This window comes from Ctenocephalides felis, unplaced genomic scaffold, assembly GCF_003426905.1.
Source record: "Ctenocephalides felis isolate EL2017-DRISC unplaced genomic scaffold, ASM342690v1 CF-g0.4_SCAFFOLD_01492, whole genome shotgun sequence".
Classification (NCBI taxonomy): Eukaryota; Metazoa; Arthropoda; class Insecta; order Siphonaptera; family Pulicidae; genus Ctenocephalides; species Ctenocephalides felis.
Window position 1 is genome coordinate 34435393 of NW_020537646.1, and position 131994 is coordinate 34567386.

Below are 131994 nucleotides of genomic sequence, written 5' to 3' on the forward strand. Positions count from 1 at the left end.
CAATTTAATATTATATATACAAATTTTGATAGAATATATTAAAAAGTACAGTATAATATGCTAAACTATGAAATATTCTTATTTTGTATAATAATTTAAGCAGAATATTTATAAATGCAATAAAAAGCAATGAAACTTGAATTATCAATTATAATTTTCAAATATAAATTTAACTGAAATCCCAATGACTGTAAATTAGTTTTGTACTATAAAGATCTTTTTTTCAATTTTCATTCAGCAAGTACATACATACATACATCGTTCATACACTCTTATAAATTTACATATTTCAAATTGAATTATAAAAACAAGTAATGTAATTTCAAGAATAAAATTTAAGAGATAAAATCAAATTTTATATTTATAAAAAAAAAAACTTTTAATTTTTTGATGTATATGAATTTAGTTTTCAAAATCTTGATTTTATATATAATATAAAAAATAGAATATTTAGTAATTAATGTAAAATAATGTCTTTTCATTACTTCTGATGTGGATGACCCGCTCATCATATTATCCCTTCCTGAAAAATAACACCACACTTCTGGAAACATATTTATATAAACACATAGGACTATAAAAACAACATAAGTTAACGTAAATATAAACTTAAATATGTCTTATTTCTATAAGTCAATTATTAAACAAAATTCTAAAATATATAATATTAAAATTCTAATTCTTCAAGAGTTTTTGATAACCTATTATCTATTTTTCTCCTTTGACTTCTTCTAACAGCATCGGCACGTCGATAAGGCTCACTTTTTAAACCTAATAAAATATCTTCTAAGGCACCATTGTACACCTCATCCTGCTGCAAAAGTTTCTTTTCTCTCACTTGATTCGTCTTATGTTTTAGTTCATTGATCACAGCATCCTGGAAAGCATCAATCTTGATTTCTTAATACAGAAAATAAAATATAGAAAATATATAAAAACTCAATTATGTTCAAAATGAAAAATCAACTGCTAAATTTGAGGTAAACCTTTAAATGTTTATAAATACTATAAATGTTCATTTAAAAATTGTACAGTCATATTTTAATAGCATTCAATAATTGTAAATTTTATTGAAAAATCATCTGGTAGAAATCATTTCTATTTATCACTCGAAGGAGAAAAAAATATTTTTCAATTGTTTACTTTTAATTTAAAAAAAAAAATTAAAACCTGTTGCTTTTTCTGATTAATTTTGTTTTTCTTGATTACTTCTTCATTTGGTTTATTTAAAGCTTCTAAAGCCGCTAATTCTAGTCTTCTTCGCTGCTCATTATCTTGATCAGCAGTCTGTAATATAATGTAAATATTACCTATATATATAATTAATTTTTAAATTTGTAAGATTTTGTCAAAGGTTCTAATTATATTTATATTATAGTTCTGAATTTATATAAATATTTAAGATTTTACTGCTATATTTTTTACGTTTCGTAAGCATCATCACTTTAATTACAATATTTCCAAAATATCATTTATAATTAAAAATGTGAGCTATACAGCAAAGCTTTTATTTCCCAAAATAATTGTAATACAAGAATACTGACTGAAAAGTTACCTTGAAAGCTTTGATAAATCTTACTATTAAATTAAAGAATGTGTTTGCATCTACAGTTCTATGACTTTCACCAAAATATTCAACACATTCTTTGAAACTCTCTTGTGCAGTTTTTGCTTCAGCTTTAAGTTTTCTTAATTTATCCTCAGAATTTTGTAAGAAATCTTTGAGTATGATGTTCGGACCTGCCGAATTTTTAGATCTTTGTTCTGCTTCTTTACGAATAAGTTCCATACCCTTTTCTAAATTTTCCATATCTGCATTTATGTTCTCCAAAGATACTATAAACAAAAAGTATGAAAATCAAATATCAATAATATGATTGTCCTTATTTATTATTGCATAAAATTATATATTTATAATTTTTTTTTACAACTTTTTTATTACCTTGAGCAGCTTTATCTATATATAAAAGTTCAGTTTCAAAGTTCAATAATTCTGGAAACTTTTGTCTTATTGTTGAAGTTATATAATGTAGCAAACAAATTCGTTTGTCGGCACTTTTTGTATCAAGCAAAGTATCTAAGGATTGTAATTTAAATCCATATGCTGGTCCACGTTTGCTACTATTCAAATAATTTCCAAAAGCTAATATGATTTCAAGAATTTTTCGTAATTTTTGCGAACTCTTCACGGAGGCAGAACCAGATATCACAGCATGGATTTGCTGCAATTAGAATATAATGTCATGTACGCATTTTATTCATTCATTAAATTGAAGTTATAGCATTCAAAACTTACAGGAGTTACCAAATGTACGTTATCAAAGAAGTTTCCTATATAATTCATGATGTTCAATTTGGCAGTAATTCGTTCAACTTTAGTTAGATTCAATAAAAATTTATCTTCGTCTGTAAGTTGAGAAATATTTTTCTTTTCATTTTGATATTCACGATAAGCTTTTGCTTCTGTTTCTGTTGGGACCATCCTTTGCAGTAATTCTACATTATCCAAAGGCAATTGTTTAAGATCTAATGAATTTATTGCTGCTATTACTTTCTCCACTGGCATTTCTAATTTTCTTCTAGATATAGCTGCAGAATGAAATAAATATTATATTTAAATAAATAATATAAATGAAATATTTTTTAAATACAAAGCAATATCTTTTATTTTCAACTTACCTATATTTCTCAGCCTAGTATGCTCCAGTAAAGAAATGCTTTCAGGTTTCTTAAACCTTTTACTGGGGAATGTAGATAATCCATCTGTATCACTGTGGCCATTCAGCAATGTTCCATTCAAGCTAGGGCCAAGTTTAAACCGTTCTTCAAAGTCAGTAAAGTCTATGTAACTGATTATTTTATCATCATCCAGCTCATTGAATATTGTTCCTCGAACCTTTACAAAAATTGTGTGTTTGGTTATGATTCAAGATCTTACTAATTGTAAAGTTGTATAGATGTAAAATTATGGTATCTGTAGTCAATGAATACATGGTCATTTTGTTAAATATTTCATATAAAATTCATTTATAAAAAATTATTTTTTTGTAATACAAAAGACTGATAAAATTCCAAAATGGCTCTTCAATTTTAAATTAATTTAATATGCATTTAATTTTCATAAAGTTAACCACGTTTACCAATATTATTTCTAATAAGGTACTGAAACATCCAGAAATTTCAAACATTCATATTTTGGACCGATATTATTATTACCTGGTTTGGTTTCAAAGCAATCCAATTGAGCGTCGGAAGCTTGTATTTTGTTTGCACCTTCCTTTTAATTGTCATGGCTCCGTCTGGCGCTGGCATCATCCCTGGTGGTGCTGGTGGCGGAGGGCAGGACGATGACAATAGACTCGGTGGTGCAGGCGGAGGAGGGCAAAACGGTGGGGGAGGAGGAGCAGCGCATACAGGTGGTGGTGGCGGCGGTGGCGCTGGAGGTGCTGGAGGAGGAATGGGTATTGTGCTACCACCGGATGTCGAATCTGGTGCTGTGGAGGATGTATCGCCACTTCCTGAAAATAGATTGAAATTGATATAATTTTAATATAAGAATGAACACAAAAATACATAAAAAATGTGATAACCGTTGATATAAAAATGTCAGATAAACTTTGAAGCAGTCATCAAAGATAAGTTAGATTTATAGTCACAGTAATGTATTGATTTGAAATCATAATATTTATAAAACAGCATAGAATAAATTGCTGTAATTTCAAAGATAACTTAAGATACTTATCCATAAAGTAATTCATTGGTTTGAAATCATGATATTTATAATAGTGGCCGTAATATACAAAGGAAAATGTAACGAATTAAAATTACCGAAGCATTACAAAAAATTATTTCAAGCATTTCTAATGACTTCAATGATAATTACATAAAGAATAAAAAATGAAAATATAAATTTAGGAGTGCCAATAATAACATATAAAAGTTATATTATTATATAAATAATATTTACCAATATTAAAAATAACAATATATAACAGAATATAAATAAAATAATGTGTCTGCTCATATGGTTTAACATGTAATAGTGACGACTATTTCTCTAGCGACGACTATACAGTTCAAATTTGAGAATATAATATATTTGAGAATATATGTATCTTTCTCACCACGATCCCTCAATTTTCTTTCATTTTCCCTCATTTGTTTAGCATCCCTCCTTAGAGTGGCCACTTCTTCACCATGTTGCCGCGCTTGCTGTATGGCCTGGTCGCGTTCTTGGCGCAGGGTCTGAATGGCGCGTTCCAGCTCTGCTATTTTACATAGAGATTCATGTTCCAGATCTGACATACGATCGTGACACTGTGGGATTAAAATATTAATCAATAGTTAATTTATTTCATGTTCCGTTGTGGTTAAATTTACAGCAATGGAAGTTCTAATTAAAAATATCATTAATATAATGAAATATTTTACAATTTGAAATGAATTTGAAATGAATTTTAATTCAATTTCTCCAACTATCTTTCTCTTACATGAGCCAATTCGTCCTCAAGTTCTCCGACCCTTTCCAAAGCAGCAGTTTTAGTTACGCTGTCTTCGACAAGAGCCGCTACATCAAAAACGTTGTCCAAATAAGCAGAAATTTGAGTTTGTAATTCCTCACTCTCAATAACTCTTAAACGCTCCAAATGTTCATCTAATCCTAAGGCAGTAAATTCATATTGTAGATGAACTCGAAAGTTCATATCATCAACAGAGTGGACTACCACGTTCACAAATTGCATACAGGCCACCTGGGATGAAAAAAGGATTAGTAGTATGCTAGTGATTTAAGAAATCATACTCTTACAAGTTAGTTTAAGTTAATAAATAAAATTAATAAATTGAATAATGATTTGTGGTAATTATCCTACTACTTACCATAAATTCTATATGGAATGTCTCATAATTCACAAAATAGTCCATTAAAGTGACAAATCGAGCTGGTTCACGTCTAGCTTCTTTAAAAGCATCAAAAGCTCCTAGAATAATTCGATGACCTCCTTTTACCAGGCAAATCGCGGCCAAAAGCTCTAAAGCCAGCGCTTTCGTTCTCAATGATCGATGAGCCAAAGACTGCGCAATACTATTTATCGCTTCTTGATGTTGTATAACCATGTTAAAGCCATACTAATGAAATAATTATTTATTAATTACAAAATAAATTAATTGTGCAGTATATAGAGAGGAAAAAAGGGTATAACCTCTGATTTTTTTACTCCGAATCGCATGAAATTTTGAAATTAGGTTCATCTTAACCTCAAGTTCAAAAGTGAAAACAATCCGGGTGCCGCCACCACCCCCTTGGGGGGTTTCGACCCCTTAATAAATAAGTGGACATTGAGCCGTTTTATCGCTAGTAAACATTTTTAATATTATAGGATATAATTAAAAAATATTTTTAATACATTTACCTTGCAATAAAATCATTTTCAACCCTGTTAAAACCCTAAACCCTTCAAAAAACCTCTAAATTGAAAAAAAAACACTTAAAAATAAATTTCGGTATGATATAATAAGAATTACGTATAAAGTAAATGATATTTCATGTTTTCCATCTTGATTATCAAATTTTTAACCCTTTTAGACCCTTAAAAACAACCCCATTGAAAGAAAATTAATAAATTCAAGATGATATGAATATTTTTTCAATTTCTCGAAAATAATTACCATATCCATAATTTGTTCAACTCTTAAAACTACCCTTAAATAAAAACAGTTAATATAACACTAGTACCCAGTATAATTTTGTCTAAACTCGTATATTTGTTATTCTTTTTACTGCAATTATTAAACTTTCATTTGTCTATAGTGATATAAAACTATATCAATATATTTAACACAAGATACTTTACTATAAGAATAAATCGCCTGCCAAAATTCTGTACCATAAAGGTAGATACATTTCATGATCAACATAATAATACAAACTTTAGTGAAAAAAATTCAGACCCTAAACGCTCCGTTTACTGCACAATAATCAGTGGCAATTGAAATAATTGAATTGCGTATTTTACTTTCTATCACAATGTAGTAATAATTCATTTTTAAAATAAATCATTCGTTCTATTGATGTAATATTGCTCTCACTGTAAATTCACTAATAAACCGAGCTCAGGCGCAAATGCTTAGACAAAAATGTTATACGAATTATGAATATCCTATTGTGAAACAAGCTATTTATCAATCTATTTCAAAGTATTAAAAGTAATTAAAAATTTAAATAAAGCTTGCATTTTAATTAAAATCAAAATTATATCAGTATTTGAGATGTAGTTCAAAGATTATAGTTGCAACTATTTTTTACAATATCATAAAAATAGTCAACATCAGAACATAGAATCTTTTAGTTTTGTTTCCAATTATTATTTTTATGAATATATATTATTATAAAAAACAATTGTTATTGTCACTATAAATCTATGTTAAATTGAATACATATTATATATTATACAATTAATAATTTCAACATAAATCAACAATAAATTGTATCAAACTTGGGCCTTTTAGCATTATAGCAGATTCCTCAATCCTCATACTAATTTCATGCAAGTGCTGGGACTCCAACATAGCAATCATAATTAATTATTTTATTATTATTGTGGATGGTAAACACAGCCAAAAAAGGCAGACAACATATGTTTTTTATTAGCTCCTCAAAAATGTTTAAATAAAATTCTGTTTTTAAAAACTGGAACAATACGAGTTCAATAATACTTTTAAGGGGTATTCTAGTGTAGAAATTAAAAAAAATCGATTTTTTTATTTTATATTTTCAGAGTATAACTATCTAAAAATATGAGTACGAGAAGGTTTCTGAAAATTTGAATTATTTTCGGAGATATAGGCATTTTACTGACTCGGTCTCCATACTGGTTTGGCTTCAAGCAAAACTTTTTCAGTACTGTTGACACGATTTCTCAAGTTTTAATCGACCGACACTTGAAATGTTCAGAGAGTCTTGTTTATAGACCTATCTATAGCCCGAACTAGGATTATCCCCAAATTCCAATTTTTACTATTTAAAAAAATTCGAGAAATTCAAAAAAAAACAGTAAAATATACACTTTTTTCAAACAGTCGCCAATTTGTAAAAAAAATTTTTTTACTCATCGCTAGTTCGGGCGATTGCGACATTATTGTAGATTAATAATCTTTTTATTTTTTGCATTTCCGATGGCTAGGAGGGCTGAAATCATGTCAAGACTGAGGTGCCAATTTTTTGAGACCACCCACTTTATCAGCTGCCAGTTTTTACAATTTTCAACTTTCTCATTTTTTAATTTTTGTTTTGTATTTTAAAAATATTAATAAACAAGTGGTAAAAAATGGATAGTAAAAACATTCATTGCTTTCTTGTACGACACTTTAAAAATGACCTAAAATTTATCGCTCTACACTAGAATACCCCCTTAAGAGTGACTTTGAAATATAACCAATTATGTCATAAAATTCATTACTTTATTGTATACTTCATATTTTTAGAATTGTTAGCATATAATTTCGAATTTGTTATAAATTTACCTTGTTATTCATTATAGCTCTCAAGCACATTATACAAACATGTATATCATCCGTCGCAGCGCCCATGTTTAGGCGCTGAGCGTGTCTTGAGCGCCGTTTGACACCAGGGCTATCAGCGATGGTGGCTAACGATGGCCTATAGGTACCACGAGAAGACATCGTGCCTGAAGGACTCAATGAAGTTATCGTTCCATTTCCGTGATGTGACATTGTGCCGTCCATCGCAGATGATAAAGAGCAATTTCCTAAAAGATTGAAATCTTATCAACTCATATTTATATGTTATGTACAGCGATCAGTAGCTAATTCTTTTTCAGATGTAATTTTTTTTACTACGTGTTTTTTTCAGAAGACAACCCAACTATCTCTGGTTATTTTATACCAAAAGAATCTTCAGCTTTCCTCAAAAATATTGAATGAAACTGATATAACAGTAATAGTTGAAAAATAGAGTCTAGAACAAAACTATTTCATTAAAATAATAAAATCAAAATCTGACTTAATCGCTAGCCATAGTTTTTTTCATGGTTATTATGATAAAAATACTCGAAGACAATTAATATCTTTCGCATTTGCATATGAAAATTATGGCAATAAATAATATGCCACAAGTAAGTTTTATATCAAAATTCAGTAAATTCTCATTACCAATTCCCAGATACTTAAAATTAATCAAAAAAATTTTTACGCAAATCGTTATTAATAATGTAAAATAATCTTGATAAAAAATTCCGCAAAGATTTTTCATTATGTAAACAATATGAAAAAGCAGCTGCTGAGTAAAAAATTTTCTTCAACTTGTACTATGAGTGAAATATTAATTATGTATGAAACATTAATTACTCCATATTTTTGCACTTATTTCATAAAGTTGTAACTTACAGATATTTCGAGAATGATTTGTTTGAACGTCAGTGCATTTTAACATATTTTCTAAATGACGTACATAATAGTACGAGAGTATATAACAGTGTTTGTAAATATAATAGTACGTGAATGAGTAATAGTATTTGTGTACATAATAGTACGAGAGTATATAACAGTGTTTGTAAATATAATAGTACGTGAATGAGTAATAGTATTTGCGTACATAATAGTACGAGAGTATATAACAGTGTTTGTAAATATACTAGTACGTGAATGAGTAATAGTATTTGCGTACATAATAGTACGAGAGTATATAACAGTGTTTGTAAATATAATATAGTACGTGAATGAGTAATAGTATTTGCGTACATAATAGTACGAGAGTATATAACAGTATTTGTAAATATAATAGTACGTGAATGAGTAATAGTATTTGCGTACATAATAGTACGAGAGTATATAACAGTGTTTGTAAATATAATATAGTACGTGAATGAGTAATAGTATTTGCGTACATAATAGTACGAGAGTATATAACAGTGTTTGTAAATATAATATAGTACGTGAATGAGTAATAGTATTTGCGTACATAATAGTACGAGAGTATATAACAGTGTTTGTAAATATAATATAGTACGTGAATGAGTAATAGTATTTGCGTACATAATAGTACGAGAGTATATAATAGTACGTGAATGAGTAATAGTGTTTGTGTACATAATAGTACGAGAGTATATAACAGTGTTTGTAAATATAATAGTACGTGAATGAGCAATAGTATTTGCGTACATAATAGTACGAGAGTATATAACAGTGTTTGTAAATATAATAGTACGTGAATGAGTAATAGTGTTTGTGTACATAATAGTACGAGAGTATATAACAGTGTTTGTAAATATAATAGTACGTGAATGAGCAATAGTATTTGCGTACATAATAGTACGAGAGTATATAACAGTGTTTGTAAATATAATATAGTACGTGAATGAGTAATAGTATTTGCGTACATAATAGTACGAGTGTATATAACAGTCTTTGTAAATATAATAGTACGTGAATGAGTAATAGTATTTGTATACATAATAGTACGAGAGTATATAACAGTGTTTGTAAATATAATAGTACGTGAATGAGTAATAGTATTTGCGTACATAATAGTACGAGAGTATATAACAGTATTTGTAAATATAATAGTACGTGAATGAGTAATAGTATTTGTGTACATAATAGTACGAGAGTATATAACAGTGTTTGTAAATATACTAGTACGTGAATGAGTAATAGTATTTGCGTACATAATAGTACGAGAGTATATAACAGTATTTGTAAATATAATATAGTACGTGAATGAGTAATAGTATTTGCGTACATAATAGTACGAGAGTATATAACAGTATTTGTAAATATAATAGTACGTGAATGAGTAATAGTATTTGTGTGCATAATAGTACGAGAGTATATAACAATGTTTGTAAATATAATATAGTACGTGAATGAGTAATAGTATTTGCGTACATAATAGTACGAGAGTATATAACAGTATTTGTAAATATAATAGTACGTGAATGAGTAATAGTGTTTGTGTACATAATAGTACGAGAGTATATAACAGTGTTTGTAAATATAATAGTACCTGAATGAGTAATAGTATTTGCGTACATAATAGTACGAGAGTATATAACAGTGTTTGTAAATATAATATAGTACGTGAATGAGTAATAGTATTTGCGTACATAATAGTACGAGAGTATATAACAGTGTTTGTAAATATAATATAGTACGTGAATGAGTAATAGTATTTGCGTACATAATAGTACGAGAGTATATAACAGTGTTTGTAAATATAATAGTACGTGAATGAGTAATAGTATTTGTATACATAATAGTACGAGAGTATATAACAGTATTTGTAAATATAATAGTACGTGAATGAGTAATAATATTTGTGTACATGATAGTACGAGAGTATATAACAGTGTTTGTAAATATAATAGTACGTGAATGAGTTGAGTTTTATTATGAGTGGTCAGAAATTGAAATTGACATTTTTTACAAAGCTTGATATTATACTAAACTAGTGGTGCATAGCATCTGAAATGCAAATAAGCAAAACTTTATCAATCGAATTTAAAATGAAGGGCAATAATTTATAAGAATTATATAAACTGAATTGCAAAGTTGAAATTATTTTTTAGAAGTATATAAGTGAGCTTTAGAACTTTAGCTAAAAAAAGAAAATAAAATTTGAATTATTTTCAATATTAAAAAAAAATATTTTTTTTGGAAATTAAAAAAAAGTTTTTCCAAAAGCAATCGTTTCGTCAACACAAGCAGGAAGTTTTTTTGAATCATTCAAATCGGATGCTTAGTTCTCTCATCTTCGAAATTGCTGGACCTGCCTTTGCCAAAAACTAATCAGCACGTCTCCCTATCAATAGAAATCGAATGTTTTCTGAACTGACTTGAACTGAACTACAACTTGAAATAAATTGTATCCATACATACATACACACATCCATTTTTTCTGAAGTATGGCAAAATGTTCAGAAACCTTCAAAACGGGAAGAAATGTAAAAATATTCAATTTCGATTCTTGCACGATTACAATAACTTACTCTACGGGAAGTTACAATGTCATTAAAAAGTTATTAAAGTTAATTTCTTATCACTCATTTATAAAAAATATATTACGTTTCTGTTAATTTAAACTAATGATGACACAAAACTCTCGAAAAGTCTGTGACGTAGTAATTTAAGGTATGATCTTATTGCCATAAAAATATATAAATGTATCAAAATGAAAATATATTATAAACAATATGACTTATGATTTCAAAATGTACTTGTCAATTATATCATCAAGTTGTATGACGATTCATTAAGTTTATCAGCATATCATAAGTTTCTCAAAAATAATGGAAGGATTGCCAAAATTCATACGTAGATCCGTAGATTCTAATTGGTAAAATTATATTAGAGTTCTTTCTTTACTTATTGTTAGTGCATAAAAAATATGTTATAATCAAAGGTTTCTTAAATGCACTAATTGTACTATTTCTTTCTATATGTCATTTTATCACACCTGCTGCTAATCGTTCCTCAGAAGCAGTTCTGGAATCTCCCTGCTGCGGACGCCTTTCATGCCTCATCATTCCTAGGCGAAAACCTAGATAATCAACTAACGCATCTAGACCACGATTTCGATCATCTAGAAATTCCCGGACCCATCTAATAGAAAATAACACATAATATAATAAAATATTAATCATAGTTATTCATATTGAATAATAGGTATTATCTTAATACATAATCCAATCCTTAAATTGCTAATACTATTATGATATCAATACGTTATATTATTTGCTATCAACTATAGCACTATATAAAATAATGGGTGTACTGCCTTAGGGCAGGTCCGTGAGCTGAGTTAAAACTCCAACTCGATTCAGGAAAGAATGGTGTGAGAGATTTCCCATTGCCATTTCACACCGCAGTGCCCAAGATGGGCTTATTTTCAATTGGAAAGATATTTTGATCTATATTTTCAATTGAAAATGGACATCGCGCTGCCCGATGTCAGATTGCCAGAGCGGGCAATCGAACGCGCGACCCTGTCCATACAAAGTCAACGCGTTAACGACCTTCGCCACGACGAACCCAGAGCACTATATATCAATTATTTAATACTTTACTCACTCTATATGATTAGTCCTTAGGGATATTTCTAAATCCCTCAGGACTTGTGTAGATGTCGATTCCATGACCATTTTTCGTTTCTAAAATATTTAAGAACATATAATGCAATAAAATTCCATTATTTAATATTATTTTTTATTATCATTTAATGTCTCACTCTGTGACTCCTTGATGCTTTAGGATCCAGATAAGTCCGTAGCTTTCGCAAATAGTACGAAGGCGGATCCTTCGCGTGCACCATGTCCTGCAAGAGAATAAAAACAAACAATTAGTTAAGTGCACATTGTAAAAGCGGCAGCAATTTCATTAAGTGTGGTCACGAAACACTATAAATGAGTTATTTGCCCTCTGTTATTATATCTGCTGCGCCTCTTTCTAACGAGATAATTGAAAGAAAATAAAAAAATAAGAAAAATCGAGCCTGGTAATATATGTAAGCAAAAAAGTAGTGCTTTCTATGACAATACAAAGAAATATATTATTAATAATTAAATAAATAAGGCTGAATAGATCTGGGTGTAAATGACATTTTGCGCTGCTTTGCAAAAACTTCTCGATATATGTAAATAATCGATTTAATATTTATATTAGATGTATTAGATGTATTAGATATACAATTCACAATTTTACAATTAAATGACAAAACAACCAAATATAGAATACAAATAAAGGAATGCTAAACTAATTTAATTTTGTGTCTTGATTTTATGAAACTTGATATTACGTCTTCGTTTAGACTTAGAGCATCTTCAAAAGTTGAGGTCCTGTATATCTATTAATTCGCAGAAATTATTAAAAAGTTTAGAAGCTTTTCTGAAAAAATAGCAGTATCAGAGCCGAAGAAAAATATTTCACAGCTAAGTAATACTCAGTTATAGCCAAAAATTGCTGTATTTGTAAGATATCACATATAATTAGTAACAATAGATATTTATAATATGAAGGGGATGGTACCACTGTATTTCTTGAAGTCAAAATTAATATATTCAGAAATGTCGAAAAAACTGTTGGCTTTTAGTAAATTAATCAAAACGTTGTGAAATTAATGATTGCTTAGTTGACGTATTTGTAAAGGTAATAAATTGAACAGTTGAATACCAAAACCATCAATTGAATTAAGTAGTATTAATTAAGCTTAAAAGTCGATCCTTTGATAGTTCTATTCCTTGTGACATAGGAATTAGACATGGAAGATAAAGTACTGGGGATTATTTTTAATAAAGAGAAGTGTAATAAGTAGGAATATGTTAAGAACGGTAAGAATGTTATACTTCTGAAAAAATATTTCTACAACTTGCCATCGAGTTAAGAGAGAACATGATTCTTATTGCTCTTTTCTGAGACTGAAAACATGTTTTAAGGATGCTGAAAAACCCCAAAATTGAATGCCGTAGACCAAATGCGAGTAGAAGTTGGAGTAATAGATAGAAGAAGACAATTTAAACTAATTTTAGATTTAAGCACTCTTAACGTGAAACAAGTTCTGGAAAGTTTAGGTATTAATGACGAATAAATATGATTATCCCAATTTAATTTTTTTTGAATTTGAATTCATAGGAATTTAGAAACGGCAGAAAAATTGAAGAGGACATCATTAATAATTAGGGAATTGATTTCGTTATTAATCCTATTGATCTTAATTATCTTAATATAATTAAGATTATAGGATGATCTTTATCACCATACAAAGTTTCACAAAATCGCCAAAAATTCAACGATTAATTATGAAAAAATAGCACAGTTAATCATTACCAAAAAATTATTAATAAGATTACAAAGTGGTATCTTTCGAACAGTTTTTGAATTTGCAAAATCGTGTCGAGATTTTTTGCGAAAACTTAGTCAAAAGCTTTGCATTTTTGCTAACCTGCTCATTCTGAAGAAACGACTTGGCTGATGGTCTCACATAACAATGCGAGTTTCTATCGAGTTTCATATATGAATCTTACATTTTTGGTAAAATGTCAACGGAAGGACTAACTTTTGGTTGACATACAATTGTAGCGTCACGATTCAGAATGTCTTCAAACGTAGAAGAAATGCAAAAAAGCAAATCAGACTTCTCCTTCAGGTTGTTATATATATAGATAATAGTAAATGCTTGTAGGTAATAATATGATTAGTTCTAACTATCATCTGTGACAAAAAACAATGAAGTGTTATCCAACTTCTTTAATTTATAGTAAATGTTATTTTTGAATGTAAAGACAGCCTACAAATAGTTACATCGTAAAATCAAGAAATACTGAATTAAAAAAAAACTTCAATACTCCGTTATTAACTACGCTTTGTATTCAATTCCACATTGCTAGAAACTGGCAAAAAACTCAATTATATTAACAATGTGTTATCTTTCAAAGTTGTAGAACTAGATCTCTGTGCATATAATAAACATGATAAACCTTATAAGTAAAAGACCCAACGGTATCTATATCTGGATCGCATCTATATTACATGCATTCATCTTCTGATGTAAATTTGTTTCAGTCGTTCAACATATAAATATTGTAGAAGTGTGTAGGAGTATTATGTACTAAACTGTGTATATATATTATGACTTTCACAATAAAGAGCAGCCCATCATTTGTATATTATCAGTAGGGTCAATGCTCCTGTTGCCATACTGTTGTATATTATCGTATCACAGTTTGCTATTATCATTTTTGATTAGTGGTGCCAAAGAATAAACTGTATACGATCCACATGTAAATAGTTAACAAAACAGGAATTAGCGCTGATGCTGATATCAAATCGACACCACAATTGTAAATAATGGTCACAGTTTTAAGAACATTATATCAATAACATATCCACATTTAATGCAGTTAGAGCAATGTTTGTATCTCATTTGTTGCTTTTATTCCAAATATGAATTAGGGTTGTCGATTGCACCCAGCATCAACAATGTTCCGGACCCGGAGCCAATTCCGGATCAGGTTCTAAAGTTTTAAAGACAAGTAAAAGGTTTCACTATCTACGTTAATCAATATTTTAACTCATAAGCTTTCGAAATAAAGATTTTAAGAAAAGCATCACAGCAACTTTCATAGATGTCGAAGCATTCTACCAATATTTTTGATCTATATTTCCCATCCCATGCCTATCCTACTATAATATGAATCTATATGAAAGATACAAAAAACTAGTGGTGTGTGGTATCATGCCTTAAGGCAAATTGCTGAAACTTCCAGTACCGCAAGGAAATGTTCGAGGAATGTTAATTGTTTTCACAGAGATTATTAATAAATTATAAATACTATGACATTGTCTAATATTTATAAAAAATATATAAACTGAATTATAAATCTAAAATTATTTATTTTAAATATATGAGCTTTAAAACTTTAGCTAGAATAAAAATTAAAATCTGAATTATTTTCAGTATATAAAAAATATGGAAAAAAATTAAATTTTAAAATAAAAAAAATCCAAAAGCAATTGTTTCGTCAACATAAGCGGAAAGATTTTTGAATCATTCACATTGGATGCTTAGTCCATTCAAAAATTGCTATTTTTGCACATTTAGCTCCGTATCTTCGAAATGGCAGGACCTGTCTTTGCAAAAAACTTACAATTTTTGGCATTACTTTAACTTACTCTATAGAAAGTTAAAAATGGATTTTTATTTTATCTTCAAATCTTATTTCGTTTAAGTTAAGAAATCAACATAGAATTGTGGAATAATGTAATTTTTGTATTAAATCTCTAAATCTAAATAATTTTGCATAAACCAATCCATGAACAATTCAAGTAAATATTTTCTAAACATATAGCAAAAAATAGTTCATACGTCTGAACCTTCATTATCATGTCAATTAATTAAATGTGTAAGCCAAATATTGTTTGTTAAGATGAATAAGATTCAATTAATATTAATCCAAAATAAGCACGATTTTGGTGATTAAACCATTAAAGGGCTCGCTCGTAGGTAAGTGGCTAGAAAGACTGGACCTGAATCAGAGGTCTCGAGTTCGATTCCACTTCGAGCAGCCTGTTGTCAGGCAGTAGACAATGATTTTTACTTTGAAATATAGATGGCAATATGTTTCCAAGTGAAAATAGCCCTCACCCGGCATTGCTGCACAAATATTAAAACTGTTTGGGTTGCCATCTGTAGAACAGACTAGTATTAAGTCAAAATAGCACAACAGCGTGTAGGACTATTAAGTTCTGATTGCTGTTTCAAGAATTAAAAATAAATTTAAAAAAACATAAATTTTCCATCATCTATTGTCTTCATCTACAGCTATAAGTAAGCATGGTGAATGATATTCACTAAATATTATTAATAGTGATTTGCTTGAAAATATATAAATTTTGAAATTTGTACTAATAGAATGTATAATAATGTATTTATTTTGGACAACTCTGTTACATGAATGCAATTCAGTCATGAACGCTAGTATATATCTCAATGTACGCGCCATATTACGCTTTCGATACATTACATTATACTGAATGTGAATATCATTAATATATGAGTTTTCAAGTGCATCACAATGGACGCATATATTTCGCATTCGTCGTCACAATGCCTATAACACAAACGTTCATGATATATAAGAGAAAAACATATAACGCACCGTCAAAAGAAATTGCATTTGATTGACCGAAGTTATTGTTAAGTCAATGCTTGCTGAATGTGATAGATTGTTATCAATTTGCAGCATCCTATTCAGTTACATCGAAAGTTTTATGAAGGTGTTAATAAACGCTCATTTAAAGAAAATGTTTAAATAAGGAAATTATAGTAATAGAGAAGTTTATCTATATATAAGAAAAGTTTTCCAAAAATAATGCATGGAGATGACGTCCATATCACAAAGCAGTCTGGATTTCATGAAACTTACGGTTCCTAATTATATTACAACGAATGGTCCAAGTCGAAATATAAATAGATTGGTCATTTTCTAATTAGAATTTAGAAGTCCGCTGAAATTATAAAATATTCTTATTAAATATACACTCAAATACGAGAAAGTAAAATATGCATATATATTGTTGTTCAAAATTGAAGTAGTTGTTGTAAGCCAATATTGCAGATTTGTGGTCGGTTTGATTTAAGTTAATATTTTTTAACTTATTTGCCATGAAATTACCATGAAAAATAGTTTTATAGGCGATATCAAAATATAGATCTATTTATTTTATATAAAAAAGAGCGCCACACAGTTGTCAAACTAAATAAAAGATAAACATAGTAATACAATTTTACTATAGTGAGGCCACAATTTAAAATTGAATAATGCCGCACTTAAAATCAAAGCAATTATAATGAATTACCTCATGGGTAAATATATATATATATATATATATATATATATATATATAGTTTCAATTTTGCATAAAGAACCTATAAATTATGCATAAGCCTAAAAGCAATTTAACTAATGTGGTTCTATTGTTTCTCCATCACTTTTACTTCCTGGTGGAACGCTTCAATGAACAATATAATTTTTACAAAAAAATACAAAACTTTTTTTTATATTTATTTGTTAAATAATGAACTACTCAAAGACATATTTAAGTTTGGAATTATTTATTTAATTTAAATATATTGAAAATATCATCGAGATCTAAAAAGCTAGAAATGTTTCATCATTATTCTGTTCATTTTTGAGATATAAAGGTTATAAATTAAAAATTAGAAATCTTGCAGTTGCCATTGTTACTTTAGACGCCCAAGATTAAAATCAAAATTAATCGCTCCTATGATTTCGCACAATAGAGCATTTTAAAGTAAAAGTTATACTTGGAATTTTTTGCTGTGGTTTTACGTTAATTAAAAAATCTTTTTAATCATTCCATGCACTGAATATGTCACGATCAAGATATGAGCTCTGTAAAATTAGTTGTCATTATCATTTCATTAAAAAGATATTATCTTGTTCTTGTTTCCAAAAATGCTCTAGTTTATATAAAATTATCTTCTTTATTATTACAAGTAATTACAAATAATTACCTAATAATTAGTATTACAAATAAAACTTCTTCATTATAATATCAACTGAATAATACAATAAAAATGCTGTCTTAAAAATTACCAACAAGATATTCAGAATCATAATAGTCGCAAATTTTATAACAATTGCTCATCATTATCATTATTATTATTAAAAAAAACATACATTTTTAATTTGAGTTCAACGCACAAATTAACATAAAATATCATGTTTGTAAATAATAAAACGCAAGAGGATCTCGTTAATTATTGTTCTCACAATTATAACAAATAAGATTAAAAAAATACAATAACATGCTTCACGTTGTAATAAGGAATATATGAAGGTCTATGATCCAAAAAGTAACTAAGCAAAAAAACTTATATTTTTTTATATTATTAATATCACTAAGTAAATAATCATTGTGTTTCAATGCACACCAATCGATTAAATCAAATTAATGTGAGAGCCATATTTTGTTAACCCTTTCGCCATAGGAGTGTTTTCCGAAACATACACTGCTGTACGAGCCAGCGAGCCCCCGAAAGTCTACAAACCATAACATATTTCAAGATTTTTTAATCATGCGTATAAATGAAATTGGGGTGTCAGTTTGTAATATTGCTATTTTTAATACTATAAATTATTTTAATACTATATTTTTCAACTTTATGCCAAGTTATACATGTTTTAAAATTTTTGTCTGTCTGTTGGGCTAATCTTCGACACGGCTGGACGATTTTAGTAGGGGTGTTTTTTCGCAGGTAGTTAATATATATAACTATATATATATAAAAATAAGTCGGGTTTTCCTTCCTTACGAAATAACTACAGAACGCATGAGCCGGTTTCGACAATTTTGCATTCGTTGGAAAGGTCTCGGGCTCCGCAAGGTTTATAGCTAAGATAATTAGTGGTGCATGGCATCGTGCCCTAATGCAAATTGCCTAAGCTTCATGAACCGTAATTAAAAATTCGAGTAATAAAAATAATCAATAATTGTTTTAAATAATTGCAAATAGATTACCTTCTATATATATAAAAATAAGTCGGGTTTTCCTTCCTGACGAAATAACTCCAGAACGCACGAAACGATTTCGACAATTTTGCATTCGTTGGAAAGGTCTCGGGCTCCGCAAGGTTTATAGATAAGAAAATTAGTAATGAATAATTGCAAATAGATTATCTTCTATATATATAAAAATAAGTCGGGATTCCTTACTGATCAAATTTTTCCTTTTCAAATATAAAACAAACAAAAAATTTCTTCACGAAACTATCTGGTGGCAAAACGGAGTTCGTCGGGTTTGCTAGTTATCAATAAAAATGAATTTTAAAAATAAAAATTACATCATTAAAAAAATAAGAAAAATAATAACAAATAAGTATAACAAATAATTAACTCAGAGTATCAAATATTCAAAGAGTCGACATACTGGTTGTCTATAGGCGACACTCGAACACTCAAGTTTTCATGTGGATGTCGTCTCAAATAAAAAATAGTAAAAATAGAAAATTTGAAAATATCATGAATGTCTTTTTGTTATTATTATATGATAATCAAACATTTCTGAAGTAATATAGCTAGAATTATCCTCAACAAAAGTGATAAACTTATTGAGTGATTCTGATAAGTCACATTACAGTTGGTATTTAACAGTCAAATATGTTACGTTTGGCGGGTGGACTTTGGAATTGCCCCAAAGAAGGTTGGCATTAGTATCTTCTGATAGACTAAATAAATAGAAGGAATACTTGACCTCAGACATAAAGTAGTAAAAAACAGTCTATGCCAAGAAAAAGAACAATACCGAGCGCTTCCGAATAATTTTGAGTAAGCTAATCCCAAAAACTTCCGAGTGTTTTTAGGCAAATTTATTTGCTTTAAAAAACACTGTTAATAAAAAAATAAAATTTTTAGTAGCAATGCTGGGCAAATGGACTTCTACTATATTTGGAAAACATTCAAAATGCAGACACAAAAACATAGTAAAACTGTTAAACAATCGCATATAGGGCTCGCTCGTAGGTAAGCGGTTAAGGGGGACGGGACTCAATTCAGAGGTCCCGGGTTCGATACCCTTTTCAAGCAGCCTGGTTTCACGCAGTAGTGATAACGATTTTTACTTGGAAGTATAGATAGCAGTATGTTTCCAAGTGAAAATAGCCCTTAATCAGGATTGCTGCACCAATAGAGAGTCAGCCCTATTAGATAAATTGTAATAATAATAACATCAAATATCGGTGTATTAACCATTTGGTTAGCATCTAAAAATATGAAGTAAGGAGAAGTTTCAGCCCAACAGCTCATAAGACGTAAGGTTCTGATTGCTATTCAGATATAAGAAAAAAAAAATAGCATAATCTGAGTACTTTATGGATAACTAGATAATATTTGATTACATGTTAATTTCAAAAGCATCTTCGCATACTGACTTCATTGAAATTATGGAACATGTGTATAGTTCTTCAACCGTATATGCCCATCATGTTATGCAACGGATAACGCGACGATCAGTGCGGTTCCGCTTTCTTAGCATCGCTCTGCGTCGAACGAATCCGAAATGGAAAGTTGACGTGAGATTTTTTTTCAAATCATTTTTTTCCTCGTTAAATTGCATCGCGCACGCCGTTTTGTTATTAAACTTTGTTAGATATTGCGCACATGTTTTCTTTCACTTATTTTTATGCTATAATTATATCGTTGTCTTTATGAGAAATTCCGCTAATAGTATGAACATTAATTAAAATACATATATAATTGCTGTTTTAATTACAAAAATAATTATGAGAATGCTGTATGAAATATGCTCTTTCTACATGTATGAATTGAAATGCATGATAACACTAATTTTGTATTTATTATGAATAATATGAAAAAATAATCAATACACTATTCTGATACGTTTGGACGATTCCAATTTATGTGAACTAAAATAAAGCTAGTGGTGTATGCAGTGGCGTAACTATAGGGTGGCGTGGGTGGCAAAATGCGACGGGCCCCCGACCTAAGGGGACCCCGGCCCAGGAAACCGAGACTCGGAAATACCTTTTTACATTGTACCTAAATTTTATTTCATTTGAAACTTATATTTTATATTTTTTAAGTTCAAAGTCGGAGTTAATTATACAACCAAGCTTGCATCGAACTTACATTCGGCCGAATATTTAGTTAGTTAAAACCAGAGGAGTCGCCGCCGCATAGCGTGCGTAGTGTTGTGTTTTATCTTTTATGCGATAAAGAGCTGCGATGGATCTGCATCGGAAAATCTTTAGTTTATACAATATATCAAGAATGAATTAATGAATTTATTATTATATATATATATAATAATTTATACTTTATCGACTTTAAAGATAAAAAACGAACACGTGAAGAACTCTTTTCTCAACATCAGTGCCTTTGCGGGGCCTCGTATCAAAATTGGTTTGGGGGGCCCCCTTAAGAAGAAATTTTTTATCACAAAATATAAAAATACATAAAATTAGAAGAATAGTTATTTATCATTCTAATTATTTTTCTATAATTTTCCGAGATTTTCATAAATGATCCAGATAAAAATATTTTCCCCTTATTCGAAAAACTGAATTATTAAGAGATCTTTAGATTCTAAAGTTTCTGTCCCTAGAAACAATAGTGACAGGTCTGATAGACATTTCTGTCCTAAAGTTTTTACGTATTTTTTTTAGTTTTAATTTTGAATTTCGTCGTATTCGTGAAGCACATACAAAGTTTTAAAATCTTTTCAAAATATTTTGAAGCAGAAATAAATTCTTTTAAAGCATTAGCTTACAAGTTGAAGTTCAATACCACTCGATAACTACGTCTAAGTTATTTAATTTTTTATAAATCATTGGTTTGCTTTAGATATTTCTTACGCTCATCGTTGGGCCCCCCTGGCCCGGGGCCCCGTTTCAAGCCATTCTGAATCGAATGAGACCAAATTTGTAAAAAGTATGTATGTATATGTGTGGGCGTGTGTGAACAGATTTTTTTTCGCAAAAACATCGGGACCGATTTCAAAAATTTAAAAGCCATTCGATGTATCTCGATGCGGACTAGCGTTTCTGAGTTTTGAGCGACGATCGGCCGGGCCGTTTCTTTGTAAATCGCAGAAAAATTTAAAAAATTCCGTCCACGTTCTAGCCCGCAATTCTGAATCGATTTTGAAAATTCAAAAATCGTTCGAAAGATATTGGTTGGGAATCGTGCTGATTAGTTTTTGGTAAAGATCGGCCGGGCCGTTTACTTGTAAATAAAGTTTAAAAAGAAAAATAATTCAAAGTTCAAAGTCAAAATTAGACTTTTGATCAACGTTTTCTCAAAAACGCCTGAATCGTTTTCAGAAATTTATAAGCTTTTAGAGAATACTCCGAGTTAACGTGTTCGTTCGTTTTCAATTATGTATAATAAATCCACCCTAAATACTTTTAATTACTCATAAATTAATTTATATTTTATTGATTAAGTCGATTATTTGTACATATCGTGAAGTTCATGTAACTTGCCGCAAGGCAAAATAGCAATACCAACTAGTTAAAACTAGTAAAAATAAAATTAAAAGAAGAAATTGTTAATGGATGATTATGTAATAATTAAATTTAAGAAAGTGATATTTGTTTTAAATTTTCATTAAAAAAATTTGTTTTTTAATTTCCATTTATTCTAACGTTGAATAACGTTTGATTTTCAAGAAAAATTAGGTTTTATGTATTTTTTGTTATTTTTATATTATTACAACTAATAATATATTATACCTATAAATCAATACTTGACTTTTCTGCCTTTTGTATAATTTCATAATTTAAAGCCATAAAATATAAATTAGTCGGAGTTGGTTTGCTAATTGTGATAAAATTCATTAACTATTGTTTTAGCCAGTAGTAAAACAGCGTGTAAATGACTATTAACGTTTATTAAACAAAATTAGATAAATTAAAAATTGAGTATCACGATAGGGCCCCATCGGAAGACTTTGCCACGGGCCCCGGAGGGTCTAGTTACGCCACTGGGTGTATGACATCATAACTTAAGGAAAATTGCTGGTACTTCCCGTACCTTAATGAAATATTCGAGTAATATTAAATACTTTCAAATATATTTTTATAAATAATACAACATCCATTATTCTTATTTTATAAAAAGTAAATAATTAAACTTAACACACACACATATACAAATACATTTTTTCTGAGGTATGCCAAAATGTTCAGAATTCTCTAAAACGTGAGGATATGCAAAAATTTTCATTTTAGATTTTTGGCCTATTACTATAACTTACCCTACATGAAGTTAAAAATAGTCGCGTAAAATATAATAAAGTAACTGCATTGTACGAGTATAGTATAAATACCATATTACTGATATGGTAGCCTAATATATAAATACTTAATAATTGATATAAGTAGTATAAATTTATAGTTCGCTTTATTGAATTAATTTTAGAAGAAACAACTATTTTTTGAGTTCATTTTGAATGCAATAGTTATTTTTTAACTGTATAGGTATAAGCCCATATAAATTTCACTAATAATAGTTGATTAATACATAACTAAACATAAATAGTTATGTGTTCAATATATAGTGCTATAATTTCACATTTTTTTCATTATTAATATTAGTTTTTATATAACTAATAAATTTCTAAAATCATTAATTTCCAAAAGTCACAAACTACACTAAAAAGTTATTTTAATTTGATAATTAATTTACTTAAAAAGCATATCAGTAAATTTTATATACTTCAATTAATAATATTTTTTGAAATTTTAAAATAATATTTCCATAAGCCTGTAAAATTTGTTTACTTACAATAATTTTAATTGAGCATTTCAATATTGGTAGTAAAAATGCAGAACAGCAATTATAAATGTAATAAAAATCGATTTATACCTCATATATGCAATAACATGCATTTCTTTTTATTGCTTATCACAATGTAGATGTCGAGTAATCAAGTAAATTTGTTTCATTTTTATTGCCAAGACCGAATGCAACAATGTGCGGTTTCAATATGATTATTTTTTTTATAATTTTTGTTTTTGAATAGCAATTAGAGCTAAATAAGGCCCATCGGTAAAGTAGAGCTTTTATTATGTGATTTATTAACATAGTATTAAATACTACACCCAATGATTGACTGTTCTCTATCTGATGAGATCTGTTTTATTAGATCTTTATCTAATACTGATGATGTATATCTATATATAGAAACGCCCGTAAAAGATTATTTCCACGTGACATGATTTTTTAGAATTATAATCAAAAGTAAAAATCTGATAACTACAGCTTGATATCTATCTATATCCACCTAAGCAGCCTTAGGTCATGAGGTCAGAACCAGTTCTTTCTGGTCCAGGTTCTTAATCTTAACATAAAGCCATTACCGGCACATGATTGATAATTAATGACACAAAGTATAATTTTACTTATTTATCCGAGCCTAATGGACTAGAAATACGGCAATACCTTAATCCTACATTACTCTTACCTTAACTTGAAACCAATTAATAATGCAAAGTAATTAAAACAATTACTAAACACTATCTGCCTCTTGTAGATTTTAATAGTTACTTTGTGCATTACGCTATGAGTTTGCTGCCTTTTCTGTTATTACCATTCAATTTAGTTCATAAATCCATTTTATAGTTTAATATGCATATGATAATATTATATAAATAATCTTTGAAATGAACAAATGAATAAAAAATGAATAATGTTCTTCACAACTGCAGCCGCCATCAATCAGAACGCATAATAATTTGCAACATATGTTTTATACTTTAATATCTATATATCTATCATATTACTAGAATTAATACCTTCTATGTAACATATATTTCAACAAAACTGATTTTTTATTATAATGTATAAAATATATTTAAAGAGCATCTTCAATTTTTTTTAGAATTTTCAATCTTTGATTCTCAAAGTATCACCATTCATAAATAATAGTACATTAAGTTTATTTTAAAACAGTTTATTAAACAAAACAAACCTTCTGGCACATGTCTAATTAAAAATATAAGTTTTAATTATTGAATTAAAATTAAACAAAATCAAAATATTTTATTTGAAGGTGCGCAGAGTACAGGTGTGTGCAGTTGGAAATAAATCGATAGACAAACATTTCTAATTACTGATAACCAGAATGATGAGACTTTGAAACATAAAATGTTATCTGCCAGACACGTTTGGTAACTGACCTAGGTAATTATAAAATAAATGCTAGCGGGGTCAAAGACTCCGCGAACATAAATAAATCTATGAAGTCCTGAACGTAAGTAATATTAGTTAAATAACATACTCGTATCGATTAGTAGAAATATTAATTTTGTGCCATTATTTTTAATCTTGAATGATATATTTATACAAGCAATATACAAATTAAAGTTTCAATAATTTTGCTGATCGAATTCATATTCAAAGTTACTCATATTCAAAGTTACTTGCCTGCCAAGAATGAGAGGCTGTTTACAGAAAAGTAGCAATTTTTAATTCGTACTAAATATATAAACTATTATAATTTCAAGAAAATTAAAAATAAAATCAGTTTCAAAATTCTCAGGTATTTCTGAATCAACTTTATCTTAAATTCCAGTGCGATAATTCTAAAAAATTGACAATTTTAAATGATAAAAAAAATATTATTATACAAAATCGACGTTTTCTCCAAAACGGATGGGCCGATTTCAAAATTTGATAGCCGTTAGATGTATCTCGATGAGGACTAGTTTCTAAGTTTTGTGCGACGATCGACCGGGCCGTTTCTTTGTAAATTGCAGAAAAGTAAGAAAAATTTCGTCCAAGTTTTAGCCCGAAATTCTGAATCGATTTTCAAAATTGAAAAACCATTCGATAGATATTGGTTGGGAATCGTGCTGATTAGTTTTTGGTATAGATCGGCCGGACCGTTTTCTTGTAATAAAGTTTTTTTAAAAAAAAAATCGACAATTTTTATGATTTTTAGACGTTAGATACCATAGTTTTCTAAATCATACTAAAATATTACGGCCCTACGACAAGCCGTTTAATTTTGAAAATTCTTCAAAGTTTGCAAAAATTGGTATCGTTTTTTTGGCATTTGTCAAAATTAGACCTTTCATCGACGTTTTCTCAAAAACGTCTGAAACCGATTTCAGAAATTTAAAAGCCATTTGATGTATCTCAATGAGGACTATTATTTGTCAGTTTTGTGAGACGGTCTGCCGAGCCGTTTCTTTGTAATTTGAAAAAAAGTGTTAAACTTTTCGTCCACATTCAACCTCAAACTACCGAACCGGTTTTAAAAAATTAAAAACTGTTCGAAAGATATTAGTTGGGAATGATACTGATTAGTTTTAGGTAAAAATCTACCGAGCCGTTTTCTTGTAATTACCTGTTGAAAAAAAAATTGAAGCCGATTTTTATGGAACTTTTTTTGGTGAAATATATCATGGTATTACGACAAGAAAGGCCGTTTGTTAAAATTAAAATCAGTCAATTTACTTGGTATAACGATAGAGTACTTGGTCTTAATGAACATACTAAACCATTAAAGTCCTATGAAAACTGGTTCAATTATAAAAATTATTGATTTTTGAAAATTTGCTTTTAGAAAATATTCCAAGTTAACGAGTTTGTTTGTTTTCAATTAAGTGTTATAAATCCACTCGGAATACTTTTAATCACTCATAAATTAATTTTTTTAAGTCGATTATTCATACATATCGGGAAGTTCATGTAACTTGCCTCAAGGCTAAATACCAATACCAACATATTTTTCGGTCAATTTTAATGTTTTAAATATTTTATAATGCGTATATAAAATACACATATCCTTAAATTTCTAACCTCCTACCACAAACCCCTATTTTGTAAGAATTATTATTGTAATTATAACTTTTTTGTAATACAATTGGTCCAATGTAGTTATCAACTACAGTAAATGTGTCTTTTGTTTAATGTGCAGTTACTTTTCACTATTCATTTTAATTTAAATATTGATTAAATTAATGTTTGACTTTTTAATTTTAGTAATGACTTCCACAATATATTCAAAAGGCGATAAACTGGTACAACAAGATGTAACTCCTATCAATATAGTCATGCCATAAGTTTGTTCTAGCGAAAGTGTATCAAATTGACGTTGAAGATAAGTTAATAATAATGTAGGAAACAGTCACGTTTGATCAATTTCATACATAAATAAATCAATCTTATTTTATTTTTTATGCTTGGAAGAGCAAACGCTTTTGCAACAATTTGCTATATCAATTAATTCTTGCATTATGCTGGTAGAGCTTTCACACATATAATTCTATGAACTGTAAAAATTAAATACAGATCGAGAAACTTCTTATATGATGTAAACATACAACAAATACGCTAGTTGATTGTAAATATTTAATAAAAGTGTTTATAAAAATTATGGCACTACATTCTTACGGAATTACGAATTTCAGCAATACCACCAATGCCATGACTGCATTTATATTATCGAATAAAAATAAAGTAATTACAAAAACAATGGAACTGTTTCTTTATTTATGAAACAGCGTGAGTAATAGTTTTGAAAAACTGGTATACAAGTTATAAATAAACAACACGACATTGCGCCGCAATTTACAAGTAGAAGTTTATCATTCAAGATCATTTTGCCACAAAATATTATTTTTTGCGCATAAGACTGGCAGTTTGTGAACATAAACTTCTATAATAAATTCTACTGTTTTATATAAATATATGTTATTCCTGTTATATTTTAAAAACACGATAGCAAATAAATCACACAGAATTCTGAAAAATGGAATGTGTGCACACAAAAATGATAAAAGTCTGACCAAATATCAAATGTTTAAATTATTTAAAATAAATAATTACTTTGTATATACAAATCAAACATATTATCTAAACAAAGTGCTCAACTCAAGAAGTATGCTTCATAAAAATCATTTCTTTAGGAACTTTAAAAAATACAAAACCTTAGGAACTCCTTTATTTCAAGAGTTTGATTCAAAATTTATTGCAGATTTTACAAATATCTTTCTGAATTTATATTGACTTTATAACATGAATAATGTCAGTAAGATATTAATAAATATAGTTGAAAACTTTCATAAATTCCTGCATTTTTTTTCAGAAACAAATATCTCATGAATATTTTGGCAGAGAACACTCCTTAAGAATTCGCATATGATTATTCATTTGAAATTTTCAATGATTACATGATTCACGGATATGTATTATAAAACAATAATACAAGATAAAATACGATTCACAATTGAAACGTAATTCATTAAAAAAAACAACGAGCTAAATTTACAATTACAGCTTACAATATAACTCAGAGCTTATTGTACAACTCAGAGCTTATTGTACAACTCAGAGCTTATTGTACAACTCAGAGCTTATAGTACAACTCAGAGCTTATAGTACAACTCAGAGCTTATGGTACAACTCAGAGCTTATGGTACAACTCAGAGCTTATGGTACAACTCAGAGCTTATGGTACAACTCAGAGCTTATGGTACAACTCAGAGCTTATGGTACAACTCAGAGCTTATGATACAACTCAGAGCTTCTGGTACAACTCAGAGCTTCTAGTACAACTCAAAGCTTATAGTACAACTCAGAGCTTATAGTACAACTCAGAGCTTATAGTACAACTCAGAGCTCATAGTACAACTCAGAGCTCATAGTACAACTCAGAGCTCATAGTACAACTCAGAGCTCATAGTACAACTCAGGACTTATAGTACAACTCAGAGCTCATTGTACCAATCTGAGCTTATTGTAGGTGCCAATCAAAGCTTATTTTACAGTTCAGAGCTTATAGTATAACTCAGAGCTTATAGTACAACTCAGAGCTTATTGTACCAATCAAAGCTTATTTTACAGTTCAGAGCCTATTGCACAACTCAGTGCTTATAGTACAACTCAAAGTAATAATAATCTTTAAATAAAAATTTGTCATATTTTCGGAACAAAAAGATATTACCTTCATTATTTTTTATATTCATAAACTTCATGTAAAAAAATCTAGAAGGTCTCAATGAAACAAGTCTAGCCTCCAAATAGATAAACAAAAACCAGACTTATAATAAAACGAAAATAAAATCCTTTCTGTATGGCTGATTAAATAGATGATTAACCTATCAGTAAATTAAATACCAGCCATGATGCTCATGAAGCTAACAAAAAACATGTTATAGAATTTAAATCTTTGATGTGTATAATTTCCTCATGGATATACTCTTGTTTTTCTGATGGAGGTAATATCCATACCACAAGTAATAAGCTCTGTAATGTTTATATATTATTCGGATAACAATTTAACAATTTTGAAAAAAAATCGAAAGCAAATGTTCTTAATTAGCTAATTACTAAATTCATGGGCTTATTTCACTTTAGTTAATTATAGATAAATTATTAATTTTATAAATACGTCTATGAAATAATAATGTAATTATTATCTTAGCATATTTATATAAAAAAAATATCTGAAAACAACTTTTAGTTTTAGTGCGCAAAAGCCGCAGCACCACACGGTATAACTGTGAATGCATATTTCTGCGGGAATCCCAATGGAATTTGTTGGCAGAAGATCCGTCCTTTCTATGGGAAAATCATTTGGAAGTAGCGATGTGTAGTGAAGTGACTCATCGAAAACCATATCGTACGAATGCTGATTTGCTTTTGCTCTTTATTTTTCTGTGTGCACAAACACACTAAAAATATAAACGCTCATATGGTGGCAGACAGGAGATTGGTAAGCAGCATACTCAAAAAAATTCTTCAAATTCTTGTTATAAATTTTCCATCTGAATAAAATTTTTATTTTCCTTATTTTGAAATATCAATCAGATATTAACACTTCTTAGAGCTTTTACGGTAAAACTTCTCCTTTACAATGCCATATTTTAGAAGACAACCTATGGCCGAATGATGTAAATCAAAGGCAAATAAAATAAAAATAATCAAAAAATAGAAGGCAACCTAACGGATGCCACATCTATATTTGATATAATTTAATTATTAGTATTTATCAAATGCTGATATTTTTTAATTTGATTCACAAATTCTGCAAAAGTGGCATTTTCAATTGGAAACATATTTTAGATCAAATTTAGATTTAGATAGATGGTTATCAAGGCCAAAGACCTTGCGAGTGAGCCACAACAATTAACAAAGTAAAAATAAATTTGAACTCTAGAAATTGATTTAATAAAATGGAATACCAAAACATTTGACAGAAAATTTGAACATTTCGTAATTAAAATATTTATAAAAATAAAAAATTTAATAAGGGGGCGTCCATTTATCACTAACGATTTCTAAGTATTTTTGGACCCCCCTCCCCCTTGTTGATACGTGGTAATATTTGAAATTACCCTCCCTCTCCGTGCAATATCACGTGTATTTTTAGAACCTAGAAATTTTCTTAAATTGAGATAAAAAATTAATACACGTGATATTTTACTGGACCCTCTTCTCCCTTACGTGATATTTCGTGTGTTTTTTTTTTATCAAACCCACCCCAGCCCCTTTTTGGCTCACGTGATTAATGGACGCACATCACAACATTTTATTTGTGATTATTATAGCATACTAAGACAAAAATCAAATATATCTTCATAAATGTGGTCACTTTGCCTTAAAATTTTACTTTTACTTTATAACTTTTATAATTAGACTTTTTTAAAGAAAAAACTCGTAGTGGTAAAGTATTCTGCTAATTACGAATAAAATACTCAACATTTTAAATATTATTTTAATTAAACAAAAATAGAAATTAATTTGAAAATTTGTTCAATTTGTATAGTTGAAATAGCTGAAACACGGAAGGAAAAATGGTATTTTATCATTTCAAATTTAATCTTACGATTAGGAGCATGATTATTTTATTAAAATATCTGAATAAATAAACGTCAAGATTTTTTCATACAATTCTCTATACAGATATTATTCAATAAATATGTAATTTTAACTAGAAAATGTGAAGCACTTAAAAAGTATTTAACTTTTACCAGAAAAAATGTGCAAATATGCAATATACGCTCTCACTCTATAAAGAGTTCAAAGAAGATTATAAACAGGAAATTGCGATAATATGCTTGATAATAAAATACATTGAAACACATATGGAAAGCGTGCATGCATGCTTAATGCTTGCACAATAATTATACACAACTTTATGTAACAAAGTTAAACATTTGCATCTCTATGAAATGGAAGTGTTGAAGATGACGTATGCTCAATGAACGAACCTTAAGAGCTAATTTAATAATGAAAATTGTACCATCTTCGAATAAGTAATATATGAAATTACATAATTGTTATTACGTATAGAATTACATATATGTTAGAAGCATAGTATTTATTCTGAAAGATTGAATCAATCACTATTTGTAATATATATTTAGTTCTGTGTAATTATTATTATTAGGATAGACATTTAGTTTCCCAAAATAAAAATCTATAACCAGATTCTTCAAAATAAATACCAAGTTCCCTTAGCCTAAGCCGCCCGCCCTTATGTGGTAAAAAGTTATTCTAGGAACCACTGGTTCCGGATTCGATACCCATCTCGACCAACTGTATTGGTATAACATTTTGACTTAAGATTATTATAATAGTGATAGTATGTAAAAATAACCTTTACAAACATTCCTGCGTTACATATCACATATTCACATTAGATTAATCCAAAAATCTTATCAGAGAGACGATGGTGAACTTGTTTGCTCTCTCTAATAACTTTAAGGATTAAGAATTTTCTTTGAAACAGTTCATGGAACACAAAGTTCTGATTGCTGTTCGCCTATTAAATTATATCTAACATATTCATCAAGTTGTATAACGTTGTAATGTATGTTAAATAGTCCTTAAATCTTCAGTAATTTTATCAACATTAACTCAAAAATCCAGTAATAATCAAATATTAACTTCACGATGGAGAAGTGATTCGAATGAGGACAAATTTAGAAAAATAATGTATGTATGTGTTTAAGTGTATATATGTGAGCCGATTTTTGACTTTCGTCAATGTTTTCTCAAAAAAAAACAATTCCCAGGACTTGTTAAGTTCTGATCGCTGATAAAAATATAATTAACTCGCTGTAATTAGTATTTTGCCTAAAAGCAAGTTGCATGATTTCACGATACCTATACAAAATTGTCATTCAACTATTTAGGTAAAATGTTCAATTGTTTATTTCAAACATAAAATTTTCGCTATTACTAAAAAATAATCCATACAATTTTCAATTGATATCCTTCAAACACACTTGTTATATTCATAATTGTATAACTTAAATTTAATTTGTTAAACACATTTTCTTTCCTCTATCTCATTTTCTAAAAATGTATTTTTCAAGTGTGAACGTCAATTGTAATCAGTAGCTAGAACTAACTGCAAAACAAAGTAAAAATGAATGTTGGAATAAGTGTAATAAGTAGGGGGAAGTCCCGTAACGCCAGACAGCACCTAATACCGGACACTCTATTTAACACGTATTATTTAAGCGAGTATAAATCTTTTTATATCGAAATATAAGTGAAAAGGGCGCGGGGAGCACACAGGTGCAGGATCACCCGTCAAGACTTATCTGTGACGCACACGGCCACGGCGGGAGCAACCCTTTGCAGTTTTAGGCGCAAAATCACGGCGTCACCTAATTATTAATGAAAGTAATTGTAGTGTATTTATGCATTTATATTTGAGTGGCATTGAATGATAAAAGTAGTACTTGATTGTTATCCGTAAAATGGTAGAATATTATTAGATATTTTAAACAATTTTAGTAGGCACTACCAAATGAACGAACATGCTTGTCCCTTAGTACAGGACACCAAGTCGAGCCCTTAGCGCCGGACAGTAAACATATTGAAATTTCTTGTGAGAGTTGACGTAATTTATTTTAATTATTTAATTTTGTTCTGTATGAGTGCTAACGGTCACTACATACCCCCATTTTTCGTATTTCCTAGTCGAAGAATGAAAATCATGAATGCTCCAGTTGAGAGCATCAGTGTGGCCGAGCCAAAAGAGTGGATAAAAAGTGATTTTTTTTTGCAATATCTAAGAATATTCGTCAAACATACATGTGCAGACACTCCAGAGTATGGAGATGGCTACCTATGTGTTCAATACTAGTTATTTTGAAATGTCCGGTACTAGGTGCCATTTTGTAAAATCATATTTCTTGTTACCAAAGTTTGATTGATTGTATTAATTATTTTTTAGCAAATGTTGCGTTTCTGTTAATTTAATTTGATTTCTAACTTTGTTATCGAACATAAGTCATAATTTAATAAACATTTCGTAAAATATTTTTTGATTTATTTATAAATAACCTTAGATGTCCGTCACTCGGGAACTTCCCCCTAAGTGCATATAGCATTTGGCCATAAGTTATTAATGTAACTTAATAAAAAGAATAGTTTTTATATATCGAAAATAGTATCATATCTAACCGGAGTTATTTTTCCCAGGCTTTGATTTATTGCTAATGTACGTCGTGCATCTAGTTCACATGACATATATTGAACTTATATAAATTCTTATATAAATTCGTTACTAAAATATTCAAAGTTCACATGATCTACTTATTGCTTTGAATGCACTGCCTATATAGTTTTATAATATATCATATATAAAATAAAGTGAATATAAATATACGAATATATTAAGATTTATTAAAAATTACCTGATCACAGATAATATCCCACTTCTTCTCATCATCATAGTTTTTAAGCAATTTTGCTTTGTCTGGTGGTAAATCCATTGAGGCCTAAAAGTAAAAAAGATCATATAATAATTGAGAACATTTTTATCCTAAATCAACACTCAATTTAAATACAAAACATTTTGAAAAATATTAATTTAATAGAGTTAAATTTATAAGCATCGATATTATAATTTATTTAAGCCACTAAAAAAACTACAGAGTATATATTAGCGAAACTAATGATACATTTTATATCATTTGTAATTTATAATGATGTATTTTATATTTATTTAGTAATGATAATGTTGAAAGTCCACATCATATTCAAATATAATAAGTTTATGTGCTGTTTAATTTAGATTAATTCTATTGTCGGAAGTATTAATCAGTATCATGTTATTCTGTTTACTATCATTTCATCTTATCAAATAGTTCTTGTTTGCCGACATGAAGCTTGCGTTTGTATAACACTTTTCCCATTTGTTTTGACATCGATACTTTGAATGATGTTATCTTGTGTTAAGTAAATAATATACTAACATAGTTTCTACATTTTAATTAGATAATTGTTTCTTAAAAATAGGAAAAGAATTTAGTAAACGTGTTTACTTTAAATGCACCACATTAATCTCACAATCTGTAATAAATTGAATCAAAGAGTAGTAGATGTAGATCAATTACTGACCAATGAGTTGCAATATCATAAACCTTATAAAGAAGAGCATGTTCTTCTTTAATAGGTACGCATGCTCTTCTTTAAAACTACATAGTTATTATTATTATTATTATATTAAATTATTAAAAATATCTTAATCTCATTATGTGTTCAATAGGATATGGTACTTAATATCATATTCTCTTAAATACACCTGGGACATGGTATATTTAAAAGCTATACCAAAAAATCAAAGGACAGAAAGAAATTCCAAAAATTCATGAAGAAATATAGAGTATTCTTGCTTCAGATAACATTCATCTAACAATAAGTTTATTGGCTCCTAAAGAAATGATTAGAGCTGTGGACTTAGAATTAGAAGGTCCAGATTCGATATCGGCCTGAGGTAGATATTATGCAGCAGTGACATTGGTATGTACTTGAAAATATAGAGAGCAATATATTTCCAAGTGAAAATAGCACTTACCTGGTATTGCTGCATCAATAAAAATAATCATTACTATTACAAAAATTGTAAGAAAATACTTTGAGATAGGACAACCTACCCTATTTTATTGGGTTGCCAACAACAAATAACAAGAAGTAAGCACGACAACTTAGAGGGCGTCCATTAATCACGTGATCGATTTTTTAAGGATTTTTGGACACCCCTTGCCCCTTGGTGATACGTGGTGGTATTCAAAATTACTCCCCTTCCCCCACTAAACATCACGTGCTTTTTAGTTGCGAGAAAGATTGTTGAACTTTTTGAAAATGTTTGAATTTTTTTCAAACGTAAAAAATAAATGCACGTGATTATACCCCTCCTTCCCCCAAGTGCCATTTCGTAATTTTTTGTCAATCTCCCCCTCCCCTTCACGTGATTAATGAGCGCCCCCTTATAGAATTCGTTTACTTCTGATTACTTTTAAATAAATACAAAACAAATCTAAGTTTATTATATAAATCGCATAATCCAGAAGCCTATTTGTAATCTATCAATCACACAAATTGATAAAGGTCTTTACATGTAAGTCAATATATGCATTCCTGAGCGATAATGTCAATAATATTAATAGAAGGACTTGACCTCTGTCAATAAAACACTTCTATTCTTTATCGTGATATCGTATTAGTGGGTCAAGAGAAATTTAAATTAGTCAATGCGACAATGGGTCACGGGCTTTGTTTAATAAGTGTCAGACACTGTTCTTACAATTAGGTTTAGACATGGATCCAGTGTATGTATCTGCACATCCCATATAGAGATTTCGCAGAATTTACTCGGGTAACAGACCTATTTAATAATGTTCCAAGAAAATGAACGAGTCATATGATAAATGTAGAATATAGTTCGATAGATTGTAATAAAGGTGAATATGTATGTTTTAAATCCTATCATATGACTCGTACTTAAATATACCGTATTCTATATACCTACTCTATTACATTTTCTTTCATTTCCTTAAAATAGCAATTAAGAATCATTATAAGCTATTGTTATATGAAAAAAGAGAAAAAAAATAGAATAGAAGAAAGAATAATAATTTAGAATTCACGCCATAGAGAGTCTAGTATTGCAAATTAAATTTTAGAAATAAGTTTTAATCTATATTATCTTACATCTTCATAAATGTTCTATTACTGACTAATATAATTATTTAAATCGCATATTATTATATTACAAAATTCATTTCCATTTTTAAACTGTATTTTGAATGGTCCCATATTAATTAATTAACTTCCCGTGGGGTAAGTTATAGTAATGTCCCAAAAATTGAAAATGAAAATGTTTCACGTTTTAGAGGTTTTGAACATTTTGGCATAATTTAGAAAAAATGAATGTGTATGTGTATGTGTGGAGACAATTTTTCGTCGACCATTTCAGGCGTATGGATAAGCCGATTAGAAAAATTCAAAAAGCAATCGATTCCTCTTGATAGGGAGATATGCTGATTAGTTTTTGGCAAAGGCAGGTCTAGCGGCTTCGGAGACATGAAGCAAAAAGTGCCAAATGTTAGTTTTTAAGAGAACCGATCAACCCAGCGGTTTCCAACCTTTTCTTCCTTGCGCCCCCCTTTCGCATGAAAAAAATATTGCGCCCCCCTCCCCTTCTTGATTTTCTAACAATTTAATTTAAATATATTTAATATAACTGAAATTATGCCAAATAATACACTGTATTATAAAAAATATACATACAAACATTATAAGAATTTTCTGTTTCACATAAGTAAGATCTCACAAATGGTAATAAAATGTCTAAAGCATTATTTGTCAAAGTAGGAAAATCGTCCTTTGCTGGTAACCAAAACTCAACAATATATTTTCGTCCTGAAACATCTGCTTCAATGTGCTATCACTAGATAAATCAATTATCATTTTCTGCTCTGCTGTTGAATGACGAAAATCATCAAAGTAATGCGAAAATTGGTTTCGTAGACTAGTCATATGATTTGATATAATAATAAGATCTTTACTTACTTCTATTTCATCAGTAACACAAGTAATTTTAAAAGTGGGAAACATGTTAAAGTTATAAAGTTATTTGATACTAGCTATATTCAGTTCTAATTTTTTCATTAAAGCCGTAATCTTGTCTTTCTGAACAAAAGCACGAATTTGAGATCCTTGCATTGATTTAATTAAATTGCTAAGTCTTTGAAAAATATCAACTAAATACGCAAATAGGCAAATTTTGCAAGGAACTTTGTGTCCTAAAACAAGATTGCTCCGTCTCTTTTGTTATCAGCAAGAAATATAGCAATTTCTTTTTTGAGTTCAAACACTCTTAGAAGTACTTTAAGTATTTTGTTGATTTGTTTTTGACACTTACTCAGCATTTAAAAATAATATTTTTGAAACAGTTTCGCGCCCCCCTTGGAACGGTATGACGCCCCCCCAGGGGGGCGCGCCCCACAGGTTGGAAATCACTGGATCAACCGATTTGGTTTCAACCGATCAATGATTTTTGAGAGAACTAAGCATCCAAGATTTGAATGATTTAAAAAACTTTCTGCTTGTGTTCTGACAAACGATTGCTTTTGGGGAAAGAATTTGTTCTTATTTTTTTAATTTTCAAAAAAAAAATATCGAAAAATAATTCGGATTTAATTCTAATTCTAACTAAAGTTTTAAACATCACTTATATATAATACTTCAAATAATTATAATAAACTATTTGAAAACATTTAATATTCCTCGAAAATTTCATTAAGAAAGTTCCAGCAATTTGCCTTAAGGCACACACCACTAGCTTGCAATTGAACTAATTCCATAGTCCATATATCTTATAATAAAAATAAATCATACAATGTAATAAAAATAAATCATACGGAATAATATTAGAATTGAAGATACAAAAATAGTATAAACATGATATTATTATGTATAAATCATGTTTCAAAAAATTTACACTTAATTCAATGTATTTGATACTATTTTTATTTCATGTTTTATTGGCACGAGATCGTTTATTAGTTTTTCAATGAACTGACGAGCATCAGAAATAAAACGGAGGATAGTTGCAAAATTATAAGGTAATGTTATAATGAGTAGTTAAATCTATAATAAATGAGAAACTTTTAAATAAATAAATATATAAACATCCATATTAATATGGCCACAAGTGTCATATTCTTCAATAAAACCAGTATTTCATTATCTGCTTATAAAAATGATAAGTTGATAATATTATACATCAGAATAATATACATCAACCAAACCTAGCACTTTCCTGTTCAAATATAATATTTATCTTCGAACTTTCTATCTATGTTTTTAAAACTAAATTTTTGCACACGGTCAAACTTAATAACATAATATACGATATCAATATTGAATTTAAGAAGACCAAACACAAGTTTGTTCAATAATAATGCAATGATAAAACTTTTAATTTTTTTTCGGTATTGTTTAAATATTTAAACTGAAGCAATTAATTGTAGACCAAACAAAAGGAAACTTATGTGGGATGTAATTTCATATATCTATCTTCAATTGGAGGCAGATGGAATCAATAAATCGTTTTATTGAGAAAACAAAACCAATATAGTTTATCTATTTATTGCAATGAGTCATAAAGGCTAACAGTTCAACTATTAAAATTCTCCACGGTCTTAACAGATTAGTTCTTGGTAATTTATCATGCGTGCTTGGAATTAAAATTAGATCAATTTTAACAAGAGGTCCAAAATACTATGCAAACATTTATTTTATTACTTAGCGCCTGGTTAATTTAATCGAAGCGCAAATATATATGATGATAAATTTCAATAGACACAAAGTTGCGAGTGTTGAAGGTTTTCTTTTATCAATTGGAAATACATATAACTTTATTGAAAGGGGCTTTTTATCGGTTTATTATTTTAGTAGCATTCATATCTTATATGTAATCCAAGTCAGAGAAAAACAAAGCATTATTATATTATTAATACTTACTACAAAAAAACAACGTATTAAAATTCAACATTTTTTACTTGAACAAGTTAAGGTACTAAAATATTTGAATTTAAAAAAAACATATTATCGACCTTTGTTAATATTGCCTTTAGAAACTAGAATCGTCATTTTCTTCCTCATTCAACTTATAATTTGTCTACGTGAGATTTAAACAATTATATTATAAATAAAAACATATTACAGAGCAAAATTGAAATAAAACAAAATCACGCCATATGCATTATAATAAGCAATTTTTTAGATGACCTAAATCTATGTAGTAAATATACACAATACATAAACAAATAATATCTAGTTTAAACAATCTTTCGAGTGCCCAAATGTACTGCGCAGTAGTTTATAATGTTACATTAAATATTTATGCACATTATTTGCAACGACTTAATACACCAAATATATACATACTTATAATAAATTAGTAAATAAACAATTTAAGTCATTAGAAATTAGTCACCGGTACAATACTTTCATTCCAATGAAAAATAAATTATAAACTAGTGGGATGCATGGCATCGTGCCTTAAGGCAAATTGCTGGAACATCCCGTACCGTAATTAAAAATCTTGGTACGGAACCCAAAAAAAATTACACAAAATGTGTACACATTATGAAAATCTCTATAAAATATCTGATAATATGATGTGCAATAAACATTTTTTACCGCCAAATGACATTTTTTTTTAACTTATTTTTATTGAGAGTCCATAATCGCTGGACCTGCCTTCCCAAAAATTTAATCAGTTCTTCATCTTGTCAATACAAGTAAAATGTTTTTTGAATTTTTAAAATCGGATGCCCGTTCTCTTAAAAACTGTGTTACCGTTTTTGACACTTTTTGCCCCGTATCTTCGGACCTGCCTTCGCCAAAAACTAATCAGCACGCCTCCTTATCAATACAAATCGAATGTTTTTTGAATTATTCAAATCGGTTGATCGGTGTTCCCGAAATCGTCAACGAAAAATTTTTTCCGCACACAAACATACATCCATTTTTTCTAAGGCATGCCAAAATGTTCAGAAACCTTTGAAGATATATAAAAAATTTAATTTTCGATTTTTTTGCGATTACCATAAATTGCCCTACGGGAAGTTAAAAATATAAGACAAATATTTCGATTTCTTCGAATATGTTAATGTCGAATATAGAAAATCATTTATACATATTTTGTTCTATAATGCGAATTAACACATATGCCTCAATCAAAACTATTTTTAAATATCTTCTGTTTTAATTATATATAATTACGATTATTTCCTCATCCATAAAATCCGATAAATATATAAACATCGAACCAACATCCTGTTATTCAAATTGAAAAATGATAAAACATAAAAAATAAAAATTGATAAAGTTTTCCTGAAATTCTTACTGTATCAATAAATTATCTTCCATACTCAAAAATGGCTGCCGTAGCTTTATGGTAAGAAATTTCGTCATGCAACCACAAGGTTATATTGGCGCCTCGGACAAACTGATATCAAGCAGTAGTGATATCAGTTTTCACTTGAAAATAAAGATCTAAAAATGATTTCAAAGTAGCTACTAGTACTCATAAGTTTGGATTGCTCTTAAAAATTACAATTTTAACAACTTTCTCATAAAAAAGTGAAAACAAAGTAAAAATAAAATACTTTTAATAATGTCGACAGTTCGTACCATTACCTACAATAATTCTGCGATATGAATTGGCCATTTGCCAAAAAAAGCATGCTAAAATAATTTCGTTTTCTTCTAAAAAATGTCAGTAAATAATAATGATAAGTTTTCCTCTTAATTTGTCTTAAAATTAGCTTAATATAAACTGACTTTCGTCATGGTAATCCAACGGCGTATTTGAATTGTGTATTCAAGAGTCAATTCTTAGTATTGCAATATATTAGTATATATTATTATTAGTCAGCACATCACATGCAAAAAGGCAATTCAAAGCCTCAAATGTATATAATACATCTACATAAATGTGTTTGTTAGCTCGCGAATATAAAATAAAACCTTGATGTGGTGAATCATACATAAGTTAACAGCAAATCTTTCAGAACTTATAATTCATATTTCATAGCCGATTTAAAACAAATGACTCAAAAATTCATAAGTAAATACCACAAAATTAAAACAACAACTTCATTATCAATTTTGCCGCAGACGAAATTTGCTTTCTTGTTTATATATAATATTTAATATCTAAATATGAATAAAAATCTAAATTTGTTTTATAGATGGGAACCCGAACAGTTTGTCCCATCTCTATGCGATAAATTTTATTATTACAATTTTTGTAATAGTAATGATTTTTTTTATTGATAAACCTATGCCGATTAAGGTATATGGAAAGATTTTCATTTTCATATCCAAGTGAAAACCGATATCACTACTGCTTGATATCAAAGGCGGGAATTAAACCTAGAGCTTCTGATTTGACGACCCCATAGCTTTAAGTATAGTAAAATGATTTTCGTCTTGAAATTTTCAATTTATTACGTTGAAAAACGAAGGGAAAAATATGTTTTAATCACAAATACATTCACATGATTATACATATATGATTTTATTTCAACAACCCCAAAATATTTAAAGAACCCTTAAAAAATAACAGCCATAAAAAAGAATCTTGAGAAAGAACTTGTGACTTAAAAAAAACAATATTCAAAACTAAATATATGTACAAAAATAAGAATCAAAATAATAGATACTGCATCAAAGCACACATTTTGTTATTTCATTTAAATTCTAAGTTGTGGCAGTTTTTGTGAAAACAATGACTGAAATAAACTGAAATAATTAAATTTGTTTTCATGTGCCTTATTAGGTCATTTATTTTGCAAAATCGCATTGAATCAGAATTAGTTTGTTGTTTAATTCATGAAAAACTCTCTCGAACAAAAACTGCGGATTTTGCAATGTGTTGTTCATCGAGCAAAAGCTTTGTAATTTATAGACGGAGAACTGGTTACTTTTTTGAGCAAAATTTCCTCACTATCAGTTCAAATTAGATAGTTTCATGAAAAACTGTTTTCAAATGTCTTTATATATATTACGAACTTAAAATTAGTTGTCGAGCAATTTCAGCAAACGCTTGTTGTACCATAATATATTTTTATAGTACATTTTAAGTTTAGATTGTCCTAAATAAAACATAATAAAAAACAGAAAAATTTCAAAACTGAAATAAAAATGAATAAACTAACTGAATAATTTACATATTACAAATCTGAAGGTGAATTTATACGTAAGTGTAGAAATCTGAAAAGACATAAAAGTAAAAAGTAAAAATGTACTCTCATCGATAATATTAGTTACGTCTTTATTTTAACCATTTTTATTCTATCCCGTACGTTACATCTAAATCAGGATTATGATAAAAAGTAGCTCTCAAACTCCATTTATTAAATACTTTACACTTTTTTTCATGATATATTGAATTAACATTTAAAGATAAAATTCAATTCCAATAAAAAAGAAAGTTTTAGGCAAAAGTTCTGCAATTTTTTTTATTATTACTCAAGATATAATCACAATCTTGTTTTGTGAAACCAAAAACATTTAGTAATTATGAAAACATTTAGTAATTATTTGCAAAGTTGAAACCAAAATAGAGCTTAGCCAGTGTTATCTACTTTTTTTGGTGTTCTGCAAATTTAGCAGTTAATATTCCTTTTAAGGAAAAAATCGATCTCTCACAAGCTCTCTTATTATGTAAATTTAAATTATTCAATCGGTGATGTAGAATGACGATGCGAAAATAAATTATGGCCGAACGAATGAAACGGGAGAATGGTCGCCGGAACATGTCATTGTCAGTCATGTGATATATCTCACAAAAAATATTCAAAGTTAAACAATGGGCCCATTCTATCAGCCGTGAATCGAATCGAGTCTTTTTTTTATTATTTTTTTATTATTCGTACCTTTCCGATGTTGCACATACCTTTGCAAACTTTTCCTCGAGTTCTTAAAGTAATCGTTTACCTCCAACACCATGTTCACAGTTCACATTACAATACAACAAATAAGGAAATATATTAGATAACTTAATGCAAATCTTTATTTCATACCATATATCAATTCCAAACTAGCTGTAAGTGGAATTCTGTCTTAAGGCAATTAGGGCATCGTGCCTTAAGGCAAATTGCTGGAACTTCCCGTACCAAAAATTATTATTTTTTTTTAAAACGATTAACATTTTTGAAAAAAAATTACTTTGAAAAAATAAGATTTTTGAGAAACTATTAATTGGACAAAAAATTAGTTTTTTTTGAAAAAAAAAATTTTTTTTAAAAATTTTTTTTTTAAAAAATTTTTTTTTAAAAAAATTTTTTTTTTTTGAAAAAAAATTTTTTTTCTTTATTTTGACATATTGTGGAAGATCTGAACTTTTTTTTCAAAGCAATCGTACTGCTTTAACTACATAGGGACAAAATATAAAGCGCGTAAGCGCCGCGTCGCTGTCTAACGCATAAGCATTGGTACGGAACCGATAGGAATGTTAACAAAATGTATACTTATTGTTAAAATCTCTATAAAATGTCTGATAATTTGATGTGCATATGTCTAATGATCATTTTTGACCGCCAAATGGCTCATTTTTTTACTTTTTCCTCTATATCTCCGAAACCGCTAGACCTACCTTCATGAAAGTTGTATCGATTCTTCATCTTGTCAATACAAATAAAATGTTTTTTGAATTATTAAAATCGGACGCTCCGTTCTCTTAAAAACTGAGTTACCGTTTTCGGAACTTTTTGCCCCGTATCTTCGGAACGGCTTGACCTGCCTTTGCCAAAAACTAATCAGCACGTCTCCTTATCAATACGGATCGAATGTTTTTTGAATTATTCAAATCGGTTGATCCGTGTTCCCGAAATCGTCGACGAAAATTTGTATCCGCACATACATACACACACATACATACATACATACACACACACATACACACACACACACACACACACACACACATACATCCATTTTTTCTAAGGTATGCCAAAATGTTCAGAAACCTCTGAAACGTAAAGATATATAAAAATTTTCATTTTCGATTTTTTTGCGATTACTATAACTTGCCCTACGGGAAGTTAATAATTCGAAGAAAATCAGACATTGCTTGTCTGTTGGCCAGTCTATATAAATCGATTACCCCTGCAACTTGCACCTAAATTTTATTAAAGACTCAAAGCTTACTCAAAAGCTCTATATACAAAATGCAGTCACTTCTATTACAAATGAATTCTGATTATCAAATTATGTCTTCATTATCAAATAATTAATAGCAATGTTATAAAATGTAATTTCATTCTAATATAATTTGTTATTTTATAATAATATATATTTAATCATCAGCTTTGAAATTAAATCTGAATTAATAACAATTGGCTCGAGCAACTGGTTTAACAAATGGAAAGATAATCTAAAGAAAATAATCTGAAAAATCCTATTAATAGATCGTTTTCATTGAATCAAACATTATCTATCGTATCTATTACATATAAAGTCGAAGAGAAGTATAGAGAAGATATAATTAGTATGAAATTGAGAGATTATAAAGCAAAGATATTACCGTACGTCATTAGTCAAAAGCGGGATACATTACGTGATAGAATTCACCTATTTAATTAATAGTAGTTATTTGAGTGAAATTATCGATTAATTTTATTCCCAAAATTAAATAATTTAAAATGATTTCTCGCTATTTCAAGAAGTTGCAGTAGCTACTCATTTACCGGTTTATACAAATATTTTGACATCTTTACAGCATTTTCTACATAAAGAAATCAGCATCCTTTCAAAAGTTGTTTACCTAAAAAAGAGGACTGCCGAATCCACTCATACATCACGGTATGGAATGGAACTGAGTACTTTACTTTATATTTTCTACAGGGGCGCGTAACGTTATACATCAAAAACACAACTTTAGTTAAGTAGAAGAAAAACAACGTAATTTTTTCTCATAGAGTATCATATGGTAATTTATTATACTGCTATAAACTTAGCAAATGAAAATATTATTCCCAAATATTTTATGTAAACAGTTTTGTTCAGAAGCTTATAAACAAACTTCAAAATCTCTTGCATGATGTAAGTATGAGAAGTGGAGCTATGCATAATTGTTACTTTTATCTAATAGTTCAGTTTCAATAATTTTTTTTATCGAAAAAAGCTGTATTAGTCTTATTATGATATCAAAAAATGTTTGAAGCGTTTGCATAGAATTGAGCATTGTTTTGACATAGTTATTGAAAAATCGTCGATTAAGCATCATTATTTGATAGAACATTTTTAAGGGTTTAAATGTTTACTATACAATTTTTGTTATGTTTTGGTGTTTTAATGTTTCTTTTTTTTATTGACATATTATTTTCATATCCCAGTCAGACAGGGATGCCTGGTATCAGAGATTATGAAACAATTTTCATATTTCATATATACAGATCAATTACATCTATTTCATTCTACATTTATAAACCTTATATTTAAATATCTCTTCAACCTCTTTCATCGTCAATTTCTTTATGATATTTCTTTATTTTATTTTTTAAGTTATTGTCATCATTGGTCATCTTGATCTCGATCAGAAGTTCATTATATATTTTACTTGCGTCCCATATAATATTTCTTCTCATTTTCTTTTTTTATTATGTTCAATGTGAAAATTTCCATGTTGTCTTGATTTATGTTTATTGTTGTACTTGTTTTTATTCAGTTATAATTAATTTTGTGTATTAATTTGCATTTCTCTATTCTGATTGTTATTTAATGAACGATTATTTGTTTCTATCCGTAGGTATTTGGTGAGTGTTAAATGTGGAAATGATATTTTAATTAAAATTTTATAAAAAAAAATTTAGTCCTTCCTGGTATAATATGTATACTTTTCACAAAATAATTTACAAAATGTTTCGATATCTACTCCTCTGTTCATTGAATAATTATTTTGTAATTGCTGATTTACATATGAGATGTCAAAATATAAAAATAGAGAATTGTTAAATTGGTAATTCTATCTCAACGTCGGCAAAACAATTAAAAAGTAAAAAGTATATAAAATTATGCTAATCCATCTATTACGTAGAATAAATCTATTAAAATGTTTGACAGCCCTGAGCATGCCATAGTTATTTATATAACAAGAGGGTGTAAAAAATTATTCTAAATATACGCGACTCGAGAACTCTACCAAGAAAAAAGGTGATAAATACTGTCTAAACATATGCTTAGAAAAACGAAGTTCAGCTACAAAATTTCACGTTTCTTTAGTACTAAGAATATAAACATGATTTATATAGATTCTTGTTGCGGTTCTCATTATTGATACAAAATCAATTCCCACACATTATTTGTAACTTGTAAATACAAATATGAATTAATATTAGATTTTTTTTTAATTATTTCATAACATGCTGATATAACTCTTTATTATATTTATATTATGTCTATAGACGAGTGAATTCAGGTATAAAACCAATTAAAAAATTGAGCATTTCAAAAATTACAAAACTCGTTGAGATCGCAATTCCTCGAAAAAAAGCAATGTTTATTTGTGTATAGAAAAATAAATTAATGGCGTGATCAAACGAATAATAAATGACATAATGAAATAATTTTATAAAATGAATTCATTTAGACTTTGACTACTCTCTCAACATCAGTGTATCACACAGCAAGAACAAATTCCCACAAATTGATACATTACCATTCAATTTTTTTTCATGAGTTTGATTTGATTTAAATTACACTATATTTAAAATACTCTATGTTTAAATGTGATTTAATTTTTTAATTAATAAGATCAAGACACAATTTCATAATAAATAAAAAACAAATAATAAGACTAAACTAAAACTCCTATATCAAGAAACTTCTATGTCAATTACCTTACACAAATTTTTAAATATTTCATGTTTATGAACAATCAAGATATCTCTATAATAATTCAAAAGTCTAAAAATTCTTCTGAATTTGTAACAACTGATGAATGAATGACCATTATTTTTGAATTATTTATGAATTAGGGAAGACTTGGTTCGGTGGTACCACTTTTTTTTAATCTTCCAAAATTTTGTTGATTTACCAGTTAGATGGCAGAAAAGTTAATTAAACGGCAATTTGAACATTTGTCTCCGAAATACCGAAATACTGTCTTTAATAACCGTCTATACCCCAGAAACAGGTTAAAAACAATAGAAATAAACACCAAAATGGTTTTTATTGTTGTTAATAATAATATATGACACAACACAATACAACATAAACCTTTAGACAAAACTTATGAATAAAATATAACAATATATAACAAAACATAACAAAATTAAAAAAATGGGAAATCTTTTTTTCTTATATTATATTTGCCTTTTCTTTTAGTTAAGACAAAAAATACTTGTCACAACTGCACCCACAAAATTTGTCACAACCGTACCCAACGCACACTTTTCAACAAATCATCATTATGATTGAGCAAATTATCTAAGCAAAAACTAATTGCTGGTAATTAACTGAAAGCAATAATGGGAACTTGGTCGAATAATCGTACTTCATCTTTCACCCTTTGGACCCTATCTCAAAATCAGTATAGTTTAGCTGTGACGACTGTCACTACCGTACCCAGTCTCTCCTACAGAGTTTATCAGAAACGTAAAATAATACTTGGCGGAGCATATTTATTTGAATAAAGTAAGCAATATAAAGTAATAAACTGAAAATAACCTGAAATATAATTATTCTTATTATTAGGATAAATATTTACTTGTTATATTTTAATTTAACTGTTATGCATTTCGTCTATATTTTTCATATAAAAATACTTAAAGATTCGGTTCCTATTGATGGGAAGACGTGCTGATTAGTTTTTGGTAAAGACAGGCCTAGATATTTCAAATATACGGGGTAAAAAGTGACAAAAACGGTAGTTCAGTTTTTGAGGGAACGGGGCACCTAATTCGAATAATTCAAAAAACATTTTATTTGTATTGACGAAATGATGAATTGGTAGTGGTTTCGGAGATACAGAGCAAAATGTAAAAAAAAAGATATTTGGCTGTCTAAAATAATCATTAGACATATTCAAATCGAATTATTATATATTTTAAATATATTTTAATAATAAGAACAAATTTTGTTACATTTTTTTGGGTTCCGTACCCAAAAGATTTTTAATTTTTAAAGTTCACTTTTACGCTACAAACAAATTTCAAAATCTTCTTAATTTTTTTTTCAAGATTTTCAAAAACATAGTTTACTTACTTTAAATATAAATTTTAAATTTACAATTCAGTTTAAAACTGTATGTAATTCATATTTATTTTACTCGTTAGAAATATATCCTCAGATAGATTCATTCAGCCTTCCATCTTAATGTAAACATTTTTAAGTGTTTTGAGCGATAAGCTAGTCACTATATATTATATAAATACCAATTCATATATAGTAATTATATCTTTGAAAATATTTAAAACAATTGTTATTAATCTTCTATATATATAAAAATAAGTCGGGTTTTCCTTCCTGACGAAATAACTCCAGAACGCACAAACCAATTTCGACAATTTTGCATTCGTTGGAAAGGTCTCGGGCTCCGCAAGGTTTATAGCTTAGTGGTGCATGCCATCGTGCCCTAATGCAAATTGCTAGAACTTCACGCACCGTAATTAAAAATTCGAGTAATGACATTAGTGATTATTATCTTTCTCACGAAACCATCTGGTGGCGAAACCGAGTTCGTCGGGTTTGTTAGTCATTGATAAAAATTCATAGATCTTTTTTTTTTTGCTCGAATACTTAATTGTAGTACGGAAAGTTCCAGCAATTTGCTTTAAAGCACGATGCCATGCACTACTAGTTTTTTTCAATATCTGCACTTATTCTATATGGAACATCAGCAAATTTCAGCAGTACTCATATTGTCTAAATCAATTACCAATCCAATGATTGGACCTCCTGGTACAATTTTACTTCAAATATATGTGAAATTATATACTCCATAATTTTAAGCTCTAGCACATTTCAGTTATCAGATTCAGTGCAATAAATTTGCAAGTACGTTAACGTAATCGTGTGAAAGCAAAGCAATCCACTAATCCAGGTAACTCAATAAACATACGCGAGACAGCTGACCAGAAAACAACTGATAACGTTCGTATTGCGTAGCAGTACTCGTTGTCAATAGAAGCCATACGTTTTCAAGACCGAGGTTACAAAAGAACATGCAAATCGCTGATTATGAAAACAATTATCTTACCTTCGTGCAAAACACGGAATTCGACTGCGCTGTGCAAAAATAGTTTGGTATCGTTGTTATGCAGTGAAGTTTTTATCTTATAGTAATTTTTTTTTTAAATTTTATTTGACCTCACTTACTCTGAGCATTTAGCCACCTACAAAATTTTTATTTATTTACATTCTAATTTTTATATCATTTTCAATCTATGCATGTATCCTATTCTATCTCTTTCTTATTTTCTTCAATTATTGCTCTTTTTTCAAATTCCTTATTCTATTTAACTTCTAGCTTCATTCCATTTTTTTCTTCATTCTTCATTTAATTTCAGCAAGTTCTAATATTTCTCTTCTTACTCCTAATACAATTCGGCTATTCCAATTCTGTTATTCCTATTTTTCTTAATTTTATTCAATTCTACTTAACAAATACAATTTTTATTTGATTTCAAATTAATTACACATATTTTTTTCCTATATTTTAAGTCAATAACAGGATTTGATCCGAAGATCCCTGTCGTGTTAATCGAACACACTACCTTGTGAGCTATGCTCGCCACATTATTATAAATTTAAATCTGGCGATTTTCAGAGCTGAATTTAGCTAGTGGTGCATGGCATTGTGCATCATTTCTGAAACTTTCTGTACCTGTTTTTGAAAACTTTGATACAATAAGATTTTTCAGAATTTTGAGATTTTTAATTTTCGAATTATAAAAATAGAAATAAAAACAAAATTGGTACTATAGTAATCTTGTAGTATCTTGTAGTAATTGGTATTATAGTGATCTCTATAAAATGTTTGGTAATGATCTAATGTCTAATGGTCATTTTTGACCGCCAAATTGTATTTTTGGTCAACTTTTTCCATTGGATCTTCAAAACCGCTAGATCTGTTTTTCCAAAAATTTCAGCAGTTCTTACAAGTAAATGTTTTTTGGATATTTTAAATCGGACGTTCCGTTCTCTCAAAAATTGAATTATCATTTTGGGCACTTTTCGCCCCGTATCTTCTTAAGATATGCCAAAATGTTTAGACATCAAACTTCAAACATTTTCATTTTCGATTTTTCTGAGATTACTATAACTTACCCTACGAAATTTGATAAATTGCATAAACAATAATAATATTAAATGCATTTTATCTTAACTGAATTGATAAAGTTTTAAGTCAACAGTAGTTTTCAAATTATATTCGATACAAACAAAATTCCTTATTCGGCAAGCCTAAGAAGTAGCACTTTGTTTAGAGAAATAGGTTGCAGAAACTTCCCGATATGAGTTAACATTATCGAATCAAGTTTTTAGAAACTCTCCAAAATTATCACGATAAATGTTTGGAATTTGGACTTGACTCCCTATTGCAAGCTTTAAAGAATTTTTATAATTAAATCACTTTTCGTAGGCCTATAATATTTTAAGATGTTAGTTAAGACCACGAAATGTATCGTCCTTAAGAGCTTCATCGAGAGCATCTAAGAAAAAAAAATCGACTATGAATTACGTAAAAACAGCCAGGCCAATCTTTACCAAAAGCTATTTAGATCACGATCCCCCATAGATTTTGAAGGGTTTTAATTTTCAAACTCTGTACAGGATTTTTTGCGAAGAGGTACATGAGACTTTTTTTGCCATTATTATTCTGTGAAAACTCTATGAAAACAACTTTGGTAAAAATAACTCTAACTCTGCTGAAATTCTATGGAAACAATTCTGCCTAAAATATTATCTCTTTTGTATTTATAAATCTTATAAATACAAAATTATGTATTATAAATCTTATAACTTTTTGTTTATTTTTGATCTCGAACTATTCAAGATGATATAGTTTTTAGAGCTACTATATCAAATATGTCTGGACATCGAGAAAACAATCATTATAATAAAAAATATACAAAAATATTCTAATTCCTTTGAATAATACAAGAAAACAAAAGATTAGAAAATCAAATTTTCTGAAAAAAAATTCATTTAAAAGAAAGATTTTCTTCTTCGGGAAGTTGAAAATGACTTCCATCTGATTTACACACAAACTGATTTTTCTAAAATGTATGTAATGTATGTATTATCAACTGTATGCAATGGTAACAAGTATGTGGCAAATCATAGTTTTTATTATAAACTATCGATTGCAAGTTTATACAATTAACTGGAGTCAAATAACAATTTCAATATTGTGCATTAGCAAAAAAATCCAATATTTAAACAAAATCAAATACTATTATAGAATATCGTACTATCATCTTTCTATAGCAAAAACTAAATTATAAGGTTTTTTCATCGTAGAGAGTAAATGAAAGATAAAGTGCCTTCTACTAGATGGTTTTTCTTATTACTTTGAAGATATCCTATAAATACAGATCAACATTACACAAATATCGATTATAGATTTAAGAATACAATTAAATGATTATTAAATTAGAAGAGTGTGTTAGTGCTACAAACATAGAAATAGATAAATGGTTTTTGTTTGCGTTTACTTTGATGTTCAGAGAAAATTAATTTGCTTACATAAAACAAGTAATATTTATTCTAAAGCAGGTAAATTTTATATAAGACGATCAAAATTGCAAAGTTATCCTAAAACAACTTATTGTAACATAATTCAATCGAAAATTCAATTTACCTTCTATAGACTATACAAAATCTTTTCATCCCCTAAGCTAACAAAGTCCTTGACACATCATTAAGACTTAGAATTGAAACCAATCAAGAACAAATAGAAATCTTTTACCAATACAATAGAAATCCCATTAGAGCTTTCTAAGACAATACATCTGAAAAATATTTTTACAAAAGTCCGTTGACTCATTTAAGCCATTGTGCAAGCGTTTTGTGGGTATAATTGTATTATAACAAAGTATGTCGCCTCCAGGCTATATGTCATACGATACTTGCACATATTGCAACGCAACGCGCCGTTGCCTACACACGATTACTAAACGATCGAAATGAAAAGATTTGCAATATTGCAAAGATAATTGCACATCATAAAATATAGCCGATGTACTATTCTTTATGACCTTTTATTACGTATTCTTATTGTAAATATACAAGTATATAAATCATTAAAAAAAATTATTTCTACTGACTATTACTTCTCATTATCATCACCGTCGTTAATTTTTCTACTTTTTTCAAGTAAAACTATTTTAACGCGCCTAGGGTGTAAATCCATACAAATGCAACGGAAGTGCGTTACGGCTGATAAGATAAGATAAGATAAGATAAGAGTCGTCATTCGCTCTCGATTATATCATTTCTATACGGGTCGATTGTGATTAGACGTCGCGTATGTGAAAGAGATGTGTCGTTGTATGCGTACCGATATCAACAAGGCAATCGGCGTAGATAAATAAAAATTTTAAAGTTACATCGTAGTACAAATCTTGATTTAATGAAAAATGTCTGAATCAGAAGAATATTTTACCCTGTTCCCTAAAAATTATTTCTATATTATTCGTAGTTTCTATAAATCTCTGAAGTTATTAAAATAAAAAATATTTTTTAGGCAAGACAGATATTACAGCTGTTCAAAGAATAAGATTATATCGCAAAAAAGTAAAAAAAAAATACAAGCAGTCAATGAATGTATGTTAATTTTAATTACATGAAGTTCTTCAAACACAATTACATGATAAGCGAAGTTGCGAAAACAATATTTGTTCAGGCGCTGTTTAACATAATCCACTGTGTGAACGAATATTTTCTAATGATGGTTCCTTTCTAAGTGCTAATTACAATGACAAACCGATCATGTCATATTCAAAGTATGACTTTCATTACATGATTGTTTTTAAATATTATACATATTTTTAATGCTATTATAATGCTTTGTGATATTATTTTTCTTTTATTAATAACAATCAGAACATAATAACATTCTACAAGTTATTTTGACTTAAATTGTAAAATATAATCATAGTGGGTAATTATCATTAGATACAAATTACTAGATTAAATTAAAAAAACATAATGCATTTTGATCAATTTTGTCATGATATGGATTCCAATGGAAAGACTATCCATTATTCCTTATTGTATTTTAATCAAATTATCTCTTGTTACTTGATTTTTATAAGCAGTTGCAAGGTTGAAATTGAAATTAAAAAAAAAAATCAAGATTCATATCAAATTCAAAAATATCAGTGACTAAAAATTACGATATCAACACACAAATTACTAGTTATGAGTTGAATATTATGGGTCGAAGTGGAGGGCCTCTTTGACAGCTTTAAAATAAAAAACATTAACCTTGAAAACACTAAAATTTTTTGTGTGCCAACTTTTTTTAAAATTTATTTTCAAATAATTACTGGTTTTTGCCAAATATATAATAATATTCATTTATAATAATATTCATTTGTGTTGACAACAAAAGATATATAATATAATATTATCTATATAAGTACATGTATTGATGTACATGTACAATAATTAAATTGATACTTAATCAAGATCTCGAGTTTACTGCGAAAAATGAAAATGACTAATACCGGTAAATTAATCTAAAGCATTAATAGATTTAAATGGATTGATAATATTGAATTACTTCGAGAGCTCTTAATTAGGTTATCTCGATTACACTATTAATACTTTACCTTAGTTTTATAAAACTTTGAAATAGGTATGAAATCACAAATAATATGTATATCGATATTAATGTATTTTCCATGTGGTACTTAAATTTTAATTGCATTAGCCTCAATATAGTGTTTTCTAAGCGCCTGTAGGTCTGAGTTTTCTAAGCGCCTACATGTAAATTAAATAAATGCGATTACCTTCTTTAAAATTTTATTAGTTGATAAATGTCATGTGAATTTATCTGTAAAAAAAACGAATAAGCTTGTAAAGAACTATACATTTAATTTATATTTGTATTTTATTATAAACACATATGACTTTTTTAGAATTTTAGAATTAAATACAGAATTTTAGAGTACACAATATTTTAAATTAAAATATTTAATATTTCGCCAAGCATAGCAGCTGATTGTGTTAATTGCATTCTGAATACAATTCCCATAAAATAAACAAAATTATAAAGGTTTTATAAAAGCTAACCGAATTATTATAACAAAACATATTTTTCATGATTAATAATTTTATTAAAATAGCTTGAATAACATTTATGATTCATCACCAACGTATTGAACATGATAAGATTAGGCGCAATCTCGCATTATCAAATCTATAGAATTTTGTTTGCAAATTTTAGCCAATAGTTACTTATTTATTTTCTAAATATCGTTATTCAATTAACTCCATGATTATTAACTTGTTTGAGCTCAGAAATTACTACCGAAATAAAAATTATTACCGTAATAAAGTGTTACTAAAGTGATCAAGTCACATTTTTATGTAAGAAGTAACAATGCAGCGAAAAATCGATTTGTTCTATTTTTGTTTTTAAGTGTCTTAATACTGGATAGTCATAAATACTGCAATGTTATGCGCCATAAACTAGCATAATCTATATATATAAAAGAGGAACGCCTTATGTGCTACCACTTATAACTCACGAACGGCTGGACCGATTTAGATGAAAATTGGCAGGGAGGTAGTTTAGAGCCAGGAGAAGGACATAGTATACTTTTTATCCCTTTATTTCATTCTAATTCAAAATTAATTATTTTTAAACTATCCATTTAGTTTATTGAATCTATGATTCTATTAATGATTTTATCCATGACATTTACTTTCAATTGTCAACTGTCATTCGGTGTTTCTGTTTTGATACAAATATATTAATATGCTTTTTTTAATCACTACTTTTGGAAAATTATTACGTGAATAATATAAATTTTTTAATCACCACGGAAAATTATTACGAAGTGGCAAGTAAATTAATTCTTAATAATAGCAAGCGATTCCAGATGGACGATGGGGAAATTTATATCTTGAAAATGAGAATGTAATTATTTATGTAGTTAGGTATTTATGTATATTTGTTTATACGTATTTAAATAGAGTATTTGAGGTGTTTATATTATATATCAGCAATAAGTATAATCATCAACAAATTAATAAAAAAAATATTCTGAAATATAGTTTCTTGACATAACCTCAAAATTTGTAATAAAAATGTAAATAGTTGTACATTAATTGTTGTTAATTTGTAATTTCTTTATACATATCTTATAAAATGTTTCAGGTGTTTACAACTAATTGGCATATATATATTATCAGCAAATGTGCTTTGATTCGACAATAAAAAGGTCTAATTGAAGTAATCGACTACCTTAAGTAAACTATAGTGATAGAATATTAGTTTTTGGTTCTCATATATTATAACCCAGCTATAAACCTCACGGAGCCCCAAACCTTTCCAGCGAATGCAAAATTGTCGAATTCGGTTTGTGCATTCTGGAGTTATATCGTCAGAACTTATAACTCAAGAAGGCTGAACCGATTTAACTGAAAATTGGCTTTGGTAAAGTTGGTAAAAGTTGGTTCAGAGCCAGGAGAAGGACATAGGATACCTTTTATCCTGTTCGACTTGGAATAACAATAAGCAAATGACAGCTATGTAATCACGCATGGATGACAATTCAATATTTGTAAGGAATTAATAATAAAATTATTTATTTTAAATAAATAATTAACAATTATAATATAATGATAGTGCCATTGCCCATTCGTATAAACAGTGAAGCGAACTATGTATAACTCAGTATGGTTGACAAATCATATTTTTCTCAAACACAATGCTCTGAAAGAACTTATTTGTATAATTATGTACTCATTGGTATTTATAAAACCTTTTCTAGATTATTCAGATTTAGAACCTAAATTTGGAATTGATCAAAGGAACATTTTGTCGAATAGCTTATTTCCAGTTATAATTTTCTGAATTTATTCAAGAATGGATAGTAATATATGAAGATCCACGACCGAAGTGTCAAAAACCAGTAAAGCTAAGCATTGTTTAACAGCAGTATTTGAATGTAAAGGGAAAAATATGTATAATCAGCTATAACCTTGATTCTTATGACTTTGGTATTGGGAGATAAATGGTAATCTTTGAAAATCCATAGTAAAAGTATTTTCTTCCATTGGTAGTTTTCTAGCAATTAGTTGAAAATGTAATTATTTTGCAAAATACCTTTGAAATTAAAATATGACATTAGACCTGCTTGCCATCTGGCCGTTCCAAGTTACCCCGTTATAGGGTAAAAAGGTCTAGATACATTTTTTTTTAAAGACAGCAAAAAAGCACGTTTTTACAATGATGAAGTAGCTGGTAGTTTTACTGAACGTAGTCAGATAATTGTTCATTTGAAATGTGTCATTTGTTGTGATGTAATTGGTTTGATTTTCATAATAAAATTTATATTTGCTTAAAGTCAAATTGGACCTTTGTGCCTTGCCCTGTTCTACATATATACTTTTTATTAAATTTACTTTTATTCATCGAATATTACTAGAAACTTTTCAAAAAGCAGGTCAAAAAAGAGATACCTAAATCATTTTGTATCTCTCCTCGCAGAAATTTGAGAAATTTGTATAAGCTCAATAGTATTATTTACAATTATACACAAAATCCAGAATTCAAAAAAAAATTCAAAAAATTTGAAACGCATTCATTAATCGATTAAATGGAATTTGTAATGACTATATAAGTCGAAAGACCAACAAAGACTTGGATTGAATTATGCCATGTTTTCTATAGAAAGTGTATAAAACTTTCAGTTTGGTTGTATTAATAAAATATATACAAACTAATGGGGTTTATTGTTTCTATAATACCTCATTGTATATAGCAATTCAAACAACACATCCTTACACAAAAAGTATTAATTTTTTAGATACTCTAGAAATTATTTATAAAATAACTTACTTAGCAAAACAACGTTTGCCGGGTCAGCTAGTACATCATAAAGTTCTACTTATACTTTTTATTTTTATGTCTGACAACTTATCTTACTTTTAAATCATATTGCATTACGTGGTTACTACAGTTTCATTATATCAATAAGTCCAGCTCGAGCCTACACCTATATAATCAATATACCTACAACATATTAATTATGCAATTAGTACGTGATTGAGAAATATGTTTGATTATATATTTTTATTATTTGTGATATATCATCAGCTGTAACTCAATGGCGTAATAAGTACTAGATTTATCTAGCTTAATGGCCAAATTGCTTTAACATGTAGGTCAGTATTACTAAACAAAAAAAAAACATTATTGCAAAACAATTCACTTTTATTTTTATTATAACATGCACATATGTAAAAGTATCAGTAATTCAATAATCATAACTGAGAGAAAACTAATACTCTAAAAAATATATAAAAAAAAAGTTTCATGAGCAAAGTAGAGTTGTAACTGTAACACATTTGAAAACATAAAATTATGTATATGTTTTTTTTATGAAATAGCTAGTCTATTACTTTTAAATGGACGATAAATCGTTTGTTGTGCATTCCATAGCCAAAAAGAATGCCTGTAACTACTAGTTTTGACCTAAACTTCAATATTAACTATTTAAATTAGTCGTGAGCAATAATAGCTCATATAGTTGCCCTAAATAAAAATAATATGTAGAAAGTAAAAGGCCTTAAATTATTGTCCTACAATTTCACAATAAAAATAACATTAATTTGCGATTTTCGTAACTTATCCCACGGAAAGTTGAATATAACATTGTAATACAGTAATGATCATAATTAAGTACCAAATATAGTTAGAAAAATAAAAATAAACTCTGGTTCAAAAATATGACTCAGCACAAACAAAATTTGCACAACATATATACTAAACTAAGTGTAAGTGGCATTGTGCCTTAAAGCGATATTGAACAATAAATATTTGATGTTCTACAATCTTGTTTACCTGTCAAAATGTCTACTTGTTTGAGTAGTACCTGTCTAAGTTTCAACTTGTCTTCTTTTGTACCTGCCTACCTGCCCACCCATTTACCTGTCCACTCATCTATATAGTCGCATGTCGACCTGTCTACCAGCCGACCTACCTTTTTGTCTCCTTTTTTTATCTATCTACCTATCCATCTGCCAACCTAATTACTTCTCTACATTTTCAGCTGTATACTAGTTCACCTCGTTTACCTATCCACCTGTCTACTATATATATTGATATTTCTTCTGAGAATTTACGTAATTTATTCCAATTATTTAATTTTGTTCTGTATGAGTGCTAACGGTCACTACATACCGCATTTATCATATTTCCTAGTCAAAGAATGAAAAGCTTATGAATGCACCAGCTGAGAGCATCGATGTGGCCCAGCCAAAAGGGTGGATGAATAGTGACTTTTTTGCAATATCTAAGAATATTGCACACATGTGCAGACATTCCAGAGTGTGGAGATGGCTACATATGTTATCAATGCAGATTATTTTGAAATGTCCGGTACTAGGTGCCACTGTTTAAAATCATATTTTTTGATACCAATGTTTGATTGATAGTATTAATTTTTTTTAGCACAGATTGCGGTTTTGTTAATTTAGTTTGATTTCTAACTTTGTTATCTAACATAAATCATAATTGAATAAACATTTCGTAAAATATTTTTTGATTTATTTATAAATAACCTTAGGTATCCGCCACACAGGCTAGTTCTAAGGTATGCCAAAATGTTCAGAAACATTTCAAACGTTAAGATGCGCAATAAGTTTCATTTTCGATTGCTGTAACTAACTTTACGAGAAGTTTATAAATATCATATAAACAGATATATAACAAAGTTATCTTACAAAACTAAATGTAGAAAATGTGAATGATCATTTAATATCGAAAACATGAAAATTTATTATTAAGTCATTCGTATGCATCATATATGTTTCAAAACAGTAATATTAAATATTCACTATCTGAACCACAGACCGTTTATTTTCGCCATATCAAGAGGATGTGACAATTTTGCAAGCTCGTGACGCCATTGGACGCTGTTCGTTATTGACCGGATATTGACCGTAATAGAACAAACGCAAAACGAACTACCTTCCTGTCTGAACCGGCTGTTCCAGCACGCCCAACGTTTCTTATGTAGGTAAGCAAGGGATATTTTATTGCTGGCAGGAGCTCGGGAAATTTCTGAATTGAGATACATACTGCAGTTAAAATCAAAATAGCTTGAGGCATTCCATTTTATTATATTATTTATCAATTTCAAATATTAGGTTGGCAACTAAGTAAGTGCGGCTTTGACTCTTAGATGGTTTCAATTTAATTTTTGGGTTTGCTGAGGGTGTCCAAATGTAAAATACGTTTTGCTATTGGATAGTAGACAATTCAGCTGTCGAACTGTAAAATAAAGTTTTTTGATTGATTGTATACTCTTCGTTTGGCATTCGTTGAAATATGGAAAATAAAATCCAAAATTTTTGTTATATATTGTTTTTTAATTTCTGCAAAGATAAAAATGCATTTTAAGATCACAAAAGGGCTCGCCCGTAGGTAAGCGGTTAAGAGCGATGGGACCTGAATCAGAGGTCCCGGGTTCGATACCCACTTGAAGCAGCCTGTTGTCAGGCAGCAGTGACAACGATTTTCACTTGGAAATATAGGTAGCAATATGTTTACAAGTGAAAATAGCCCTTGCCCGGCATTGCTGCACCAATAAAAATACTCGCCCTATTACAGAAATTGTAATAATAATATATCATATAGAGATGTGACAACTGATTTGGTTGCCATCTGTCAAACAGACTAGTATTAAGTCAAATCAGCACAACAGCTTATAGAACTATATAGAACAAAAAGAAGAAAAAAAAAGCTCACAAAAAGTTTTGAGTTGTTTATGGTGACAAACCTTTAAAAAAGCGACAGGGTCAAAGTTGTGATTTTTTACTCAAAATTGAAAAACGCTCTGGTCGTTCAGTTGCGATGATTGATTGATTACAAAGGAATTGTCTACTTTTATTCTAACTACCCAAACGAATGATCAATTCTGATCTCTGAAATAAAACAAAGCAGTTGAAGAAAAGCGGCCTGAATGACGAAATCAAAACGGTCATTTATTCCATAATTGACATCACACATTCACCATATAGACTTGGTCTTGCACCTTATCATCACTTTTTGTTCCAATCTTTACAAAACTCCTCAAATGGTGTCATATTGTACCTGGTTCAGTTTTTTTATATAAAAACTAGAAGATTTTGGAAGTGGGATAAGGATGCTGCTTAAAAGATGACAAAAAGTCATTGATCAAAATGGACCATGTATTACATAATAAAGTTATTCAGTTTCACTCACTTAGTTGTTAACCTGATACTACTACATCAAACTATTCAAATGATATAGCTAAAATCCAACAAAAAAGGATCTCCAAAAGAACAAGCGACTTTATTATCACAAAAAATCTAGTTCCCGAACCAAGTTTTTGAAAGCTCTTAATATATGCCAATGTATCTTGACTGAAAATAAATTAAGATTTTGCTATATTTGACAAATCAAGCACTTCTGACTATTTGCAAAGAATTATGCAAACGTTGAATTTCAAATGGTATAAAAAATTTGAACACTGCAAAACTGAAGATTGCAATAACAATATTGAATATTTGAATTACCTAATCCAATTCTAGTAAAAACATGTTTTTGTGCAATTATTTGAACTGAAACTACTAATTTTGGCCTAAAAGTCAATATTAACTATTTAAATTAGTAGTGAGCATTATTAATAGCTCATAGTTGCCCTACATATAAAAATAGTTGTAAAAAGTAAAAGTCTTCAAATTATTGTCTTACAATTTCACAATGCAAATTACATTACTTTGCGTCATACCCAAATTACCTTTGACTATATTTCCAAACAATAATGAAAATGTTGAATTTCAAATGGTATATAAAAATATGAACTCTGCATAAGTAAGATTGCAATAACAATATTGTATATTTGAATTTTATAATCCAATCCTAGTAAAAACATGTTTTTATGCAGTTATTTTGCGATTTGTCAAAAATACAATAGGTCGATATAAAAAAAAAACATATTTGATAAACGTTTGTTATATTATATCATGCGTGAAGAGAGATAAAATTTGACTCTAATCTGTTCCCCTATGTTTTGCTATGTTCAATTGTACATGCATAAAATTATATTTGAAAATGCCAATAAATGGTTGCTAGAACTATCTTTATGCATACACATAATTTTAGTAAAACTATTATAAGTATTATGCCTCTAATACCTTATTAAAGAACAAATTAAGTTGAAGAAAAAATTAAGAATATTAATTTATTGATAAAAAATATAATTGAAAATTGGTATATTAGGGTATAATTTCTGTATCAAACTGTTGAAAAAAAATCTCTTATATCAGTTTTAGAAAGTATATCTTACTCGAGTGCGAAACAAACCAAAGTACTTTTATACAAGTTCATATTATAACGTTACGAATAGTATATTTATAGAATATGAATCATGGGGATCCGTCAATTGAAATTATGAACTTATATCGTCAAAGTTATACAATTTCTGTCGCAATAGTCCATTTCATATCTTTACTAGTCATTATGGTACAATATCCTTCCTGTTTATAGATAAGACTTCATGTGAAATTATAACAGCATTATAGAGAAAAACATTCAACAATAATGATAATGTTTAAAAAATTGATAATTTAAAATTCAGCATTATACTTATTGTATTAAATAACTAAACTTAGTTAAGGTATAATAAAAAAATTATTCAAATTTTTCTAAAAATATGATTACACCTAAAAATCCGAAAGGTTAGAAATAATGAATTTTTTATGTAATTAATGTACAATAACGTGTGAAAAGAGTACAATAATTTCAACCATATATAAATAATGTTGGCCAAACCCTCGATGAATATGAGACCTTTATTGCTCATTAAATCAATTGTGTTCTGTTGACAAATTTTCAAGTCACAGCGTTACAAGTTGTAATTTATAACCAAACCAATGTCAAACTAATATTATTTTAAATTGATTCCATCATTTTATTCCAAAGAACTATGAATAATAGAGCAGTATTTGATGGACTTAATAAATTTTAATAAAATACAAATATTAAAATTTGCAGCAAATATATAATTATCACAGAATTTAAAGAATGATTTGGCTTACTTCGCATTTATACATTTTTGACTCGGTCAATGATATTTTTTATTGATATTGATATATTGACTTGAGTAAGATACATACGAAAAATCAAATCCCTGATTGATTTTAAACATAAAAATTATTTGAATTAATATTACCACTTTCATCAATTTAAATATCTCTATAGATTATAATCGTAAGCTAAACATAAACTTAGCTTATTCATATAAAGCTTTTGATTATACTATTCATATATTATATAATTTTTGATTAGAAAAATCTTCGACCGAACGCGTTAAAACATTCGATGTTTTATATTTGCAATTTAGATAATAAAATCCTAAGATTCAATATTTATTTATTAACTTCTCGTAGGTATGATAGGGAGATGTGCTGATTAGTTTTTGGGAAAGGCAGGCCAGACGTTTCGGAGATACGGAGAAAAAAGTGCAAAAAATAGAAATCGAGTTCTTGAGAGAACGGCAAATGTTTAATTAGTAATGGCAAGGAGAAGTGGTGATTAGCTTTTTGCAAAGACAGATCCAGCCATTTCAAAAATACAGAGCTAAGTGTACAAAAAATGGCAGTTTTTGAGAGAACTAAGCATTCGATTTGAATGATTCGAAAAACTTTCTGCTTGTGTTAAAGAAACGTGTGTTGAATATCGAAAATAATTAGAATTTTAATTTCAATTCTAGTTAAAGTTCTGAAGATCACTTATCTTTTTCAAATAAATAATTTTAACTTTGCAATTTAGTTTATATAATTTTTAGAAATATTAGACTATGTCCTTCATGTTAACTTCGAATGATTTAGTTTTACTTACTTTTTGAGTTTTATTTATTTTTCTGTAAACATATATAAGTTGCAGTATTTATAATAATATATTTGAAATCTTTTAATATTCATCGAACACTTCATTACGATATGGAAAGTTCCAGAAATTTGCCTTAAGGCACGATGCCATACACCACCAGTTTATTTATTTAGGCAATATAAAATAATCTCCATAAGTCATTGTGATGTAAATTCAATAATAAATACTGATGGCCAACAAGTACATTAAGAAAACAAGTTTCAAAAAAGTAAAGCTCTCCTTATAGTTCTTTCAATCAACAATAAAAAAAGTTCAAAACAACCTTTTCAATAAATTTGCGTTTTTTTAAGTGAAAGTTAAATCTAAATTTTCCAGGTCACCAATTATTTTTAATTAATTCACATAGGTGAATATCTGTTAGTTGACAGCAAGGAGTGGCTGCTTCTATTTGAACTCATACATTTCGTGACACGGAATAAAACGGCGTTTATATGGTCACAAAGTTGGTAGAATGGGGGTACTACATTTATTTTTATTGTTTTAATCATTTCCATAATTAACTTTTATCTAAAACGATATTATTTCATTTATTAACGATGTCTTCTTTAGTGATCTCACACTTTTAAAGCATTATTCGAAATATATACAAGCACCTCAATTTTCAATTTATAATCAGGCAGGATAAAAATATAATAATAGAAAATATAGTAAAATAATGATAAAATATAATAATATAATAATATTACATAGATAAAAAATATTTTACTTCAACTAGAATTCTAGTGACGAAAATGGGAAAAATGGCGAAAAATAGCAAAGTATTATTACTAAACTATAACTGATATGCCAATCTCAAATCACAATTAGAGTTTTTCATTATGCTAACTAAAAAAGTATTACATTGAGGCAGAAAATTTATATTGACTAATAGTGACCTTATTAATATATTTATTATGATTTGTTCTTCAGTTTAGTGTAATCGAATGTGTAAAAAAAAAGTTAATTCACACTGATGATCCACAAAAATCAAATAATCTGTAACATTTCAATTAGCATAAACACCTTTATCTACAAAATCATTTTTTATCAATCAAGTAAATTGAAAAAGGTTTCAGAAGGTCACTAATCTACATGATTATCTGATTATCTTATTCTGAAATAATTGGCTGCATATTACAAAAATATGAAAATTATTACCAATTACATTTTAAGAATTAATTACAAACAAAGTAGTTTAACTATGTTTGGACATTTTTTTAATACTTGAAATTGAAAGTGAAGGCTTCATTAGCCTTTTATAAAATGTGCAGCCAATTTGTGGACTAATTAATCATATTAATTAAAAGATAGCTTTCGGCCATAGATCTGTGTCAACTTCGTAAAATAAATATTGCCAGAATGACCCACATTTGTAAAGTGTCGCAAAGTCATATGAACCAGGTATAATATAAACAAACATTTATTATGAACGCAAATATGTAAATAGATTGTGATCTTACTTTGAATAAAAAATAAGATTTAGGAGTTAAATAATAAAAAAGCATGTTTATCTATAGGTTATTCTAATCATGATTATTATAATAGCAATGATGAAAAACTACAAAGTAGGAAACAACTAGTGGGGCGCATGGCATCGTGCCTTAAGGCAAATTGCTGGAACTTCCTGTACCAAAAAATATTTTTTTTAAAAAGATTATCATTTTTGAAAAAAATTACTCTGAAAAAATTAGATTTTTGAGAAACTATAAATTTTTGACAAAAACTTACTTTTTTTAGAAAAAAAAAACTTTTTGAAGAACAATTTATTTTGAAATATATTGGAAATTCTGAACTTTTTTTCAAAGCAATCGTACTGCTTTAACTGCATAGAGACAAAATATCGAACCGCGTAAGCGCCGCGTCGCCGTCTAACGGATAAACACCGGTACGGAACCCATAGGAATGTAAACAAAATTTATACTTATTTTTAAAATCTCTATAAAATATCTGATAATTTGATGTCCATATGTCTAATGCTCATTTTTGACCTAAATTTTCGTCGACGATTTCGGAAACACGGATCAACCGATTTGAATAATATAAAAAAACATTCGATTCGTATTGATGAGGAGACGTGCTGATTAGTTTTTGACAAAAGCAGGTCAAGCGGTTCCGAAGATACGGGGCAGAAAGTGCCAAAAACGGTACCTCAGTTTTTAAGAGAACGGAGCGTCCGATTTTAATAATTTTAAAACTTTTGGTACAGGAAGTTCCAGCAATTTGCCTTAGGCACGATGCCATACACCACTAGTTCATATATATATATATATTATAATAATTATATTTTCGTATTTTTTTTATTTTTTTATGTAATGCATATTCTATAACCTAGCATCATTAGAAACTTCCATTATTGTGATGATATTATTATTGGATAGTTGTATATGTTATGTGAGTATTGTGATGACATGATATTTCTAAAGTCATACTTTCAAGTGGAAACGGATATTGCTACTGCTTGAGATCAAAAAGTATGTAGCACAGAATTTAAACCTCGTACCTGGTAGACCGGGACTCTATGCATTTTTATGCTTTTTTATCAGAACAGCGATCAAAATTTAAGGGACTCATAAGCCATTTTGATTATTTGTCTTAACTAACTACGTATAGAACTACGTTTTATAGATGTCAACCAAACAGTCTTATCTCTATGTGATAAATTTTATTATTACAATTTCGGTAACAGTGATTTTTTTTATAACACTGGGTAAAGGCTGTTTTTATTTCAAAATTTATACATTAACAACCTCAAATATGCCAAAACCTAGTAGTATTTTTTGATAATTAACTAAATTTGATAAATCGATGACTAAATGTATGACAAATTCAGTGGGCACAGTTTCCTACGTCCGGTACGGATGCACTTTACATGAATTTATATATATATATATATATATATATATATATATATATATGAATATATATATATATATATATATATATATATATATGAATATATATATATAAGCGCAAGTCTTTCATCATCATTATCATTGAAATTCTCAAAGCATTCTAAAAGTACATTGTTTTCTGTTTGTCTGGACTGTCAATCGACATAATATTTTGTCTTGTGATATTGACGATATATATGCAGTGAGATATAAAACATGTTTCGACATTGATTTAATATGTTATGGGACAAATATTTGCTTTGTCTATCATAATGAATGCATTTGTATAAATTGCAAAACAATAAAAAAGAGTGCGCGTAAGGATCACACGCGATTGAAGTAAAACTTTTAATATTGTATGAGTAGGCAATTAAGATAAAAATAAAAAAAACATCATATTTGAATTTTAAAAATCATCTTTTAATAATCATATAACATCATTAATAATAAGATCTCTTGAGCATCGGCACAGCTGTCCTACTGATATTAAGAGTTTGAATATGATGTGAAGCTTTCTTCCTAATTTGTTACCTATCTTACCGGGAAATTCAAACCATAAACGTAGAAGTTCATCATTATCGCCACGTTCTATGTACACTAATTTTCCCACACAACCATTAGCTAAGCCATCACTTACATCAATATTAGTTGTTATTATGTAAAATTTATTCAGAACTAAATTATTTCATACGGCAAAGCCCGGTATCAATTTGAACCGATTTTTTTGAAACTGCTGACGAATGTATGATTGTTGATCTGTCGCATGGCAACCTACATAAATATCCGTGGCAGTAGATATTATTTTGTCTTCAACGAGATTCAATATAAATTTATTATATTCCATGGCACATTTATTCTCTAAGAAAAGTCTTATTCCATGAGGACATAATACAGCAACCTCTTCTTTTGTAAAAAAAAACGTGATTCAATTAATGCAAGTTCATATAGGGTTTAGCGCTCGACTTACGCATGACATGACGGGAGTGGATACTCGCGACATCAGCGCTTACGGCGTCGTAGTGTTCAACTACACGTTGGCATTTTCGTTGCATTTGTACGGATTTACACCCGTGTCGCGCCTAAAAATTTTTACACCCATATCGCGCCTAAAGAAGTTTTACTTCAAAAATATTATCTCAAAACTGCTTGTACTCATGAATCATATGAAATCTGCGTCTCTTATAAAAGATTATTAAGTTATTTTAAATATAGAATTATACAAATTATGAAGTTAAACCTACTTCACTCAAAAATAATAGTCGACGCATCATTGTTCTTATAAATCAATCATTTTTACTATGTATTTGTGATAAGAGCTTTTCAATGTACAAAAAACAACATTATTTTTCTCATCGTAAGTGCCAAGACAAATATTTTTTTTTATTTTTTTTAATTTTTATTTAGTCATCATTCTAATGTGTGACGTCATTAGAAACTAAAGTGTTATTTGTCATATGTCACAGACATCTGGTTGCATCTTCTTTCACAATGCATTTTCTCGAGGCCTGGACTCAATATAATGTTCACATCTATTATAAAATTATAATATGAAATTATTATATATATATATATATATATATTTATATATATATATATATAAATATATAGATATAAAAAAGTAAAGATTTTTTAAACCATCTTTATTTTTCCATACGTTTCGACGTAAAATTCTACGTCATCGTCAGTGGTTCTACAATTTTGAAAAACACAGAAAGTAACGTTAAAAACTAAATATACATAAGCAAAAATAAAAAGAAAGAGATTTAAATAAAGAGACAGACTAATTATATCTAAACCTTAAATTAAAATAATGCATAAACATTACATACTTGAAATTCTTAGATTATCACTTACACATATTAATGCAGCTTGTAAAAAAATAATAATTGGAAACAAGCACCAAATGTCAGTAATTTCTTTTTTATAAAGCCTCGTGTAGCCCAACAAGAATAAAGTTTTTGGAAAAAACCGAGATGCGAGGTCAGCATTTTTAGAAAAAAACACATGTGGTCGTAACTGACCATCAGTACGACGCGCTGTGCAAGTGTGTGTGAAACCATGGTGTTAGCTATTCTATATAAATTGGGAAACATTATTAAGAACATATTGGTAATTTTCGCAGATGAAGCTGATTCGATCGATTGTTGATACAGTTTTTGTTCAGAAAAATATAGGTCGATTCTGAAAAGCGTCTTTGTGAGACTTTCGACTCATGATGAAGAACCTTTGCGTCATATTTGCGTTAGGCTAGAAGGAGCAATCAGTGGATAGTTATCCTTCTCACGCCATTTTTCATAATTGTCAAAAATTTTAGCCTAATGTACATTGTATAGATTGCTATGATAAATAAAAAAAAATATTTGCGTTAGAATTTTACGTAGAAACGTATGGACAAATAAAGATGTTTTAAAAAATCTTTACCTTATTTATATTTTTTACTTGATGTTACGCCTTCCAAGAAATTGATCATACATTTCAACATCAAATTTAAACACTTTCAACACACACACATATATATATATATATATATATATATGCGTGTATTTATTAACTAATCTGAGATTAGATTTTACTTCGAACAAAATTCAAATGAATTTAATTTTGCTATGTATTATAATTCTGATGATGTATGCACTGACATAAGAATTTCTTTCAAACATATTTTGTATATTAGAAAATAAAGACAAAAAGGATTTTAGTAAAATATAACAAAAGGAATATAATAAAATAAATTACAGAGTAATATTGAAACATAGAAAATTATTTAAATTTTACTATTAATAAATTATTTTTTATTCACTACCTAGAATTTGTCATTAAAAAATGCATTGCGTTTAAATACTTTCTTGTTATTCACTCTGCTATTGCTATTATGTAATTCTTATAATAGTTCTTATAATGAACTTTAGTGCATAGAAATAAAGATAATAGAATTAAACTCGAAGTCATGAGCGCACAGATTCGTGCCTAAATACAACAGATTGATAGCCGCTGTTTCATGTATGAATGAGGGTCAAAGATTTATTTGTTAAATAAAAGAGAGACGTTGCATTATTCTATCCAGGAAATGAATAATTGTTTTCATTTGTGAAAAGTTAACCTTATACATATTAATGTAGAAATAAGGCACATCAGATATTAACGATTTATTATATAAATGCATATTTAAGTAAAGTGTCATCATTGTCTTCTTATAAAACTTTTAGATTTGCCAAAATTAGGTTTCCTTCAGACATGCTGATATAAAGCTGCAATGCTATCGGTTTTCTCTTGAAAACATAGATGGTAATATGTTTTCAACTGAAAATAGCTCTTTTACCAGCATTGCAACATTCAGTATTAGATCAGTTCTAATAATGGAAATATGGATAAAATTTTAAAAGTCAACAGTTAAGTTCACTTCCAAAAAGAACACTCTGTTAAATAAGAAGTTTCATTAAGCATCAACAGCCTGAGTTCAGGTTACTATTGCTCCTAAAGAAGGAAATGAATGTGTGTAGTTTGATTTTTACCATAAAAACAATATTTGGCTATTTTCTTTGAAATCCGATAATATAAAGAATTATATATTATCCTCCCAAAAGACTTGTTTCAGAGGTCCCGACTTCGAGCAGCCTGTTGTCAGGCCACAGTGACAACGATTTTCACTTGGAAATACAAATAATGTTTCCAAGTGAAAATAGCCCTCACCCGGCATTGTTGCATCATACTTGCCTTATTACAGAGATTGTAATAAAAATTTATCATACAGAGATGTGACAACTGTTTGGGTTGCCATCTGTAATAAAACAAACGTAGTTTGTAAGATATTAATCACAACAGCTCATAGAACCCATAAGTTCTGATCGCTGTTCAAATAAAATTATTAAAAAAAATCCTCCCAAAATTGTTTCGACAAAAGTTTATTCCAAAATGCAGTTTTTACAATAAAGAAATGCAATTACAAAAAGCAAGTTATCAACGCATTACGAATAATATATAATTTATAAAACTATGCGTGGTTATAGAAATTATATTATCTTTCTAAGAGCCTATAGTATATATAAATCTAAGATCAAACTAATATAATTACAAACAAAATGCTTTTCAATCTGAGTGATTGTCAGAGTATAGAAAATATGAACATATCGAACATTTTTCACAAAAATGTTTGTTAGATTTTTAACACTCGGTTTACGGGTGTTTTGTATATATCTATCTATAGGAAACCCCTTAAATTGACGCTCTGGGTATTTTCTATAAAATAATCTAATAATTTATACTTATAGGTTAAGTTCAGCAGTATTGCATGAGGCTTGGCATAAAAATAAAATATGAAAATCGTTAACAAATCAAGAAAAAATGAACAAACTCATGGAATCTACACGATAACCATATTTTTCGAACGTATTTTTTACATATTATTTGTCGTTTTCGTATTTTTAACATACTTACATATAAAATACGTAGAAAAATTACAGCTTCTATGATTATATTACACGTTTTAGCAACTTTTTTCGAAATCCTGATGTTCAGGTTTAATGATCTAAAACTTGAATTTTCAGTGGCACGATATGGCGGGAATGGCTCAGTCAGTAGCGTGCACGACTTCCACGCCAGGGATACTCGGTTCGAGTTTTGGCACTGAAGTAGAATTGTCATTTGATTTGTTTCATCGAAGTTGAATAGAATTTAAATTGTTTGAGATGGAGTAGAATTAGAAGTTAAGATGAAGAAGCAAGGTTATAGAAGAAAAGGAAGAATAAAGAATTTAGTTGTAAAGAAAATTGAATATGATATAATAAAGATAGTAAATGACATGATATGATAAAAGATATCATATGATGTGATAAAGATTTATAAAATATAAAAAAGAAAAGTTGTAGGTATGCTCTTCTAAGCGATCAAGGCCGATAAAAAAAAGTGGCACGATGATCTTTTTGTTAGCGATTAGATTATATATAAATGACATATAATCCAGTTTTGTTACTAATATATTTATTATTTCGTATAGAGAGGTATACCACATTTGAATTTCAAGATTTAGAAAGTTCAAAATTATCTTCTATATATATAAAAATAAGTCGGGTTTTCCTTCCTGACGAAATAACTCCAGAATGCACAAACCGATTTCGACAATTTTGCATTCGTTGGAAAGGTCTCAGGGTCCGCAAGGTTTATAGCTAAGAAAATTAGTTGTGCATGGCATCGTGCCTTAATGCAAGCTGCTGGAACTTCACGCACCGTAATTGAAAATTCGAGTAATGACATTAGTGAGAATTATCAGAATTATGCTTGGTTAAGTCAACGAGCAATTCTTGCCGCAAATAATAATGATGCACACGCACTGAATTTCACCATTCAATCAAAAACTGCTGGCGATTTGGTGACATACCAATGATTCCAACTGGTCTTCCGTTTGACTTCAAACGATTGCAATTTCCAGTTCGCAATAACAAGTCGCAAGGCCAATCGCTTAGTATTTGCGGGATAAATTTCAAATAGATTATTTAGAAAATCATTGTTTTTCACGCGGGCAGTTATACGTTGCCTGTTCACGAGTTGGAAAACCATCCGCTTTGTTTGTGTTAACGTCGGACCAAAAAACAAAAAATGTGGTTTACCTAAGAGCACTTCAATGAAACGGATAATTTGCGGATTCACTTTCATTTACTTAGAGAAGTTCAACTAAAAAACACTTCATTTTTGTAATTGAAATAAATTCATTACTGTTGTATAATTTTTCCTTTTCAAATATAAAACAAACAAAAAATTTCTTCATATTTCTCACGAAACCATTTGGTGGCGAAACGGAGTTCGTCGGGTTTGCTAGTAATTGTATACTTAATAATATTGAAATTATGACTATTAATGAAATTATGAATTTACGACACTAATTAGTTAAGACTTCAAAGTTCAAATTCCGTCATATTCACAGGCTCGTAAACCTAGTGTTAAATAAGATTTCTGAAATTTTCTTATATCTTTTCTACATAGTCCCAAACAACACTATTTTAGATGCGACAAACAGAGAAAATGGGCATCAAAACGATAGAAATAATGTATTCTCGAACTGTTCTGGAAAATGGTTAATATTGACCGTCTCCTAAGTACAGCCCTGGCCATCGAGACATGGTGCTTCCTTCGGCATTAGATTATGATATGCGGTGCGGGCACACTGCAGAGGCAGACATATGCACTACAGCGCCAGGCTATGAACTCTAGAAAACAAGGCGTTCCGTTTATAGACGTGGGCGGTTTTCGGCTGTTCGGATGTGCGATGGGAGCACACGTTTTTATTCGGTCTCTATACATACTATGAACGTTTTTTCTCGATTTTTACCCCGTCATGTTGAATGCTTTTAATTTATTGTTCGAACTAGTCCGATCTAGACGGGTTGGAAGTCGTATGACTAATGCACACAATCAGACAATTACCGAGAACCAAGTCGAACTTATTATGAGGGCAAAAGTCAAAAGATAATGTTCATCAATGAATTTAAACTTTATCTTAAGTTACAATTGGATTAGGGATAAATGACTCAATATTTTGCTAAAGCCTGCTTAGAAGTAGCATACAATTCAAATTAGAATTAAACTAGAGGTGTATTGCATTGTGCCTTAAGGCAAATTGCTGGAACTTCCCGTACCGTAACAAAATGTTCGAGGAATATTAAATGTTTTCAAATAGATTATTATAAATGAATACTGTAACAGTGTCTAATATTTATAAGAATTGTATAAACTGAATTGCAAAATTGAAAATATTTGTTCAAAGTATATTAGAACTTTAGTCAGAATTCAAAATAAAATCTGAATTATTTTCGATATACAAAAAAATTTAAAAAAAAAATATATTAAAAAAAAAAGTTAAGACAATTTTTTTTTTCCAAAATCAATTACTTTGTTAAGACTTTTCTCAGTTTTCTCTCAAAAACTGCCATTTTTTGCACATTTAGCTCCGTATCTTCGAAATGGCTGGGGCTGTCTTTGCCAAAATCTGATAAACACTTCTGCTAATCATTACTAATTTAATGTTTTTTATAACATTCAAATCGGATGCTCCGTTCTCTCAAAAACTCGATTTCTATTTTTTGCACTTTTTGCTCTTTATCTCCGTAACTGCTGGACCTACCTTTGCCAAAAACTAATCAGCTCTTCTCCCTATCAATCGAATCGAATCGAATGTTTTTTGAACCATTCAAATTGGTTGATCCGTGCGTCGGAAAACGTGGACGAAAAATTGTATCCATACATACATACATACATACACACACACATCCATTTTTTCTGAGGTATGCCAAAATGTTCACAAACCTTCAAAACGTCGAGAAATACAAAAAATTTTCAATTTCGATTTTTGGACGATTACAATAATTTACCCTACGGGAAGTTAAATATTAATATTTTTGCCATACAAAATAAAGTCGCTTCATTTATTTTGATCCTTGTGTTCAAAGTATTTTTAATATATTTACTCATTTTATTTTTAATTTATAGTTTTAATGTTAATTCTTATATCTGGGATATTTAATTAAATTAATCAATAGCGAAGAAGCTACTTAATCGTTTAATACATTTATTAGAAAAAGAAAGTGAAAGTAAATTTTGCCTGTCATTGAGAGTATATAGCTATTTGAAGAACTATTTAATGAAACTTTTTGATGGTCTAGTACTGACTAGTAATTAATAGTTAATTTTAAATATATAAATTGAAAATCTCATTAATTGATCTTGTCAAAAACTTAGTTTAACCGTTTCTTTTTAATGTGTAGATAACATAGTTTTTAATAGATTCTTAAATATGAAAATCTACTAGCAGTTGGTGATGCCATTAACATTGATTAGTTTTGAATAGAATTATTCATACAGATGCAATGCAGACAATTTTTTTTATCAATTTTAGATATATTATATAGATTATATTATATAGATTATATTATTATAGATTAAATCAACCTAATTATTTTCAATATCGAAAAGATCATGCATACAGCTTTAAGGTAAAATGCCCCTTGAACTGGTCATTTGATTTATTTAATAACTGAATATAAGAGTGACTTTATTCATTTTATTAAAATAGGGTTTACAATATATAGTAGATAAGAGTTAATTAGGATGGCAAGGAACCTATTGTTGTTTCGATAGATATCAATAGCAAAGTTAAGGTAGTTAAAACTGTTCATAACACCTGTACACACGCCGTTATCACAGCAATATCGTAAACAACAATTTCTTTGAAATCTTTACATTATTCCTAATTCAAAAAAAAACTTAACAATAGGTAAATATCATGCTAAATTGCAGAAATAATATTATTTGCACGAAATAATATTAATCGGCCAAAATAATAACAATAATTTAATTAAATCTTTGCGTGTGTATCTAATTAGTATCGTGGATCCGTTAGTCACCTAAAATGCGAATCCAAATACTTAAGAAATTATTTATGCATTCTTGATTAATGCATTGCATTTTATAGTATTATGATAACGAAGTAATGCTCTTCAACAATTTGCGGATTGCGAATAATATATTTAATCATAACCTAAATGTTTAGAATACATAGAATTAATTAGATAGAATTAATCCTGTTCACCTCGAAATTTATTTATCAAAAACATCAAGAATAACCCATTATTGATAGACAGTTTCATTTATTTCCATCGTCACTTCTACCATGTACTTGATTAAAATTTCCCATGAAAAATCTATAGTTAAAATGTTTAAAAGTTTGAATATTTGTTCTATAATGACGTCTACTTCTTATATATTCAAAAAACCGTTTCACAAAATTTGAACAAGGTTAGATACATTAAAAGCTCGATGTATGGGAACCAAACGAAAACCTACTAGACAGAATTTTCATCTGCAAATCATAGCTGAATCGCTAGAAAATCGCCTAATTTTTGCAGCGGGTGGTGACTATTGATGAAAAGTGGATCTTTTGTGACAAAGTGAAAACTGTCGTCATCGAACTGCGGTGAGTGGGCAGAGATGGCCAAATGGCCAAAGCCAAATCAGGATTGGGATTTGGTGGGTTTAGCAAGAAATTATATACTGTGTGCTGATCACATACGGAAATAATTTAATCGTCTATCTAAAAGAAGCAATTGCCCAAAAGTGGCCAGCTTTGGCCAATAGGAGAGGAATTGTGTTCCATCAGGACAACGACTGGTAAGGTAACACAGCAATAATGATTCGCCAAAAGCTCCGGGAGCTTCATTAGGAGGAGGCATTTTATGCATTTATCTTATAGTTCGGACTTAGCATTAATCAATTAGCATCCATGACGAACAGTTTTGCTGATAAAAATCACTTCAAAAAAGACACGTAAAAATCGACTATCTCAATTTTTCTCAAAAGAAACAAGAGTTCCTATGAGAGGGTGTATACCGCCACGTAGTTATAAAATGTATTAAAACTTTTCTTCGATGACTCAGGTTGTTGGGTTATAATTTAACCCTTGTAACTGTGGACTGTATTAAACACTGATTCGTTTTGTATTTGTATGTAAAAACTGCAACAACAGTTCTTTTTACAATTACTGATTTGTCACTAAGTTATAATGGAAGAAAATACATTTATTTATTATTTATTAAACATGTTGTTGCGCGGACTTTACTTTTAGAAGTGTACAATTAGTCCCGTCAAACTCTCCGCTACCACCTCTACCAGAAGTAGCGACCTGTGTAAAAGCCCAATGCCATGAAGATTGTCACCTTCATGGCCAATATAACAAAACGAACATACGTCCGAACAGAGAGCATAAAGATATCACCTTCAAAATGGCAACAAATTATCGAACAAAACGGCGCATAATTGACCTAATTTGGATCATTTTAACTAAAATAATCAAAGTCTTAATTTCATGCAAAAATAATGGATTTCTTTTTACATCACCTTACTTGCTTGGTCCTTAACCCTTTCCACTCGCGAAATGGGAGATTAATATGTATTTTGTCGCCGGAGCGGATATTTTGTCGCGGAGATGGATATTTTCGAATTTCTTTTCTCGCAGGAGCTCAAATGCTTCGAAATTAATAAAAAAAATCTCTTCTAAATATTAGCTCTTAAAATTATCTTTAAGATAGGCCGCTCTCCAACTAAAGTTTCTTATGGAAATAACATAAGAAAAAAAAACATTTGTTTTTTAGAATTTCCATATTAACACACTTTCGGCGGTGCGGGTATTTTCGGGTACTCGGTCGGACACGCTAGATGCGAAGAGCGAACGAAATTTCTTACTATGAGCGGTTGCAACGCTAGTTTTATATTTATTATAAAACTATAATAAAATTATAATTTATTCTTCAAAATTATTTTCGATACGTAAATACGTATACGTTACATAAATATTTTGCTATCTTTGTATTTATTGCGTTTCGATAATTCATATAATTTAAAATTCAAAAACAATGTTAAAAATAAGCTATTACTAACTATTAGGTTTGTCACTAATTTATACACCATAAAAATTAATTTCGTACAATATTAAAAATAATCGAATTTTCAACGTAAAACTCTAGATTGTATACAGTATGATTATAAGTGATATAGGTACTTTATACATGATTGGAGAATGGAATTACTTTGTCTAATTTACGTACCTGGCAACAGGTAATTTTATCAAATACAGTATCCGGCGAGTAATAAAACTAATTCATTAATTTACTGTTGAATGACGAATTTTCGCAATGTTTTTCAATTGTGCTTGGATTACAGGTAATTTGAAAATGTATGATATCATATTTCTCGTATTTTATTATCCAATTACTTTTATTTGAAAGAATTCAACGGAATTAAATGTATTTAATAACCTGTTACTTCCTATTACCTAAATAAATCTTCAAATTTATATTTAAAATCTAATCTAATTAAAAATATTTATCATATTTAAAACAAGCATTTAAGCAAAAATAGTAAAATATGGTATTCTGATTAGAATGGCTTGCGAAGCAAAGTCAGGCTACATATGCAATTTAAAAATTTACTATGGAAATGGCAATAGTTTACAGACAACTATATTAGATATATTAGAACCTTATTTAAATTTGTGGCATCATGTATACATGGACAATTTTTATAATAGTTTAAATAAAAGTTTATTATTACTACAAAATAAAACTAGGATTTGTGGGACTATAAGAACAAACAGGGGCCTTCCTGAAGAACTTAAAAATTTGAAACTTAAAAGAGGAGAGAATATTTAGAAGACGCCAAGAAGTTTTGTTACAATTCTTCAAAAAGAATAGTCCAAATGATTTCTTCAATTCTAAACTTATTGCGTAAAAATGTGTAGTGTATACTCGTGTAAAAAACCTACCTATAACAAACTTTTCTGTGTATTTTGATTAATTGATTTTTATGATTAAATTTATTTTTGTATTTCACAGACTAAACTTGTGAGTAATTACGTAAGAAAACGTATAGAAAATGTTTCTGTGCATTTTGTTTTAAATTTTTAGAATTAATTACATTTTTCATTTCATTGTCTAAACACTAAACATATGTATCATTGCGTAGTAATATTCAACTTTATTTGCAAATGTTTTACCTTCAGTATTGATAGTTTTACCTCATAATAACTTAATATTATAGTATTTACTACTGCGTATGAATTTAGGCAGTAAGTATTGTAAGTAAAAGACTGTTCTTTCATGCCATGCTTACGCATTCGCACCGTTGTAAAAACCCCGCTACGGGTACAAGTCAGCCCGAAATCCTATCCGCCGAAAGTGTGTTAATGAACACCCTAATGCTCTAATACATATATCAAAATAATTATGTTAATCAAGAACTTCAAAAATTCGCTTTCTACAAGCTCATAAATATCAATTAGTCATCTTGCGCTAATTGTGAATTATAATATTAATAAATTGAGATAAGCGAAATTTGGTATATTTTTTGACATTAGTATCAATTTTAAGCACTTTAAATTAATCTTTAAATCGTGTAGTATGTTATAACACAAAAATAAAAATATAAACGTATTAGAATTTTTTTTATCAAAACACGATAAAACCATTGTCTGGTATGTAGCATGCAGATTTTGTTGTTGTTCAAGAAAGATATAAGAAATAAGAAACATTGTTTAAGTGCGTCTGCACTTCCACAATGACAGCTAAATATAAAATCATAAAAACGTGTTTTAACGCATTGCACAAGCGGATGGGGATAGAGATGATGTATGATGGACCAATGTTTACGATCAAAATTCATTTCTTTTGTTCGGATTATATTTAACATTGAACATTATTATAGTTATTTATCATTACAAATACATTTTACCTAAAATTTACATGTAACAATAATATGAATTTAAAACAACACCAACATATTTCGTTAGGTTATAGTAACGCCGATAATATAGAGAGAAAAAAACGAAATGGGGTAGATAATTGATACAGTTCTTATTTAAGAACACAAGAATATATAACTTAATAATGTACTAGTTCGCATAAATTGTATTAAACAAGTGATGTATGGCATCTTTTTTTTAAAAAAAGATTTTTTTTTAATTTTTGAAAAAATTTGATTTTTGAGAAATTTAAAATTTTTGAAAAAATTGACTTTTGGAAAAAAAATTTTTAGGAATTTTTTTTTTTATTTTGAAATATTGCTAAAATTAATCAGCACGTCTCCTTAAAAATACGAATCGGATGTTTTTTAAATTATTCAAATTTCCGAAATCGTCGACGAAAATTTGTATCCGCACACACACACATACATACATTTTTTCTAAAGTATGTTAAAATGTTCAGAAGATTTTGAAACGTAAAGATATATATAAAAATTTTCATTTTCGATTTTTTTACGATTACTATAATTTACCCTACGGGAACTTAATAAATAAAATTTATAAATTCAGTTACAAATACATATACAAAAGTATAACTCGACCTTATCATCTATTATAGTTTATAATTAATCTACTATGTTTCTAATCAATTATTAGTGAATGTATATTATAATTTTTAGTGAGTGTATCAGTGATTCTCAATCTCAACGTTGTCCATGATAACATTCAGCAAATCCAGGTCAGCAAAGAAAAATCGGGATTCCCAAAATGAAAATGGGGTGTTTTTGAGTCAGTCATAGTAATTTAGAAGTAATTGTAAAATAATATCGTTTTTGGCAAAGGCAGGTCTAGCCGTTCCAAAGATACGGGGCAAAAAGTGCCAAACACGTTAACACCGTTTTTAAGAGAACAGAGTGTCCGATTTTAATAATTCAAAAAACATTTTACTTGTATTGACAAGATGAAGAACTGATTGAATATTTGGAAAGACAGGTGCAACGGTTGTGGACTCTCAATTATAATAAGTTAAAAAAATGTCATTTGGCGGTCAAAAATGTTTATTGGACATATGTTATCTAATTATCAGATATTTTATAGAAATTTTAATAAAGTGTACACATTTTGTGTAAATTTTTTTGGATTCCTTATCAAGATTTTCGATTACCGTACGGGAAGTTCCAGCAATTTGCCTTAATGGCACGATGCCATGCACACCAGTAGTTCTATGATTATTTTAAATTCATTTAATAAATGTATTCCAGTAACATGTATTTTTACTTTAAATATTTAATGATACACTTTAGTCCAGCTGGTAGAGTATAAAAAAATGATATGGGGTCTATGGCAAACCCCAAGGTGTCCACGATACAAAACAGTTTGAGAACCTATATATTTATAAATTTTAATCTTTTAAAATTATTGAGAAAGGATACATTTCTTATTCGAGAAACATAATTAAAAAAAAATTGAATTAAATTAAATTAAAAATTATATGTGAAAAATAATTTTGGCATATAAAAATAATATATTATTATTTTTAATAACTACAAAAAAAAAATTGTTGCTGTTTTTCTTTTACCATGGTAATACAAATTTCTTTTTGTAGTTATTAAAAATAATAATATATTATTTTTATATGCCAAAATTATTTTTCACATATAGTTTTTGATTTAATTAAATTTTTAATTAAATTTATAGGATATGAAATGTATCCTACATATTTGCAAATATGTGAGTTAATTTACGAAGCATTCAAAAAACGTCAAATACAAAAATTTAAATTATGTTCGAATCAAAATATTATATTAATTATATTTTCACATTGGTACATAATTGTAATTCAAATTATTTTACTCGCATTTTCACTACTTCTCAAATTACTTTATTTTCGCACAATTTTTTAATTAATTTATGATTTCGCTCTATTTATAAAATTTTGGTTTTGTTTCAGATAAAATTAATTTGTTCAGTAGCTTGAAAAAATTTCGTTTTAAATCATTATAATAAGTAGAACTTTATATGAAAATTGTACTTGAGATAAAAGTAGAAAAAAAATAGAAAATATATTAAAAAAAGTGGTAATGAAGTTAGGTGCATATTTAATTAACAACAAGACGCATAAACTTAACAAAAAAAATTATACCTCACCACTTTTTGGGTTAGTGATGAGATATAATTTGAAATAAGTAATAAAAAATAATTGATAAAATGTACTGAAATAAAATGAAACATCATTTTATATATTTTTATATCATTTCAAAGAACGAATTCAAATGTACGTGTAATTTTATAGTATCCTCAAGGTCCATCAAGTTGTTTACGGAGTTTCTAGTGCGTGACAGATTTTGACATCTATGAACATTTACAAACAGATGGTACCTGTTGCTCATACAATTAACTTAAAATTTGGCTATTTAATTGCGACTATTATTGTTAAGAAGTATGTATGTAAAATATGTCCCGCGATTGAGTTAAAAAAGGATGAATTTTTAAGGAATATTTAATATCAACAAGCCCTGGTTAAATTATGTTTCCCTTACCAAAACTTTAGTAAATCTCCTATCCAATTCAGCAGTATCTGGCATCGGCTGAGCCGATCTACTCCGTATACTAGCCTGACGGACATGATGCTGCGGCTTAGGAGCTATTGCAACTATTTCAGAGACCGGCGGTGACTCTTGCTCATGTTTTGAGCTTGTCAAACCCATAGTCCTAACATAAGACACTTCGACTTTACTAAGGCACTTAATAATTAAGGCACAGGTTTCATCACTATAACAACTATCACGACATTGCACAATGGTAAACGATCGTTAATTTACATAGATGATCAACAGGTTCGTACAACATTGCATCGAATTCTTCGTATACACAACACAATGTTAAAATGAAAACTGACAGAAGCTAACGAACAAAACAGAAGAAGCGAGAAATGGCGGAGTCGCACGACTGGAAACGAAGTTAGTCGTGCTTAGTTAACAGAAATGGCTGTTAAAGTTTTCGTGCGTATCGCAGGATCGAAGGTTCTCAAACATTTACATGCAACAAAGATTTGCACGTTTTTTCTGAGATATAAAAAGTTTGTGTTATTAACGCTTCATTATTATTATTTAGCAACAGTTAATTCTTTCAGCTTTTATATTATTATGTGAAAGATTTTATTATTTTTTGTACAATTTTTTCAGCTTTCATATTTTATATGATTCTGTGAAATATTTTATTTTTTATAAATTTTTTTCAACTTTTATATTTTATATTATTATGTGAAAGATTTTATTTTTTTTACAAAAACTAATCTAATTTCGTCGTTCTCATAAAAGTTAAAAAATAGCTGCATTTCAAATAATGTTAATTTTAAAATAAACTTACTAGGAATTTTTTTTTATAAGTATTTTATCATTTATTATTTTTTTATTCAAATAAATATTGAATTCAAATTTTCATTTATTAACGATTTCAAAACTCATAACAACTTTTGAATTTTTATTACTAAAAAAAATTTTTTTTAAAGGATACTTAACCCTTTCCACTCGGAATTAGTATGTATTTTGCCACCAGAGCGGCGGCATCCGAGTGGAAAGGGCACCCATGCCCCCATACATATAAATTTTAACTATGAATGAAAATATAAACAATAAGTTCTATGACTTTTTTATGAAATTTTATGTTATGTATCTTAAGATGATAGTATAACATATGTTATACAATCATCTTAAGAAAATTTTAGGGCATATATTGAAAAACTTAAGTTATTTTTTTTTTAATTGAAATTTATTAAATATGTCACCGATATAAGGCAAGATATTCAAATAACTAAATGATCAAGGTCTTAAGGTCCTTCCGATTCCATTTTTAAAAAACCATTATCAACATTAATTGTGGGGCAAAGACCCCTTGTACTGAAATGATCCAGGTTTTCAAATCCCTAATTTTCTAATTATGATTTCTTTTTTCTAATTAAGAAAATTAAAATAATATAACATGAATTAAAATTGAATTAATATATGAGTAAATAAGATTTAATGCTATTTAAATTGTGAGAAAAACTACTCAATTTTCAAATAATCAACGGTATTCTACCACCTACCACCGTTGAGAAACATTGCACTACATGGTAGACAAATATTTAAAATATATACATATTAAAATTGTAAAATAATCACAAATTTTACTATAACAATGACATATATTTAAACAAATTACAATTTGTGAATTACTGTTTTCTGTATATCAAATCATTAATTATATTATAATAATTATCACATTTGTTATGTTACATATAAAATATTTTTGACACAAAGACTACATTCATAATCATTTATAATGAACCAAATCCCTACAATTTTCCACTTGAAAATCTCATAATATGCAATCTTCGGATAAAGTGTTTTGCTACTCAAAGAATCTATGTCTTCATCTTCGATAATCTCCAAAATTCATAGAACTTCTGTAGATCATAGTTCAAAACCTGATCAAAGATATAATGAATAAGTTTAAATGTCTTTTGCTCTCACTTTGCACACTGGTTCATACTTGTTTAAACTAGAAGTTAATAAAATACAGATATAATTTTATTTCAGTCTCATTTGATAAATTTAACAATTACACATTGCACATACAACTCGATTGTTGCTTTGAAAATTAGTCAAGAATTCTTTACTTTTTTCACTTTATAATGCATAGATAAAAGAAGAGTATTTAGTGATTTAGCGTTTCTAACTGCTCATTTGAATAATTTCTATATAACTATACATTTTATGCTGTGTGATAATTCTGTACAAGTACTTTAATGATAGACTAAAACTTTCTGCCAAAGATATTGAATATGGAAAATAAGTCATATTTAATTAAATATAAAATTTGTTTAATAAGGTACTCTGAGAAGTTTAATTTTTATGTTCGCCACCTTTACTACAAACATTAACTCCATAATAAACATAAACCAGATGTAAATTTCTATATGGACATATTAATTCAATAATGATCAAATATATATTGAATAAATTGTTTTACAGAGATCTCCAGAAAATATTACATTTCAATATATAATATTTAAAAAAAAAAAAAATAAAAATAAAGAACTAAGTCTAGATTTTGTTGAATGCAACTTTATTAATGATTGATTAGACAGTGAAATAAAATAAAAAAGTATTATCACAGTAAAAAAAAATATTTAACTTATGAATTGAAATGGAATGCATGAAGCAAAATTTTTAAAGTAAATGTATGTATATATCCGTTAAAAAATAACTTGTTTATCGATTATTTTATCACAGCTGAAATAATAGTTTTTCTTGCCATACTTTTTGCTTTTTAAATACTACAACATTTTAAGCTGTAATCAGTACAAAAATGTCATCAAAAAAGAATTGAAAATATAAAGAAACTAAGTTTCATTCGCAAGTAATGATTTGTAATTATTTTCTTTTAAGGAAAATGATTCTTTTAAAAATGCAATATAAAACAATTACATAAAGTTTCATTAAAATAAAGTATAAATAATAGTTTTATGTATGTATAATCTTAATTAAAATTATCAAACCAAATTTTTATAGTTATTCATATTTTAATATAAAATATATATATTTATTATTCCATTACATAATACATAAATTCAATTAATATTTTAATTTCAAATAAAATTAATATATTTTTAATATAAGAAGTTACGATATTCTTCCCACACTGTCTGTGGAACCGTCAATGAAATCTGTCACACTTTCATTTTTAGTGTCAATGTACTGCGCATTAATAGAATTATTAAATGACACGTTACAACCATTTGAGTTTTTAAGTAGTCTCTCCCAAGGATCTTCAAGCATAGAAGGGTGAAAGTATTGATTTATATCATCCTCACATATTTTATTGCCGGACTAAAATAAATTTAAAGTGTTATTTATTGAACAGAAATTGAATCATGATGTGTTCGAAATGCACTGATCCACTATAACTAATTAATATCATTTTTCGTAAAGTCAAATTTAGTGAAAATACTTTATGTACTATCAAGCAATATTATAAAACTTAATGCTAATTTTACAAATGTTAAAACTATTTAAAGAATAGTACTTCAAAGATTAATGAATCTTTGTTTAATTGCATTCTAATTTTATTTAAAATGAAGAAGGTATTGATTTACTGAAACTAATATATTTATAATTAAAACTATAATATACTGACTCTATTGTGATTGCCATTGCTGTTCCGATTTCGATAGTTTTTATTATTATGTTTATTACTATTACCGCCATACTGATAATTCATTTTCTGTTTATTTCTGTTGCGATTACCATGCATAGGGCTACTATAGTGCGTTGGATAAAAATTTGGCCCATTATCATTTTTTGGAGATGTATTGAAAGCTATAAAGTCTGAAATAATTTATGTAACTATAAACTGCAAAAAACAAACAAACCTGATAGTGAAATATTACTATTACCGTTATTTGGGGAACTATCCATATTGAATTATATTTCTATATAGGTAATATACAAGAAATATTTTAAGCAAGACTTATTTATTAGATGGAAAATACTTTCAGCATATAATTAGCAAGACGGTGCTTCGTCTATTTGTCTATATTGCAATATATTATATTTTGTCCATGATTCTTAAATCTGAGAATCAAAATTAATAACAGTAAAAAAGAAGAGTATTAATATAAAATTTAGATCATGATATTGCATTTTGTATAAAATTTTATCATACCCTCACATCACGATGATGTTCGAAGAATTGACATGATACAAGTTGGACGAAATATAAACAATTTCAATTAGTTAAACTAAAACAATTCAAGCAAAATTTCTGAATTGTCTAACAGCAATGACACTAACCACGGCAATGGCTGCTCGACTTGGGAAATGTAGAAGAACACCTATTTTCAGTGAAGACAAAACAACTACAGTGAAGTTATTTGCACTCTGGAATAGTCCGAGAGTCCAAGGTTATAGTTTCGGTTGGCCGAACAGGCGTCGAGAGACCACACTTGTATATTTATATGAAATTATTTATTTCATATATATTTGTATTATCCACATTTTTTTTAAAGAAAAAATCAACTATAATTTTGTGACAATGATTTTGTTTTCCTATCAATTTTATGTTTCAAAGTTTTACATCTGCTGAGTGATATTACTATTCAGAGATTTCGTTGAATGATACTTTATTAATGATTGATTAGATAGTAAAATAACTATTAATGAATTTCAAACCCCTAAAATTTTTTGATTCAATTTTTTGAATAATTCTAAATATCCCAGACAATTTAAAACTATGCTTGCGGACCACATTAATACTTTAAAACATAATATAGATTTTTTTATCTCGACTGTACTACAATTCGAACAAAATTATAGAAGGATCTTTTTTGACTATTCATAACAATAGGACTATAAATAAGCGAAAAGAACTCAACTCTTTTATTTAGATAATATTTCCAAATTTCTCACAAAATAATAAAAATGTCGCGCAAACGTTTTGCAATTAGTTTCACACTTAGTTGTAGAATCTTGGCAAAAATAATTTAAAAAAATCTTATCTCCATTATGTATTTAAGGTTAACACATATATTGCACACTATCTATTTGTGATTTTTTAAAGTTAGTATTTTATGAAATATTACAAGTTTAATATTTATATTACAAAGTGTATTGTAAGTATAATAGATCGCTATGTCTCATATGTCTGGCGATTTGACGTTACCTCGATTGAAATACAAATTTTTAAAAATAGATGGCAGCACATGTAAAATATTTAAATTAACCCCTGGTATTACTTCTAAATTTGTACGTATCGTATACAGCCCAAAAAACATGAATTATTTTTAATATTGGAAATAAGAATAAATCATAGGAAATACAAAATATATATTTTCAAATATATTACATAAGTTTAAAGAACAATTAAAATTAAATTTATATTAACAATTATAATTACAAGTATGGAATGTTTGAAAATATAATTATTATACATATTTATAAGTATCTTAATAATATCTCAAAAACTAAAGATCTAAGTGGAGAAAACCACAGAGGTATTTAACTAACTAACCAGAAATAACTGACTAATATTAATATCTCAATGACTAATATTATTATATTAAAAACTTAAAAACTAAGAAGAAACTAAAAGCACAGAAGCACACGATGCAATATCAAACTTATTGTTAGAAGGAATGACAAATAATACAAAAATTTAGAAGGTTAAAAAGAACAGATAATTTGTTAAAAAGTACAAATACTTCACAAGCAAACAAGTCCTAAAGACATAAAATATATATTGATATCAAAATTGAGAGAAATCCAAATTCCTAGGATTAAAACTCATTTACGAGACATTGTTCTTTATTAATTCTGCATGTAATAGTTAATTTGCTACCTAATGAGTTAATAATAAAGTTGCATTTAACAAAACCTTTGAATAGTTTCTGCATCGATGTTTTATAACATTACATTTAATCATGTTTCATTATGAAATCATTATCATTGAAATTACCATAAAATATCAACAAAATGTTTTATGCACATACAATTGTTCATGAATTGAAAGATAAAAGCAATATTTTTGACTCACAAGGTCAGTAACAAATATATTTTGAATTTAAACATTATATTGGGATGTTGCTCAAGTTTTTTTTGAAGATTATTATAACGCAAAATATTATGTATGGTATAGACTCGCTTTATAAGTGTTTACATTTGCTAATATAATAGATAATATCTTATTAAATATAACAATGAACTTATGTTCATGAACATTTAAACCAATACTAAATAACTGTTTTGCAACATCAACAATATGAGATTCAATCCAATCATATAACAATTCCGAAGATAATGGTATTTCATCAAACATCAAAACACAGAATTTGCTACTAATACTTTTTAAGAGAAATAGCTGAACCTAATGTTTTAAATAGACACTCATTAACACCGCTATACTATTGTATCTCTGAATGCAAACTTTCTCAATGTTTGAGGACATGGCAAAAAATTTGTCTTCAAAAATAGAACGCCTTTGGAGATTATTTGTATGACTTAATTTTTAAATTATTGCATTGTTAATGAATCCTTCTTGTCATTACATCTTGCATTCCTTAGTTGTCAAAAGAGCTCCTAGGCTTTGTTCGTAAGTACATTTTGCAGCAATTTGCAGGTACCCCCAATACACCTATTCAATATAATAACATGTTGAAATATCATATTTGATTATATATAATTAGAGTTGCAATTATTATAAAAAAATAACTTTCCGGGAACTGGTATTGGAATAGCTGAATATTTTAACTTGCACTTGGCACTTTTTTGAGTACTATAAAAACACTTTGCCATATTAAATTTCACTTAAATGTTCACTTAAACACAATTAATTCATTAGAAACAATTTTAGGTTATTCGTACGATTCGTACAGGGATCAAATGCTTGACAGCGCTTGACAGCCTCGCGTGTCAACTTGCACGAAGCTGAACGATTTGTACTTGAAATTGGCACACATGAGCCATCTGTTTTTAAAAATTGACACTACTCAAGACCAAAACAGTGCAACGCGCATTTGTTCGAAGATAACTCCCCATGGTGTATTGCATCACCATGTCCTGAAACCATGGATTATTGAATTTTCTATTTTAACACTAAGATTAACTAATTGTAAGTATTTTTTACCCTTTGTAATTGTTTTTCCCAATTCAATTGTTTTAGTTTCCACTTAATGAAGGCTAGGATTATAGCCAAAACATATGGATGTAAAATGAATTTTTGAAAGAAATTCATGATTTTTATTGATGTTATATCCGATTACTAGACTTTGTTCATAAATAAATAAACACGCATAAAGTTTTTGCAAAAAATTTATGTGTGTGTGAAACATTAATTGAAATTTTCAAATTTAACTAATTCAAAATTCAATGTAATACCTATATTTGTAAATGCTATGTCGGTATCTCTCAGACTAACGCATGTTAGGCAACAATACAATCATGAAAACAAATGTCTTTCTTGGTTGCCTGCCGTCCTGTCACTTCTGTCACATACTGTTTATTTTGCGTATTAACCCACTACACAATATTAGAATATTATATATTATATTACGTTATATATACATATTATAACATATTCATGATTAACCTTACATTCAACTGATTTATTTCAAAATTATATTTAAGTAATTATAATTACCAGTTAGTATGATTTTAATTTTAGAGTAATACAAATTGTTATTATATACATATAATAAAATATGACAGAGTCTATAAATATTATAACAAAATCCATAGATTTTACAGATCTTGTGGATATTCTTAAAAAAAAATATTGTGGTATGTAATTAAATGCTGTATTTTGTTATATTTAATAATTAGCTCATTTTTTATTGTTCAGAGCAAGTACACCGAAACGAAAGTTTAAAAGAAACAAATGATTTACTGATTAAAGAAAATACTGATCTGAAAAAAGAAATAGAGTGAGTAAATTTTATATGACATTTAAAGCTAAAGGCTCTTGCTAATGGCCAATAATTGTTTTTAAAATGCAGGCATCTAAAAAATGAATTGAAATTGCTTATATCACTGTCATTGCCAAGTAGTGAATTTAAAAGTTCAACCCAAAAAAGTAATGCAGGTTTGTGTGATATATTATTTGTATTTCTACAAAGTTATATATAATTTATTGCTGTCTTTAACCACTATCAGAAAGCGATGAAGACGATTTTAAACATGTCATTGCGGAAACGTTTTGTGCAGAAATGTTAGACGAAACACATTATTCTGTTAATCAAAGTGAAACTTTTGAAAATTGCCAAACTAGCCCTATAATTTGTACAAAATTTCAAAAACCAAACAAACAAGATAATTTAAAACACACAGAGGAAAAATGTACCTTAAATAACAAAAAATTAGAAAATTGTGTCCCATCTTGGGATAATTTAGAATATGTACCAGAGACTCCAGATGTTATTCAAAATTCTAAGAGCATTTTTACATTTGGAAAGTCATTCAAATCAAATAAAAGACCTCCATTAGTATCAACGGAAAACTCTCCAAAGTCAAAATTAAAGAAGGGAGAAACATACAATAGTCCAGTTTTATTTGAAAGCAGTGATGATAGTTTTTTTATAAATGAATGTAATAAATCATCAGATAGTATAAAAAACAAAGGTAAACCTAGAACTAGCACATTTATAAAACCTGTTACTAAAGGTACTAAATTGAAACAAATGAGTGTGATAAAATGTTTTAAACGATCTACACCATCATCTCCAGAAAATGTTTTTAATTTTGAAGATACAGATATTATGAATGAGAATATTCCCAGCGATCCAAACTTGGTAAAAGTTCAATAAAACTGATTTTCTCTAAAATATGTTATAAATTCATTCATCATTTTTCAGGATGAATCTGCAATTTTATCTGGGAATGGATCATTATTTAATGTCTTTAAAACAGATTCAATATCTCCAAAATCAAGTAAATTTTTATTGTTATATATATATATATATATATATATATATATATATATACATATATACATATCAGAGAACTTCAGCTATATTTTTATTATATTCAGGATTATCTCCTGCTAGGAAAAGACTAAATTTTAATATGTGTGAAGCAGGCTCCTCCACTAAAAAAAGTACTCCTAATGATTGTGACAAAATTAATTCAAATAAGTCAGTAAATGAACAGAAAAATCTGAATGCGTAAGTAATATATCACCTTTAACTAAATAACCCCAATGCACATAACATTGTAAATACTATGTTCAATATATTAACTAATATTTAATAATATTATTCACCATTTGATAACATTTTAGATTTATACCATATGAGTATGATAATAGATTTATAAACTTGCTTTATTTATTTGACAATAATAACCAGTTTCTTTCATAACTTTTACAGTGATAATAGTTTTCTATATATTCGTGACCCGGTTAGGAAAAAATCTGATCGAAAAAAACTTCAAGGCTGGTCTTGTGAAGATTGTCAAAAGGTATAGTTTATTATATACAAAGTATATTAGACTTATTCAAAAATTTTATCTTAACTATTAAAATATGTTTCAGTATTACGAAGGTGCAAATTTAACAGAAAGTCAAATGCAAGCTAAAATAAATGAATGTTCTAAACATCGAGATAATCACAATCCATTTGCTTCAAATACACCTCCTGGTAAAAACTAATAAAATAACCTGTCAAAGGAATTATCTTACATATGATCTTCATATTAATTTATGCGATTGCAGGTTATTGGAATCCAGAATTTCCTCCAACACAAGAAATAGATAGAACACAAACGGGTCACAAGATCTCGAGCAAATAAAGTGTTAGTTTAGTATTTATATGAATTAGTATTTATATGAATTCTGTACCTAATTTATAATTATTATCAAGGTTTCTACATTGGAGAAAAAACTGTGATATCCAGTTTGTCTTTTAACAGGTTACAAATTTCAGGAACAATTTTTTTATGTTATTATAAAACTTTGTTTAATATAAAATTAATTTTATACTGTATTTTACTATAAGAATGTGATATTAATGTACATGATTCCTTTTTTTAAATTATATTTTTAATAATGAAATATGAACAAGAAAAATCTTTTTTTTTTTATTATTTAACTTATCGAATATAATAATATTACATTAGCATATGTATTCTATTAAGAAAGAAATATTATTTGTGCCATAAATGACCAGGTTAAAAGTCATTGCACAAATATATTTACATTGCACATATTTAACATATTTTTTTTATGATATCTAAATTCATAGTAATTCATATTACAGATTACCTCTCTGTTCTTGATCCAATTCTATTGCAGTGAATAACGCCTTGAAATTACCGGCGCCAAACCCTGAGAAACGTAATATATGCATTAAAAGTTATAATTTAGACAAAATCGACTTAACAATCAAGCAGATAAATAATAAAACTAAAAAGAAAAGTATCCTCTGCTTCTACATTCTTATGTAATTTGGACTATATTGACTTTATCGCATTTATTTTTTAATTATGAATTAAATACTTATTTAAGAGCAAAATCTTTTATTGATTGTGAATATGCTATTTGTAGAAAAGCTACAAATAAAAAAGCATATTCTAAAATGATCATTTCACTTGCATTACAATCTAATTTGAAATAATAAATCTATATCAAAATACTTCAAGTGATGTTCATTTTAACTTATATAATTCTTATACCTCTTGTCTTAGATAATTAATAATTATCTTAGATAATTAGAAATTTTAATAAAAATATTGAATCTAAAATCTACTTACATTATGATTGTGTCTTTGTATAACTTCCAAAAACAGTGTTGGCCTATCTTGCATGTTTTTGGTAAATATTTGAAGCAAATAACCATTGTCGTCATAATCTACCAAAATATTAAGTTCCTGTAGAACAGCAAGATCTTCTTGAATACGAACGGGACTTTTCTTCAAATGCTCCCTCAACATATCATAATAGGTGTGTGGAACTTTAAGAAAATCTGTTCCTCTGGCTTTTAAATTTCTAATCTAAAGAAAATATGTTAGATTAGTATTAAAATCTAGAACCAAAATTAATGATAACAAAAAAATATTTAACCCTGTTCCTTGAAAATAATGAAACAAATTAAACATTTCTGCCGCGTACTAAAAGTAAGTTTATTGATTTGAAATTATTTCTATATTATTAGTAGTTTCTATAAATCTTTGAAGTTATTAAAATGGAAAATATTTTTTAGGCAAGCCAGATATTATAGCTGTTCAAAGAATGAGATTATATCGCCAGCGAAAAAGCAAAAAAAATACAAGCAGTCAATGAATGTATGTCAATTTTAAATAAATGAAGTACTTTAAACTAAAGTTGACTAAAGTTGCAAACACAATATTTGTTTAGGCATTGTTTAACATAATCCACTGCGTGAACAAATATTGTAGAATTTTATTAATCAGAAATTACTTCATTTCTCTAATAAAGGTTCATTTCTAAATGCTAATAAAAATGACAAACTGATCATATCATATTTGAAGTATGACTTTAATAGCATTATTGTTTTTCAATATTATACATATTTTTAATGCTATTATTAATATATAATTTATAATTTATCATCATATAAATGTGTATAATTGTTGACACTAAAAAATGTGTGCATCACGAGTGTTACCATATTACTTATTAACATTATTCAAAATTGTTATATGATGTATTTATTTTTACTTAAATGCCATCTTGTACAGTAGCAAATAAGTTTTACTTCAATCGCGTGTGAACTTTACGCGCACTCTTTTTTTTTACTTTTTAGATTCTTTGAACAAATATTTATCAACAAATGCTACATAATTACTATATTGCGATAAATATATGCATAAATTGATAATTAACTCCTCTACTAAAATATTTACTAAAGTACTTACTGCTTGAATAATGTCACTTGTATTCAATGCGATATGCTGGACACCAGCCCCACCATAGTACTCTACATATTCTTCAATTTGACTCTTCCTCTTGCCTGGTGCTGGTTCGTTAATTGGCATCTGAAATTTGATTATTTTGTTAAAATAAATTTCAATATATAAAAAATATGATAAAAGCAGAAGTTAAATTTTTGGATACCTTCACAGTTTCTTCGTAATTCGTCATTACAATGGATCTGAGAGCAGAGTACTCTGTGTGAATTTGAGAATCATCTACAGACCAAAATCTATGGAACTGAAGTGTTTTTTCGTACCTAAGAATATAGAAAACTATTAAAATGATTGTGATTTTTCAAATGATTATTTAAAGGATTATAAAATTATTTAATTAGAAAATTAAGATTACAAATAAATAAAACATTACAAACCATTTAGCTGCATCTTCCATCTGCAAATCAGGTTGGTTTCCGACGACATGATCAATAAAGTTCAGTTTAGCTTCAGGTCTGAAAGAATATGTTCAATGTATTTTTGAATCTCATAAAAATTAAATAAATGTCTCACTAGAAACTTACAATAATTTGCATAATACATCTTCATATAAAGGTTTCTTGTATCCAGGCAAGAATAATCCTTTGTAGCCATGTCGTTCAACGAACGTGTGCGTTGTGTCACCGTACTATAAAGATATCAATATTAATACAAATTATAATTGGAAGGAGTTTAAATTTTATGGAAATACGTACTGTTTGCACAACTGCAAATCTAACTTTTCCAAATTCGTCTTTTTCTTCCCAGATGTCTTTAACAATCTTAGCACCGCGTTCTTTCGCAGTCTGTGAAAAGATTTAAAATAGATTAGTAACTCATTAATTAACTAACTGAAGAAGGTGTTCATATTTTCTCCAACAAATGATTTTCTAATTGTTTGTTCTCGTAATGTTTCATGTTATTCTGAATCGTTTTGCACCAAAAAATTGAAAAAGGAAGATTAATTAGTAGTGTGTCCCTAAGCAAAAGATCATAAAGTCCTTGCAACATCAAAAAATTGAGTAATAATTAAATATACTTTCTGGATATAAAATATAAACTAGTGGGGAGCATGGCATCGTGCCTTAATGCAAATTACTGGAACTTCCCGTACCAAAAATTATTATTTTTTTAAAAACATTAACATTGTTGAAAAAAAATATACTTCGAACAAATTAGATTTTTAAGAAACTGTAAATTTGACAAAAAATACTTTTTTTTTTAAAAAAAATTTTGACATATTTTGGAAATTTTGAACTCTTTTTCAAAGCAATTGTACTGTTTTAACTGCATAGAGACGAAATGTCAAAGCGCGTAAGCGTCGCGCGCCGTCAAACGGATAAACATTGGTACGGAACCCATAGGAACGTAAACAAAATTTACACTTATTATCAAAATCTCTGTAAAATATCTGATAATTTGATGAGCATATGTCTAATGATCATTTTTGACCGCCAAATGGCATTTTTTTTACTTTTTTCACTAGATCTCCGAAACCGCTAGAATTGCCTTCATGAAAATTTGATCAATTCTTCATCTTGTCAATACAAGTAAAATATTTTTTGAATTATTAAAATCGGACGCTCCGTTCTCTTAAAAACCAAGTTACCATTTTTGGCACATTTTGTCCCGTATCTTCGAAATGGCTAGACCCGCCTTCGCCAAAAACTAATCAGCACGTCTCCTTATCAATACAAATCGAATGTTTTTTTGAATTATTCAAATCGCTTCATCCGTGTTCCCAAAATCATCGACGAAAATTTATACACGCACACACGCACACACAAACATCCATTTTTTCTAAGGTATGCCAACATGTTCAGAAGGATTTAAAACGTAAAGATATATAAAAATTTTCATTTTCGATTTTTTTGCGATTATTATAACTTGCCCTACGGGAAGTTAACAAAATAGTGTTCATACCTGTACTATGGCATCTAAATCTTCAACAGCAAAAGCGACATCCTTGGCACCATCTCCATGCTTGACCAAGTGACGACCTAATTCTTCGTTTCCAGGTTCGTAGGCAGATACAAACACAAATACTATCTGTAGTATTATTAAAATTAATAATTTTTTATCCATATTTCTATTACGAATGATCAAATTCAATGAAAATAATTACCTTATTTTGTCTGACTACATGTTTGGCTAATTTCCTAGATCCGGTTTCCAATCCCTGATATGCCAGGGGTTCGAAACCCATGCGAGTGCAATAGTAACTGGCTGCTTGTTTAGCATTTCCTACCCAAAATGTGATGTGATCGAAATTCAAAAATTTACCAGCTTTTGGTTTTGGGCCTTTATCTGTGTAGGTCGTCTAAGAATAAAGGATTCGAAAATTAAATGATTAAATTATATATAGGACTAGATTTGGTTAGTAAATATTATATATAATCCATTGATCCTATGGCATTCATTCTTTCATTCAATAAACGTGTCTTTCTATATTTTTAACTTATTTATTTCAACAATCAGATTATCTTTGAAACCCATAAGTTGAAATTAGATATTTAGAAAATTAAAACAGAAGAAAAAAAATACAAGAAAAGCATAAAGAAAATAATAGAGTAAGTCACAAAAATTATAAAAAAAACTTGTGTGCACATTTTTTAATCAATAAGCAAAAAATTATTATTTAAATGTAAGATAAGTAAATAAAAATTATGACAAGTGAAGATTATTCAAATAAATTAAATCATTCAAATTTAACCAGCAGTATAACATATCAATATAATAATTAAAAATATGAATTTAAGTACTAATTTATTTTATGAAGCCATTGAATAAATAATTTAATAAAAAAATCAGTATAAAATCGAGTAAAATGAAACCTGTTTGAAAATCCATCAAATTTATAATCCATAAAAAACTGCTGGAGTAAACACATTTAATATTATTTGCACAATTCCCGCTAAAATAATCTTTGTTTCTTTACCACACACTTCAATAAATTTCATAGCACTCACCATTTTTCCAAAATGAAAAATCTACAAATAATTGAAATTAACACAAACGTTCACCTAGAAGGTCTACTTCGAAATGCGCGCTCTGCATCGACTGTCGGAGTCTTTATAAAGATTTTGGAGCTACGGTAGATGGAATCTGTCGAGCCCCCTGCATACCGATTGGCTCTTGATAAATGCACGTGTACTCAAGGGCAATGTTAGATATTTGAATTTGATTTCGTTCTGTAAGATATTTATTGATAATTACACGAGTCAGGTAAATATAAATGATTCATTTTGTTTGAAAACATGCACTAGTACTTTTAAGACATATGCATGTATATAATATATAATTTATTGTGTGAGATGCAAACCAAAAACTTACCTACACTGTAGACTTTCACTCCAAACCGCTCTATTCCATTCTTGTTTTTAAGTTTTTTGAAAATTTAATATTTCTGCGTGTCGAAATATTTGATTACATCTATTTTTCTTTTTTCTCGCAGGATTTTTCCATTCGTTGGTGAACTTGCCATTTGTCCTTTAGTCTTGACATATTTTTCTTAAAGGGCATCATCCAGCAACCACTCTTTTTGCAAAATTGATTAGATGCAAATTTCTCAGAATTTCAAGATTTGGTCAAGTATACTTACGCCTTTCCCAATTTTTCACAATGTTACTATTCTTATACATTTTTGTTAGTTGATTCTAGCTTACTTATATCCCATAAAACTCTAAATTCTTGAAATAATGGCATTCTCTGATGCATTCAATATCTAATTAAGCCATATTAGCACAAAATTTATATCATGTTTGGCTAAATATTTCAAAACTGGTACAAAAGAAAGCAATTTGAGCAGTTTTTGAAACATGCCATTAAAATCAAATTTAATTATACAAATTCTAAATGAATAAAGGTCCTAGAATATTTCTGTATTGAATAATAGAGTCGTAAACGTGCAAAATTATAATTAATTTATTAACTTCCTTAATATAAATAATTTATTAAATTAGTTATTGTAATCGTCCAAAAATCGTAATTATAATTTTTTTACATTTATTCAAGTTTTGAAGGTTTCTAAACATTTTGGCATACCTCAGAAAAAATTTATGTGTGTATGTATGTATGGATACAATATTTCGTCCACGTTTTCGGGCGCACTGATCAACCAATTTGAATGGTTAAAAAAACATTCGATTCCTAATGATAGGGAGATGTGCTGATTAGATTTCGGAGATACAGAGCAAAGAGTGCAGAAATAAGAAATTGAGTTTTTGAGAGAAGAAGCATTCGATTTGAATTATCCAAAAAACATTCAATTCGTAATGACGAGTTTTGGCAAAGGCAGGTTCAGCCGTTTCGGAGATACCAAGCCAAATGTGCAAAAAGTTGCAGTTTTTAAGAAAACTAAGCATCCGATTTGAATGATTCAAATTCAGATTCTGCTTGTGTTGATGAAACGATTGCTTTTGAAAAAAAATATTATTATTATTTCTTTAATTTTTTTAATATCGAAAATAAATCGAATTTTAACTTTTTTTCAAGCTAAAGCACTAAAGCCCACAAATATACTTCAAATAAATAGTTTTAACTTTGCAACTCAGTTTATATAATACTTATAAATATTAGACAATGTTCTTCATTTTTTTAAAGTCGATTGATTAAGTTTTATTTATTTAGTTTTCTGTAAACATATATAAGTTACAGTATTTATAATAATCTATTTGAAAACATTTAATATTCCTCAAACGTGTTATAACGGTATGGGAAGTTCCAGCAATTTTCCTTAAGGCACGATTCCTTACACCACTAGTTTTTTTTGTTTATTTGCGATGGATATGAATCAGGAATTATTAAGTACTTTTAAAGTAGTAGCTATAAATACGAATAATTCTATCAATAAATATAAAATCCAATTATGCATTGTTTTTTTTAATTAAATTTAATAAATAAAAATCAAGTAAATATTTAGTAGGTACATATTTTGAAAAATATTAAAGTATTACAAATAAAAAACTTTTTCCAGGGTGTAAATCCTGCTAAATTTGGTGATATTTTTAACGTTAATAAACTAACAGTATTCCAAAAACAGTGCATAAATTTACAAATAAATGTTAAATTCGAACTATATATGCATATAGGCTTCTTCTCGTGTGACATAACAGGTTCCAATTTTGAATACTTTTATTTGAATTAATCAAGACTTGTTCTAACTGTACAGAAATGCTGCACGGTTTCCATGCAAGAATATAGATTCGTATATTTCTCAAGAAAATATAATTTAACTAGGCGCAAGTAAAATTTTGACTCACGGCAAGATTACAAATAATTACGACATAAACTGTCGTAAAACATAAAACCTTATCAGCACGATTCCTAACTCATATCTTTCAAACATTTTTTAAATTTCCAAGTAAAAGTACAGTAGAAGGTACAGCAGAAGTTTCACTAAAAAAAACGTAGAAATTTTGTTTTTATTCTTTTCTATTAATTTTCAAGAAGCGGCTAACCCGATCATAATAACCAATACGTGTTCTTAACGGCTCGTTAAAATCGCTATCAAATGGCTTTCAACCTTTTAAACACGATGGAGCATTTTTTGAGGAAACACCGACGAAGGGTCAAATTTAGGCTCGCATACACGCACGCGATTCAGAATGACTTGTAACGTAGAAAAAACTAAATAAAATTAACTAGCGAAATAAATAAAAGACTATAACGATATGATAATAAAATAAACTATATTACATATAAACTAGTTGAAAGTGGCATTTTTCCTTAAGGCAAGTTGCAAAAACTTCCCATAGATAACATTTTCAACTGTTTATTTCGGAATTCAAGTTTTCGCTTTCAATTAAATCTGAACATTGCGATTTCCAATTGAATTTTCTCAGTCGCCTTTATAATATCTGTAATTATATTAATTATAGTGCACAGACACGTTGTATGTCCTAAAATTGTAGCTTATTATTATTCCAAAATTGATTCATATAATTCAACCAATTTTTGTAGGACTGTTTAGTGCATGAACTTCATCGCCATGTTAACTTTCATGAAAATCTTCGAAATATTTTCTTTTAAAAAACTGAATAAATTATTTTGTGTAATATTAAGCATTTATTCTAGCTATTATTTAATTAGTTAAATGAATGGTAACATTTTTTACAAAACTAGAGAAGTTTTATAGACTGTTCATTTTCTTTTTGCTAATTCCAAAGCTATTTCTAATTGACTTGACTGATTTATCACATCATAAAAGAGATCTTTGACACAAATTTTGACTATAATATTTTTTCAAACCTTGATTAATTTTCAAAACAAAACTACTTGTAGTAATATTTCAGTATGTTCTATAAGACCAGGATGTCTATCGTCAAAACAAGTTTCGTAAAAATCTGCAATTTTTTTTTAACAGTTAATTACAAGAAAACGGCTCAATAGATCATTACCTAAAACTAATCAGTATCATGCCCAACCAATAACTTTATAACGATTTTTGAATTCTCCTTCAGAAAGTTAATAATATATGCAATCCTAAAACCTAAACTAGCTGCATACTACATAGGAAACTAGTGGGGGTGCATGGCATCGTGTCTTAAACCAAATTGCTGGAACGTCCCGTACCGTAATCAAAAATCTTGGTACGGAACCCAAAAATGTACAAAAAATGTGTACACATTATTAAAATCTCTATAAAATATCTGATAATTTGATGTACATATGTCTAATAAACATTTTTGACATCCAAATGATATTATTTTAACTTATTTTTATTGAGAGTCCATAACCTGCCTTCCCAAAAATTTAATCAATTCTTCAACTTTTCAATTTTCGATTTTTTTACGATTACTATAAGCTACCCTACGGAAAGTTAATAAAGTAATTTTAAGAAGTTTGATATTGAAATAATCATCTACACTTATCTCACAATAAATGGATTTTTAATGACGAACTCCTACATCTGGCGTCGAATTAGTTCATTTACATTGGGCAACAAATATCTTACAATGATCTTACTTTCATTTAACTATATAGGGTTGCAAAATCTGTACTCATGCAGATTATGCTAGATCTGATTGAAATAAGTAATTGCTTGCCCTTTGTTGGATTTTATTGTTCTTACTATAAATGTGGCGCTTAGCATATTGCAAATTGATCACGTTGATAGTTCGTGAATTGAATTTTTAAGTGAAACGATATAACTATTCGTCAAAATATTTCCCTGCAAAGAACCGGTCAAACTAGAGTCAGCTTTTCCCCTTCTGCGCGACACATGAGCATAAATATCTGCTAAAGTCGTTTCTTGTGCAATCGGGGACTTGATAACATGCTAATTAGGTAATATTCATCTCCTTTGATCGAAAATAATACGCTTCCGTGTTATAATTATATACACCAAAATATATAAACAGATCGAAAACGTAGGAATGTTGATCAAGTTGATCAAGTGTTGCCCGATCAAATCTTATACGAAAACATATGACTTAACCCTTTCCACTCGGATGCCGCCGGCGGCAAAATACATACTAATTCAGGTATTAGCGAGTGGAAAGGGTTAAAGATATAATGACAAATTTTAATTGTGAATAAGCTGTTTGCAGCACCAAACTCAATGCTTGCAAGGAAACACAAAAGTAGTTTTAAATTTTGTTATAGAGTAAAAGGTGACCATATTTTTTTAAGCCAATTTTTAGTTTTGCTAACCCGGGGCAGGAGAACGAGGGGCGGGGGAGAGTCATCATGCTAAATAGATCAAATATAATATCAAATATTAAATACTTTATCAAAATACAAATCTGTCTTTGTAAATCAACCTTTTTTAAGCATTACTGACTAATAAAAATAATAATAATAATAATACCATTAATTCCATTATTTGTTATATAAAATCTTACAATCTATATATTTTTTTCACTTTTGAGCCTAGTATAATATTTTATTCAATTTTCTTCAGAATTATTTCTGATTTTCGCCTAAACAATTTAATCAGCACAATTCCAAATTCATATCTTTTAAACAGCTTATGAATTTTCAAATCAAAACAGTCTATGGTACAGGTTTTTTGGGAGATAACAATGACGAAAAATGTTACGCTCACCTATTTAATATAAAAATATGGCTCATCCGATCGTCGCAAAAAAGTAATCAACGCACTTACTTCTCAGAAATTGAACTTTCTTGACAAAATAGCTTTAATATATTTGAAATAGGTGCAACCGTGTTTGAGGAAACATTGACCAAAGATCAAATTTTGGATAACATACACATTATTTATACTTTTTCCTATAGTGATTTCATAAGTTTCAAAATGACTAGAAATTTTAATGAATCTAAAATATAACTAGTGGGGTGCATGGCATCGTGCCTTAAGGCAAATTGCTAGAACTTCCCGTACCGTAATTAAAAATCTTGGCACGGCACGAACACTTTATTAAAATCTCTAAAATATCTGATAATTTGATGTACTGATGTACATATGTCCAATAAACATTTTTGACCGCCAAGACATTTTTTTTTACTTATTTTTATTGAGAGTCCATAACCGCTGGACCTGCCTTCTCAAAAATTTAATCAGTTCTTCATCTTGTCAATAAAAGTAAAATGTTTTTTGAATTATTAAAATCGGACGCTCCGTTCTCTTAAAAACTGAATTACCGTTTTTGGCACTTTTTGCCCCGTATCTTCGGAACGGCTAGATCTGTCTTCGCCAAAAAATAATCAGCACGTCTCCTTATCAATACGAATCGAATGTTTTTGGAATTATTCAAATCGGTTGATCGGTGTACCCTAAATAGTCGACGAAAATTTGTGTCCGTACACACACACCCATATCCATTTCTTCTAAAGTATGCCAAAATATTCAGAAACCTTTGAAACGTAACGATATATGAAAATTTTCATTTTCGATTTTTTGCGATTATTATAATAACTTGCCCTACGGGATATTAAACTTTTGGAAGTGAGATTAATTATGTCAAACGTGACCCTCAAAATGTAAATTCATATTTGAGTATGTTTTTTATATATATCGTACATATGCTATATCTTTATAGACACATATCTGTGTTAACTTACACCTAAAACAAGATATATTAATTAATATATAAAATTTAGTCTACAAAATTTTGCAACTGGTCTGAAAACATATATAGTTGTAATTATAAATTACAACTTGTAATAAATATGTACTTGTTTACACCCTTCAGTAGGCAAGTTTAACTTGCACTTCATATTATGTGATCAAGTTATAGAACTTAGGTTTAAAAAAAATAATACGACACTATAGGACAATTATTAAAAACGTAAAAATTTGCCTGATTTATTATTTAATCAATCTTAATCTATTCTGAACGGTATTTCATTTACGAAAAGGGAATTTAAAATCCAATAACAGCGTGCAAGATAGGTATCATTTTGCGACATAGTTAAGATAATGATCATTCATTAAATTTTAGCTTGATTCCGTTAGAATTACATTCCGATACGATTTACTACAATCTTACAGAATATAGAAAACTGTCAAGATAAAACAAAAAATTCTAGGCAAATAATATTCAAATATTTAAATCTGTGTAATTACTACATTTAATTAAAGAAAACCTGGCTTTTCGTTTTTAGTCATTTTATTTCACGGGGTATAAATGTAAATTAATTCTTAGAATATTCATTGCATACGAACAAACACAATACTATAATATTCAACTTTTATAATTCTTATTACACAATAAGTAAGAAGAGAAGTAAAGAAATGTGAAATTTAAGTACAGCTGATTTTACAATTCTTGTGTTGTTTTTTAATAATATTATGAACAAATGTTTTTAATTTTGATTTTGGATTAATTTGAGCAATTATTCTGATCTAAAAGTCAGATTTTGAAATTAAATTATTAATTATGAAGTTGATTCCGTAAGTCATCGACTATCGCGCGATTCTAGTAAAACTAGTTTCAATGCAAAGCTGTTGTTTATCCGACCAAACGAGAAAGAAATTTACATGTAATTAATTCACTGAGCGAGGCAATTCTTAATATCAAAATGTACAAAAGCATATTAATTTTTCTGATGAAACTACATAGCAACTAAATAAATATTTTAAGTGGATTTAATTTATTTCAAAATATCCTCATAACCTAATAAGGGCACATATTATATTATATGATTGATGTGATTCATAGATTACAATCCTTTGATTCATTTTTAAAAATTATACTAATTACACTAATCAAACGACATTACAAAAATCAGTTAAAAAAGCTGGACATATCAATGAATCAAAATATGGCTAATAAGAGTTAATACAGTTCGGCATATTATTCTTATTGATGATAAATATAAAAAAATAAACTAATTCACGTTAATAATCTCATTTTGTAATTAAGAATTTACATAGCACAAAAAATAAATCCTAATTAAAAATTTTCAGCTTTCTTTGCATCGAGTAGAAACCTAAGGGTGCATTACTATAAATAATAATGGAAAAGTTTCGGAGTTGTATCTAAAATTGAAGCAAAAAGTCTGTTTAATAGTTCGAGTTTCTGGATATATCCATAGTGTGTTAAATTTATGGATCGATTCTGTCGTATAACTGACAAATGGTATGGCAAGGCCATAAAGAACTTTTCAGACTAAATATTGACAAAAGCCATTGTGGTTTCTATCACGCGCATTTCTCAGGTTGTCAGATAAAAAAACTATCCTAGAAACCGCACAAATGTGAAAAAAACTATCTTAGATAACAGTGTCTTTCTGACACAGCTTCATAACATACGAGTGACGTTGCAGTTTATGTGTAAAACGCCCGAATGCACAGCAAATACATGAAATTTTGACAGTATTCAGTATGATTCAGTAGCATAATGTATGGAAGCTGCAGCGTAACATGGCCTTGCCATAACATTGGTCTGTTGTGCGGCAGAATCGGTCCTTTAATCATGAATTTATAACCAGAATGATTTCATTTTTCATACGATGAAGCTATAAGTCAAATGTACTGTAATATATTACGTTAGTGAGGAGTTAATATTTATTTTGATTGATTGATAATCGTTTCTTGTAAAATATTGTAATCTATATACCAGCTTTGAGAGAAATATTTTACTAGCTAACATATTATTATAAGTAACTCAAAATACTCATGCCCATCATAGTGTATAAACAAACACTTATAAGAGTAACAAATTGGTATGGCTAAATTTTGTCCCAACACTCATTTTATTTTCCACTTTATTAAAAATTATTAATTTGTCCTATTACTTATTTTATTTGTTATTTAACTAACTTATCGATATTTGAAAATAATCAAATTAGTAAGGATTGAGAGTTTGCAACTTATCAAATTATAACGATCAATTTTAAAATTTTGACCCTGCCCATTTTTCAAAAAATTAGTTATATCATAGACTCATTATTTTTTAGAATGTTCGATAAAACTATGACCTTTAAAAATATCAAGAAAACAACAAAATCGTTATTTCATTTTCAACTATAAATTACGAAGAAAAGACCAAACCGATCTGCATCAAAAACTCATCAACCCAAATCCCAAATCATATCGGCCGAACTTTTAAAATCAGTTCTGAATTTTTTGCTAGCATAAAAATAAGAATAATTACGCACTTGCCAGCTAATTGTATAGATATCGACTCGGCCGATAATCGCGAAAAATTTTTCGCCCTTTTTGAGGAAACTCAAACGCACACAGGAACATAGTTTTTTTCAATTTTGGTCTTAAGCGATTCAGAGAGACATTTAACGCCGAAAAACAATGTTAGCAAGTCAAATTTCCTCTTTCGCAAAGGTAAACATTTAATCGCAATATCAAAGAATAAATTAGTAAAGTGCGAATACATATTTCCTTTTAATTATTATACATAAACCAGAACATAATCAGCAAAATATTTGATCAAATAAGAAAAAATCTGAAAAGATCGGTCGAATCGAGAACACAGAAAACATTCATAATTTTTATTCCGTACGTAAATACACTATAATTTATTTTTTTATGATTGAATGCGTACTTGGTGATTGTGATTGCTGCCTGTGTGAATGTGTTACGACCTAGATGATCTAAGTATTCTCGCTTTTCCTTCCCCGAATAGCCACATGCAAATCCTGTCCACGAGATAGGCAAAAAAGAAATCAGCAAACAACACTTGAACCAAAACCAGACGAAACTGGGAATGAAAAATTAATAAAGCATTAGAGGAGACAATCTAAAAAAATTTATTATATGAGAAGTCTGGAAAAAATGACATTTTGTTTCATTTTTTAATGATATTTGTTTATTTATTGATATTATAACCAATCCTCAATAGATTTTACTCATCTTTGGTTCATTGTCTACAAGTAACATAGTTTTGTAAATATGCCCATATAGTGCTGACAAAATGACATGCAGAGTAAGGACATACTGAGATGCCGATTTTTAAGAAGGCAATTCGCAAATGAATTCTTTGGCCCTCTTTGAGACATCAGCACATGACGAAGGAGCCCAAACTGAGCAAATTGGAACATCTTAATCAACTTTCGCTTGATATAAGTGCAAGTCTCTTCATTTTAACTGTGGAACCTTTTGTTCTGTTTTCAGAAGTAGTTAAAACAAAAGTTGAAAGATCATAACCTTTGACAGGTTTCAATGTAATTTTTTCTTGGCACCAAATGAACTACCCTGTAGCTTTTGGGAAATAGTCATCATAGGTCATTTTATCATCATTTGCCTACTATGTCATTTCGTCCATTGTATAATTAAGTCATTTTGTCCGAAACTGAACAAAAATGAATAATTTTTCAGAATGTTTAAAAAATGCAACTGTATTGTTTTAGCTTTATATACCATTTTGTCCATATTTCCCCTATCATTTATGAAAAAAATGACGATACACATTTGAAACTACGTAATTATTCTTCAAAAACACGACTCAAATGTTAGAATGTTTTTAAGTTAAATGTAGAAGTACTTTAGTCCGGCTTGCTCGGAACCGACCCTCTGTATCGGACTATCGAAAATTCCAGACTATCGGGCGATAATTATAAAAACTGTTTGGTTGATAATTAAACTACAAATTTAATAGTAAATACAAACAAAGCTTATTTTACATATATTTGAATATATATTAGGCTTGTACCGAATATTTGGTTACTATTCGGTATTCGGCATCTTTTTCAATATTCGGCCGTATACCGAATAGTTAAAATCAATGGCGCCGCCGCCGCCGCTCAGCGACGGCATTGTTGGTGTTTTATCTTTTAGTTTATTTAACATGATATGAATTCGTATTGTATATATAATAATTTAAACTTTATCGATTTTTGATATTATAAATGATCACTTAAAGGACTTTTTTCAGAATATTCACTAGATACTTTATTGTTACATGTTTATATTATTTAATGAATCATTCAATGATTACACGCATGTCTTGTATGAATTGACGACAATATGACTGACTTTCTTATATTAACATAAGAAAGTCAGTCCTTCATTATATGAAATCTAAGCATACTAAATAAAGAGCCTTTATTGACTCTTTATCGCAAAATATACAAGCAATATTTTTGGTCATTTTTAATTTATTTTGATATGATTAGCATTCCTGATATAAAAAATAATATTGAGTTTATAAAAGAAAATATTAAATGTTTACGAAAGAAACAATTGGAAACACATTGACATATATGTAAACAATTGCTTTTTTCATAATTTTACTATTTAGGTATTCCTCATCACATGTGGCATTCGAGTATTCGGAATTCGGCCGAATAGTATAAATGGTGCCAAATATTCCAAATAATAAAGAGTAGCAGAATAGTGGTTGCAAGTCTAGGCATAAAACTTGAATGAACATATAGCGCGTTAGCAATAACAATTACTGATAGTAACGAGCTTAAGTGCCAAAAACCTGCCGAATATTCGGTATTGGGTCTTTGAAGTATGCCGAATATACCATTCGTTGCAAGCCTAGTATATATATATATATATATATATATATATATTTAACAAAAAACATTTTTAATTTTCCTAAAAAATAAAAATTTGATGGTTTCTAGCCGTTAGATAATTTCTGGTTTTTGGTTGAAATATCTTTTTGAATACCAAGTTTTGAATATTATGTTTTGAAAACATGGTCACTGCACAGTTAGATGATTAAATCTATTGATATGTGTGTATTGTGCCGTGTATTCAGTAGACTAACTTAAAAAATAAAAGGCCGAATCCTTCGTAGAACGTAAGGGTTACGTATATCGTACATGCTTCGTTCATGAACGTAGAGACAACAGAATTTATCATAAATACAACGATTATCGAATAATAGCGAGTTCTTTCGAATAATTCCGAACCACACAAAAAACGTTCTAATAGCCCTCGAGCGTTTTATTTGCTATAAAAGCATATTTTTGAAAGAAACTTTCAAAGAAATGCCGGACTATAGGACATTCCATGCTGTTGGGTGCCGGACTAAAAGACTTCTACTATATAACTATAAAATCATAATCACATTTTGCCTTTTAACCCAATAAATTATACTAGCCTTATAGATAAAAAAAATATCTATGACGTAAATTATGAACTGTGGACTATTATATCTTTGATCATGGGTCATGACTTAGTTTAATAATGAAATTGTTCAATTATAATTCCTGGAAGTACAATTTTTAAAGTATCGCAAAAAATAAACGAAATTCAACCAATCTTTCATCAATTCTTGAAGGCAACGCTTTGTTTATCAGATATAAAAAGTTCATAAATAATATTTACCTCAGCAGGAAAATCAACTATTTCAAATTGTTCAGCTAAATCTGGAAGAGCACCTGCAGCTAACGCAAATACCGCACCTCCAGAAGCTAAAATACTGTACAGTAAAGCCTTATGCTCTCGCAATGATTGCATGAATGGAGGTCCCTGAAAAAAATGAAAAAACAAAAATGTTATGTGAAATATATGAATAATTTCTTATACTTGCAACTCAATATCCATGATAAGGAAATATTTTCTGAAAAACTAAAAATCTTTTTTTTTTTTCAAAATTACATTTTGTTTTGCTTGAAACTTTGATAGCATGGCTAAATATTAAAGTTACTAATAACATGGTTATAATAAAAATGTAATTGCTTACCCGGTAATTTATAGCAAATGTAGAAACTTGCAATGCCATTGAAATAATGTATACTGTGGAATTAAGTAGTGAAGGCACAAATGGTTCATCCTCTTCCACTTCTACACTGAGTTTTACTTTTGGTTTTTCTATACTGAAATAAAATGCAGTTGAATAATTATGTAAATTATAATAAGAACTTTAGGTCTTAAAATTTCTGTACAAACCTTTCAGGAGTCCTAGCATGTGCTTGTTGAACCAAATAAACTAAACAACAGAAATGCACAGCAAATTGGGATAAAACAGTCAAAATAGTATATGCATTAAATATATTAGGCAGTGGGCGTTGTCTTGATAAAGTTTTAAGAGGCTGTAAAATAAGGCTATACGTTAACATGTATAGTTTATTCATTTAAATGATTAGTTGAATGATAATAATAATACACTCGTATGTTGCACATGTATGTTATAACATTAGATTATGATTGTACAACACAATTTGGGACAACATGTATCTATAAATACAATTTCTGGTAAAATTAGTTATATATGACATTGCTATTTTTGGCAGTAATACCTACCTTAGATCGGCTAATGAATAAAAAGCAAGCTGCCAGTAGAAGTCCTTGTAATGTCGCTTGACCATCACTAAATTTAATACCATCAAGATAAAGAACAGATTGACTGTATGCTAAAATTAATGCATTTAGCGCAAGAATTTTGAACATCTGAAGAGTTGTGACCAATGTGCATCTGCCTTGTTTAATTATATGACAAACTGGAAAAGAAAAATCAAATGAGAAGCGCTATCTGAAAAATCTTAAAGCAACATGCATCCATTTGAAAAATGTTATAATTCAATTTTTGCTGTTATTATTTTGATTGTATTTTTTGTTGTATATTTTAAAGGAAAGCAGATGCTACCTAGAATATAATTTACTATTTAATTAGAATTGTTTATTTTGAAAATTTAAATTTTTATACATGCTACTTTTGTTAGAAATAATAATTAATTACATATTTTATTAATTACTTACTGCATTGAATTGAAGATAATTTACTGGTGAAGGGAGCAGCTATACTGGCATCGCCAAGTTTGACAATGGCTACTTGATCCTCGTCCAATTCTCGCATTATTTTATTCAATTTTTCTTGTGCCTCTCGTTGCCTCTGTTGAGCTGATAAAAGTGGGTTGAGTTGCTGATTAGGTTCAGTTAGACTCCTCAAATTAGCGCCGTGTACTGAAGAAGCATTTCTCCGTTCGTTGACTGCTTTTTGATCATATAACAGAACATACTTACTTACATAACAAAAAACAGTTGGAAATATTTTTATAATTTTTTGGTATAAGTAATTTGATTATTAATAACATGAAAATTTCTACAATATTACTTGGACAAATCAAAGACAATAAAATCCTTAGTATCATACTATGACTTACAATCGCAAATGGCCTGACTTAAGAATCTTTCAAAATACGAGCCGCCAAAGAAGCGATTTGTTTATTCGACATATGAGCAAAATTTGAGATACAAACTTTGAGCCAGTAAGAGTTTTGTAGAAAAACATTAATGGCAAAATGAAAATATAAAAAATTTCGCTGTTGTAGCAATGATTTTCTTGTCATAAAAATATTTTAGATGTTTTATAATAGTAAATTATTCTATAGTTAGTCATTTCAATTGTGCAGTAACAATTAACCCACATGTAATCCATTAAAGGATTACATGTCTAACTCATTTCTGCAATATCATGAATGAACAGGTAACAATACATATTTTTTTTATAAAAATAAAATTATTTTTAATATTCAAAAAACTTGACAGAAAATATAGTGCTTGAACAAATTAATGGCCTTTCAATGTATTTATATGAAAAAAAAAAATTGCTTTGAGATATGAGCAATTTGACATATGAGCGTGGTAATGTAATGAATTAAACTCGTATATCGGTATATCGCTGTATTTGTCATTAAGATATTGAGAAACATTAAGAAATATTGGTTCAAATTACCTCGATCTCTAAGTTTATCTTTAAGTTTAAGATCATCTTTGCTAGGCAATCGCTCAGGAGCATTACTAAGAATAGCAACTCCCACATGGGCATGTTTCAGAGCACCTACATCATTTGTTCCATCTCCACACATCAATGTACTATATCCCAAATTTTTCAAAGAGACTATTACATATTCCTTTTGTTTAGGTGAAAATCTTGCAAATACAACTATGTGAGGCAGCAAGTTACCCAACAAAGTATTATGATGTTCCTATAAAAAATAAATCATATAAAAATATTTATGGTATACCTAAATTACAAAAATTCATATATATTTTTTTACTTTGTATTATTATAACAATTTCGTATTATATTTTCTTTGAAAAACTGAAGATAAATGTAAATCCAATATAAAAGTAACAAGTAAGATTAAAAACATTACCTGAAGGTAAACAAGACCTTCGCCAGTTATACATAAATCATAATTACTTGTTAATTCATTAAAGTCATGTTCAACCCGCAGCTGTAAGGTTCCATCTATAGATAGCCATCTAAAAAAATAATTAAATTTATAGGTAATAAATTTATAAATGATGATATGAGAATTAATTGCAAAATACTCAACCTCCATTGTTCAGATGTTTCAGTCAGAATTAAAGTCTTTGTTTTTTGTGTAAATTTCAATTCTTTTGCAACATGACAAGCAGTTAAAGGATTATCACCTAAAAAAATATAATGTAATAATTAAAATATAATTATATATATATATATATATATATATATATATATATAAATATTTATTACCAGTTATCATAACAACAGCATGTGACGAGTTAACAATTTCTTTGATGACACTCTTTGAATCAAGCTTCAATGGACAGGATATTATTACAAAGCCAGCAAATTTAAATTCTTTCTCCACAGATTCACGATTTAAATCTCTAAGTTCTGCTGATGTTAAACTTCCAAGTGATCTCCAACCCAGAGCCAAAACACGAGCACCTCTCCTTGATAAATCTAAATAAATCTTTAAGAGCATAATTTTATTATCCTGAGTATCATGTAAGATGAATTTGAGCAAAATATTTAACACTTTATTAACAAATTTATGCAATTTCTGCAATGTCATCAAATCATATAATCATCAAAATTTTCTTATTTGCAAAATATATATAAATATTATTTATAAATAAATTATATATTATGCTATCATTTCATTTCATTATTAAAAATTATGCTATCATTTCATTTCATTATTAAAAATTCATTCTGATACCTTTTCATAATCCTCAGGAACTTCGACAAACATACTTTTTAGGGTTTCTGGAGCTCCTTTAATTGTTGCAATATACATTTGGTCATTTGAATTTGGAACATTATAGCCAGCAACAACCGACATTCTTTTCAGTGATGATGAGAAGTGGAATCTACTAAAAATTTTCAAACCAGGACTTTTGCCTAAAAAATAATTAAAGCTTATTATATTTTTTTACAAATTTTATAGATAGCATAATAATAAATAGATATATAAAAAGGTAATGCATTTTTGACAATTTTCTCATTACTAGTGCATTAATCATCTTATAAACATTTTTTCACAATTTCAAAATTTATTGACCAACTGCTGCCAAGATCAAATATTGATATCCAATGAACAACAGTCCTCAAAACCAAAAAAACTACATAAAAAAGCTCATTAAAAAATTAACAATGTGGCCATTGTTATTTCATGATAGCAAAGGCCATTGCTATTATTTCATGATAGCAAAGTCCTTTAAGCCCGGTGTTACCGTATTATTTTTCAACATAGTATATTAAAATTTTGTACCTTTTTTGGGAATCACAGCATCAGCTTTAGTTAATGTCCAGTCAACAGCTGTTAAAGCAGCCTTCTCTAAAGGATCTCCAACCAAACCATCGTCAAGCTGAGCTAATGAGTGACAAGTAGCTAAAACTTGCAGTGTATTCATGGGGCAGGACTGTATTGGACTAACTTTAGCACCTATATAATTAACATAAAAAAAGTTAGCTAGAAGGTTTGCAGTATTTAAAAATAACCATTAAATTATAATACTCCAGACACAAGATCTACATACCCTGTTCATCTAAACCAGCTACACCCTCAACAACCAAATTATCACTGGTTAAAGTACCAGTTTTGTCAAAACAACAAATCTCAACTTTTCCTGCAAAAGGTATTCTAAAAGGTTCTGTGCAAAAAACGTTAAGTTTTGATAATGATAATAATGAGGTATTAACGGCTAAACTCAATTCAATTGGTAATTCAGGAGGCACAACTGAAGTCAATATCAAAGTGCATTCCAAAAATAATTTGTACTTGTTTCTTTCCTCATCTTCACTGCCTAGAAATGATTATAAAATAATATGGTATGTTTTATAGAGTATTTTTAAAATTTAGCCGTACCTTTCACCCAAACATACACAGCAGCAGCAACTGCAAAAATCAACAGGAATAAAATAAATCCAAATGTTTCCAAATTATTAGCAGTCACTCTCTTAACTCCAAACAAAATTGTACGCAACAGTTTTCCCTACAATATAAATTAGATTAGAACAAAATACATATTGCCCACATGATATATTGAAAAGATTGACTCAAATTTATTTTGTTTATTTTTTTGATTAATAAGAATAAAATACCTGAGAAGTGTTAAAACCAGTTCTCAAAACATATGCAACACATCCACCATCTGGTGGTCTGTTTCCTGATGTCTTGGCGGGTGGGGTATGTTGCACAACTTTTGTACCACCAAACAAAATATGCAACTTTCCTTCACCTTCTGGATCTAAAACCTTATCTTGATCAAATAATTCAACCGGCTCTTTCATTTGAGGTACAGATTCTCCTGTCAACATACTCTCATCAACTATACAAGGACCTCTTAATAGCACTAAGTCGCAAGGTACTAAATTATCATCTTGAGATCGAGTAATTGATACTTTATCACCAGGTACCAACTCATTTGACATGATCATTTTCCATTTTCTATTTCGATAGACAAAAATATTATAAGGTTTGTTTCCCATTTTACGAATTTCAGCCATATTTCGTAATTGTTGCTGCACTAGTGTACACTCAAACAAAATTAGCATGACTAACGTAAATATGGAATAGTACCAATATTTGTCAAGACACCAAAGTGCAACACAAAACACTTGAAATACAAAGAAAGGGGCAGTAGCACGCTCTTTAAATAATTCTTGGAACTCGGGTACAACCTACAAAGATTTTATTAATGAAACTAATATGCTAATTCATAAAAATATGTCTTAAAACAAATAATATGTAATAAATGTATCAAGTGAAGATATTTATAAATGTTGAGCATGATTAGTAATGATTTGTAATTAGTTTCATAATTTTTTGATCATTCAAATATAGGTTTAAGGTTCTAAATTAAGGGTTTTTAACAATACCATATCCAGCTGATTTTTGCCATATCTAGACTCAGCAAGTTGCACATCACTGTCTTCTTGGTGACCTTTAGATTCTGAATAGTAGTCTAATGTATAATTAACTGGAAATTCTATACATTTAAATTGCTTTTTATCATAGTTCCAAATATATTTAGTTTTTTGAAATATAAACCAATGTATAAATTCTTTACTACCATCTTCTTTTGTATGATATAATTTGACTATTTCGGAAAAACCATTATTAGCTGTTGGAACTACTTTTGCTATAGATGCCTCTTCGGGCCCTTTGACCTACAATATTTTGTAGAAACGACATTTTAATTAGTTAGGTTATGTTTGAATAACGATAAAAATCACGTGAATCTTGAATAAATTATATGCATCTAAAATTTAATACTGTTAAGATATTAAAAATATTAACTTACGGGTCGGCATGCGAGAAAACATTGGACGTGCACAGTCCAATAGCAGCACAATGAAACTAATATTTGAACACATCCTATTATACCTAAGCACAACCACCCTGCTTCATTATATTCCGTAAAACCATACACAAATATCCATAAATAAAATAATACTATATAAATAACTATAAAAGGTAATAAATTGCCTTGTAAATACAAGGGTAACGGTTGATATAATTTTACATAATGCACAAGATCGTCTAATTTGATATTATTTTTCCCAGTCATAGTTTTAAATTATCTTTTTAAATGTAAAAAAACAGCGTTATTGTTGTTATTCGTACAGAAATTTATTAAAAATTATAAAATGCATATTTACATACGTTGCAACAAAAACTTGCAAATGTCATATGGGTAATGTATAAAAGCGTGTCAAATATAAGTGTCACCAACACATGAAAATAAAAAAGTGAACATCATCAAAAAATAATTGAAAATTTAAAAATACATTTCAATGAAAAATTTAAAAATACATTTTACTACATTACATTATTTGGTTATTTCATTCAAAATGTGATTTCGTTCATACAAACAAACTTGTAATTTATAAAATAAACAGAAAATAGGGATTTAAAAAAAGTTGGTTGCGAACAACCACCATAAATTGACATTACATGAAAAAAGGAAAGGGCTCAATGTCGACTATAGTCACAGGAAAATTATCTTTAAAGAAATTTGAAATTTTATAGATACATTTAATTAATTGTTCGACATATCGGTAGAACTATTGCGTTCAGACTTAATTTTTTTATCAGGATCGAAATCTGGATTAACTATGTCATCGTTAATATATTGGTCCCTTTTTGTTTCTGAAGCAGATTTTTTTGTTGAGTGTTCGGTTGCGGAGGATAATTTGTCATCATTCCTATTGGAATATCTTGATACGTGCGCGGTAATATATTTATTATTTTTCTTCCAAATATTGTGATGAGCCAAATCTTCATTTCTTTTATTACGTAATTTATGCTCGATACTCCGTATTAAGTCGCTGATAATCAAATCGGCATCAGATTGCATTTGGTCAAACCTGAAATGTATGAAAAGTCAAAACAATTTATTATTCAAATATTGATATTTAAAATATAATTAAATGATATAAACATTTAAAATATAATATTAATTATTAGGAAATAAGGAATTTAAGATTCTTATGAAAATTCAAATTTATATTCAGGGATAAAAGAAGAGTGTCTAGTACGTCTGGTACGACTCTTTAGTGATCTAAAGGTCTTGCTAAGGATTGCCCGCTCGTGTTTTAATTATTTCTGGGACCAATTATTTTCGTGTTATTGTTTTATATTGCTCAATCAAAAAAATACATACGGTCCTAAATTTTCAGCATCCTGCCACAAACCACTATTTTGTAAAATCTTAGTAGTTTTTCATTTTACATCCCGCTTGATAACTGATCAATAATAATTGCTATTATTTCTCAATAAATAAGAGCTATAAAGACATCAGTTAGTTCTATTTTTTTCTAATGTTACAAGTGGCAAATTTTTAGTGTGTTTGTTATTTTCCTAGATCAACACTCATTTTTTAGACTAAACCGCGGTTCTCTTCCTAGCAACTGGAAACGAGTGGGACCGGCACTTATTTCTCTCAGTTTTATTTCGGCAGTTATGGTTGATTATACCCAACAAACGAAGTTATAATGTTAAAATTATCGACAAATTTCGATTTTATTTTGAAGAAATTTATGAGTTTGTTATGTGAGACTCAAAAAAGACATAACTTAAAAATATTTGAATTACTAAATTTATGTCTTCGTCTGAAAAGAAATGTATAAAATCACATTTTTTTGATAAAATCGTTCTTAGTGAAAAAGTGTTAGTGTATACTCAATCAAACAGGTAATTAATTCTGTTTTTAAACCTTTTTTTTAAAAACTGTCTAATTTTTTAACATTTCTAATATTTTGTTATATAATCAACTCATTTATGTTTATTACTTTCATTTTGTTTATATTGCCATATTTCTGTAATGTTATTTCAATTTAATTCATTTTATATAAAAAATCCACCATTACTTTTCATAAATATATTGTTTGTTTAAATTTTATAAGATCATGTTAAAAAAATGTTTTTTTTAAAAAAAAACTTTTCTAAATATCTACAAATCTAAAACTCTACAAACTAATATATATATATATATATATATATATATATATATATATATATAAATTTTATATTTTTTTTTGTATTTTTCCTAGTTTGATATGTACATATAACTTTTTCCTTTTTTATTTTTATATTTAATATCAACTATTGTTATTCATGTAATGTTTTTTTTAGATTGCTGAATAATAACACACGACATCTTATGCAGGGCCGGATTTAGAAATTTGGCGCCCTGGGGCACTGACAAAAATGCCGCCCCATACCTGACATTTTACTTAAATAGTTCTTATATATCTTTTTTTAAAATTAAAATAACTATTTGATTGCAGAAAATTTATTACGCATTACATACTATGAATAGTAGTGCCTTATGGCAAAGTGCTGTAACTTCTCGTATCAAAAATAGAAATTAAAAAAAAAATTGTTTTTTTGAAAACTGAAAAAAATGAAATATGTTAAAAATTTTGAACTTTTTTTAAAGCAATCGCGCTCCTTCAGCTGCGTAGACACAAAATACAGAAGCGTGTAAGCGCGATAAAAAATGTTACAGAACCCATAGAAATGTATACAAAATTTACACTTATCATTAAAATATCTATAAAATATCTGATAATTTGATGTGCATATGTCTAATAATCACTTTTGATCACCAAATGCTTCTTTTGCAATTTTTTTTATTGGATCACCGAAACCGCTAGATGTGCCTCCCAAAAATTTGAGCAGTTCTTCATTTTGTCAATACATGTACATTTTTTAATGATATTGGACGCTCCATTTCTCAATAACTGAATTATCATTTTTGGAATTTTGGTCCGAATCTTCGAAACAGTTGGACCTGCCTTGGCCAATAATTAAACAACACGTCTTCTTATCAATTGGAATCGAATCATTCAAATTGGTTAATCCGTGTTCTCGAAATCGACTTGAATAATTAAAAAAATATTAGATTTGTATTGATGGGGAGACGTTCTGATTAGTTTTTGGCACAGGAAGGTCCAGTCGTTTCAAAAAATGGTAATTGAGTTTCGATATTTCGTCTCTGAAACAGCTATGCATCGCGATTGCTTTGAAAAAAGTTCATAATTTTCAAAAAAAATCAAAATATAAAAAAGAGTTTTTTAAAGTCAATTTTTTACATTTTTCAAAAAATTTTAAAGCTCTTTATAGAATGTAATTTTCAGTACGGAAAAGTTCCAGTAATTTGCTATAAGCTTGGAAGTGCACGATTTCTTCATCTTAATGAAGATCTTAATCGAGATCTGAATAATATATTTTCCCTAAACTTTCAGCTCATTAACGAATTTTTATATTAGCCAAATTGCCGAATTTGATAATGACTTACGAGTATTAACCAATTTGATAATTTACGTTCGGAGAGGAAGGCAAGGCAAAATAATAAATTTTATTAATCGGTTATTTGAACTCAAGTTTTGCATTGCAATAGTATTATGTTTTGTTAATTTTTTTTTTCTAGAAATAAAAAATGTTATTAAAACAATCAGTTAACTATAGTATACATTGTATAGATTTTTTTTCTTGCTATCCAAATTTTGCCGCCCCCGAAAATTTGCCGCCCTGGGCAGTAGCCCCGACTGCCCCTACTGTAAATCCAGCACTGATCTTATGTGTCAAAACGTTTAATAGTATAAATAATTTTTCTATTTTAACCTTTTTTTAATTTGACGATTGGGCTGCAAAATACTTCAAATAGGTATATCAGCATATTTTTTTTATAAAACAGGATAAAGTTGATCTTATTGTTCTATTCTCAGCATTTGTAATATTGTTGCAAAATAATTTTGTTAAATTATCTATTATTATACGCTTTTGAATATTAGTTTTATAAAACAGATGAACATTTCAGAATATCACGTACTTGGTCATTCGAAAATATTTTCCATTTTTGGGCAAAACATTTATTGCACGACGCTTTTTGCCCCTGCGACTTTTACCACGTCCCTTCTTGCGTTTGGGACTCTTCCTTCTAGATTTACGTCCGCTTCTACGGCTACGGCTACGGCCACGGCCACGGCGTTTGCCCTTGCGTCTTTTAGGCGATTTGGATTTTGATCTGATAAATATATATATTTTTTATATATAGTATTATAATACACAAACAATTAAACACTAATAAATAATATTATAAATAATTATTATTAAATTTTACTAATACTAATACTATATTGTTAATATTTCAATATGCATTTTTAATAACTACTAAAGTACTTGGTTTAGCAAACATGAGAATATCTATCAAATAGGCCAGGGTTGCTTAAGTCGTACCCCGACTATATTTTGTCTGATAATTATAAATTACATCTTCTATCACCGTTAAGTTGGACCATTTATACTTGTTTATCTATGAGTCGGACTATTTAGTAGACTAAGCAAATGTTTACAATCGAAAGGCTGCTCAACTTTGTGAAATAGGAGCACTAAAAAGTAAATAAAAAGTAAAAGCATGCTGTGAAATTTCTACTATTAGATTTAGTTGTACGGCAATGATATGATTCTAATTTTTTTTCTTACTAAGTTCGGCGATTGATTAGATATATAAATAAATGGTAGAATTTGTTAAGATCAGATCAGAAGGTTTTATTTCAAACTTCAAAGAACCTTGCAGCTTAAGTTGCACTTATTATGTTTTATGATTTTTGTTTTGTTAAATACAAAGAAATATAGGTTAAATACAATTTTCATACAAGGGTTTTTATCATTTTGCTACATTTAGCTACTTTTTGAATTATCGTTTTTATATTTTAAGTATTATTTTGTAATTATTTACGACTTGGTAATTAATAACCGAAGAAAATTTGATCCCAGGCTGCATTTTATATAGTAGGTACGACTAAGGCGACTAGATTCCTAATCGTACCGAAAGGGCAGAAATACATATTTTAATAAAAAAAGAACATTTCAGTAATTCTTAATCAAAAGACCTCTAAATATAGATTCACTAAACACCAAATACTACTAATTTAAATGCACTAAAAATTATATTTTCTTAGGGGGTACAACTTTACACTAATTATGAAAAAATTTACTTACGTAAATTAAGTAAAATATAAATTTATATATATCTTTAAACATAAGTTTATGAATATATTCTTTTAATTAAAAGAATATCTTCATAAACTTATGTTTAAAGATGTACATAAATTTATACCTTTTGTGTGTGCATGTTACTAAATAAAGTAATGAAGTAGATATAAAGCAAATAGATAAAAATTAAAGCAAATAAATGATTAAAAATACAACAAAAATGTATAATGATCATTATTCAATATAAATGTATAATATTCAAAAACTGTTGAAAAACATCAACAATTTGCAATATACCGGAAGATATTTCAATTGTAAAACAAAAGTGTTGTAATAAATTTTGAAATAATGTTTTATTATTCTATCTACCTTGATCTTCTCGCTCTCGACTTTTTGCCGCCTTGCCGGTACCACCAGCAAACTTCTTTAGTTGGGAGTTTAGAAGTTTGTATATGGGCAGAGGAAGTTAATTTATAGAGGCCATCTCGTTTTGATATTAAGCCAGCTAATAAACATTTCTTAAGTGTTACTCTAACCTTAGCCTGGAAGAATGGATTGTCAATTTCGCTAATTTTAATACTTATTACATAATAGTTAGTTATAGAATTATTAGGAATAATTCAGGGCTATTAACCAAGACATTGAATTAAAAAATGAATTCTGTCATGACGCTATACGATATTATTATTACGATAATGTAACCACTTCAAGTAATAACGCATTCATAGTAATTTGTCCAAAAATAAACAAAAAAATTACTGACAGTTTATCAGCAGTATATTCACCTTAATCAATTTTGGATCTATTCCATATACAGCAGAAATGTAGTCGCAAATGCCGCTGGGTGCAGAACCAAGTTTATCCTTTAAAGTGCCAATTGCGTCCAGAACTACATTCATACTCCGCATCGCCCTTTTCTTTTCTCCATTTGAAATTATATTCGGTGCCATTTTAAACTGTTTTAGATTTTTATGAATTGAATAGATTCATTCTTGATAATTGAAAAGGAAATAAGACTAAAATTTTGTTAAAAGTTTTTCTAAATCGATGTGCTTATGCGGATTTAAAATTTGTTACGGTGATTTTCATTTGAAAACAGTATTCTAGATGAAAAAATTATTGTCAAACTTATATATGGCGAATCTAAGTATGCGCCGAATATTCAAATGCTAAATATTATGTCTAATTTTGACGTTGAAAAATTTGAATTATATATTTATAAGGCGATGGAAGTCTTATTATCAGTTAGAATTATAGAATTCATTAATAGTTTTAATATTTTAAAAGCTATTAGATTATAGTGGTATAATTCTTTACATTTATAATGTAAAATTGTACTTTATAACTTATTGTTGAACATCATTCATAACGTTCTATGAGCAGTTGTGATAGTCATCATTCTATGTCTGATGAGATGATTATTAGATTTCTAATACTGATATAATATTACCATATGTCATATAATATTAGCAGCAATACTTTGAGAACTTATATATTCACTTTTTATTTTAGATGTAATATCAGCTGATATTACATTATTAATTATTTCAGATATTATCTGAAATACCTGAAGCAATGTAGTGTTTTTGATAAATGAAATATTTGAATTTTTAACATGACGTTTATTATCTCGTAATAATTGAACTCAACGGTTCTTCTCACAATAAAAAATCATGCAGATATTGCATCCCTACATTCTGAATTTCATTGTATAATTCTGTACTATATATATTGAACGTATTAGGTATTTATTTAAAGACATAATTTATTAGACACGGAATATTATTAAAAAACCTCCAATTGCAACATGGAATAGTACAGTTATAGTCAACAGAAGCTACTATAAATGAAAATCTAATTGGGACGGAATAGACACCTATGAAAATTCTAACAACAGCTAAGTTTTAACATTTTTATACAAAAAACATTAAATGTTACTTTTGGTCATTACATACAATTTTGACACAATATTATATTAAGACTAAAAATGATCTCACACGTCCTAATAAATTTTTTTTGGTATATTTTGAAATAAAAGCTTGGCGATTAATAAGATAGTAGTAGAGCACCATTGAGATGTACTACTCCGATAATGTTTTTCATCGAGCCAATGTTGTAATAAAATATATAATAGCAGAAAGGATACTTGAAAATATCGGTTTATGAAATTGGGTTGTTATTAAATTTATTCATACAAAATGAAAACGTAATTTAGCCAAATAAGAAAAGTACTATAAATAAATAAAAAGTTAGCAGAAGTGTTTCACCTTTGATAACTAAACCTTTACTTCTCCTAGTAAATAAATGGTCATGATTAGACACTGCCACTAATGAGTGACTTCAAATCAGAAAATTCTTATCTACACAGCTAAGCTGCAACTACTTTTACAATCAAATTTGAATCTCATTTCGGCATTTCTCAATGTATTTGGTTCAAACGAAACATATGCAAAAACATTATTGCATAAAAATCTTCTTAAATTAAGAACATTCGCTAATCGAATAACCGGACCATTGACACATCAGAATGAAATAAATCACATCTAATTGCTGGGGCTTAAAATAAGTCCAAAGGGTTCAGAGGTGCACCAGTGACTTCCCAAATAGTGGCCGCTAATCTTCTGGCATGCTCTAGGACGCAGCTTGTAGTGGTCAAGCCGAGATGAATGCTGTATAATTCATAACATAGAATCTTTGAAGGAGATGTTTTGGGAAACGCACTTGCTGTCAGCTTCCTGAAATTATTCAGAATATTAAAATGTTCAGATTTATTACTATACACATGGACTTATTTTTCTTTTGTAAAGATTAGATTGTTTTGTGTCAATTCAATATAAAAATGCGCAGAATCTGCAGTATATTTTATAATATTTCTCTTTATTATAAAAATGCAAGCTGCATTTAGGAAAAATGCTTACGACAACGACTAGTTTTTCAAATTAATATTTGCTCAATATAATAAAGAGAAATATTATAAAATATACTGCATTATATTATAATACATAATCAACATAATCAAGAATAAAATGTTCTCTTAACTGAAAATTAGTCAATGCGATTGATTTGTAACAAATTTCATTTCATACATTTCGGGTTTTAATGTATTTTATTTAATTATGGACATCAACTGTTGCTAATCAGTTGCACAGAACGAGCATATGCTTACACACAGATTCTGATTGGAATCGCCTAAACGCGCGACGAAATTCAAAACTTTGATGATTTTTTATAATTCAACCGCTTGTTGCAGGTCTATAATATTTCAGTGTATTATTTCAGGCTTTAAATATATCGTCATTCAATAATAAAATACATTTTATCAATAACGTTAAAAAATGTTTTGTCAACATTTATGTACGAAGAATCGGCCCGGCCCAAAACTAATTAACACGATACCCATTAAATATCTCACAAACAGTTTTTAAATTTTCAAAATCGATTCAAGATTGTGGGTTGAAATGTAGGCGAAAATGTTTACACTCTTCTTCTAATTACAAAAAAAATACGGCTTGGCAGATCGTCGCACAAAGCTGACCGGATCCTTATCGAGTTACATCGAATGGCTTTTAAATTATTAAAATCGGTTCGGCCGTTTTTGAAAAAAGCGTCGACAACAGGTCAAAAATCAAATCACATACATAAACACACACAAGCATACTTTTTCCAAACTTGGTCTCATTCGATTCAGAGTTCAAAACTGGATTTTGTCGCGAAAAAATAAACTTCTTCAGAAAGTTAAAAAAATAAATTAATTCTATAAAGAAAAACTTACTGATAAAAATCGCCGCATAATAGCCCCGGCTCAGGTAAGGTTGTTAGCATTTCATGCTTGTTTGGCAAGCTTCCACCATTCGGTGGTGCTATTGGAGTACCAGAACGTTCTGAGAACCATAAAAATCGTCCATAACAAAATACAGAATCTTTCCATATCAGCGAAGCATGGCCTCTACTTAGATATGAATTTGAGAACTCAACCATTGACCAGACCTAAATTGTTACACAACATATAAATAATAAGTGAAAAATTAAATATTCATTGTTTCAACTTTTCTAAATAATTAGAAAAAATATATATCACTTGTAACATACCTTTTCCTTAGTGAGAGACAACGTTTCTTGTGAAGTAAAATCTAATGTGGGAGCGGTCATACGATTCTGTGTTCGATCAATGTAAATGAAATGCACCATGCCTGGAAATTCCTCCAGATATTTGTTAATAGACAAAGAAGATCTTGTGTGATGTTAAGAAAAAAATTAGTAACAAATTTTTAAAATATTGTGTGATAAAGTAATATTATGAAAGTATAATTCAAAAGGATATGATCCAAGTGTAAAATTCTTCATGGCTTTTACTTGCAAAAAATCTGAAAATGAAGACAATCTGCTCTTGACTTTGCGTGCTACATCAATAGCTCTAGTTTCCTCTTTATTGGATACTTCTTCCGAAAAACATGCAGCATGAAATAAATATCTCAATGCTTCCCACAATACGCCCATCAAAGAATCAACGCTAACTAAGTAGTCATTATTATCAGTTTTGAAAAAATCTGAGTATTTCTTTTTTACTACTTCCCACTTATTGTGAAGATTTCTATGCATATTGTCAATATGCGCGTTTTTGATTTTGCACTTTTTTAAACCATCGGTGATATGTTTCATAGAAGCGTCTAAATTTTCAAAGGCTGGTTTCAGAAGATCCATTTCTCTTTGTTGTAAACAAAGTTTTAATAAATTCAAGGAAAGGAATGACTCATGCAAACTAGGCGCGATATTGTAGTGATAATGTTCACTTATCAATACTAATGTTATTGTAGATGATAGAGGTATTGTATAGATTATATGTGGAATACAACTTGGCTTGGTATTTCCAACATTTAAGAATAAAGTATTTGTATATACTTCTGTTTGAAAATCTACAAATAAAAGAAAATGTATGTACTTGTATTTTAGATCGATTTAAATTCTAATTCAAACCTTGGTCGTCATCTGCATCGATTTCCTTATCTTTAAGTTTTGAACCAAAAGAAGCGACTTGGCAAAACATGTTCAAAAATAATAAATCTTCTGATGTCAAGGGATACGAGTTTACACTAAAATATCAATCAATTATTAAAATAAATACTAAATTAATAAAAAAAAAAAAAAATTATTTCAATAGCTGAGCATATACCTTGAATAAAGTGATAAAAACTTATTTCCTACATAAATCAAGGCATGTCCAGCTTTTGTCAAATTATCGGCAGCTTCCTTTAATGCTTTTTGTGAAGTTGTACTGAGATCTGAATTAACTAGTAGTTGCTCTGTACAGTCAGTAAGAAATGATTGTTCATTGTTATATAAATAAACCCATTTTTCTAATATTTGTGTTAGTAATGTAGTAAAATATTCTTTGGTCTTAAATCTTGAAAATATTAGTATTATTATTTATGTAGAAATTGGACAGTATTGAAGAATAAAAATAATCTTACAAGCTTAGGTCTCCTGCACACAAGTGCTTCACTGCCGTTACACAAACTCCTGATAATCTATGTAAATAATCAGTCTTATTTCTTCCAGCAATGAAAAATAAGTATCCTAAATACTGCGGAATGATTGTTAATATCAATATTTTGTTAAAAATCAGTATGTCAGCAGTATAATCATTTTGTAAATAACAACTTAGAAACAAATAGAAGATGAAAAAAAGCTAAATGATCCTTCGAATAAATGCTACTTAAGCAAAGTTTGCAATAAATTTATGAAGATGCCAAATAAAAAATGCTATGTAAACAAAATTCATACTAAATTCAGAAATAATATAATATTTACATTTATTATGTTATATGTTCGAAGACAAAAGGAGAATAATAACAAGAAAATTAAATTGATATTATGATTTCAAATAATAAAACCATAGAAGTCTTTGTATATTTTATACCTCACTAAATGCAATATTTAAACCATCCTCACACTGAATGCATCTGTATGAATTACCAAATTGTGTAGACATAATTCTTTGGCTTGTTATAATAGGACTAAATATTTGTATAAGTATGTCATTATTTAAATTCTCTGTACTCTACAAGAATAACATTACATTTAATCAATGTCAATATATATATTCAATAAAATATGATAAATAAATTATACTTCTGGTGCAATGTATCCTCGATCAAAAGCTAATGTTAGTAGATGTTTTTCAAAGTCCTCATCGAACTTTGAAAATAACACATCGTTCATTTCGTCGAATATTAAAATACCACTCATTTTGGCTATTTTATTTAAAGCTTAATATCAATTACGTTTTGTATATAAATATAAAAATCTAATGCATTTAAGATAAAATCAAGATGATACAAAAACACATCTTGATATATTTGTACTGTGGAAGATAAGAATTTTTTATGTCATGTTTGTTTTGACGTTTGCGCAACTTTGCATTTGACAGACGTATCAGAAGTTCAATCGGAAATATATAGATGGCGAGACACAAACTACAAAACCGTTATGTTCTGTTTTTAATCTTCATTCAAATAACTAGTGGGGCGCATGGCATCGTGCCTTAAAGCAAATTGCTGGAACTTCCCGTACCAAAAATTATTTTTTTTTAGAAAGATTAACATTTTTGAAAAGAAATCACTCTGAAAAAAATAGATTGTTGAGGAACTATAAATTTTTGACAAAAATTTACTTTTGTTTTGAAAAAAAGGCTTTTTGAAGAAAAATTTATTTTGAGATATTTTTGGAAATTCTGAACTTTTTTCCAAAGCAACCGTACTGCTTTAACTGCATAGAGACGAAATGTGGAAGCGCGTAAGCGCCGCGTCGCCTAACGGATAAACATTGGTACGGAACCCATAGAAATGTAAACAAAATGTATACTAATTATTAAAATCTCTATAAAATATCTTATAATTTGATGTGCATATGTCTAATAATCATTTTTGACCGCCAAATGGCACTTTTTTTTACTTTTTTTACTAGATCTCCGAAACCGCTAAACCTGCCTTCATGAAAATTTGATCAGTTCTTCATCCTGTTAATACAAGTAAAATGTTTTTTGAATTATTCCAATCGGACGCTCTGTTCTCTTAAAAACTGAGTTACTGTTTTTGGCACTTTTTTCCCCGTATCTTCGGAACGGCTAGACCTGCCTTCGCCAAAAACTAATCGGCACGTCTCCTTATCAATACGAATCGAATGTTTTTTGAATTATTCAAATCGCTTCATCCGTGTTCCCGATATTGTTGACAAAAATTTGTATCCGCACACACACACATACAAATACCCACACACATACATTCATTTTTTCTAAGGTATACCAAAATGTTTAGAAGGTTTTGAAACGTAAAGATATATAAAAATTTTCATTTTCGATTTTTTTGCGATTGCTATAACTTGCCCTACGGGAAGTTAATAAACTAGTTGTGTATACTTCCCGTACCATAACGAAAAATATTGTTATAAATAAATACTGTAACATTGATTACATGAACATTATAAGAATTATATGAACTGAATTGCAAAGTTGATATTATTTATTTAAAGTATATTAGAACTTTAGCCAGAATTAAAATTAAAATCTGAATTATTTTTTGATATACAGAAAAAAAATTTGCAAAACGTAATTATATTTTAAAACAATTAAAACAAGTAGAAAGTTCTTTGAATCAGCAAAGCGGACTCTTATTTCTCTCAAAAACTGCCATTTTTTGAACATTTAGCTCTGTATCGTCAAAATAGCTGGACCTGCCTTTGCCAAAAACTAATCAGCACATCTCCCTATCAATAGGAATCGAAAGTTTTTTTAACCTTTCAAATCGGTTGATCCGTGCGCCCAAAAACGTGGACGAAAACATGCGCACATTCAAAACACACACACACATCCATTTTTTCTGAGGTATGCCAAAATGTTCAGAAATCTTCAAAACATGAAGATATGCAAAAATTTTCATTTTTGATTTTCGGCCCATTACTATAACTACCCTACGGGAAGTTAATACTTACTTAATTAATATTTTTCATATATCTTACAAGTATAGTCAAAACAAAAAAAGCCAAATATATTTAATCTCATTAAATGGTCAATAAATAGTCAATAAATGGTAAATAAGCAACGAATTTTGTTAATCGACGTGAAAATAGAACGAAACATTGACACGGTGCAAACAACATTTACAAAAAAAATCTAAGCTCAAAAATTACCTTGCTAAAAAACTAGTTGAAAGTTGAAAGTGCCGTTTAGCCTTAAGGAAAGTTGCATGAACTTTCCAAAATATGTAGGAATTGACTTAATAAATCGAAATTAAAATTTAGATATTTAGATAAAATTTTCTCAAACACATTTAAATTAACTGTAATTATATTAATTATATTGCACAGGCACGTGCTCGTATGCCTTATAATTGTAGCTTATAATTTTAAATTTTAATTAATTGATACTGACGCAAATTTTGGCTATAATATTCTCTCAAACTTTGATGAATTTTTAACAGTAACATTTTAGTATGTTTTATAAGACTATGATATCTATTACCAAAAAAGGTTCATAAAAATTGTCAAAAAATTTGTTTTCAACAGTTAATTTCAAGAGAACGGCTTGGTAGATTTTTACCTAAAACCAATCAGTATCATTCCCAACCAATATCTTTCGAAAAGTTTTGATTTTTTAAAATCGATTCGGAATTGAGAGCTAAAACGTGAACGATTTTTTTTTTCACTTTTTTGCTATTTACATAGAAACAGCTTGGCTGATCGTCGCGCAAAATTGATAAACGCTAGTCCTCATCGAGATACATCGAATGGCTTTTAAATTTTTGAAATCGGTCCAACTGTTTTTGAGAAAACGTTGATTTACGGCAAAAAATTTGTTCACATACACACACACACTCACACACACATACTTTTTCCAAAAAAAGCATACTTTTTCCAAATTTGGCCTCATTCGATTCAGAATGGATTGAAACGTCGAGAAAACTAAAATTAGTGGATCGGATTTTTTGATGAAAACATAAACTTCTCCTTCGAGAAGTTAAAAAATGCTTTTTTGTCTCATATCTTTTTTCCGCAGTACTAGAGCTTCGACTAGTTAATATTAATTTGCTTCTGATAATTGAATGAAATTTTCATTTGTTTTAATAATTATGACTGATGTTATTTTAAATATAAAGTATTTAAATATATTAAATATTGTCTTAGAATACTTCAAAGCAAACATCATAATTATATTATTCGAAATATGCTGTGTAAATAATTTCGGCACTAATTTATTTATTTGTTTAATATTCTGTACACTTTCTGAGTATTGCTATTATAATCTGCCATACAAGTGCCATAAATAAAAATATCAAATTAAATAATGCCAGTTACAAATTTATATTTTACGACCTAACAGTAGTCCGTGTGCGTGAAACAATTGATTTCCGGAAGATCATCATCAGACTCCGCGGCAACCGCCAACCTTGGTTCACTATTGATCAATTACTGTATCAGTAATTGTATGATTAATGGAAAAACTAGGTGCAAGTGGCAATTTGCCTTAAGGCACAATAAACTTCATGTTATGTAAATGTAAATAATAATAAATCTAATTAATACGAATTGAGATTTGGATAATGTCTTCAACTGTTTATTCCGAAAACTAGTTGGTACTGGTATTCAGCCTTGAGGCAAGTTACATGAACTTCCCGATATGTTTAAATAATCGACTTAATCAATAAAAAATAAACTAATTTATGAGTGATTAAAAGTATTCCGAGTGGATTTATGACACATAATTGAAAACGAACGAACACGTTAACTCGGAGTATTTTCTAAAAGCAAATTTTCAAAAATCAACAATTTTTATAATTGAACAAGTTTCCGTAGGACTTTAATGGTTTAGTAGGTTCATTAAGACCAAGTACTCTATAGTTATAACAATTAAATCGTCAAATTTTAATTTTAACAAACGTCAAAAAACTACTCATTTTCTCAAATTTTGATGAATTTTTAAAATTAAACTACTTTTCGTAGGCCGTAATATTTCAGTAAGTTCTATAAGACCATGATATATATTGCCAAAAAAGTTTCATAAAACTCGGCTTAAAAATATCTATAATTGCATTAATTATTTTGATCAAACACGTGCTTTTATGATCTAAAAGAGTGACCTATTCGTTATTTCAATCTAATGAATTTTTGTAATTCAACCGATTTTTGTGGGACCATAATATTTTAGGATGTTCGTTTATATTAGTTCGTTAGACCGTTAACTCCATCGCCATGAATAATTTCATTAAAAGCCATGATTTATGCGAAGAAATGCTAATCGCGTTTTTTTACAAAAAGCTAATCAGCACGAATAGTAACTGATATCTTTCGAACCCAATTTTAAATTCGGTACAGCATTTTGGCTAGAAAGTGGACGAACAATTTTGCACTCTTCTTCCAATATTTAATGTTACTTGATGTTTACTAGCAGTTGTAACTGAAATTTAAACTTAAACTAAAAAAACTTCTCTCATTTTAAAGAAATGTTTCGACCGATCGTCGTACAAGCGACGCGAGTCTTTATCAAATTATAACAAATGGATTTAAAATTTTTGAAATCGGTTTAGCCGTTTTTTAGAAACTGTCGACAAAAGTCAAATTTCGGCTCACATATACACAAATTTTCTCCAATTTTGGTCTCAAACGATTCACAATGATGACGCAGATCGGATTTTCTGGTAACTTCTCTTTTAGAGAGTAAATTAGAAGCAGTAATAATTGCTCATAGTGTATTTAATAAATTAATTGTAAACGGACAAACTAATTTTGTAAAAATGTTTATTGAAATTAATACTAATTTCCATCCACGTATTAGATTTTAATTGAGAATATATAACAATAATGTTTAATTAAAAATTAACAAAATAAGAATGTTTAAGTATCGATTACAGTTCTACACTATCACTATATTATTTTAAATCTTTAGAATATTTATTATAAAAAATATTTATTTGAATTTATTTAAAATAAAATTATGTATTATTCACACAAATTGTTCTCACAATTAGAATTTATATAACATTTGATGTAGCATATACCAATAAGGAGTATGCTAAAATTTATAAAGATTGATGAAATAATTGTTAACTTCAATAGATTCTTTAAGAAATTCTCTGAATTATTGATTTTAAATTAAATAGCAACTACCTTAATGAGGGGCTCAATAATCATAGATAACTTTTCAATAATGAAATTTTTAATGTGCATAAAATCATGTAACAATAAAAAAATAACGTACATATATGGAATATATTATACTTAAGAACCCAATACATAATAAAGCCCAGAAACATCCTAGTCTTAAAAAAATGTATTTTTTGTAATATAAATAATCCAATCTAAAATGGTTCATGTGACAACCATCCAAATATTTTTTATGAATAGGGTTATCTTTTATAAATATAAGAAAGTTTTACGGCAATACGATTAAATAGAGCACTTTTAATTAATTTTGAAAATAAATTATTTTTTTAAGTACTTTCCCAAGATGATTGATGTTTTTTATACATGTCGATAGTTTTATTGGCGTAAGTTTGATAATGTAAAATCAAACATAGATTATTTGTAATTATAACAATGTTTTCAATATCCAATATTTTGCAAAATTGCAAATTTCTTATATGCAAAATATTTAAAAACTCTAATAGTACAGATTGCGTCATATGGCCATTTTTAACCATTTTATTGTTTTTTAGAAACATTAAAATCATAAAAAATTGTATGCAGTAAGAGATAGAAGTCTGTTAATGCTCATTCTAATAATTCTCTTCGGCTATAAAACATTAGTACGCAGTGCTAAAGTTTATTCGTAATAAATTTGATAAGTAGAGAAAATGATAATAATCATATTTAGAATGAATTTATTCTAATATTTATGCCTCAATGCATAAATGATAGCAGTCTTATTCGCGATTAATAAATTTGATTAAAACCACAATTTATAATTTTATGCATAAAAACGTAAAACAAACATTATTATAATGGAGTGTTCATTTATTAAACATGTTTGATTTGCAACAAGTTTTGCAAGCTCTGTTTAACACTTCTTATCCAATTGTCCCCATCATATTATCATGTGAGATATTAGGCCTCGTAGTCCTGAATGAAATAAGTGTGATTTAATCATTTAAAAATCTCTGGGAAAACCAGGTTGAAAGTTAATCCAGATATATTCTAGAACCCAGATAATATCATCAAAACACATTTTTCTGAATCAATACCATTCATTTCACGGGACTTGTTTAATATCAATTTTAGAAATCATAAAATTACGGTGAATCCAATTGTGTTTATGAAGTTATTCAGAATGGTTAAGTGAGCGATTTCCAATGTAAAACTGATTGAGCGCTAATTATGTAATTGTTTTGATTTTAACTTGTTTTTTACAGTATTGAGATATATTTAAGTATATTTTAAATCACGGCTATTGAGATTACTAAAGACTTACTATTCCTGCGGCGATTACTAAAAATAGTGTGGTGATTATCAGTGAAAATGAAATATGAAAGTTAATAAATTGTGAATTTGTTTACAAATTTGTTGCAAGTTTTGTGAATTGTTCATAAGAACAAATTAAGTTTCATCTAAAATAATATTTGCAAATAGCATTTAACAATGGATGTTGAGGATTAGGATTGGTGAGATTTGTTTGATGTTATATATATATATATATATATATATATATATATATTATGCATATAGTGTTCAATTTCAAACCAATTTTTCGTATTCTGTACCTCTGCTATAAATTCCTAGTATTTTTCCTTCTCGTAGACCATCATCTGCTTCATCCTAGTATTAACATCCTTGTTTTCATTGTTTCCAATTTTCCTTTTATTAGACATATATATCTTGATAATTTTTTGAAAAACACTGGATACAATTTTATTTTTATCTTGCATTTTTTTCTGGTCTTCTGGTGCACCTTATTTTAGAGAACTAATTAGTTCTCTTTACTTTATTTTAGTAATTTTAGTAATACTTTTAAGTATGTAACATACTAAAATTCAAAGTATCATTAGTAATAACTTTTAGTGAATGTATTTTTATTTTTTAGTGTTTATTTTAGAACAATTTGAGATTAAACATTTTGAAACAATAGGAAAAGTGAACTTCAATTCCTTCAATTTTCATATAATTAACTATACACTTATTATAATAAGGGTATAATTGTAACAGTGTTTGAAGAGAGAACATCTCATTCAAAAGCTCTCTCTGCCAAGTGCACATATATAACTTCAACCATATTTTATTTTGAATTCCAAGATCCTTCAAAAGGCTCTCTCTGCCAAGTGCTCATATATAACTCCAACATATTTT

At 28.4% G+C, this 131994-nt stretch overlaps 8 protein-coding genes across 9 annotated transcripts in view; 2 read left to right on the forward strand and 6 right to left on the reverse strand.

Moving 5' to 3' along the window:
* Window positions 1–509: 509 nt before the first annotated feature.
* LOC113371691 (formin-like protein CG32138) lies at window positions 510–81012 on the reverse strand. The gene is made up of 16 exons (XM_026612343.1): window positions 80671–81012; window positions 33717–33800; window positions 12242–12328; window positions 12085–12164; window positions 11471–11616; window positions 7522–7766; window positions 4879–5127; window positions 4491–4751; window positions 4125–4317; window positions 3217–3518; window positions 2680–2896; window positions 2297–2589; window positions 1943–2222; window positions 1556–1836; window positions 1144–1287; window positions 510–877 (listed from the first exon to the last, which is right to left on the reverse strand). The coding sequence occupies exons 1-16, from the start codon at window positions 80836–80838 to the stop codon at window positions 668–670; spliced, it is 3240 nt and encodes a 1079-aa protein (XP_026468128.1). The 5' UTR covers window positions 80839–81012; the 3' UTR covers window positions 510–667.
* A 2784-nt stretch (window positions 81013–83796) lies between these two features.
* On the reverse strand, window positions 83797–84897 carry LOC113371162 (uncharacterized protein DDB_G0280315-like). The gene is made up of 4 exons (XM_026611807.1): window positions 84839–84897; window positions 84570–84747; window positions 84311–84501; window positions 83797–84003 (listed from the first exon to the last, which is right to left on the reverse strand). Exons 2-4 carry the CDS (start codon window positions 84589–84591, stop codon window positions 83797–83799), a joined length of 420 nt encoding a protein of 139 aa, XP_026467592.1. The 5' UTR covers window positions 84592–84747; window positions 84839–84897.
* Window positions 84898–84955: 58 nt separating this feature from the next.
* On the forward strand, window positions 84956–90980 carry LOC113371163. The gene is made up of 10 exons (XM_026611808.1): window positions 84956–85076; window positions 88508–88589; window positions 88662–88747; window positions 88819–89453; window positions 89517–89592; window positions 89693–89825; window positions 90030–90120; window positions 90194–90299; window positions 90374–90453; window positions 90918–90980. Exons 1-9 carry the CDS (start codon window positions 84956–84958, stop codon window positions 90448–90450), a joined length of 1407 nt encoding a protein of 468 aa, XP_026467593.1. The 3' UTR covers window positions 90451–90453; window positions 90918–90980.
* On the reverse strand, window positions 90872–95608 carry LOC113370167 (4-hydroxyphenylpyruvate dioxygenase-like). 2 transcript variants are annotated; one of them, XM_026610836.1, is made up of 10 exons: window positions 95535–95608; window positions 94691–94885; window positions 94489–94614; window positions 93282–93371; window positions 93111–93214; window positions 92964–93041; window positions 92735–92849; window positions 92536–92655; window positions 91411–91650; window positions 90872–90985 (listed from the first exon to the last, which is right to left on the reverse strand). In XM_026610836.1, exons 1-10 carry the CDS (start codon window positions 95535–95537, stop codon window positions 90944–90946), a joined length of 1113 nt encoding a protein of 370 aa, XP_026466621.1. In that variant the 5' UTR covers window positions 95538–95608; the 3' UTR covers window positions 90872–90943. The 2 variants fall into 2 exon arrangements, with proteins under 2 accessions (XP_026466621.1, XP_026466620.1); XM_026610835.1 differs by having other exon boundaries at window positions 90912–90985; window positions 91407–91650.
* Window positions 95609–104488: 8880 nt separating this feature from the next.
* LOC113370332 (manganese-transporting ATPase 13A1-like) lies at window positions 104489–113725 on the reverse strand (the record flags this gene model as incomplete). Its single annotated transcript, XM_026610998.1, has 17 exons — window positions 104489–104687; window positions 107270–107413; window positions 107628–107760; window positions 107834–107976; window positions 108188–108384; window positions 108644–108877; window positions 109620–109872; window positions 110044–110152; window positions 110227–110323; window positions 110406–110628; window positions 110878–111059; window positions 111430–111603; window positions 111698–111964; window positions 112027–112153; window positions 112263–112841; window positions 113040–113330; window positions 113465–113725. Coding segments are annotated over 17 exons (3537 nt in total), but the record flags the coding sequence as incomplete, so codon positions are not given.
* Window positions 113726–114202: 477 nt separating this feature from the next.
* LOC113371164 (serine/arginine-rich splicing factor 4-like) lies at window positions 114203–119615 on the reverse strand. The gene is made up of 4 exons (XM_026611809.1): window positions 119451–119615; window positions 119035–119207; window positions 117500–117694; window positions 114203–114530 (listed from the first exon to the last, which is right to left on the reverse strand). The coding sequence occupies exons 1-4, from the start codon at window positions 119613–119615 to the stop codon at window positions 114203–114205; spliced, it is 861 nt and encodes a 286-aa protein (XP_026467594.1).
* Window positions 119616–120665: 1050 nt separating this feature from the next.
* On the reverse strand, window positions 120666–125027 carry LOC113370464 (Hermansky-Pudlak syndrome 1 protein homolog). Its single transcript, XM_026611131.1, has 9 exons — window positions 124795–125027; window positions 124583–124723; window positions 124134–124246; window positions 123836–124066; window positions 123640–123755; window positions 122987–123578; window positions 122755–122899; window positions 122438–122652; window positions 120666–121400 (listed from the first exon to the last, which is right to left on the reverse strand). Exons 1-9 carry the CDS (start codon window positions 124909–124911, stop codon window positions 121223–121225), a joined length of 1848 nt encoding a protein of 615 aa, XP_026466916.1. The 5' UTR covers window positions 124912–125027; the 3' UTR covers window positions 120666–121222.
* Window positions 125028–130677: 5650 nt separating this feature from the next.
* The window catches only part of LOC113371165 (Hermansky-Pudlak syndrome 1 protein homolog), a 5554-nt gene continuing 4237 nt past the window's right edge, over window positions 130678–131994 (forward strand). Inside the window, 1 exon segment of the mRNA XM_026611810.1 lies at window positions 130678–130750. Within this exon segment, the coding sequence (XP_026467595.1) occupies window positions 130678–130750 (73 nt within the window).

Bases quoted from the DNA above. Each gene is read 5' to 3' on its own strand.
- LOC113370167 (XM_026610835.1), bottom strand. The intron at 93,372-94,488 runs GTATGAACACTA...ATCTTTTCACAG, and splicing joins ATTTAGATGCCATAGTACAG to ACTGCGAAAGAACGCGGTGC. The intron at 93,042-93,110 runs GTAAGTTTCTAG...ATATTCTTTCAG, and splicing joins GATGTATTATGCAAATTATT to ACCTGAAGCTAAACTGAACT.
- LOC113371162 (XM_026611807.1), bottom strand. From the start codon at position 84,591: ATGGATAGTTCCCCAAATAACG. The intron at 84,502-84,569 runs GTAATAGTAATA...AAATTATTTCAG, and splicing joins GGATAGTTCCCCAAATAACG to ACTTTATAGCTTTCAATACA. The intron at 84,004-84,310 runs GTCAGTATATTA...AATTTATTTTAG, and splicing joins GCAATGGCAATCACAATAGA to TCCGGCAATAAAATATGTGA.
- LOC113370464 (XM_026611131.1), bottom strand. From the start codon at position 124,911: ATGAGTGGTATTTTAATATTCGACGAAATGAACGATGTGTTATTTTCA. The intron at 123,579-123,639 runs GTTTGAATTAGA...TTTTATTTGTAG, and splicing joins CGATGCAGATGACGACCAAG to ATTTTCAAACAGAAGTATAT. The intron at 122,653-122,754 runs GTATGTTACAAG...GTAACAATTTAG, and splicing joins TGTCTCTCACTAAGGAAAAG to GTCTGGTCAATGGTTGAGTT.
- LOC113371164 (XM_026611809.1), bottom strand. From the start codon at position 119,615: ATGGCACCGAATATAATTTCAAATGGAGAAAAGAAAAGGGCGATGCGG. The intron at 117,695-119,034 runs GTAGATAGAATA...TATATTTATCAG, and splicing joins TCGAGAGCGAGAAGATCAAG to ATCAAAATCCAAATCGCCTA. The intron at 114,531-117,499 runs GTACGTGATATT...CATACATTTCAG, and splicing joins AAATATTTTCGAATGACCAA to GTTTGACCAAATGCAATCTG.
- LOC113371163 (XM_026611808.1), top strand. From the start codon at position 84,956: ATGACACTAACCACGGCAATGGCTGCTCGACTTGGGAAATGTAGAAGA. The intron at 85,077-88,507 runs GTTATAGTTTCG...TTTATTGTTCAG, and splicing joins GAATAGTCCGAGAGTCCAAG to AGCAAGTACACCGAAACGAA. The intron at 90,121-90,193 runs GTATAGTTTATT...AATATGTTTCAG, and splicing joins CTTGTGAAGATTGTCAAAAG to TATTACGAAGGTGCAAATTT.
- LOC113371691 (XM_026612343.1), bottom strand. From the start codon at position 80,838: ATGGGTTTGACAAGCTCAAAACATGAGCAAGAGTCACCGCCGGTCTCT. The intron at 2,590-2,679 runs GTAAGTTGAAAA...TTCATTCTGCAG, and splicing joins TACTAGGCTGAGAAATATAG to CTATATCTAGAAGAAAATTA. The intron at 1,837-1,942 runs GTAATAAAAAAG...TTTTGTTTATAG, and splicing joins TATAGATAAAGCTGCTCAAG to TATCTTTGGAGAACATAAAT.